The sequence below is a fragment of the Gossypium hirsutum genome, chromosome D01, assembly GCF_007990345.1.
Source record: "Gossypium hirsutum isolate 1008001.06 chromosome D01, Gossypium_hirsutum_v2.1, whole genome shotgun sequence".
NCBI classification, from domain to species: Eukaryota; Viridiplantae; Streptophyta; class Magnoliopsida; order Malvales; family Malvaceae; genus Gossypium; species Gossypium hirsutum.
Genome location: NC_053437.1, coordinates 60215875 through 60345786, shown reverse-complemented (window position 1 = coordinate 60345786; position 129912 = coordinate 60215875). Strand labels below are relative to the sequence as shown.

The following is a 129912-nucleotide window of genomic DNA, read 5'->3' as shown; positions in this document are numbered from 1 at the left end:
ATTTTCGAGTCAATAATTTAATAGTAAGGTTTAACCGTATGATTAAATTAGACTTATCAAAATACGAGAACCAACTTTTAACAAATTAAAACAGAAGAATTTAATTTCTCAATTTTCATAAAATAGAGAGATTAAATACAAAATTAGACTTAAGATAAGAAATAATAATAACACAAAAGCACAAGTGGTAGTATTTTGCATTCATCAAAAGACATTTTAGAAGTTGCATTGTCTTGTAACAAATATACAAAGAGAGGGTAAATTGGTGTTTAAAAAAAATTAAAATAAGGAGTTCAAGAAAATTGACATAAAATATTTAGAGTGGTTCGACTTCAATTACCTACTTCTACTATCTTAACTAATTATCATTAAGAATTTCTCAAATTAACTAATTTGAAACTTTTGAAGGATAAGGTTTAACCTTTACAACATTAGGCAAGATAGAGTTACTTTCCTTAAGATTTTCTACCAAAAACCTTAAGTAATCTCACACAACTTTGAGAAATACAATTGAGAATGAATAAGCACCTCTAAAAGATAGATATGCAATGATAAAACTCTTCCGATTACAAAACAACAAGGTTGTTTACATGTGAAAATGAGAACAAGGTGAAATGATTAATTTTTTTTTCTTGATCTTGATAAGATTGTTTCCTATCTTCTTTTGAGCATTCTTGGGTTATATTTATATCCTCCCATTAATTTTTTGATGTTTGGAATCGTTGAAGGGAATTTCTAACCGTTGAAAGCATTGAATTCGCGCATTTAATGCAATCTGCAAGTCTATGTCTCGAGACGTAAGAGAGTGCTCTCACGATCATATTTTTACCTCGAGACATCATAATATGTCTCAAGACTTGGAGAGTTTTGCCTCGAGACATTTCACCCTTGAAGCAAAACTTTAGCTTCAGTATTTTATGTCTCGAGACAAATCGAGACTTTTCTAAAATTATCTTGAGACTTTGCTCCCCTAAAGTATTTTATGTTTCAAGACATATTACACTATGTCTCGAGACTTTTTTGAAACTGTAGTATTTTGACTTAGAAATATTTTTTAAAGTATTTGCGAATACTAAAAAAAAATTTGTATAATACATAAGTAGTTTAGAAATTTTATTTTTGAGTTTGTAACACTTGAAAAAAGATAAATATGATGAAAGTAATATTTGCAAATTTAAATTTTTATATTTAAAAATAAAAATATTTAAAAATCAAAGCTAATAATATTGTAGTGCAATCTAATAGAAACGTAACATGTCTAACATTGAGAAAGCTAACGAGAATTGGGAGGATTACAAGAGAAATATGACCAATACAAGAATTTTGAGAAAACAAAGTCAAATAAGCAACCCTAGTACAAATATAATACATCACTCCTTTGAAAATAAAATATTCAAAAGCATTTGGTATGATATAAATATCAGTTACAAAAGTATTAATATTTGTTATGTCAAATTTTTTTTTTTTTGAAAATTAACTTTTTTTCTTGGAAATTACTTTCAGGTAATCTGATTCTCATAATAAAAGATGAGGAAGTTATTAATAAGACACAATTAACCATATTTTATATTGGTTTAAAGTATTAGCCTATTAATAAACCAAAAAAAAAAAATGAAACAAACAAACTATTGTCTCCTCCCTACTTGGTTTTATTTAGTTTTTTTCCTTAATTTTACTTTTTATATGCATATTATATTTATTTTCTTTTCTCTATTTTCTTTTCGGTATATTAATTAAAAATTCAATTTTATTATAATCTTTATGAATATTTACAAGCAATAGGGAAAAAAATTAAGGTTTTGGTTTAGCTCATTGATTTATTTCAAAACAAGTTTATATATACTTATTTTATATATATGCATTATTATATGGGTAAATATTTGGTGCGCTTATAGTAAATTTTTTTATTCCATAAGTAATCTTAAAAAAATTAATATGAGTCTTTTTTTTTTAAATATTTATTTTTTTTATATTCTACTATACCTCTATAGACACTTGTCAACCCCTTAACCTTACGTGTGGAGCCTAAAAACTTCATTTGAAAGTGTACCAAATATTTTTCCTTATTATCTTTAAAAAATATATGCAAGACAAATTTGAAACAATTTTATTTTCAATTAAAATTAAAAATTATAAAATAATTTAAAAACTATTAATTAAATTTTATTATTAAATACTGAATCTAAATATTGTTAAGAATAAAATTTATTATAAAAATTGTACAAAGCCCAAATTTGCCCCAGCCCAACAAACTAAATTAAACCCAAATACAGGCCTAGCAGACCTAAACCCACTACCTTAGAGCCCGATAAGCCCAAAAACCTTAAAAATTTTTGGGAAACCCTAGCCTCCAGGGTATCCTAGGCTGCCGCTCCCCTGCTGCTACCCATGTGCGCCATCGGCGCGCACACCGCCCAAAGCCTGGCAGGCTTGCACCAAAACGGCAAAAAGCCGTGAACTCCGCCCTCGTCAACGTCTCCAGCTGGCCAAACCTGCAAGAAAAAGGAAGAAATGACCACAAAGGCAAAGAAACAGACAACAGAGGAGCAGAAAAGATTTTTCTTTTGGTTATAAAGCCCAAGCAAAGGGATTTCAAAGGGGGGGATTTTTCTTTGATTTTTCTTTTTCCTTTTCGGCAAGAGCCAAGTTTACTGTAAAAGAAGAAGAGTTTTCTCTTCTTTCATTTTGGCTATGAACATTAAGGAAAATAAGAAAACAAAATAGATTTTTGAAGGTGACTTTTTCTTTTTTTTTCATATTTGCGTTTCTGCTTGTTTATTTTATTTTACTTATTTTATTTTATCTTTTACATAAAAAAATAAGAAAACGGAAAAAGGAACTCACTGGGAGTCGCTCCGTCTTCTCACCATCGGAGACTCCTTCTTCGGTGACGGAACCGGTTGAAGAGAGGCACAACGGCCTTTTCCCCTTTGTTTTCGGTTGTTTTGAGGCTAGATCCGGGCTCAGGGGGTCGAGATCTAGAAAATAAGCTTTTTTACCTTCGCCAACCACCGTGCGCGGCGGCGCCGACGCCGGCGACCGGAGTCCGGCACGGTGGCCATTGGCCGGAGCCAAGATCAGAGGGAGGGGGGGCTAGAGAGAGTTTAGAGAATTTTTTTAAATGAATGGATGAAGAATGAAAATTTTTTAAAAAAATTTGACTTAAATAGGGTCCATGAAACGGCGTCGTTTTGAGTTTCAGCATCAATAGCCAAAACGGCGTCGTTTAACCATTTAACCTGCGCGTCGACCCGACCCGCGACCCAGGGTCCGCGTGTTTTTGTGCGGGCGGGTTATTTGCTCGCGCAGTCCCTCCTATTTTGCGGCATGTTGCAATTTGGCCCTTTTTCACTTTTTTCTTTTATTTTTTGATTTGGCCACAAAATTTCATTTTTATCTCGATTTGGTCCACTACAACGCAGCGTTTTGGGGCTTTGGTTTATTTACCCTATTGTTCCCCCATCTTTCAGCGCGCGTTACAATTTGGTCCCTCTTGTCTTCTTTATTTCGATTTCGCCCCGTTTTTTCATTTTTATATCAATTTAGTCCGTGTTTTAGCAATCTTATTATTTTGTTAATTATTTTAATGTATTATCATTTATTATTACTATTATTATTATTATTATTACTATTATTATCATTATTAATTATTATTAGTTTTATTTTCCTTTTATTTATTTGTTACTATTATATTAATATATTAATTAGTTTTATATTATTTTCTAACTTTATTTTTATTCTAATAAATACATATATGCATTATGCATGTACATATTTTTATAATTCATTTAATATATACATACATACTCATATTTTTTATATTTTATAATTTATCTACATATCTATATATATATCCATATACATTTTTTTCTTTCACAAATACATATATATATCTTTTTTATTTTCTTGCTTTATTTATTTATTTACATGTCTATTTTGATGCTTTAGTTTTTATTTGTTTATTTATTAATTATTGTGTATACATGATTGACTTGTCTTTTATATTTATTTATTTCATTTTGATGATCGTTAGTATTATTCGTACTTACATTACTGAATTCATGATATTAACATCGTGTTTTTTTTTTACTATTTTGCGTTAAATTGTCTTCGTTCAATGCATAAATTATGACTTTTTGAATAAACAAAATTTCGTGTTTAGATTTGATAAAGTCGTACCCTAACTTACTGGGTTTCGATTTTTGAAATAAATCTAAATGCCGAATCTTTTCAAACTCAAGTTTTTAAACGATCCCGGGAATTAAGAAAAGATCGTGTCCTAACTCACTGGGCATGATCTCTTTTCTAAACCCGAGATAATTAAATGTCTTTTTAAATAATTAAATTTTTTGGCATGTATTCTCGTATCGGGAATTCGAGACATTGTGTCCTAACGCATTGGATATGACATGTCGTTTTCTCGAGACGAGGATTTTTTTTTCTAAAAATAATAAAGGCAATGTTTTGCGTTTGGAGATTCGAGAAAACGTGCCCTAATGTGCTGGGTTTCGTTTTTTTCATTCTATCAAATTGTCAAATATCCTTTTAAAATTTCGAAGTAAGGCAATGTTTTGCGTTTGGAAATTCAAGAAAATGTGCCCTAATGTGCTGGGTTTCGATTTCTCGTTTGACCAAATAGCCAAATATCCTCTTAAACCTTAATCCATGTTATTCAAGTGTTTTCTAGGATCGTATTTTCAATTTCTTTAAAGTTCTCAATTTTCGACACCAAGACATTAAGTAATCAACGAGGTACCAATTTTGGGCGTATCGAGGGTGCTAATCCTTCCTTGTGCGTAACCGACTCCCGAACTCATTTTTCTGAATTTCGTGGACCAAACTTGTTGTTTTAATAAAATCAAATCGTTTATTAAAAACAACTTTTCAAGGTGACCCGATCACACCTTATCAAAAAGGATTGGTGGCGACTCCCGTTTTCGTTTTAATTTTTCAAAACCCAAGTCGACCCCGTTTTGTTAAAAAAATGGTGTCAACAGCTTGGCGACTCCACTGGGGACAAATACGAGAGTCAAGCCATGTGTTGATTACTTTTTGTCTTTTATCAAAGATTGAAAACTTTTCACGATCCTTGTGTTGCATTTCATTCGTCTTTATTTCAGTCAATATCATTTTGTTTATAATTACTGTATTTAGATGTATATTTCTGCACATTGCATTGCATGACCGTTGGTCACACCCTTTTAAGTGGGAGTGAGAAACTACGCCTTCGTGAGGTTTTCACCTCCGCATGGGATAGTGAATCGCTTCCGGGATACATCCGTACCTATGTCTTCGTGAGATTTTCATCTCCGCATGGTCATAGGGAAATGTATTCCCCTGAACCGAACTCAATCCGTATGAGCCTATAATGGGTGAGGATCGAGGAATCTGTTGGTTCAGGTACCCTTACTTTAGAACCGAGCTGCATATAATGAACCTTAAGAGCCTACCCTAGGTAGAACCACACCGAATGCCTAGAGGTCACCCGAAAGCTTGGTTCAAATCTACGGTCATTTTGTTGTATGTTTGTCCGTTTTTGTTACGATTATCCTTACTTCAGTTTGTATTTGCTCTATTGGTTTGAATTTTGATATATTTCTGCATATTGCATTACATAATCGCTCGATTATTCCCTTTTAAGTGGGAGTGAGAAACTAGTCCTTCGTGAGGTTTTCACCTCCGTGCAGGATAGTGGATCACTTCTGGGATACATCCGTACCTATGTCTTCGTGAGATTTTCATCTCCGTGCATCCATAGGGAAATGTATTCCCCTGAACTGAACTTGGTCTGTATGAGCCTATAATGGGTGAAGATCGAGGAATCTGCTGGTTCGGGTACCTTGACTTTAGAACCAACCCTCATATAGTAGACTTAGGAATTTAACCTAGGTAGAGCCACTCCAAACCCCTAGTATCTACCTGATTAGGTACTTTTTGTTTTCTGTGCTTGCTTATGTTTTGCACTAACCCCTCTTGTTGTGTTTTGATTATGATTGCATTGCATTGCATTTGCATCTTAGGAAAGAGATATGGATTCAAGCTCGATTACTAAATTAGAAAGCTTGTCATGGAATACGAATTCCTTAATAAAGTAGAAAATAATACGACTTCTCGAATATATTTTGAGGAACGCAAAAAGGGTGATGGAAGAGTTCGTGATCCTGCTTCGTGGCCTGAGGATTCAAGGAGATTGTCTAAGAGCCTTCGACGTTCCAAGAAGCTGACGAGCCTTATGAAGAGGGGCAGATGATGGATCGTGACCAAGATCAAAAGAAGGAGCTAGCAATGGTATCTATTGGCGAGATTACTTCAAACATGCGGATGAAGAAAAAGACCAATGTTGTTTCTTAGAATATGAAGATGAGGTCGTACATGTATCCATTTTATGTAAGGGAATTTACTTTCTAGAAAAGTTTCCTAAATGTAATTGAATCAGAATCAACGTCTCTTTAGGCATTCATGCATTTGCATCACATTGCATTACATACATTAAAATCCATTGAAAGAGTCTGAACGAGTAAATTTATTTCAGCTAACCTAGAAAACCAACCAACTAAACACTCTTACGATATCCAAGCAAAGGCTAGAGAAATGGAACGAAGGTTGGAAAAATTAGAGCGAATGCAGATTCAGATGTAGGGGCAATTGACTGAATTTCAACAGGAGATGAAAGATCAGATGCTAGAATTACGGAGAACTATGATAAACCAGTTCAACCGATTGCTAGCTGGAAAGTCAAAAGAAGTGAAAGACCCGGTGGTTTATTTTGGGGTTGATAATGAGGATCTTGTCTATTCCTCGGATTGTACTCCAACAAGTGTCCAGGTCCAGCCAGATGGGCGCCCACAAAGAGCACTTTTTACTATCGGATCCCGATATTATCAGACTGGTACATTGACACCAGTGAATTGCTTGACAGGTTTAAGACCCAATTTGAGGAACGATTTAGCTAATCCTGTTGCTAATCTAGCCGAAATAAAGCAGATGAGGGTAGAGTACCCAGATACTACAAAGTCCCCAAGGAAGAAGGGGAATAAAAGGGATAATGTAGGCGGATATAACAAGGGCCACTCAAAACCAATCACTGTGGGTAGGCCAAAGACGGAGACCACCAGCCATCGGAGCCCTTTAAAGCAAGAACCTGGAATGAAACCAAGTACTGAGAAGCTCCAGTTCACACAAATTCCGATGTCATATAAGGAGCTGTATCAAAGCTTGTTCGATGCGCATGTTGTTGCTCCTCGTTACTTGACCCCTTTACAACCTCCTTATCCCAAATGGTACGATATGAATGCACAATGCAACTACCATGCGGGAATTACGGGGCATTCAATAGAGAACTGCACTGCCTTTAAAAAGTTGGTCGAAAGGTTTATCAATATGGGCATTGTCAAATTTGATGATTCAATCAGTACAAAAAACCCGCTGCTCAATTATACGGATAATGAAGGGAATGCGATGAATGAAGAAATGTTGGGAAATGTTCACATCAGTGTCGAATCTGAAGAAACAAATAGAGAAGAGATCTTATTAGATGTTCGCCCTTCTAAACTTGAGAGTGTTCTGAATAATTAGACTGCAGAAGAGACCCTTGTAGTATTTAGAGCTTACTCAGAGTAATATCCAGAACACACTTGTTGCTTTTAGCCTAGAGGCAATAAGAACTTTTTTGTGAAATAGGCTCATTCTAATAAAATACATATTTGCATTCCTTTTTGAGCAAATATTCTTTCATTCTTTTTGAATAATTATTTCTGATTATTTCATTCTTTTAGATTTTCTTCCACATCATTCATTCACAATCATATTGTATAAATAATTATTCATAAATTTATACTTTCTTTTGTATATTCTTTGGTACTTATTATGAGTCCCTGGATATCAATGACGTGAATGACTCTGCTACAGACCCAGATTTTTCTTTTGAGCGAGGCATGTGTTCAGAGGGATCTCAGGGCTTTGAAAATGACAAAGATTGTAGTTTATCTCCTGACTTGTTAAGGACGGTTGAATAAGAGGACAGACAGATCCTACCTCACAAAAAATCATTAGAAATTGTGAGCGTGGTAAAGTTTAGAATTGACCTGACCGCAGAGACGAAGCAACACCTTATTAAGTGACCTCAAGGTTCAAAGATGTCTTCGTATGATCATACCAGGATATGCCCCGGGTTAAACGCCAATAATGAAATCTGTGCAATAGCACAATGTTAGAAATTTACAGTATGAACGATGCAATTCTTTGCCGGGGCAATGCCTTTCTCGTGGAGTCAGCATAGCTTTGTCCATTTGAAGTCGAATTTTTACCTCTTCAAGTTGTTGTTGGGTCCATCCTGATTAAAGAGGAAGATCCAAAGTTTTCTGTCGTAGTTGCACCCCTAAAGGCTCAGATCAAAAAGTGAAGAAAAAGAAAAATCAAAATCAAAGTCAAAATAAAAATGAAAAGGAAAAAAATTAAAAATCAAAATAAAAAAAAAGAAGAAAGAAGAAAAAAATCAAAATCAAGATCAAAATGAAAATGAAACTGAAAAAAGAAAGAAGAATGAAAAAAGAGAAATCTAGATGAAAAAATCAGAATGAAAAAGAAAAAGAAAAATAAAAGGAGAGGCCAAAGCGAAAACTCGCAAAGGGCGCTTTGTGACCAAATGAGGTTTTGAGTTGACAACCCGAAAAGGGGCGACTCAAATTTCGAGCACAATGAGGCATGGACTTCACCATTATCGAAGACTTCTAATGGGCATTGCTTCATTTTGAGAGGCTACTTCATGAGCCAAAGTCATCGTATACCGATACAGATTTTTAGAGAAGAGGGTATTGGAGAATGCATTGAGCTTAAACAATGGCACGATCACTGAGGTCTCAAATTAACTCAGAAGTGGACACCACGATTCGTCACTAAATTGCCTAGAGTTGAACGTCGAAAATTGAAGGAAAATGACTGAGACTTACAATGATTGGCATGAGAAATTACTATTTACCTTCATTGCTTGTCGAACATTTGTACCGGGGCAATACCTTTCTCTTTGGTTTGCGGGGTTTAGGTAGTTTTACCTATTGAAATCTTTGCTCTCCGGGTATTAGTTGAGTTAGAATTGGATGAAGCAGAATGGATCCAATCGTGATGCGATCAGTTGAACCTAAAAAAAAGGTTAAAAGCTATTCTTCAGGGTCGGATGTACCAGAAACAAATGATACGAGCCCGTAATGAACAGTGTCATCTCAAAGAATTCCACGAGAGGGTTGGATGTCGAAAAAGATCATTCCTCTCCAAAAGGATTCTAGAGGGAAATGAATGCCAAATCGAGAATGTCCCTACGTTGTAAACAAGACATTTTTCAGAAGAGCACTGATCCTTAGTGAGATCGCTAGTCCTATAAACTCGGATCCAGTCAAGAAATACTTCATTTAAAGAAGAAGAAAGGACCAAGGTGAAAACCCGCAAAGGGCACTCTGAAAAAATGAAAAATAAGAATGAAAATTGAAAAAAGAAAATGAAAATTGAAAATTGGAGAGGCTAAGGGGAAAACCCGGAAAGGGCGTCTTAGGCCAAAGGGGATTTGAGTTGAAAACCCAAAAAGGGCGGGTCAAATATTGATCAGAATGGGGCATGAGGTGATCAGAGCAATTCAAATTTTGATCAAATTGGGGGCATGTGGTGATCTTGCTATACTTGAATCAACATGAAGGGATAAGCGACATCTTGGGGCGTCGACAAAGCACTGTAAATCTCCTAAACACATGTTAAACTTAAAATGGTCTTCAGAAAGTTTGTACAGAAAAGTTCAAGCTGCGATATCTAAGGCACCCAATTCTCATATTATTTGTTGTTCTCGGAATACCTTTTATTCTTTTCCAAGATATACATTCCCAACCAATTTCTTTGTCATCCTTCTTTACTATTTTTGGATAACTTGTTCTTTCGAGCTATGCTCAGAACCAACTTTATTCTTATCCATTGTTATGACCCTTCTTACGAGCATGTTGCATTGGAATAATGATTAATGGACTAATAAAACTTTTACAAAGGAAATTTTGCTTATTACTCTGAAAAGTTTCTAAATAATATAGGAGCCTAAAGTAGGACTATTGTTTAGAACACACCAATTTTAAAGGCTGGAAATTTGAGAAGGAATAGTCTAAATTTAGACTTTTTCTTTGGATTTTTGTTTTCAAATACGTTGATTGACAAGGCGCCATGTTGGTGGCAAAGCTTAAATAAACAAGCAAGCAATGATTATCAGGCAATAGTAAGAGGTTACCTCGGAGAAGAGATCCTTCATTTGCACATGAGTATGACACCTTGGGAATGGTGTGAGGAACTAGAACGATTCGCGTCCTGTATCCTTGAATTGTGATAGGAGAAGATTGAGGAAAAGTCACATATTTCTACCCTTGGATTGTAGTGGGAGAATGATGGTACAAATTTTGGCGTCCCAATGGATTGAACTTTGAGGTTTACAGTGGGGGCAACCTGGCCAAATGTTTCTTCAGAAAAACCAGTCAAGCGAGAAGGTGTTGTAGCACGTCAGTCACAAAGCCTTAATAAACTTCGAGTAATGACAACCTAAGCGAGATCATTCTCGGAAAAATAAAATTTTGCATTCATGCAAACACCATTCACACATGTCTAGTTAGGAGCATTTGATTCATTTTGATCATGCCATCCTAATCATTAGGCATAATTAGGTTTATTATACAGGTCATGTTCCCCAGTGAACGGATCAGCAAATATGATAGATCTTGTCTTCCTGCATCGATAGCGAAGCAGATCAAAGAGTCAGAGATTTTATCTCCCTGAGATTACAGCGGAGCAGATCGAAGACACTATCCTATCTCCCTGAAGTTATAGTGGAGCGGATTAAAATAAAGGATCCTATCTCTCTGAAGTTACAGAAGAGCAGATCGAAGCCACAAACCTTATCTCTCTGAAGTTACAGTGGGGCAGGTTGAATATGCAAGTCTTATCTCCCTGAGATTACAGTGGAGTAGACCGAAGAATTTCAGATCTTATCTCCCTGAGATTACAGAGGAGCAGATCGAAGCCACGAACCTTATTTCCCTGAAGTTACAGTGGGGCAGGTTGAATATGCAAGTCTTATCTCCCTGAGGTTACAGTGGAGTAGACCGAAGAATTTTAGGTCTTATCTCCTTGAGATTACAGTGGAGTAGACCGAAGAATTTCAATTCTTATCTCCTTGAGGTTACAGTGGAGCAGATTGAAGCTAGAGATCTTATCTTCCTGAGATTACAGAGGAGCAGATCGAAGCCACAAACCTTATCTCCCTGAAGTTACAGTGGGGCTGGTTGAATATGCAAGTCTTATCTCCCTGAGGTTACAGTGGAGTGGACCGAAGAATTTCAGATCTTATCTCCCTGAGGTTACAGTGGAGCAGATTGGAGCTAGTAATCCTATCTTCCTGAAGTTACAGTGGAGCGGATTAAAATAAAGGATCTCATCTCTCTGAAGTTACAGTAGAGTAGATCGCAACAAATCTTATCTCCCTAAGGTTACAGTGGAGTAAACCAAAGAATTTCAGGTCTTATCTCCCTGAGGTTACAGTGGAGCAGGTCGAAGATGGTAGATCTTATCTCCCTAAGCAGTAGTGGAGCAGATCGAAAATGGCAAATCTCATCTTCCTAAGCAGTAGTGAAGCAGATTTAAGCCACCAGTCCTATCTCCCTAAGCAGTAGTGGAGCAGGTCAAATATGGTAGATCCTATCTCCCTAAGCAGTAGTGGAGCAGATCGCACCAAGTCTTATCTCCCTAAGAAGTAGTGGAGCAGACAGAAGAAACCAATCCTATCTCCCTAAAGTTGCAGTGGAGCAGATTAAAATGGTAGATCTTATCTCCCTAAGCAGTAGTGGAGCAGATCAAAGACGGCAAATCTTATCTTCCTAAGCAGTAGTGAAGCAGATTTAAGCCACCAGTCCTATCTCCCTAAGCAGTAGTGGAGCAGGTCAAAGATGTTAGATCCTATCTCCCTAAGCAGTAGTGGAGCAGGTCAAAGATATTAGATCCTATCTCCCTAAGCAGTAGTGGAGCAGATCGAAGACGGCGAATCTCATCTTCCTAAGCAGCAGTGAAGCAGATTTAAGCCACCAGTCATATCTCCCTAAGCAGTAGTGGAGCAGGTCAAAGATATTAGATCCTATCTCCCTAAGCAGTAGTGGAGCAGATCAAAGACGGCGAATCTTATCTTCCTAAGTAGTAGTGAAGTAGATTTAAGCCACCAGTCCTATCTCCCTAAGCAGTAGTGGAGCAGGTCAAAGATGTTAGATCCTATCTCCCTAAGCAGTAGTGGAGCAGGTCAAAGATATTAGATCCTATCTCCCTAAGCAGTAGCGGAGCAGACAGAAAAAACACAAACATCGTCCCCCTGAAGTTGCTGCAAAGAAGATGAAAGCTACAAGTTAAAACTCTCTGAAGTGCAGTGGAGTGGATCGAAGCAACAAGACATAGTGGACTGGAACGAAGTTATTTGAAGAAGGGAAGTGTCAAAAAGAAGTCAAGACTTGGCAAGACCAGGCAAATTTGGTCTTTCTTGGTCTTTGCTCTGTTCTCGTTACACGACAACGAGCAAAGAGGGGCAGCTGTACAAAGCCCAAATTTGCCCCAGCCCAACAAACTAAATTAAACCCAAATACAAGCCCAGCAGACCTAAACCCACTACCTTAGAGCCCGATAAGCCCAAAAACCTTAAAAATTTTTGGGAAACCCTAGCCTCCAGGGTATCCTAGGCTGCCGCTCCCCTGCTGCTACCCATGTGCGCCATCGGCGCGCACACCGCCCAAAGCCTGGCAGGCTTGCACCAAAACGGCAAAAAGCCGTGAACTCCGCCCTCGTCAACGTCTCCAGCTGGCCAAACCTGCAAGAAAAAGGAAGAAATGACCACAAAGGCAAAGAAACAGACAACAGAGGAGCAGAAAAGATTTTTCTTTTGGTTATAAAGCCCAAGCAAAGGGATTTCAAATGGGGGGATTTTTTTTTATTTTTCTTTTTCCTTTTCGGCAAGAGCCAAGTTTACTGTAAAAGAAGAAGAGTTTTCTCTTCTTTCATTTTGGCTATGAACATTAAGGAAAATAAGAAAACAAAATAGATTTTTGAAGGTGACTTTTTCTTTTTTTTTTTCATATTTGCGTTTCTGCTTGTTTATTTTATTTTACTTATTTTATTTTATCTTTTACATAAAAAAATAAGAAAACGGAAAAAGGAACTCACCGGGAGTCGGCTCCGTCTTCTCGCCATCGGAGACTCCTTCTTCGGTGACGGAACCAGTTGAAGAGAGGCACAACGGCCTTTTCCCCTTTGTTTTCGGTTGTTTTGAGGCTAGATCCGGGCTCAGGGGGTCGAGATCTAGAAAATAAGCTTTTTTGCCTTCGCCAACCATCGTGCGCGGCGGCGCCGACGCCGGCGACCGGAGTCCGGCACGGTGGCCATTGGACGGAGCCAAGATCAGAGGGAGGGGGGGCTAGAGAGAGTTTAGAGAATTTTTTTAAATGAATGGATGAAGAATGAAAATTTTTTAAAAAAATTTGACTTAAATAGGGTCCATGAAACGGCGTCGTTTTGAGTTTCAGCACCAATAGCCAAAACGGCGTCGTTTAGCCCTTTAACCCGCGCGTCGACCCGACCCGCGACCCAGGGTCCGCGTGTTTTTGTGCGGGCGGGTTATTTGCTCGCGCAGTCCCTCCTATTTTGCAGCATGTTGCAATTTGGCCCTTTTTCACTATTTTCTTTTATTTTTTGATTTGGCCACAAAATTTCATTTTTATCTTGATTTGGTCCACTACAACGCAGCGTTTTGGGGCTTTGTTTTATTTACCCTATTGGTCCCCCATCTTTCAGCGCACGTTACAATTTGGTCCCTCTTGTCTTCTTTATTTCGATTTCGCCCCGTTTTTTCATTTTTATATCAATTTAGTCCGTGTTTTAGCAATCTTATTATTTTGTTAATTATTTTAATGTATTATCATTTATTATTACTATTATTATTATTACTATTATTATCATTATTAATTATTATTAGTTTTATTTTCCTTTTATTTATTTGTTACTATTATATTAATATATTAATTAGTTTTATATTATTTTCTAACTTTATTTTTATTCTATATAAATACATATATGCATTATGCATGTACATATTTTTATAATTCATTTAATATATACATACATACTCATATTTTTTTATATTTTATAATTTATCTACATATCTATATATATATCCATATACATTTTTTTCTTTCACGAATACATATATATATCTTTTTTATTTTCTTGCTTTATTTATTTACATGTCTATTTTGATGCTTTAGTTTTTATTTGTTTATTTATTAATTATTGTGTATACATGATTGACTTGTCTTTTATATTTATTTATTTCATTTTTGATGATCGTTAGTATTATTCGTACTTACATTACCGAATTCATGATATTAACATCGTGTTTTTTTTTACTATTTTGCGTTAAATTGTCTTCGTTCAATGCATAAATTATGACTTTTTGAATAAACAAAATTTCGTGTTTAGATTTGATAAAGTCGTGCCCTAACTTACTGGGTTTCGATTTTCGCAATAAATCTAAATGCCGAATCTTTTCAAACTCAAGTTTTTAAACGATCCCGGGAATTAAGAAAAGATCGTGTCCTAACTCACTGGGCATGATCTCTTTTCTAAACCCGAGATAATTAAATGTCTTTTTAAATAATTAAATTTTTTGGCATGTATTCTCGTATCGGGAATTCGAGACGTTGTGTCTTAACGCATTGGATATGACATGTCGTTTTCTCGAGACGAGGATTTTTTTTTCTAAAAAATAATAAAGGCAATGTTTTGCGTTTGGAGATTCGAGAAAACGTGCCCTAATGTGCTGGGTTTCGTTTTTTTTCGTTCTATCAAATTGTCAAATATCCTTTTAAAATTTCGAAGTAAGGCAATGTTTTGCGTTTGGAAATTCAAGAAAATGTGCCCTAATGTGCTGGGTTTTGATTTCTCGTTTGACCAAATAGCCAAATATCCTCTTAAACCTTAATCCATGTTATTCAAGTGTTTTCTAGGATCGTATTTTCAATTTCTTTAAAGTTCTCAATTTTCAACACCAAGACATTAAGTAATCAACGAGGTACCAATTTTGGGCGTATCAAGGGTGCTAATCCTTCCTCATGCGTAACCGACTCCCGAACTCATTTTTCTGAATTTCGTGACCAAACTTGTTGTTTTAATAAAATCAAATCATTTATTAAAAACAACCACTTTTCAAGGTGACCCGATCACACCTTATCAAAAAGGATTGGTGGCGACTCCCGTTTTCGTTTTCATTTTTCAAAACCCAAGTCGACCCCGTTTTGTCAAAAAAATGGTGTCAACAAAAATTAAATACATGAATATTTTATTTTATTTAATAAAGATAAATTCGTAAATTATTATTACATTTCTAAAAAAAATATTTAATGAATCAAACGTGATAATATAACTTTCTTATACCAAAAGTTGTAAAGTAACATTTTTAAAATCACATTCTATTAAAATCATAATATAAAAAAAAACACCAAGTGCTACTAAGATGTATGACTCCTACTGCTCATCACTACCTTAAAATGTAACTTGATACATAATTAATAATCAGAGTTGAGAAAAAAAATCAAAAACTTCCAGATAATTTAAATTATTAATAATTTTAAATTAAATATTTAATTACTAATAAAAATATTTATGTTATTTTTGGTTACTAGTATAATAATGAGAAAAAATTATTTAATATTTATACATAAAATAAAAAATAATTAATACTAACTCAAACTTGAAATTAGAACTTTTTAAAATAGAAAATAAAAATAAATTCTTTTTTTTTTAACCACAAACAAATCAAGTTAGTGGTTAAAAATTACGAATGAAATCTATCAAAGATAGCATTAGTAGTACGGTTGAATTCATCGAAGCAATTTATGTTGAATTTAGTGTTTGCAAGCAATTACAGATAACTGCTGGGTACCCAAAAATAACAGATAATGGCATGTTTGATTTAAGAAACAAAAAGAACCTTTGAAGCAAAACCTGTGCTATATTCATGCATATCTTACAATGGATCTTCCCTCCTGCAGTAATTGGAGTAACAGTTTTTAAAACAAGTAACAGACTTTACCGCCTAACAACCTTAACGGCCACAACACTCACGTTCCTAACTGACACATGTCATAGACCCTAAACCTCCCGAAGGTAGCCAATGGCACAATGATATTCAGTTACAGGCTCCCCCAAACTTATCAGGGAAAAGAACAAGACAAACTTTCATCCCAACCCCATGTATTATTTTTGTATAACACATTTCAATAAATATATGTAGATTAACCAAACTATGAATCTAAAAGAGAAGATTAAACAATTACTTTGTTGAACTTACTTTCTAGAAGTACAAAAAATGAAAAAATAAAACTGAAGCCTGACTGGTGTGATATCTTCTAAAACAATGAATCTACAAGTTTTAACCCTGGTGAAAATTTTATACGAAAGGGGAACCCTTATGATTAAGTATATGAGATGTATAGAAAAGGGGAAATTTTTTCTAACTGTAACAGTTCAATCCCCAATCATAGGGCTGATATATAATCCTCAATTGAGAATCAGCTATTATCCCCAGGAAAGCTTCTGCGTTAGTTGGCTCTAAGTAATTTGAGGCATGTTTCAATACCTCTATCTCATTCTGCCCAAAATCAACACTAAACCTGTTTATTAACAGCAAATAACACAAGTTGTTACCCGCAGAAGAAGTAAATTTATAAGGCAGTAAATTTTTCAAGCTTAATACCTATAGAAAATTTATTGCTAGCCAATAAAGTGGTTTGCATTTGAATCATCCAACTTTTACTAATTATTCAAAACAATATCACTTCATAACAACATGGCATCTTTCCTGTATTCTGTTTCTCTTGAGTGAAATTTATCAGTTCATGTATTTTATTATTCATATGAAGGGAGGTTCTAATTTTCATCCCTATAAAGAATCTATCTTATTGTTATTCCCCGATGGGCATGGGTGTACAGTGTACTAAAGGCAACTGCAAAATTAATATTTGTTAGTGCAGCAATTTTAAACCAATGACTGCTCTGCTTTATAGCTATTAGCTAGTTGTCTTGAGTTCTGAACCTTAGGCGACCAAGACTTGCATAACTCTACAACTAAGAACTCCTGTAGGCTTATACAAGTCAAAATGAAGGCATCAGTTTTTAGAAGCTCCCTTAGCCAATGAATTAGACTGCATGAACGTGTATGTTAATGTGGCTCTGTGCATATGGGTGTTACCATGAGTGTGCATCTCCGCATGTAGAAACTATTAAAATCTAAATTTACCTGCTGAACAGTAATGGCCTCTGGGAAGAAATACAAATTTGTGCAACAAAAACTCTTGAATTAACTTACCATTTGAGGAGCTTACTAGCATATGCAACCTTGCTACTCAAATCAACAGTAAGTCCACCAGATCTTATGAAAACCCGAGCTGCATCCATCAGCTCTTTATCAATATTTCTGGAAGAGTAGCATTGAAGAGCAGGCCCAGATCGGGTACCACAAACAAGGGCAAAGTGAATTAGAGGCTCAGGATATGGTAGAGCCACCTGATAAAAAGCATATAACACCGAATGACCTAAATTCAATTTCCACATGAGACATTCAAGGCTTTAGTTTAGTTATTTTACCAACATGGTCTCACCTGTAACCGTTTATCTCTGACACCAAATGGTTTCAAAAGATTGAATGGTGGCCTTTGATTGCACCTTAAAATGCCATTATGAATAGATGAAAGCGAGTATGTGAACCCACCAACAACATACTTGAAGTCTCCTAACAGCTTCCTCCATTCCAATGAACCATTAGGATGACCCCACACTAAAATTGCATGGATGGCCATCATATTGTACAAGTTTATGAAGAAGGCAAGCTTCTCCTCCCTTGGCATGTCCTGGACATCTACTCTTTGGAGCTCTTGAATTATTCTTAAATACCTAAAATTATTCAGCCATTAACAACAAAAACTTAATTAAGTAAAAAGAATCAAACAAAATTTTGAAGACAGTAGAGTGGGCAATATCATACAGTAAGAGGTGTCAAACCTTGCAAACTCTTCACTTCCATGAACACTTCTATAATCAACAAGTCTTCCATCTTCTGATGCATAGGCTTCTAAAATGGCACAGAACAGAAACCTCAATCTTGATGCAATTTCAGTGATGGGCTTTGGCTTCAGTTCAATCATACCCCTTGGAGTGTTGTGACACTGAGTTGATACGACAGGATCATGGTCCAAGAACCGATACAAGTGGTTACTATCCTCCAATAGATTCTCACTATTATTAAGTGTCATCAAGAAAAAAAATTTATGAGAAGGATTGTCAACTGCTGAATAGAAGTTCTAATAAACTGGGAGGGTTTAGACTCACTCAAGAACATGTCGAAAGAACAGTTCACTGGCAAGCTTTCTCCCAAATTCAACAGCCTGTTACACGATAAAAAGGAAAAGAGAGGGGGAAATAATGCTGATATAACCACTTCCAAGAATGTATAAATAGAGCAGGCATACAAAATCTGGAATTTTAAACTCAACTCAAAACTCTTAAGTAGTCTGATACGATCAGTCAAAAACTAAGAGAAACGAAATAAATAAATGGAAAATATTTGGTACACTATTAGTGGAGTTTTTGGACTCCACAAGTAGGATCAGAGGGTTAACAAGTGTCCTATAGGAATATAGTAAAATATTAAGAAAAAAGACGTGGCAATTTTTTAAGGCAGCTTATGGAATAAAAAGAGTACACTGCCAGAGTACCAAATATTAACCCCATAAATAAAATCTCCCAAAACCACTCATTTACAGCAAATAAACAAGAGAACGAGGAAAACAAGAAGAGCCATTATTGCAATATGTACAACTATTTTTCTGAGACTGTTTATCTTAAGACATGAAAGTAAAGATAAAATTGCCATCTATAATGCACACACTTATTCATTATCTAGTTATTCATCTGACCACTTGAAAGTTGAAAGGAAGGACGGAAAGAAAAGACATCAAGGGAACTTTCAGAAAATAAAATTTTCATACCATCCTTCATGAAAATTTTAATATGCAGCAAAAAAATGTTTCTTTGGCTTTACTCTGCATTCACCATAGGAAACCACTAAAATAGTGCTCTAATTCAGGAAATATTGGGTCCTAACACTCTCTGGAGAAAAATAATAATAGAAATAGAGGACAAATCCGTGAAGCAAACAGTTATCACCTGAAATTCACTATAATGGTCTGAGAGAACATAATAATCCAAACTAACCTCTTCCCTTTCCAGGTACTGATCTTCTGATAGGAAATCCACCGCTTCAGAACCTAGAAAACAATTAGTGAACCTGCGCATCTTGTAGAACCTATCCTTAACAACAATATATCTTTTCATTTTTTGGACAATTAGAGCTAGCTCATCAACAGGCCCTTTACAAGAAACATCATCTTCACCAGAAAGAGGTGATAAAGGAGCTTCAGTGGACGGTGCTTCAGTAATCAAAAAATCAATCTTCTCTGCAAGCTTGCCAGACATATCTAAGTGTTTGAGTTCGCTCAAGCCTCCAATCAGTACTTCATTAAAGAAGACCTTAGGAACAGCACAAGATCCAGATAACTTCTCTAGCTCCAATTTTCTACTGGGATATAAATCAATGTTGATCTCAACATATCTAAGTCTTTTGTTGCGCAGAAACCACCTAACTTCTCTACAATCTTGGCATCCTAACCTTGTATATAACAAAACTTTTCCTTTTGTGACAACAGGAATAAGTGATCCTTCAGTGTCATCCTCCCCCTGTTCAGCTTTCCATCCTGCATCAGCTGTACATGACATCTTAATATAGTTTAGGGGATTCCAGGCAGATCTTTCTGCAGTTTGTTCCCCGATTTTAGAAGAACCTGGGGCACCCTGATAAACACGAACAGTGCCCATTTCAACATCATCTCTTTTAATAGAAAGGTGATGCAAGACATTGGTCACTGCCACTGCACCCTTCTCCTTCACAAAATTTTTAAGCACCACTGCTTTCTCAGGCCACATATATCCCTCTTCCAGATTAAAACCCGAGGAACAAGTTGATGAATTTAGTTTGGTCTCCATCCCAGGATCCTCTGTGCCATCAAAGACAGGTTCTGGCTCATCAAAATGAACTGCTTTTGCAGTCTCATACATTTCTTCTAGTGCTTTAGAATATGATTCCCTATCCTTATCCATCTTGTCACATTTTTTAACATGTTTTTCCTTATCACCTAAATTGTCCTGAACAGCTCTAGATGCCAAGGCTTGATTCTGATCCCTGTCATCACCTGATCTGTCTTGTCCATTAACCTCGTCTAACTTAATAACATTGTAATTACTGACATTCAGACTTCGTGTCTCCTCAGGTTTCCCCTGAACTTTCTGAATTCCATCAGTAATTTCCCCTAGTCTTTCATCAATCAGAGAAACTGTTGCATTCTTGCCACCAGAGTTGTCCTTTTCCATAATGTGAGCAGCACATAAATTTTGTCATCCAACTTGCTGAAGCAAGGCCCTTAAACTTTTAACTGCTTCTAGTACTTGTTAGACACAAGAATCAAGGATTTCATTGCAGGTTCCTGCAGGGATTTTGCACATGACTTAGCCAAATTCAACAGAAGACCAACTCCATCAGTCCATTGGGGATAAAAGTTCAATAATAAGATCCCATACACAGTCAGATTTGAAATTAGATAACTATACCAAAACTGCTTGACAGACAATAAGTTCTCCCGATTTCACATTTTAGCAATTCAAAAAGTTGGAAAAAACAGAAAATGGTAAAACTGGTATAGTCTATCAAGAACATGCTACAAAAACCAACATCTGAAATTCGCGTCCATAGTTCCTATTGATTGAATTTCCTAGACACACTAAATTTTTGTATCATTCAATATAAGCAGACATATTTAATCAAATCTTAATTACAAAATACTCATGATAGAGAAATGATCTCTTGAGCATTAGTCGCAATCTAGCAAGAAAGTCAAGCCACGAAGCTTTAATTATCGACCATAGTCGAACGAGTAGCTCATCTTTAACACGATATGGTGCAAGTAAAGCGAGAATATGCCTATATAATACTACAATACTAAAAAACATAAAGGCTAAAGGGAAAAGGGAAAAGAACAAAAAAAAAAAAAACTAGCAGAGAAATGCATGCCATGTGAAAAATGAATTAAATGAAAGGCCAAACTATTTCATTTCAGTTGAGATAATTGAAAATCATATAACAAGAAGAATAAACCTTAAGCGCTTAACGCTTGATACGTTTTCATTTCGTTATCAGACTACTTAGCTGTCCAGAAAATGAAAAAGCAAAATCAAAATAAAAAAACCCTAGAAAATTACGAATTGATGAAAAGAAACTAGGTTTCGCAAGTTAATCGTATTGGAAACAATGAAAAATGAAAGTGAGAGAGAGAGCTTACAGATCCGGAGAGAGTGACGGGAAAGAGTTGAGAATGGAACAAGAAAAGGTCTGAAAAGAGTTGCACAATTCAAATGGAAATTGATTATGAGTTACGAATTTCCGTTGGGGGATTGCATTGAAATGAAATGAAAGGGTAGGAAAATGTTGGAAAGGAGGTGAGGGACAGTTTTTTTTTTTTTAGTCAAGCGGGTAGCGGAAGAAGCGGGAAATCCATTTTTTTCACTTTTCCTTTTATATTTTTATTATAAGATTATCACACACGCACGTAATAAATCGAAGAATATATATAAAAAGATTTAGGTAAAATTGCCATGGAGACCCGTATACTAAGAGTTAGATTGCATTTTGCCACTCTACTTAAAAAATGAACAAATTAGTCTCGTACAGTAGATCAAAGAGCAAATTGGTCCCTTTTTTTAAATGTTATCCATTTGTATTAATAAAAACTAGCGTAGTTGATAAAATAACCAGAAAGTGACACATGATGTGCCACATTTATCTTATGCTGACATATAGAGATCAATTTTTAACCCTAGAAATAGATGTAATTTTTAATAGAAGAATCAATTTATTCTTTAATCTAACATACATAGACTATTGTACCCATTTTTTCTAGTTAAAGGTATAAAATACAATACAGTTCCTAGTACAAGTGTTTTCATGATATTCTTGCATAAAAAAAGATAAATGAAGTTCTAGTTGAATCTATATGTCTTAAGTTCAAATTTCATAATTTGTGGATTTATGATTTTTCTTAAATATTTTCTATTTAAAATTTAAAAAAATTTAAAATACTTTAATAATGATATTTATTAGTTTTTAAATATAATGATGTTTTACTCTATTTTTAATTGAGTTAGTATGGTTTGACTCATGACACTGATTCAATTAATCATTTTAAGTCTATAATTTTATCATTTATTATTTTATTATTTTATTATTTTATTATTTTTAAGGAATTAAAAAAAACTTTTTAGTATAATTTTACTATATATTAACGTATAATTTTATTATTTATAAAATTAAAACTTTTGTAAGGTTGATAAATTGACTTGGGTGACGGTTCAATTACTTTTTTTTTTAATTTCTTATCTAAGTGAAATTAAAGTAAGTCTAAGATTAGTTCACTATCTCAAAAAATAATAAAATACTGTAATTGTTTTTACTACATTGTTTATATTTTATGATTAAATTTGAAAAATAATGTTATTATTGAAATAGTAATTTAAATTAAATAATTGAAAATGAATTATTTAATAATTTCTTACATTTGGTAGGAATATTTTAACTATAAATTAATTTTAATTGATAATTTTTAGTCATTCTCATGATTTGTTTTGAAAAAAAAAGAAGATTTTTTTTGTTTATTTTAAAAATGTATTATTTTTATTCATTTATCTAATTTTAAAATTAAATTTCTCTCCTTTTTACTTTTTTTAATACAATAACTAGAAGAAACTATTCATAGACCCTCCCCAACCCTTAAATAAATAAGAGGATAATATATTTTAGCGCCACACTCAAAACCACGTCCTCTTGTACTAACAACAATGTCGATGTTAATCGAACTAAGACTCAATCAACTACTAATTACTCTTTATTTTATATTTAAATATTGTAATACATATGTTTAATAAAAAGAGTAAATTATACTAATAGTCACTCAACTTTGACCTCAATGACAAAATAGTCACTTAACTTTAAAAAATTAACAAATTAGTTATTAACGTTATCGAAAAGTGACAAATCAGTCATCCATTAAAATTTTCCATTACAAGCCTAATGGGACAGGTGACATGGCCAATTAACTTGTCACGTTGGACGAGGCAAAGTTGAGTGACTATTTTTTTTCTCTTGCCTTTTTTGTGTTTTTAAAAATGGCCCAATATTTTTACTTTTTGCATAAATGGTCCAATATGTTTATACTTCTTCATACCAACAATCTCGCCATCACCACCTCTTCCATAACCATATTTGGCGTCACCATCGTTGACCTACAAACCACCACCCTATCTATTCTTTTTCTTTTTCAATCCCCCCAATAGATGAGCCACCACAGTTGGGATTTGATTGTCTTTTTCTGTTGCCCAAAGCCATTAACTCTGAAAAAATCATATTGAAATGGGATTGGAGACAATTTGGGGTCAAATTATCAGTACCAACAACCAAACCAATGAGGAGAAAATCCTCCAAAACAACATTCAAATGATTCAAGGACCAAAATGACTCGAATTTGTCAAGATCTTCATGGGATATGATGGTATAAACAAAAGGATCGTCAATTAAGCTAAACAACACTAACTCAATTACTAAGTTGCATAAAACAAAATTAAAAGCAAAACAAGGAGAACATCCAGACAAAGTATACAATCGATTGAACCCATGATTTTCGGGAACAAAGGAAGCAATTCCTTCAAAGGGACAACCAAATGCCAACAAATGAAATTATGGGTTGGGTCAGTGTTTAGCAGGATCCCAAATCCGAAATCAGATTTGGCTGAATACGACAAAGAAAAGCTCTTGATCGTTCTCATTACTGAAATTGTTCTTTGTGAAGCTTGCCCCACCACCATCGTTGTGATCTTAATCTATATATTTTATTTTTTGTCATAATTTAGTCCTCTATTTTTATAATATCATTAGTAAATAGTTAATATTGTTAACAATATCAAAGCTAACGTGAATTTTAAGAACACTATTCTAACCACAAAAAAAACTCATGACAAGTTTGAATATGTGTTTTAAGAAAAAAAATTCCACATTAATAATTTTAACATTATTTTTATTGTTACATGACTAACAAGTGAATATTTTCTTTTATTTAAAAAATGTGCACTAGTAAGTTTAATAGAATAATTTTAATAATCATAACAACTAGATTTAAAATTTTTAAAGCAAAAAATAAAGGAACTAAATCCTTAAAAGTAAAAATAGGGACTAAATTTTTAATATACGACTTAAATCATATTTTAGCCTTCAAAAGTTTACTCTATAATTTGACATAAATAAATAATTAACCCAAAACTTAGATTATGAACCATACTAATCTCAATTATAAAAACGATAATCGTCGTCTTATTTGGCTGTTACCTAAAGTTAATCACTCTTCCTATATAAAAGACAAACACAAAGTTAGTGTTTACATTAAAATAATTCTCATAGTTAAATCGTTTACTCTATCTTCATCCTCGTGGTATAGATAATCTCTTAAGCTATAATGATATTATTAGTCATATTCCTCCCAACAACAAAACTGACTTGATTTAAGCTAATGATAGTAGGCATAGTAATCGGTTAGTTGTTGTCGTAGTGATACTACATTAAATGCACAGTTGCATGAATGTCTCCTTTGTGGCAAATCAGCACTTCCAATCACAGGCAAAGGGGGGTATTAGAACAAAAGGCCTAGTCCATTTCTTTATCTTCGGGCCTTAAAGCTTGAATGTTTCTTCTTAACACCTCTATCTCATCGTGACATGTATGTTGTTGTGGTCAAAGATTTTGAGTGGGAATTATGAGCTTAACCTTGGGCATTTAGAGAAAAAGCAGCTTCATCATGTTGGGTTTGGAGGGAAGGGGGTTTGACTTGCCCTCTACTCTTTTATAATTTCGGTATTTTGGCAGTGTTACTCCTAGTATTGTTGGCACTGTTGTTCATTTGCTCTTGAAACTTCAGAACTTGTTGAGAAGAAGAGTTAAGGTTTTAATACAAACATGATATGTAATAGGGGAATAACTTACATTAGAATGATCTTAAAAACTAAGGTTTTTAGGCACCAAAATTTGTTTACCACATCATCAAATTTTAAAGTTATGAAATTATTATTATACACTCATTAATAGATAAATTATTTTATGGACCATTTCCACCGTATTATTCATGGCTCCTTTTCAATTATTTAATAATATTTCAACAATTTTTTTCATGTCATTGACAAATAATTTTGAGAATTTCTTTTACCCTGAAACTTGAATATAGAATCTTAATTCCTAACTCAAAGATTTAGAACCCCAAACTATAATCTTGAATCCTTGTACCCTAAACTCAAACCCTGAATCTTGAACTCATAATTTGTAACCCTAAATATAAATTTAAACTTTAAACCTTGAATCCCAAACCTAACGCCCAAACCTTGAACCTTAAGGGCCAGTTCTTCATTGCTTAAAAAAAATATTTCTGACTCCAAAAGCACTTTTGGAAGAAAAGCTGTGAAGAACAAGCTGCTTTTGGCTGAAATTTTTAGTTTTTCAGACGTGCTTTTCAAAAGCACTTCTGAGAAGGAGAAGCTAAAAATTTCAGCTTTTCCTCTCCCAAAAGTACTTTTGGTGTTTAATTACTTTTTCACCCCTCCAATAACATAGTATTTTCTTTTTTTTTTCTTGGTGCTTAAGTACAAATGTGTTAAAATCATTAATTAAAAATAAAAAAATATTTTTTAAAATACTAATTACAAATATTTAATGGTTATATTTAAATATTTAAAATATAGTTTATATATTCTAATTAAATTTTATAAATAATTAATATTTATTGCTTAAAAATATTTAAAATTTATATTTCATATATTAAAATATTAACAACAAGTTATAATAATTTTTTTATATTCTTACTAAAATATAATAATATTAACTAATTTAAATATTATTTAAATGCATATTTGTTACTTGATAATAACATGTTTAAAATGAAAATTTTATTTCTCAAAAGCACTTTTTGACAGCAATGCTAAACACTCAAATTTTAAATCAAACTTTTCAAAAGCACTTTTCCACAGCACTTTTCCACAGCAACGAAGAACTGACCCTAAATCTCAAATAAAAACTATGAATCTTAAATCTCAAATTGAAACCCTGAACCTCAAGGTTCGGGGTTCAAGATAAAATAATTACCAAAATCATGTGTCAATGGCATGAAAAAAATTGTACAAAAATTACTATCTTTTTAAAAAATTTGGTTGCATAAAAATAAAAAATATTAACTTATGAAAAAAAAACAGAATAATTAAAACTTGTAAAAGAATAAAAGATGTTTGTTTATAATTTAAAAAATTAATTATTTTAAGTAATTTAATTCAAGTTAAATTAAGTTGGAGAAGATATTAGATATAGATGAGTGTATAATAATACTTTACTATCTTTAAAATTTAATGACGTGGCACTATTTTATTAGTGCCTAAAAACTATGTTTTTTAGGATGATCCTAATATAATTTTATTCCCATTTAATATATTAATAGGTAATAAAAGTGTTTTTTTTTTATTTCACAAGCTATCTTAAAAAATTGTCATATGTTTCTCTTTTTTAAAATATTTTATTATTATTTTACTATACTCATATAAGACATTTGTCAATCTCCCTAACTCTACTTGTGGAGTCTGAAAACTCTATTAACAATATACCAAATATTATTTTATAAAATAAATAATAAATGAAAATATTCAATAAAATGGGATTCCATTTAAATGTCGCTGGTAACGTCTTTTCGGGGTGTTTTATCTAATTTTGCTTGCAGGCCTGTTTGTTTTGGGCCTTATACTGCTTTTGTTTTTAATCTATTTGTTTTATTCTCATAAAGTCCAGCCCGTTTGTTGATTAAAAATTAAAAATATATATATTGAAACCCATGTAATGACTTGACGGCTAAGGGTGCTCACCGCTCCAAGTGTGGCTTGAGTTCGATTCGCAAGCCTTCATTTACCGTAGATTTTCCCATTTATTGTGTGTATATATATATTTATCTAATGGAAATAGTTAGATATTCATTATATTTCTAAATTATTATTATAAATATTTTTTTATTTTAAATAAAATATATCTAATTTATAAATAATCTTTTTGAAGGAAATTTATAATAAAATTTACTTTTCATAGTGATTTTTGTTATACCTCATATAACAGATCTAACAACTTATCAATAGTTAGTTCGCGAATATCAACTTGGCGAACTATGCACCTCCTCACCTATAGTTAGCACGCAAACCTCAGCCTGACGAACTATGTATCTCTAAGACTATATGAGCATCACGTGGAAATCCTGAATAGTTAATTGTTAGTCATTGTAACATATCTCATCCTAAGACATTACATCATTGTCACTATTAAATATATCAAATCAGGCTTTCACGCCAAGTATCTTAAGACGTTACCAAAATTATCCTCTACTATAAAAGAGCTATGCAAATAGCTCACAAACTCACCTAGACAACCCACCAAATCTCCATCTCCCCCAAGAGAATTAATACTTCCTCCCAACCTGTGCTCTTTCCTTCTTCATCAAACCATCATCTCCTTCCCTTCGTTTACCTCAGTAATTAACCATTTTAATGAAATTTTTTATTGATTAATAATATGACTTCGTATTAATTAATGGTCACATAATATAATATCAATTAAAAATGTCTATATCATTATATATGTCGGATATTTTATTTATTTTTTAATGATTTTAATTTGTAAATATTTATATTATATATCATACGTATTCAATAATAGTAATAAAATCATATTTAAAAATAAATATTATTAAAAAATATTTTAAAAATAAAAATTTAACTTAAAACTCAAAATTTCCATATACTTTTCTATTTTTTTATAACATATATGACTAGCTTTTTCTTTTCTTTTCTTTTTCTTTTGTAACATATATATGATTAGATATGATTGCTTTAATCAATGAAGCACTACGATTAAAGGAATTAAAGAGCGAATGACAAGCTCCTTGAACTCCAAGAGAATTTCCTTTGTGAAGACGTTTCACGAATTGCATTAGTGAAAAGTAAATCCTCTATAAATACAATTGGTAATCAGAAAAAGAATAGTACGAAACATAGACTCCATGTTATTTGTATCTATTTTAAAATAATTTAATGTTATATCAATATTTTTATTTTAAAAAAAATTAAAATTTAATATAAAATTATTGATGTGACACTGAATTATTAAAATATTCCCATTTCATACCCAAAGATCTCATTTCCATAACGCAATTCTAGGCATAAATATTATTGTATGAAAAATAAGGATTGGATTGAATTATTGAGGTGATGAGATTGCTTTTGTTTTTCTAAAGGTTCTAAAATTTGGTTAAAAAGGAAAAGGGCAACAAAAAGAAGACGTTTCAGTGGCAGTGGTAAGCATTATCCTATCTTTTGATCTAATCATTTATATTAATGAACAAAAGTTACATCAATTTGTTTTTGTCTTTTGCCCATCCTATGCATCCACAAAAGAAATACTTTTTAAATTGAATATAAGTAAATGATTCGAGTTAATGTGTTCAGTTCGGTTTAAATTTTATATTATTTAATTTAATTTTAGATTAATGTTATTATTCAAATCGCATAATTCCATTCAAGTTCAGTTTTTTTTTCTTTTTACATGGAACTCGTTTTATTTAAATAAGACTAAATGAAGGAACAGTTCTTATAAAATAATAGATTGATCATTTCAATGTATATAGATGTTATAATAAACATCGATAATGGCGGTAAAACAATTACAAAGCAATAAGAAAAGAAAAAGAATACTCATATTTTACGTGGAAACCCTTTCGGGAAAAAAATCACAGGCAAAGGAGGAGAAAATTCACTAATCTTGAAAAACGAATGATGTAATAGGAGTTTCAACTACATCTATTTAAGGGTTAAAAAATCATGCTCTAATCAAAGTCAAATAGAAAAAGAATAGTTCTATATGGATTCAACTTGTGTTGTATGGCCTACGGCCTTCGGCCTTTCGCCCCCACAGATTCCTTTATTGTGCCACTATATTTATTTCCTCAACAAGTGACGAGATTCAGGTCACACAATCTCTAACAATAGATCAATTCATTTAATCCAACTGTTATTAGTAAAATTAGATATATTCATACAAACAAATATTTCATAAAAAAAAGTTATAAAAGTGTAATTTTATATTAGAGTAAGTAAATTAAGTCTTAAATATCATAATTATAATTATAAGCTAATTCTAATTTTAGAAAAATTGTGTATGAAAATTTATAATATTTTATTTATAAAATAAATCATTATTCGCAAGTTGTTAATTATATACATGTGATATTTATGAATTTAATTGATTATATGGCATATTGCAATGACTCGGTTATAACTAATTAAAAGAAATGATAGAACAAAATATTAGGTATAAGAATGATTTATGTATTAACTTTTCTTTTAACAACTAATTTGAATGATTATGACATTAATTTAATTATTCAATGCACTTTATAAATATATAAATGAATCCAGAGCATGTATCATGATTGTTGTTTGAAAAAAAAAAATCAAGAATTACAATATTAGTTTTTTCCGAAACAATATTATATATGTATATATTCAAACCAAATCACAATTATTGGTTTCAAATATTTTGATTTTTATTCTATAAGATTTTGATTTCAATTTCAAAAGTTAAAAATAAAGTTTATTTTTTTGTCTGAGGTGAAACTAAAGTAAAACATTTGGAGGGCCCACATATTAATTGAAATCACTATTTTTTTTGTTATCCGATTGATTCTCAACACCAAATATTCGCCTATAATTAGTTTTGAATTTAGAAAGATTTTTTAAAAAAGGGAATCTATTGGAAGGGTTTGAATCTTAAGTTTTTTTATTGATGTAATTATAGATATATTTATTCGTTTTACGGTTTGAAATTAATCTTATTCAGGTTGAGAGCGGAATTTGAGTAAAATCTTTTCAATAATGATGACTCTAAGATTTGAACTATTCGAATGCTTGGAGAAGAAATCTATATTTTTTTTTATAAAAACTAAAAAATTTATAATTAGGTTTGGCTCTAAATTAGGATAAACTATGTTCAAATTTATACTATCCACCGTACATGTAGTTCAATCCTTACCAAAGTGCCTCAGACAAAATAAAAATAAAATAAGTATATTTATATGTATATATTTTTCGTAGTTTTTGTTTTGCCCGCTCTATTTTCTTTAAAAGTAGAGATAATTTTATTTTTACTTTTAATTTTTAGTTATGTTTTGACTTATATGTGAAATTTTCCAAAATAAAGGCGCGCACCAAATCTATTAAGAATTGTTCTCAAAGAGCTTTATCACGATATATCATAATGATGATGATAAATTTAAGATGATGAGGAGAATGATAAGCTATCTAAGACTTAACTTTTTTTGCATCATTGATACAGTGGGGTCTCTTGAGGCTTTTGGCAATCTTTTGTTGGTTGATTGATGTTCATCATCAGGTTAATTTGATGATGCTAGGATATAAATTTCAGCGATTCGATCAAGTTAATGCATCTCTGAGTTGTTTATGAATTATTCCAATGTTACAGTTACTGTCAATTTGTCATTTTCTTTAGATTACTTTATAGACATAACAATTGTGCATTAATTTATAGTGAATTATTTATTGTTTATACTATACACCGAATCGTATATTATTGTTATTCATTATGCCTATTAATAATAATATTTTCTTAAATAAAAATAAAAAAACCCCATTATTTGTCCATTTGCATGGCTTAAAAAAGCTATCTTTTTTTTCAGGTCGTTAACTAAGGATTCAGTCATCAAATTGCTTTACAGGAGCCCAAAACTTTAAAATCATCTTTTATATATGTTTGGCAAGCCAGAATTTGTATAAAAGAATGCCACTTGGATTCCATCCCATGAGTAATGGGATTATGGGAGGTAGGGAAGGGAGCTAAATTCAAAGAATAAAATTTAAAAGTTAAAAGCAAAGCAAAGAAAGAAATTAAAATTTCCCACCTGAAAGCATTAAAGAAAAAGTGACCTAATTTCTATGGTGGATGTCTTTTCCTCTTTAGACTTTACACACTGATTCTCTCCCTCTCCCTTATCTTAATTAATTAGCTTAACCCAAACTAGATATGATATGAGCAACTCATTTTGGACTCAAAAGGGGCTTTCATTTGTTGCTACCTATAATATCTAATTAACTATAATAATGTTGAGATTCCTATAAAGAAAATTTAGTGCTCCTCTTATATATAGTGGCAATCATGTAGGGAAAAAAAGCAGGCATTAACATATATAGGCCATTTCCCCATTGTTTTCCTTTTTTTTTCTAGAAAAATCATTTATCCACCAATAAATAATAAAGATAAAATCAATTGAGTCTTACTTCGATTGCCGTGGGTATTGTTACTAATCTAGTAGGACATGAATTCGAGCGCGCTGAAACGTATTATCCTCCCATTTATGAGTTGAGGAAGGGTTATGAATAATTCTAGGCATTGTGTCAAAAAGAACACATGCTTTTGAAAATTTAATATTCAAGATATTGTGAAGCTGTGTTTTCAAAAAAAAAAAAATTTTTGAACAATCTCATTATAGGTTCTGATCATATCTATTTTTTTTTGACATAGTGCTTAAAGCTATTCATAGTCTCTCCCCAACCCATAAATAGGAAGATAATGCGCTTCAATGCACTCGAACCCACGTCCTCTTGCATTGATAATAATATTCATATCAATCAAATTAAAACTCGTTCAAGAAAAAAAATAAGTAACCATCATAATAATACATTTTCGGCAGGGAAAATGGTTTGCTACGTAAATGCAACGTAATAATGTGGGTATATGTGTGTTGAAAGTGAGAGCGAAAAGGAGTGATAGAGATAGGCAGATTATACATGCAAATTGGTGGTATTATTTAAGGGTTAATGTGGTTCATGGGGTAGCCCCTACCCCCCCCCTCCCAAGGAAAAGAAATGACCTGTTCCTTTTATTTATTTATTTATTACAAAAACATAATTAAAATAAATTTGAAAATCTAAATATTTATTTAAAATAAAATTCGAATATAAAATCTAAATATTTTCAAAACGTCGGCGTTTTAATAAGAGTGTTAATTGTTACTAATTCTTCATTTTTCCTCCCTAATTGTACAAACTCTTCACAAATGTGTGAAGCACAAATTTATATATAGAGTGATTTTTAAATACTAAAAATCTAGATTACTTAGTGTTATGGTTTTGGAGAGAGAGAATTCGTCAAGTTTAGCCTACTAAAGTATTAACCACAAGTATAACATCACTTAATAATTTATTCTCCACTAAGGGTCAATTATTATACCCATTCTCATACATTCTCCTCAAGTTGCCCCCATCACATACTAATCAACCATCCATACCTTTATAACCAACTTGTATTTTTCTGGTGTGACCTACATTAAAATTAGAGGTGATTATAGGTTAAGCCTGTACTCAGTAGAATTTTAAGTTCGTTTTTTAAGTTTTTGACTTAATTCGATCTAATAATTTGGCTTAAAATTTTATTTAAATCCGGTTAGATAAAAATGCTAAAATCTCAGCCTGACCTGGTTCACCCGTATTAATTTTTTTTATATAAGAACAAATTTAAAAAATATAATACATCAGATACACTAAAAATATTAAAATAAATATTTCCCAACAAATTGAAAATAAATTTAAAAAATTATTTATACTTAAATAACATCAAGATAGGTGTACCTTAACAAACAAATACAACTAAAATAGTAGTAAAATTAACAATAAAACAAGAGTTACATAATATCCAAATAATAACAACAAAATAGTAACAATATAATAGCAAAACGGCATCAAAATAGCACTAAAATGCAACCGTTTTTTTTTGGTCGAGCTCGGGGCTAAAAAGAGCTTACTCAAGGCGGGCCTACTTTTTTTTCCTAAATTTATTTTTTAAATTTATATTTTTACCCAAATCCACTCACTTTTTAGATGGATCATCTCTATAAAAGCCCTCTTTATGATTAAGAGAGGCTTATAAATATGACAAAACCCAATCAAATCTCTTCAAAAAAAAAAAACTCTTCAAGCTCATGAGATTCTTTAAAATCATTAACTTTATTTCTCTTAAAAATTTTGTTATATATAAATATTTTGAAGCATATAGTAAAATTTGTGTCGTGTTACTTGTTTGTAATACTAAGAGAAAATATTGTTAAAAAGAAATACCTTTGGTTTCTAGAAATGTATTATTATTAGAAATAAAAAGAATAGGGAAAAGATGAGTGGCTGTCTGCTAGCTTTACAAACTTCCCAACCAATCATATTCCACCACGTGGGTCCCCAACGGACGACCACCAGCAAATCCTTTAAAGGGCCAAATGTTCGTTATAATTTGGACCGGGAAATGACGTCAGTTATGATGACACTAATTGAGGCCTGGGGGAATAAGTGGCGTAGGTTAAGGGAGAGTAGGGTGCGTAGGATAAAAAAAAAAAAGTTATGCGCATATCGTCTTTTTCCTTATTTATATTTTTTGCTGCTGTACAAACACTCAGACGTTAACGTTTGACTAGAGATTTTTAGAAATAAATATATTTACAAATTCTTTCTGTTTATGAACTATTTTTAATTTTTGGGTTGTTTTCTTTTATTTGCTTTCATGGAGTGGTTGAAAATGCTGTTTTTACAGCAACAACAGAGTGTTTGAGTGTTCAATTTCTTTCTTTCCTTTTTTAATTGAAGGACTTTGATTATCTGAAGTTTTGTTGATCCATAAGGTTAGTAAAGTTTCTCAGCTCTCAAGTTTTTATGTAAATTTTGAAAGGCTCAATTTTCTATTTATTAAGATTAGTTAAGTTTCTAAATTTCAACTTTTGTTGTTTTCTATTCTGGGTTGACGAGAAATTTGAAACTTTTGAGAGATTCAATTTTCATTTTTCCTTCTTTGATCACATCAGTATAGTAAATTTGTGCTTTACTGGGTTGGTGTAATCTATGATGGCCATGCAGGAAGTTTGGTATACTTTGTGGATGCTTGTAATTTGTAACATGTAACTTTGGCGCCAATTAAGAGCATTAGCCGAGTCTAGTTACTTACTAAGAGCAAGAACTGAATGTAAAAGTAGAGCTGGTTGTCTTGTATTTTGGTACATCATTTTGGAGTGAACTGTGAACTAATGTTTATCATGAGGGTAAAAGTACCACCTATACTAGGAGATAGATTGCATCTTGTCCCCTCTACTCAAAAAATTGAGTAAATTAGTCCCTGTAAGTTAGATAAAAGAGCAAATTGGTCCTTATGTTAAAAATTTCATCTATTTCTATTACATGTGGCACGCTATGTGTCACTGTTTAGTTATTCTGTCAATCACACTAGCTTTTAACAGTACAAATGGATGATTTTTTTACAGAATGATCAGTTTGCTCTTTGATCTATAGGGAGTAATTTGCTCATTTTTTTAGTAAAGGGGGCAAAATGCAATCTAACTCTTAGTACAGGGGCCTCCCTGGTACTTTTACCCAATTTTTCTCATCTAGATTTTCATGTGAAGGGAAATTGAATTTCATTAGGCTTGAAAATGTTGAATAGTATTTTCTTTGTTTTGAGTTTAAGAAAGATAAGAGGGGACATCTTGTTTATAACTTTGCTATGTTTCCCCATGCCTGTTTGCTAGTTATAGATATTCATTTAGAAGTGTTAGTAATTTCTTTTTCTAGTCATTTTTATTGCCTTTGGAGAAAACTAGAAACCTTCATCCAACATCCTTAATAGTAATGCACGCTAGAAAGAGAGGGAAACTCTTAACATAACTCAATTGGTCCAAACAAGAAAAATTATTAGATCCCTCCTACATATAGCTTAGATGTTCTGTAGTTCTTGGGACTTTTGCTAGTATTGAGATGATCTTTGTTGTGTTCTCGTTTCAGCATTTGTATCACTACATTGTTTTCCACCCATGGAGATTGATCCATGGATAGAGGTAAGGAAACAATGTAAGCATTGTTGAAATCTAAGATTCTGTCCTCGGCATAAGATTTGTAAGCTATTTGTTGGTTTTTGGTTCTGTTCCAGTTGCTTGATAGAGTATGAGCTCTCCATCAACTGAACTTACCAGAAGGATGGCGATATATGAGCAATTCCACCATATAAGCAGGTGGGCAGACACCTTCAATGGTGACAATAGTCCAAATATTGGATCATCCACAATTGTTCCAGCAGATGTCAGGCTAAAGAACAAGGTGAAATTGCATCGTAGTTTTATTTCTTGGTTGGTTAAGCATTTTATTCAGTTTCAGGCTATAACTAATTTATGCTGATTTAAATCCTAGGCTGAATGTATACCTTGTGAGCAAGTGGAACCATCCATTAGTGATCAAGAAACCAACAAACCCTCCGATAAGGTAATGAATTTGCCGCATTTGCTCTTTCTCTGCAAGACACATATCTTCCCTCGATAACATTTAAGAAATAATAGCTTTTTTTTTTCTGTCATATGTGCTAATGCCTACTTGTGAGCATTTGTGCTTAAGGCATGCTTCAAAGTCCAGACATAACCCTGAACCCTTTTTAAAGGAAAGTATTATAAAATCCAATCTGTGCGGTTCCTGTTCTGCGGCTGTGTAGCTGTTTTACATTTTAAATATATTAGAACTCCCGCATCTCCTACCTGTTTCAACTCTATTTATCTTTTATTTAAAGAAGCATAATATGTGCAGATACAGAGACGTTTGGCTCAAAATCGTGAAGCTGCTCGTAAAAGCCGAATGCGGAAAAAGGTAGATGAACAGTTATTTCATTGATTGAACATCTACAAGTACTTGTAAACTGATTTTCTCTTATAGGCCTATGTTCAACAACTAGAATCAAGTCGTTTGAAACTAGCTCAATTGGAGCAAGAGCTTGAAAGAGCTAGGCAGCAGGTGAAGTGAACTCTCTCTCTCTCTCCCCCCCCCCCCAAAATATGTTTTCTCTGTTTATCAACAAGGCATTTCTTTTTCCTTTTCTTTTTATTTTCAAGAAAAATATCTCTTTTAATCATGTTTATAAATGTGGCATATGTAACAGATTAGCTAATGCCTTAACGCAGGGTATACAGATAGCCGGTGCATCAGAGGCTGGTTATTTTGGACTGTCTGGAACTGTAAACTCAGGTTTGTGATCTAATCTACTTCAATTATCATTGTTTTTGCTTTATAGATTGACTCGCAGAATATTAACCTTCCCGACATCTTAGTTCACTGTCATATATTTGTTTTATATGAGCAAGTTTTATCATCTTATTAGCACTTTTTTGAGATATTTCCTTAATTAAAGTGGTTATTATAGTTCAATGGCTTTCTTCACTTAAGTCATGAATGAAAGTTATTATGCTCGCATGTTTACTAGCATAAATTTTGTATAATTTTCATTCTTTTGTAATTTTGACATTCACAATAATGATATTGCATAATTGGAATCGGTAAGCTAGTTGTTATTTCAAACAATAGAAAATTATGTCCGAAGGTCTCACAAATCACAATGCGAAGCACATAAGTGATGGAAGATTTAATTTATATAGCTTTCAAAGAAAGTAGACTTGTTTTACCTTATGCTTCATTAACTAGCAACCAATGAGCAAAGGTTTCCCTCCCTTTGAATTTCACATTTTTCTCGTGTAAATGTAAAGTGCATATGTCTTGCTTTCTTGTTTAGAATCTTTTCATTTGAATTTGGCAGGGATTACTTCATTTGAGATGGAATACAGACACTGGGTTGAAGAGCAAAATAGACTGATTTGTGAACTTAGAACTGCAGTCCAGGCACACATTACTGATATAGAGCTCCATATACTCGTAGAAAGTGGCTTGAACCACTATTACAATCTGTTCCGCATGAAAGCTGATGCTGCTAAGGCAGATGTCTTCTATTTGATCTCGGGTATATGGAGAACTTCAGCCGAGCGTTTTTTCCACTGGATCGGAGGATTCCGCCCGTCGGCGCTTTTAAATGTAATGCTCAATCTCGTATAACTCTTATTTTTCTGGAAGGCTGCCAATTCGTTATCGATTAATATGAATAAATTCATCCCAAATTCTCTCATAAGATATCTACCCTACATAGAATCATGGAGATCTTCCATGTAGGAAACATTTTCTTCGGAGAAGCATGTACAGATCCTAATGAGCTTGCAAAAACCAACTACGGAAACTAGTGAATATTATTTCACCACTTGATATCAACTGTTGCATTAGTAAAGAGTAAAAGAGTAAAGTGAAGACAAGTACATTTATCCTCAACGATCTGAAGCTTTATTTGGATATTTTCAAATCTTTAGTTTCTTTTGTCTTTTCCTGGAGATGCCATATGAGCTACCGACTGAGGTCAATAACTTCTCATGATAATCAAATAGTGTAGGGCTGATGCACCAATAGTAGCTACTTTTCTACTCATGAATTATGGATTTTGGAATTCTGTTTGTTCAGGTTGTGGTGCCACAAATTGAGCCGTTGACTGATCAACAGCATTTGGAAGTATGTAATCTTCGACAATCTTCTCAGGAAGCTGAAGATGCTCTTTCCCAAGGAGTAGAAAAACTGCAGCAGAGTTTGGCCGAGAGTGTAGCATCTGATTTGTGTTCAGGAAACTACAGAGCTCAGATGGTTGCTGCAATAGATAAATTGGAAGCCTTAGAAAACTTTGTAAGCCAGGTATGACATTCTTTGCTTTTCATCAGTTGTATCTGATCACTTGAACTTAAATATTGAGTTCAGTCTTTTAAATGAAAAATCAAAGCTTGAGAATGTGAGGGTGTTGTTGATGTGCCACTGATGTTTTTGTTAAGCATTTAACCTAAAACCAACTGATGCCGAACTTGAATATGATGATCACAAGCAATCAAAGACTCACGATATGAAATGACACCACTTTAACGGCTTTCACAGCTCGGAGAGGAGGGAGAATGGAGTTTCTTTATTTCATGACAATTTATGTAGAAATATATAACATATCTAAGATTGTCTAGAATTGTTTGAATAATTCTCAAGTGTATGTTAGTATATTATCCTAAGATGTGCACTTTGTTTACTGGATTTTGCATGTGTTGTTCCCAAAACAGGCTGATCACCTTCGCCAGCAGACGCTGCAGCAGATGGCTCGAATCCTGACAACCCGTCAAGCAGCTCGAGTTTTACTTGCCATGGGGGAGTACTTTCATCGTCTACGTGCTCTCAGCTCACTTTCGGCTGCTCGTCCATGAGAACCATCAATATGTCTAGGCTGTATTCACCAGAAGTTTGTTCCTCAACTGGTAAGCATTTGGATTTTTGGAGGTCTTGTTTTATGAACCACAATATATATGTATGTATATATAGTTTTCAGAGAAACTTCTTGGGCATAAAACTTGTAAATATGAACCCTTATACTGTATCTCAAGAAGAATTTTAGGTCATTAAAGTTAGATTTACTGATGCTGTATAGTACTTTCTATATTCATTGGAAGCTGGAGAATTATATTAGCAAGCTAGTGATTACCTTACTTTCGGCAATTTTTGGTTATTTCAGTTAGTGGGACAAGAAATTTAGCAATATTAGAATTTCACATTATAAAACTCAATGGTTTGCAAATTTATTGCATACACAAGGATTTAGGCTTGTTGAATTAACACAATGAATTTTCTGAAAAAAATTAATCATAACTTTAGACAATTAACTAGTAGAAGCCACCCCAGGTAAGAGTAACATTCTCTATTTTTTCCTTTTAAAAATGCTAAAGAAAAAGGTTGAAAATAACAATTAATTAGCACAATTATGTTGTAACTAGTCATATTTCCTCCGTAAACGAAAAGTTTGAATTCTACTATAAAAAGGGTCTTTGCTACTTACTTTTGAGTGATATTCCATATAAAGCCTTTTTTTCTTTTAAATTCCAAAAATAAGTTGATTTTTTGAAAAATTACGGGAATGGACCAATTTTGATGAAACGCTTCTAGCTCAAAAATATTATCAGTAAAATGTTTCTAGCTGATACATCAACACTAAAATTGGCAATACCAAATTTTACTATATGAGCACGAAAATTTTACAGATGAGATATGTGTATAACAAATGTTTACTGATAATGTAATTACGCATGATAATATAACAAATATTACATAATTATGTATTATTCGTGCTCATTTGTACTATAAACATTTTGTAACAGGTCAATTTTGACCTGGGCCTAAAAACCCAAATAAAAATAAGCCCAAACTAAACCAACCCCAGTCCCAAAGCCCAAAATCAAATTCAAACCCTAAGCCCAACACCTAACTATTTTCGGAGGAAAGCAAGCCCTAGCCACATCCCTCTGCGCCGCTGCCTCCACGTGCGGTGTCAGCGCGTCCACTGCCCGAGGCCTAGCCCCCTTTGCACCAAAACGGAAAATTTCATCTCCGTTGACTTCGTCCAGGCCTGCAAACGAAACAAGAAAAGACGAAAAGACAGAGAAAGGACAAAAAAAAAAATAGTAACGAGAGGAAAATAAAACAGTGGTATCGTTTATTCTCAGCTATAAAAGACCGAACCATATGTAAACTTTTTTTGACAGAAATATACAGAGAAGAATACAAAAAAAAAAGAAATCAAAAATTAAAAAAAGGTGATATTTTGGTTTCTTTTTATTTCCGATTCGTTTTTTTTAGATAGGAATAATACTAAATAGAAAGAGAAGAGGGATTACCTCCGTTAGTCCACCGTCGCCCTCACCTGCTCTGTTGAAATCGGAGTTGAAAGGGAGGCGCTGCTCGGCTAAGGACGGTGGGATACGGCCTGAGCCTCAATCGGTTTCAAGGACCGAAAATGGGATATGGTGGCCTACGGTTTTTCTCCTCCATAAAATAGTATATACATGGAACGGGGTACGACGTAGTTAGAGCCAAATCTCAATGGCTCCAAAAACGGCGCCGTCTCATCCCGGATATTCATGACCCGACCCGATTGCCACCAAACCTGCGTGTTTTGGGATGGATGGGGTATTTATGAAATGGGTCCTTCAACATTTCTCCCATTCTATAATTTAAGCCCTTTCTGTCAGATTTCTTTTATTTTTTATTTTGCCCTGTAATTTTATTCTAATTTCATTTGGGTCCTATGTAAAACGCTGCGTTTTAAAGAGCGGGGATATTTTCCCCTTTAGCCCCTCTTTGTTATCCGCGTACTCAATTCGATCCCTTTCTTTTATTTATTTGTGAATTTGCCCCCCAGATTTCTGTTTTAAGTTCAAATTAGTCTTTTATTATTTTATTTTATTTTATTTGCTATTAAGGCAATTAATTTTCATAGTATCACCATTATTTTACTATTGTTATTGTTATTTTTTTAACATTGCTACCATTGTTATATTATTATTATTACTTCTATTATCACTAATATCATTATTTACATTCTTACTACTATTTTTATTATTATACATTGTTGTTTTTGGACTATTTTTACCTAATATTTACTCATTTATTATTTATGGATTCACTATTGAAGTTTTAATTATTTTTAGTTTTAGTATTTATCTTATTTTTGTTTTCCATTCTTGTTATTTCTTTATTTTTGGTTTATTTTGCTTCAACTCTTACGTTTATTATCGTCATTTCATCGTCTACATGTTTACATTTTGTTGTACATACATTCAATTTTCGATTATTCATTACCATCATCAGCTTTATTATTATTATTATTGTCATTATCATTATTCTATGGTATATATTAGCATTGTAATCCATTTTACATTTTGCTATAAAATCACCTTACATTAACCTTCTTCGATATATTTTACATTAAGTAATTTTGTAACTCAAAATTCGAGAAATCGTACCCTAACTTACTGGGTTTCGATTTTTTTCTCAACGAGCCTAAAGAACCAATCATTTTTAAGAAAATCAAAGTATAAGTTAAATAAAAACTTATACTCGGGAATTCAAAAATGTTGTGTCCTAACTCACTGGATGTGACACTTTGTTATCTCAAAGTAAAGATTTCTAAAAATACGAAGGCAATATTCTGCATTTGGGATTTTGAAAAATCGAGCCTTAACTTACTGGGTTACGATTTTCTTCATCTGACTCAAATGACCGATAATCCTTTTAAAATTGAAATAAAGTTTTTAAAAAATAAAAAATGACAAACTTATTCTCAAAAATACAAGATGTTATGTCCTAACTTACGGGATATGACATTTAGTCTCTTCGAGATAATGAGGCATTTTATGCATTACAATCAATTCGATTAATTTTAATTAGATCACATTAAATAAAAGAATCGTATTTTAAGTTCTTGCTAAGTTTTCAATCTTCGACATTAAGACACTAATTAATCAACTAGGTATCAATTTTTGGGCGCTATGAGGGTGCTAATACTTCTTCGTACGTAACCGACTTTCGAACTCATCTTTCTAAATTTTGTGGACCAAAATCGTTATTTTAATAAAAATCAAATGGTTTATAAAAACAACCACTTTTCGAAGTGACCCGATCACACATCACTAAAAAAGATTGGAGGCGACTCCCGTTTTCATTTTTCAAAACCCAAGTTGACCCCATTTTTATAAAAAAAAAATGTTGTCAACACATTTGCTACATTATCAATAAAAATTTTAAACTCTATAAGTAAAAAAATATATAAAATATAGTGTAACATTTAATCTTACATTGTTAATTGTTAGTTAAAAAAGAAAGCAATCCCACATTGTCTATATATACACATCTCATATTTCACATTGGTTAAAAAGCTAAGAGAAATGAGATTTTTGGTTTATATAAAGGTTTGCTTTATAGGTTCTATTTCCACATCAATATGTGGCACAAAAAAAGAACTGGTGTTGTTATTTTTAGTGCTGATGTGGGAAAAAACGTTTTGAACCGGAAACATTTTACTAGTCACACAAAAGCGCTTCTAGTTAGGTGTGTTTTTTTTGAGTTTTTCTTGAAAATGTTTTGTCAAAATTGACCCATTCCCATAATTTTTCAAAAAATCAGTTTATTTTAGTAATTAAAAAGATAATCTTATTTGGTAATTTAGTCCTTACTTTTATGGAATTTAATTTGTGGGAGAATGATTCGTATGTTTTGGAAATTATTTTTCCTTCGAATGTAATTTCTTAAAATTTTCATATATAATTAGAAAGTTAAAATTAACTTTTGAGATAAGATTATTCTTTTCATATTATCTTTTTATTTTAATAAAATATTGTTTCACCACAAAATCATAAAAGTTATTTAATTTTAAACTTATTTTAAATACTATCGAATTAAATTTAAAATTATATTCCAATTTAAATATATATCAGATATTTTAAACCTATTTTAAATTTAATTATATATTAATTTTGAGATAATGTGTTAATTTATGATAAAAATAAATCAATATTATAGAATATTTATTAAATGGCATGTTTGATTATAATAACCTCACTTTTGTTAATAATAAAATAGGGATAAACATCAAATCTATACATGAACTTTGATTTTGATTTAACAGTACACATTTAGAGAAATGAATACGTGTATTCATTTTTATATTAGATTAATATAATTGTTTATACATGCAACATATCAACAGTGATAATTCGATTGTGTTGTTAATGATTTACGAAAAATAAATCAAATCAAAATTTCATATATAAAATTACACAAAATCGAAATTTACGAATAATATTATATATGGAATTCAAGTTGGGCCAGCCTGATGGAAAAGAAATCCTTAATTAACTAAAATTTTGAGAAGGAAATTAGAAACCCAGCGGAAGACGATTAACTGCCATAGACCGAAGCTGTACACAAGCTTTCAGGTAAAAGGAATTAAAACAGGTTAAAATATGCTGTTAGTTCCTATACTTTGACAAAATTTAATATTTAGTCCTTATTTATAAAGTTAAAAGTCATGTCCTCCCACTTTTTTGATTGAAAAATATTAGTCCAGACATTGAAATTACAAGTATCTTCTGTCGAAATTTATCAATTTAGAATTTTTATTAGAATGTTTTCATATAATTTGGCATATGATTGATAGAAAATAAATAGGTTAAATTACAAATTTTGATAAAAACTACTAAGATTGGATTATGATTTTTAAATTAAAAAAAGTAAGAGGGTTAAATTTTTAACTTTTAAAGTGTATGGACTAAATCTCAAATATTATACAAGTACAGGGACTACCAAAAAAATTTAACCATTAAAATATTTATTTTTATGTGAACAAATGATAATAATTTTAGGGAAAATTTTTTAATGAAAAAGAAAAGACAGTGAAGATTCAAATATTGGTTATCAGAACCTTCACGTCATCTTTCTTTTTTCCTTTTCAATTTACCGGCTCTGCCATGCAAAATCCCCAATTCTTATCCAGAAAACCCTAATTTTTTTAATTTTCTAATAAATCTTATTTTCATTTCCTTTAATTTTGATTTTAATAATTCAAGCTCATAACCCATTTGAAAAAGAAGAAAAAGGAAATGAGCAATTTGAGGGCTGTTTGTAGACCACACATGGTCTTCACTTCATTGATGTGTAGTAGCAGGCACCACTACCTCCATCAAGCTCGATCCAGAACTAGAGTTTCCTTTCGAAACCCTGATTTTAGGTCATCTTCCTTCTCTCCGTGGCTCCATTTGTCCAGAGATTTGAGGAGGAAGGAGCCTTGGTTTCGGGTCAATCAAAGAAGAACTTCCGTTAGGGCATCGAATTGGTCCGATCAAAAGTCTCCCTATGAAACTCTTGGTAATTGTTTTAGCCCTTATCCGCTATTAGCTCGATGAGAAAAGCGCCGTTCTTTTTATCGTTTGGTTATATTCCAGAAAACAAAATACTTCTAACAATTTCTTTTTCTGGGTCTGCTAATTGTAATTATATTGGAACTTTGATTTCTAAACAACAGAGTTAGAAAGGGATGCTGATGAAGAACAGATAAAGACTTCATATAGACGTTTGGCCAAATTCTATCATCCTGATGGTATGCGTCCCTTTAAAGTTTCATAAGTGACATATGTGTTCTTACTGACTTGATTTTGTTTTCTTCCATCTTTTGGGCATTGGTGTTGTGATTGAGAATGAAAATTTTGCGTTGGATTATTTGGAGGTTGGGCAAATTAAATGTAGGTCTTTAAATAAAGTGATTAGAAGTTTAAAAAATAGAAATGGTTTATACTGAACTCTGTTTTATTGATTACTGTTGAGGGTTATAAAATGAGCTGAACAACAAGGAACATCAGGGGTTTAACTTTTAAGTAGTGGGATTAAGGTAATATCGTAAGAGTTTAATTGCCCTTGAAGGTGGCTTTTGCTCAGAAACAAAAATAAAGAGTTCTGATGTTCTAAAAAGTTAGAGAGTTCGGTCTTCAGATAATTTTGTATGGCTTGCAGCTTCAGCTAATGGGCTTTCAGGTGGAATTGAACTATTTGAGATATTAGGAGTTTTTGGTTGGTAACAAAGGTGACTTGTGATTTTACATGTTTGCTGGGAGAACTGTTTTGCAGACTTTTTGGCAGAGATGAAATCATTGATCTCAATTGTTTCGTGCTTGTTTGTGATGATTTCTGTCTTATCTTCCAACAATTCCCGAAAAGGCTTTTGTATTTAGCTTTGGTGTCATTCTTCTTGATTTTATTATGCCTTTTGAAGTCACTTTGATGAAAGCTTTAGTTTCATGCATTGTTCAAGGAGTTCTTACTGAGTTGTCTCATGGTCTCTTCTAACTGGTTTTTGTGGTTAAATTTTTTTGTTCAAGTTTGGGTAATTCTTTGTTGTTATCATGGATTTCCATGTTATTCGGGCATTGGTATAAGCTAAGGGAGCTGGGGATTTGAGCTGCTAGAATGATGTTTGGAGGTAATGTTGCTTTGGATGCTCAATTGTTGATTGTTACGCAGAATTTTTGTAAGGTTTGAGGTGTTTTTTCTTTTTTCTTTTTACCATTGTAACCTCCTTTGAGTTTTTTTTTTTTAAACAAAATTTTACTTTGGCCGAGCAAAAATATATGTGTATGGTTTCAATATTACAGTAAATTCTTTTCATGTATTTTCTCATCATTATGGTTTCACCATTAGCCCTTTGTCCAGTAACAGAAAATTAGATTGCAAGGTTATTATGTGGTAATGGGAGAGTTTATCCTTAGCAATTATTTGGAGTATCCCTCTTGGTAGGACGTTTCCCGTGTGAAATTCTTTTAACTGTATTATATAAGAAATCAGCATCTGAAACGGTTGAGAGGAGAGTGTAATGATGTTATGTTGGGGTTAAATTTGGATGCTATGTTCTTATCGAGTACTGAAAATTTGTTGGCATTTCAGCAATTTCTTAAAAATGTGGAATCTATTCTTACTAACTGATCATTTTGCAATTTGAAGTCTATGATGGTAAAGGGACTCTTGAAGAAGGTGAGACTGCTGAAGCAAGATTCATTAAGATTCAAGCGGCTTATGAACTGCTCATAGATGGGGAGAGGCGGAGGCAGTATGATATGGATAATCGAGTCAATCCAATGAAGGTAAGATATGCAATTTTATGGAATCGAACTTTGCTTGGGAACTGGGTTTACTTAGATTTGCATTTTCCGAGTGATTTGTCATCACCCTTTTTCCCCCCTCTCTGAAATTGAAGATTGAAGCTGTGCAATGAGAGACCTAATATCCTCGATCCAAATTTGCTTGGGAACAAATTGGATTGTTCCCCCTCATTTTACTCTGTCAGCTACACACTTAAGAGTCGCATTTCCTTTTCTTTTTAATCCTTTCTTCCAGGCATCTCAAGCATGGATGGAGTGGCTTATAAAAAAGCGGAAAGCTTGGGATCAGCGTGGAGATATGGCTGTTTCTGCTTGGGCTGAGCAGCAGCAGCGTGAGCTGAATCTCCGTGTCCGCCGTCTTTCCCGTTCTAAGGTAACTAACTACTTCCAAAACTTCTCTAACAATATAAATGTACCAGGGTGGACTTCCTAAACAAACATTTCCTGGTTTGCCGCCCTATGTGTGGTAAATTTTAGTTGTATAACCAGTGTACAGCAGTAGAATCTAAATTGAAGTACACACATGCTTTAGCATTGAAGAAATTGAATGAACTTGAAACTAATTCCAAGTTGACTCAAGATCCGAAAGACTGTTAGTATTACTATTTTTCATTACCCTATACACAATCTACTTCATATCATTAATTTTTATGTTTCAGTCAAACAGATGGTGATTCATTCCAGCGTAGTTGCTAAATATCTGAAAATATGTATTTGGGTGAAATTGCAGATAGATCCTGATGAAGAGAGAAGAATCTTGGCAAAAGAGAAAAAGGCATCAATGGAACACTTTAACAGTACTCTTAAGAGGCATACGCTTGTGCTAAAGAAAAGGGATTTAATGCGCAAGAAAGCAGAAGAGGAAAAGAAAAAGGTTATAAATCAGCTTTTAGCTGCAGAAGGCCTTGAACTCGATACAGATGATGAATCTCAGTAGAAATATATTATGTTGTACATATTAATTTCTTTATGTACCTCCTTATTAGATCCCTCCCGCATATACATAGATGCATACTTTTGCGCTTAATCCAAAGGAAATACAGAAACTGTATATAAATTTATTTCAAGTTTAAGAAAGAAATTGTTATTCCAATGCGGGTGTATGTGTTATGGTGAATGCCTGCAACTGCATGTGCTGGTGCAAAATCTAGCCCTTTTTTGCCCTAGAATGCTAATTAAAAGTTGGAAAGAGAAGGGACATTTAAACTTTGATACCGCAAATAGGAAAATTCTAAATGGCATTTATTACTCATTGTTTTTCTTAAGATGGAAATGAAACAGAAGCTTTGGCTAACAGAGATTAGCCATAATCGGTTATAGACTTAGTAACAGTGTTGGAAATGAAAACAATTTGTTACAGACTTTGTAACAGTAAACAAAAACTGTGTTTATGTTAGATTACCTTCAAAGGATAAACGTAACGTGTTTTTATGAAAGATACGTTGAATATATCAAGGGATCTCCAGCTTGCCTAGAGACAAGATCAAGTGCTAGGATCTTTTATGTAAGTTGAGTGTCGGTTCACAAGGAGTTCAATCAGTGGATCCTCCACATCAGACCCAGCCCAAGTCTTATCCCGGTGAACTGAAATATTTCCATTATCTGTGACAACTGTGACCACCTCTTTCCGGGTCAAAAGCTCATTGGCTACAACTGCATGCATTTTGTACTTTTTCAGAGCCATAATGGCCTTCTCTAGGAGAATTTTTGAATCTGTCTCAAGCTGTTGACCGAAACCAGATAAAATGGAGCCAATCAATTCATGATACATGACACGAAGAGCATTCATTTGAATAACAACTTTCAATAAGTTCTAGCTTCCAAAGCAAACAACAAAGCAAGTGCACCACTGTGTCTGACCTTGAAGGATATGCAGAAAGCCTTGGGAGTCCATTCCGTCCTTAACACTGAGAGCATCTTTGGCACTTGCATAAGTCGCATGTCCAAAGGGCCAGATGCTGACTGAATCTTGTGCTCTACCTGTGCAATTAATCAGTGTTTTTGCCAAAGAAGAGAGAAATTATAAATGAGTATTCAAATGAAAATAATATTTCAGTCTAGAAAAGGAAGATGATTTCATTATATTGAACCAATACCATGCTCTTCCAAGGAACATAAAAATCAGAGACAGCAGCAGCAAGATAAAACATTGCATGAGGTCCAAGGGTTCTCATTGATGAGGCAATGATCTTTAACATCTTCACTTGCAAGAAAAACCATTCAGGTCATAAGAGATGGTTGCTGTATATGATGAATTTCAGATGTTTTCAGTGTAATAACAAAGGGCATACTTAAAAGCTATTTATCTAATGACAGTGAGAACTAAATATGGTTACCAAATCTGAAGAAAAACTAAAAACATAGAGTGACTAACATTTTCTCCTAAATTTTACTTCAGAATATCTCTCCCAGTGCATTCATCAACATAGAGAGGTCATGGCCTCAGCCAAAGCTATCATTATGCTTTGCCAAAAGCAAAGATAAGAGACCATTAAGTTAAAGAAATTTTAACCAAAATGGTAGCTCACCCATGAAAAAGCATATAATAATGGCTAAAGCTATCACTATGTTTTGCCAAAAGCAAAGAGGAGAGACCATTGAGTATAAGTTTTTTTAACCAAAATGATAGCTACCCCAGGAAAAAGCATATAATAAAGGCCAAACTTTTAAATATATTTAACTGTACACTCGAAGCTTCACCCACAAAATACGCATTATGAGTTCCCAAAGGTACAAATATATCAACATTGGCAATGGGTCATTAATATGAACCTCAAGGAGTCATATGAAAGTTTATTGAAGCCAACCTGAAGATACTCAAATATGGTTGCAAAGGGTAGCTTCAAAAGGAGACCATCTGCTACTGCCTGCAAGAAAATGCGATGAGGCCAACTGTTAAAACAATGTTGATAAGGCTTGCAACCATTAACTAAAAGAGCCACAAGCTATATCAAAGATAAAACTAGAAGAACGATTAGTTAGTAATGTTGACAGCCCATACAGCATGATGATCTCTAATGGCCCCCTTCACTGCTTCAGAATGTGATTGCCGCACTGAAATATTAGACATAACCCAGTAAACTCAGTAGGAAATTCCAGCACATTATTAGCACATATTGCAGGTAAAAATTGGCAGATCAGTGTCTTAACATATATGGAAACCAACATGAAACAAAGAAGCACATTTCTATTAAATTATGATTACCCCTCCCCTTCTAGAATTCTTTAATGAAGTAATTCAATAACTCATGTGATACAAAATAACCTATCAAAAGCCAATTTAATGCATTCGAGTCATGACCGATATCAAATTATAAAATAAAGAGAAAGATTCCACTAAAACTGTATAATTTGGGGTAAAGATAATCCACAAACCTTGAAAATTGAAATCATCAGCGAGCTCAAAGCATTCCAGCAAAGGATCCTCAGGAAGAGACCTGCAATACGGCTGGCAGGTTCCCCTACACACACAAGTTGAAGAATCAATACAAATATCCATTGAACACAAACAAAAAATAACCGACCGTGGAAATAAACAATCAACAAAAATGAAATTCACCTCCGATACAAAAAGATAACCTTATATCCAGCCTTAATAAAATACCTGCAAAAAATAGTTTCACTCAGTTAAAAAGGAGCCCACCATTCAATAAAAAATCTCAAACTGTTCAAAATTCCTTCACATTACTTACTCTGTAGAAGCCGCTCCTCTATTCCCTGAACTAAAATTATCAATATACCGAACACACCGCTGCTCCAGAGGAACCGTAGTTCCGCCTGATGTCACGCACACAACCCTCCTCCCTCTGACTTCTCCTGAAAAATACGAAATGGAATACATATACATACAAATATACGGTACGGAAAGACATATGCAGAATTGATTCGCTACAGGTACCGTACCAGAAGGAGAATCAAATTGGATGAACTGATTCAATTTGTCAGTGATTTTAGCGGAATCTTTGAGAGGAGGAGCTGACTCGAAGAACGAATCGATCTCCTCGTGAAAAGCTGCAGAATCCATTTCAATTCCCCTAGCACAAATCAAAAAAAAATTCATGCAAAATGAACCCTAGTTGAATTGAACTTATAACAACATCCAGAATATTAATCAATATAAAAAAATTTCAATCATTTGGGATTGAAACTTACCTTAAAAAGAAAGGAGAAAACTGGAGAAATGAGAAGTAAAAGGCGAGTATACAATGAGTAAACACTGGCGATAGATAGATGTGTATAAATAGGAGAATCACCCAACTCCTGTAAATCTCTTTTATTTGGAAGTTTTTATAATTTCATCCTCTAACCAAGATTGTTTTTGTGAATTATTTAATTTTTAAATTCAACTGTTTAGTCAAAGAAAAAGACACTTACCCCTGTAAAATAAAAATACATTTACCCTGCAATGACCGTTTTACCCATTAAGTTTGAATAAAATTTCATCGCCCTAAGCCTAATATCTAATATCTATTTAGCAAGCACATTTTAAATCAAAACTTATTTCTACATTTATTATTTATATATGCATCTTTTTTATTCTTCAATTTTGTATAATTTTATTTTATTTTTTTCACTTAAAATTATAAAAATTTCAATATTCATACAACCCGAGATATTTTATTAAAAATAAGAGTCGTTATCAATTTGTTTTTAGCTAATTGTGATCCAACATTTACAAAATCAAAAAATATATATAAAATTTAAAAAAAAAATCAAGTTCAAAAGTTAATTACATGCACCTCGTTTTATTACTTAATAAATTATTTATAAGTTTAATATTCAAACAAAAATTGTTTAATTAAATTTTAAATTTTGAAAATTCACCAAATGGGACAAGTTTATAATATTCAAGAACATAAAATTTCAAACAATAAAATATATCATTTATCTTCTTCTTCTTTTTCTTTGTGTGCCGCCGCCGGTGCCAAGTCCTTAATATTTGGCGGCCTCTTTTTTCATCGCGTGGTTGGTGGTGGGAAATGGTGGGGTCCACAACCCAAATGAATTTTTTTAGAAAAATTTTGAATAATCTTATTATAAATTTAGATTTTTTTTATTTTTTTTATATAATATCTAGGACTACCCATAGTCCCTTCTTAAGCCATAAATAGAAAGATAATATGCTTCAACGCACTCGAATTCAAGTTCTCTTGCATTGACAATAATGTCATGCTAATCAATCTAAAACTCAGTCGATAATGTTTTAAAATTTTTAATTAAATGCAATAAATATAAAATTATATGGGCTTTGAAACTCAATCACTATAATATGATAGAATTGAATTAACATTCCAACGAAATTCGATGTTTATTTTAATTATTTGTGTCGTTGTGACTTATAATTTTGGTTATAGTTATTTGAATTTTTTTAAAGGAAACTATTTTGTATATTGCCAACGGAGACTTTGAATTTATAAGCAATATTAGAGGATTAACAAGTGTCTTATAAAAATTTTATAAAATATTTAAAAAAAGATATATGTCAATTTTGTAAATATGTATGTATTTGTAACTTAAAATAAACTTACATATATAAATTGATTATATTAAAATATAGGCTTAAAGCACAAATTGGTTCACACTACTCAATGACCTCGCATCTAGTGGTTCAAGGAGGCGATGATTGTTGGCAGAAGTCTATGGGAGGTACAAATGCAATGTCGACAACGATGCCTCATTTGTTGATATCGAGTCTATCGGATGGGCTATTGTTGTGCACAATGACACGGGTGATTTTGTGAGGTGCATTTCGAGGTTCACGAAGAGCAAGCTCGATCTTTTTAAGACTGAAATTTTGGCTACTCGTGAGGTTCTTTCTTAGCTTCGGTTTTTGCACGTGGATGGCGTCATAATGGAAATTGATAGTCAACAGCTTTGACAAGGTTTCAATTATGGTCATATGTATGCTTCTTACTTGGGTTTATTACTAAAGAATTGTGTCTATATTGCCTTAGGTTTTCAATCATTCTCCTTCCGTTGTATTCGTAGGGATGCTAATAAGGTTGCACATACTTTGACAAGAGTAGCTTTATTGAGAGCGAACTACATAAACTATACTATCTGTCCTTTCTTTATTGTTGGTATTGTTAATGCCGAGAGATTGGCTAATATGGATGATAATGAGGGGAGCTAGATTTCGGTGTATTGGGCAAGCATGATGGCTTTGATATAGTTGCTCTCCTTGATTAATGGTCTAGTGTTCCATTTTAATGATTTTGTTTTTCCTCAAAAAACACACACATTAGTACTTAAATTATATCATTTTCTCATCTTGGTACCTAAACTTTTTTTTTTATCACAAGTAGTACATAAATTACTTTTTTTTTCCAAGTTGGTACTTCCGTTAATCAAATCGTTAAGTCTATTTTTAAAGAGGTTTAACCCACAAATTTATACCTAAATTATGTTTTTTTTTTTCATTTTAGTTACTAAACATTTTTTATCATAAGTGGTATCTAAACAGTTTTTTTCCAAATTGATACCTCTGCTAGTTCAATGTTTAGTTAAATTGTTAAGTCTATTTAAAAAAAAAAACCTAACGTATGACAAAAAAGACAAAAGTATTTTTTTCTCATATATAATTTCTATTTCTAGGACTAGACCGGTGGTCGAACCAGTCAAACCACCAATTTCCAAATTGATCAATTTGTTCAGTTTAATCAAATAAGTTATTAAAAAAATCATAAAAATAAAATATTTGAAAATAAAAAAACTCTGTTCAATTGATTTTTTTAGCTTGGTTCAATTGGTTTATATCGATTCATTGATTTATGGCTAGATTTTTTAAACAAATATAGCATTTTGGTGTAAATTGAGTAACATAAAAAAAGTTTAGGTACCAACTTAGGAAAAATGGTATAGTTTAAGTACTAATTTGTGGGTTAATTCCTTTTTAAAATAAATTTAACAATTCGAGTAACGAATGTACCAATTTGAGAAAAATTGGTAGTTTAGGTAACCACTTGTTATCCAAAAAAAGTTTCGGTACCAAGTTGTGAAAAAGGGTATAGCTTAGGTACCAATTTATGATTAAGCCTAAAATATAATTTAATTCATAATTATGGAACATTAAAAAAAAGACTAAATTATGCATGCAATTATGTTTACAATTAATTACGCTATTTTTTGGTATTAAATTTCTAGCATTATATGGTTGATTGGTTCACCTAAAATGATAAATACATAAACTATATTCTAAAATAAAATTCTAAAGTCATCCTAAATAATTAATGTTGTCAAATCATAATTTATTTATCAATCTAAAAGTATTTTTCCTAGTTTGTATATTTTAAATAAATAGAAGAATAAAAATAATGTAGATATTATAAGTGTCTTTTTAAAAATTATATTTTAAACATAATAATTTAATATTGTAATATTAAGAATTAATTCAATAACCAAAATCTGATAATGTATTTATCAGAAATCCATTAGTTAGTTGTCAACTAGAAGGTAGGGGTTTTTATTAAGTTATAGATTAAAGATATTTAATTAAAGTACCACCAATTAATGTTGACAGCTACGATTTTTTTAAATGAAAATATATCAGTACTAGCGGCTTTAAATTCTTAGGGTAAGTTGCCCAATTATTAGTATATTTCTATTTTTGGACATTTAACTATGAAAATTTTTAATTTAGTTAATAATATTTTAGATTATTTCTATTTTGGTTAGTTGATGGAGTAATGACGTAGCTTTTTCTAATTGCTATTATAACACATTTAACCCTCAATACTTATACATTCTATCGATTTAATCCTAATTCTAGATAATTTGGTAGATTTAGCCCCCATATTTATAAATTCTACCAATTTAATCCTCAAACATATAATTAAATATATTTATATTTGTATTTAAACAAATAATGAAATTTTGATAAACTTGCTTGTAAATTTCTGGTTTTTATCATGATCATGCTCATAGCATTCTCAACAAAGGAATCCAATTTTTCCTATCAAACCTAACAAATAATTAACAAATAAAGAGAATAATGAAAAAACTTCCATAAACCTTTTGCATTCTTGTCAACTTGAACAATCGCGTAATAATTTATGATAAAATTTATCTTCATTTAATTTGTTTAAAATTTATTTAGAAAAATGTGTAAATTTTAGAGGCTTTCTATTTTTCTAACTTGAATTTTAGATTTTTTTATAATATTTTTAATTTTTAGATACATACATTTTTTTATAATTTATAGTTTCTTTTATATTTTAAAAAGTTTATATAATTTCTTTTAATTTTTAAAACATTTATATAAAAAATTATGACATCATCAATGCCAATTAGAATGTGTAAATTTATTGAATTACTTAGAATTAGGATTAAATTGATAGAATGTGTAAAAGTTAAGTACTAAATATGATATTATACCAATTAGAAAAAGCCCACATCTATCACTTCGCTGAAGCATTTAAGGGAAAGTAACCAAAATAGAAACGATGTAAAACATATGAACAAAATAAAAATGATTTAAATCCTTAGCTAAATTGAAAATTTTCATAATTAGATAGCCAAAACAAAAATACACTAATAATTGGATAACTAATTGTATAATTTATCCTTTTGTAAAAATCAAGAATGGTGGACTCATTAAAAGCTTCTGACTCAAAAAAGGGAATGGAATCATTTTCCTAAATAGTCACGACTTTGAATATCTATAATTGAGGGCAAAATACCAAAAAAAAGTCACTATTTTTTTTAAATTTATCGAAATGGACCCGGTATTTTATTATTCACAGCGAAGTCAGGGGACGTGTCAGCAAATCGCGTCCGCATCAGCTCGCTTTGCTGATGTGGCAACAAACCGCGCCCACGTAAGCGCGATTTCGATAAATTTTAAAAAAAAGTGACTTTTTTAGGTATTTTGCCCAAAAAGTATTCCAATTTATTTATATATTAAATTTTTATTTTTCACTTCTTACGCCTTAAATTGGGATAAGTTTTCAAAATAAATCGAGTTTTATTTTTTAAAATATAATGAGAGCAAATAATTGAGTAAAAGTAAAAAGAGCGTTTAATGCAATGAAAATAGCATGCGTAAGGCATGCAGTGAAATGTGGCATATTTCAAGTTTCCGTAATCATTTATTGTAGCACTATTAATGTTTTCATAAATTAAAAACAATTAATCAGAAAATAAATAAATAAAGTCAAAAAGAGAAAATTTGTTCTAACTTGGAAGCATATTAATATTATAATAAATACCATAAAATAAGTAGTACGGAATTTATTAAACACATCGTCAGTGACCGAATCATTAACTAATTACAGTGACAATAGCCCCCGCAGTTCACAAATTCCTAATTTTCTACACTCCTTCACACCTAAAGTCAACATTTTTGCGTTGACCGTCATAAAAATGGATAATTTAGATTTAAAATTAAGCTCCATAATTTGTTCGCAAAAATTTCATAGTTAAGAAAATTTATTTATTTCCGTTATTAAAATTAATTATTTTTATAATTTTATTAAAATGTAAATTTACCATTATATTATAAATATATTAAAATTTATTATTATACTTTATTTACTTTAATATTTATTATTATAAATGAAAAACCTGGGCAATTTACCATTAAAAGCCACTTTTTTTTAATTTTTAAATTTATCGAAATCATGTCCACGTCAGCGCGAAGTTAAGGGACGTGTCAGCAAATCGCATCCACGTCAACGTGCTTTGCTGACGTGACAACAAATCGCGCTTACGTAAACGCAATTTGCTGACACGTCCCCTAACTTCGCGCTGATGTGGACACGATTTAGGAGAAAAGAGTCCATTCCAGTAAATAATAAAATACCGGGCCCATTTCGGTAAATTTAAAAAAAAAGTGGCTTTTAATGGTAAATTGCCCTATAATTGAATAAAAATTAAATTTTTATATATAATATGAACTAAAAAAAATCTCATTCTACAATTATACAAAATAAAAAATCATGCATCAAATTGCACTTTAAATCAAAATTTATATGTAAATCTGATATTTATCTTCTTCTTTTTTAAGATTTTCTTTTTAAACTAACCGTGAAATCCATACAATTTTCACAAATCATTAATAAAATTATCAACATAGCATAATTAAAATTTCTCAACATCAAGGAAGATTGATCAAGCAAAATAAACGCACAAAAAATATATAAAAAAATAAAATAGCAAACTGAATTCAACTTGCTCATATAAAGCAAACGGAAAAGATGTCTTAAGGATAAGCAGCTGAAAAATCCAGACACTCAAATTACAGAGAGCATGTAGGGCCGTGCTCACTGTACTTTATTTAAAAAACAAGATCAAGAGAGAAACATATTTGTACCTAGAAGTAGCCATGCAACCATACCAAGAGCTAGAGAATCACTCCTCCTCGGTCTCAGACTCAGCATTCTGGAGCCACTCGATGAAGGGCTTGACGTTCTTCCATATCTGAGAGCTCTTATTACTACCACCTATACCTTTCTGGTACCACTCCATGATGAACTCTTCTTCCAATATGTCATCATCATACAATACTTTAATAACTAAAGCCACCTCCTTTGCTGCCTCAGGGCTGGCCTTGCCGCAAAATAACTCCATAGAATGTAGAAGCATCATCTGGCATCCCTCTTCATTGGCTGCAGCTGCTGCCGTCGCCCCTGCTGCAAGGTAGTTCTTCTTTTTAGTTACTTCCTTAGCAAACCCTTTCCCAACATCCTCAAAGAGTGCTGTGAAAAGAGCATCCATGATTTCTTGGGAAGTTCCAGAGAGTGAACCTAGGAAGGATTTAAGCTGAGTTGGAGAAGACCCTTTCTTGAGATGTTCCTTTATCTCGTTAACAAGTTTCTCGTGGGTATTGAAACATTTCTCATGTACCTTGACATCAGGCTCCGGAGTCTTCTTCACTGACTTTTTCTTCTCTTCATTGGTAGATAGCATCACCATATCTGCAGTAACAGCACTTAACTGCTCTTGAATCCTTTGTTGAGCAGCCGCCAGTGAAGTATCTGTTTGCCACTGGACATCATCATCGTCATCGCTGGCTACCTGTTCATTCTCATCAACCTGGCTTTGTGAAGGGGAATGATCCTCATCAGAATGCTTGCTTTTCTTCTTGGTTACTGCACCCTTGGAAGCAACAACCTTTGAAGTAGTAGAGGAACCTTTCTTTTTTGACTCCTTTTTAATCTTCTTCAGCTCTTCATCAGCAGCCTCACCCTCCTTGAGTCTCTCCTTTTCAGCTCTCCTCATCGCTTTCTTGTCTTTCGTTGACTTCTTTGCCTCAGGTGGGTTTTTAAGAATGAATGTCGTAAGTTTATCTCGCATGTCAACATCGGAAACAAATCCACATGCAGCACATTTCAGGGTAATCATCTGCATCTTGGTAATAATTATCTCCGTTTCAGGGTTCCCACAACCATAGCATTGAACATACTTCTTAATGAAGTTCTCAAGAAGCCCTGCAAGCTTGGCAGTGTCATGGGCCCCATTTACGTGTGAAGTTCCAGTCTTCTCATCAAACTTGGATTGAGCTCCCAGTTCACAACCAAAATACTTTGTAGTGTAAGAAGCAGGTCTAGCCAAAGCCTTTGCAATCTCAACCATATTAACTACATTAGTCTTGATGCCATTTCCTCTCCCTTCAATCTTAGTTATCATTTTGGGCATCTTATACCTATAAAAGGCATCATCACTGTTTGAAGCACCAATATTTTGCAAAGCCATCTTGATCAAAACCGTAGGTGAGCGTTAATCAGAAAGGACAGATCAAATACTTGTGTTTTCAATCGCAATGCAAAAGTTTTTACCAGACAGCCTCCTTGCACAATGGCAACCGAGACAGTGTGTGTTATTAGCCTCAATATGCATGCAGATTATTTCAGAAGAGGAAATTATATTCTTTTTTCTAGACTTGGGACAGTACTCTCCGAGCAATCCAAATGACGACAAAAAGAGAGAGGCCCGTTCAGACATAAAAGAAGATTCAATCGTATCTATCTCCACTTTGACAAGCAGAAGACACAGCAGATTAAGCTGCCAACTTCCTGAAATAATACCAGTCAATCCAAGCAAAGGTTGAAGAGTAGTATATCGATAACCGGCATAAAACTCATCCACATCAGGAAAATAACACTTGGCAACGAACAGCAACCATCGACACAAATAAAAAGTTAACAGTAAAGGAACAATGACACATAAGAATACAATTTAGAATGTTACATATACATGAAGATATATACAAAAATTTCAAATGCCAACAAAACATCACACTTAATAAATATTCATTTCTTAAAGCCTACAGATCCCAGTACTAATCTAGATACGCAATAGCAATCAAAAAGCTTTAAAAAAACTATTAAATTTCAGGGTGAATCTAAAGAAATAAAATTAGACAGATCAACTTGAAAAAAGTAAAGTCCCAATTCTAAAACCTTTAGTAACGTTATGGGATAGATTAAATAAAGAACTATTAAGTACTGCAAATTCAGCATTAGATAATCTAAACAATCCTTTCAGCGTTAAATAATGAAAAAACTAAACAGAACATATATATATAATATCTGCTGGAATCATCTAAATACGGAAAAATCTTCAAAAGGATAATGAATAATCAAAATATAATCCATCAGGCCAGAACCAAACTACATCAATCAGATCATCAATCCAAATCCGAACCTATATAAGCTCATAAAATATAAAAATATAAACAGATCTATAACGATTCAACAACAGAAAACATAAACCTAGATATTGGAGAAAGACATCAGAGAATAAAATAAAGGATACAAAAATAACAAATTAAATCAAACAAATTCAGAAAAGAAATAAAATTGGATACGGAAGAATCATACCTTTTATTAGATGGGAAAAGGAGGGTTATTAGAAAGATTGGGAATTTGAGAAGAGAATGTATGGATTTGATGGGAGAGAATGAAGAAAAGCACGCAGCTTTATACGGCGAATTGCAGAGAAAATGTGAAAACTCTAGGGCAAACTCAATAACTTTGAATTTTGGAAAGGTTAAGTTGTGATAAGTCCTTGTACTCTCCATAAATTGTGAACTTAGTCTTGTTATTTCATTTTTAAGAATTTAGTCATTTTATTTTTTAGATTTTAAAATTTAAGTTTAAAATAATTTTAACTGTATTAACACTAAAATCTGAATTTTAAAGTCTAAAAAATAAATTGACAAAATTCTTAAAAATAAAAGTATAATGATTAAATTTTAAATTTACGAAAAATATAGAGATCTGTGACATATTATAATCTTTTTTGAAAATAATTACTTTTGAACCGACTTACTTTATTTACATTCTTACCGTTAATTCCATTTATTACTTACCATAAATTTTATTTCTCTCGACTTATTTAGTTGATAAAGTGCAACTACATCATAATTTTTTATATTGTATTTGATGATATAAATTGTAATTACATAACTAAATGATTTTAAATTCTTAACAAAATAATTATTATAAAAAATTATCAATAATAATAAAGAAAAAAGTATCTAAAGTAACAAACTTAAAATCAAATCATTTTATATAATAGGCTAGAGAAAGTATTCGACAATATGATTAATAATAAAATTAACAAGAAAAATAAGCCTCGTATGTAATTTTATCTAATTACTCTAACATTTCATATTTAGTGGTTTATTTTCTCTCTACCATAAAACATGTGCTCTTTGTTATCATTGATTGATCATTGACCAAGTGTAATAAATACTAAGTAATTTAGTATAAATATTTTATAACAAATATGATGTAATTTAGATTTAAAAGCCACTTAGTAATTTGAGTTAGGTGTAATTGCGTATAACTACACGTCTGCAGTATATTCGGGTAATCACTGTAATTAGTGAGTCTCGTTGCATTAAGTGTAATTGGAGCACCCCGATTACATTCTCCAATTCTTAAAGAGAGAGTGAGAATTGAAGTAATTATGAGAATATTTACAAATATTTACACTCAAATCCAACTACTCTATGACTTTTAAAATATGATGGTAGTTATTGCATATACAGCAAACTATAGGGTGCGATGTTAGTGACAAAGATAAGATTTGTCCCTCCTATAGAATAAGAGCAATATATTGGGCCCCTAAATGAATTGAATTAGAAATGCATTGGCATGCTTAAATGAGTCGATATAAAATGTAAGACTCATTTATATATATCAGGCTATTCGAGATTCAAGAAATAAAATATTAGACTATACAAACGTTACTATTCTGTGACTTGTTCAATTTAGATATCACAAATAAAAGGATGGACTACATAGTAGCATTATCATGAAAAATTTATTTCGGATTATGATTTACTACAACTTAAGTAATAGTGATGTATTTGTAAATGTGACTTATTGATTGCAATATTAGAGATGTTTTAATAGGAGTGCAAACCTTCCAAAATCCTACTAAATCGCACCTTATGGTTGAAATGATTAGAATTCAAAGAAAATTCATATAATTTAAATTGATTGATTATATAAGAATGTTCACATAATTAATTTAATTTGAAAACATTAAATTATATGTAGTGAATGCAAATACATTTGAAAGGTAAAGAAACTAACCCCACCTAGGCTAGTCTTATACACTGGGTCCTTAAAGTCTTTATCTTTAAAAACAGAAAGCATAGAAAAATCTGCATCTCAAACAAATACCGACCAAATAAAAATTCCTACGATAAAATAATTTTAAATAGTAGTAAAAAGAAGTAGGGTCGAGTCCATAGGGATTGGTTATTGCGATCAGCTTTCGTCCTTTTCTTATGAACAAAATTTTTGTCGTGACAGTAATCATGCCCACGACTCGAAACGAACTTGCTAAAAAGTAAATACAATAAATTAGGAGAGTTGAAAATGTCTGGAAATTAAATAAGTGAGATAGCAGAAATAAAAAAATATATAAACCGAAAATAAAATAAAATTAGAAAATGGATTTGAATTTTGTAAATAGAATTATAAAGCCTTAGTCCTAGGCTCGGTAAATTCTAGTTTCTGAATTAATCCTTGAAAATGAGTTTTTTCCTCCAAACAATAAGCTAATTATAACAGGTAAGAACGTCCTAACCACCAATTCTTCCTTTCGTAGTTGATTTCGGTACGTCCTGCAAACCAACCCTTATTGATTGTCTAATCGCGATACGCGCTTTTACAATTCAAGACCCTGGTAGTCTTGTGACTGAAGAATCCAACTCAGATCAACGGTCTCAACTGCGCGGGACATTTAAATTCGATCATCATCTCCTTGATGAAAATCCCACTAGTATGACCCTGCCAAGATATGTCAATTTGTTCACGCGAATCTGAATATAGCACGACTGACTTGTCTTCCCAACTATACGCCAAAACGACTAACCCAATGCGCGCTTTTAAGTTGAAATAGAGTTAACTTTAAGGGATGAATTTGTCAATCCTAATATTCTAGAGATACAGTAAACATCGTTATGAAAGATTTTTAATACGGTCTCACGATTCTTGACCAGAAAGAATATTGGCCTAAAGCTAAAGAGAGATTTAGCGAAGCATGAAATTAATCATGTTTTTATTGGTTAATGTGAATAACTTAAATGGAAATGGTGGGAGATGAAATTAGAGAAGGACTTGAGAAATAATTAACCCTAAATACTGGAAAGTAAATGAAAGTTGATAGAATGCCACGCAAAGAAAGAATGAATGAATTGAATTTTTTTTCAATTTCCAGGTATTCAATGTGTGTTTTTTAAGTCTGACCATACACCCACTAATTACATGAAACAAAATATTTGATTTTTTTTTTAATTTAGCTTTTACAAAATCAAAACCTTAAATGTTTCTAAATTTTTTACTTTGTCTCTCTTCTATCGTTCATGCTCCATTGAATCCTTTTCTACTTTCGCATCTAAATTTCATTCTTGACAAGATTTAAACATAAAATTCACAAATTAACAAGAATTAATTCAAGAAAAAGTTGATTTGAGCACGTAAATCAAAGTAAAAATGCTATCATTAAGCATCCTTATTATCATGAAATTGATCACTCAGCAATTGTCGTTGCCAACTTCCCAAATTCTGAAACATCCGTCGTCTGACGAGAAAGAGCCTTCACCAGCATTTGGCAATCCAACTCGACAATTTCGTTGTCCATCTGGAGAGATTTTAACCACAAAAGGGCCTCCCTAATTGCAAAAGCCTCAGCCAAACAGGGACCATAAGAAGCTCTCTCAAACCCGAATAGCATCTCACCTTATGACCCCCACTGTCCCTTATAATCGCCGCAAAACCAACAGCCATACCGTGATCCAAACTCGAGGCGTTGCACTTCAACAACCCCGGGGGAGGTGGCAGCTAGCGAGGGACCGCACAACCCGACTGACGCGAACCATTCCCAGTCGCTACTTGTTGTTCGCCTACACCCTGAATCATCAGCAACAGGTTGTCGCTGCATCGAAGCTAACTGGGCAGCAGCAAAAACACGATTTGTTGCCTCCCACGATTGCACCTGAGCATAAGCAAACGCCAACAACTGTTGCAAATTCAAATCCTTCTTCTGCCACACATGTAAATTCTGACCAAACCAGAGACAACACAGAAGCACAAGACAATGAACTTTCAAATGCATCGACGAAGCATCCAACAACTCAACAAGAAATTGGTACGCAGAATCTTGACCATGAACAATCTCCACAGCGCCCCAAACTACGGAGCAACCGCACCCAAATAAAATATAATCAAGATCCACAATGCCCTCACAATGAGAACACTCCGGCGACAGCACAACACCCTTGCTCAACAAATGGAACTCTGTAGGAACAAAGGAGCGCAAACAACGCCACACAAAATCTATCACCTTAGGCGGAAGTGATAGATTCCAAAGAATTAACCACGGGCCTTCCACTAGAGTATTGGATTAATTTCGATATCAAGCATCACTATGGGTCAAAACAAAAATAATATGTTGAGATTGATTTGCAGTTAATTGATGACAAAATATCATCAAGAGTTTAGATGGCGAGTCAGCATTCCCGGAATATTATGCAATAATCAACAACTCTCATAGTGATATCCTTCTACTTAAAGGTCACCGTTGTATATAGTAGAATATAAGTGACCAAGATGGGGAGTGGTAACGTAAACTCCTTGATAGAATTAAACTAAAAAAAGCATAGCAAATGAATGAATCGATATCAGACGATCAATGGTATTGGCATCTCTTTCAATAATTCTTTCGCTATATACTTAAATAAATTAAAAATTAATGGGGAAGAGTTAATTTGATCTGAAATTGGTGGTCGTCATCTCGTACAATCCATGGGAAGATAAACTTCTATAATATCTGAGCAGACAGTACGAAACGAGTGTCGAGATGATGCCTTTGTACGCATCAAAATCACTGGTTGAGCAACATTTCTTTGGCAGGTTAACGTTTAGAAAAAAAAATATGTACAACAGCTACACTATACATCAGACTCAGAGCACGCACAGTAGGACCCTTTCTTTTTTTTTCTTTTTCTTTTTAATAAGCAAATCTCCATTCCTATGTCCCACAATCCCTAACGACCCTTCAAGACTGAATTTTTCTAGCCTCTAGGCAAACCTTGATGGAATGAAATTCTCACCCACTGTACAGTTACTCTTGTGAGATATACAACAAATGATATGCCAAAACTTCCCCATCCCGAGTCACATCACGCGGCTCATATGGCATTGAGGCCACACAAGCCCTAATCAACATCTCACCACTGCTTCTGCCATTCAACTGCCTTCATCAACATACACCTCCAGTTCCGCACAGAAAACAGTTGCATTAGGCACAGATGGGCCGTCACCCTTCCATAAGGCAATTCACAACTGGTGTACTGACAAAGCCTAACCATTGTGCTCCAACTGTCCATCAGAAGTGGTATCTCGTGTGAGGTGCTTCTCCTTGGGAAGACAATCGACAGGAACATAACAATATCCTTTTGGTAACCGTGAATTCTTCATCGATGCTTCATCCGATGTCATTACCAGCTCCTTTTCAAATGTTTCAATTGGCTGAGATTCATCACAAGGCAAGCATCAGCCATATTCCTTTATCTATGCGCATGCATCAGAGAGAACATGTAACAAATTTTACCTTCCTGGATTTTGAGTTCCATTCTGCATTATCCAAAGCATTACGAGATGCAAGAGAATATCTGTGTGGGATTTGCTGCCCAGAAAATGGCACCCTCTCAGTTGGCTTCCGAACAAAGAGGCTTTGGGAAGTGGAGCTGTCATCAGTTCTTTGATAATTGTCCACAGGCACAGGAACCTTTGCTTGGTGCTTCACTGAAAGTGTACTGTCCACAGTTACATCATCAGATCGCATTGCTTCACTGCATGATTTGTTATCATCTGTATGGCCCTTGAGAGAAGTTGTTGCAGATTCGGAGCTAACATCCGGATGGAAAAAGGGACTATGAACAAGCACAGCACGAGTAACATGATCTCTTTTACAGGCAAGTATTTCATGTGAGCAAAGAACCAACTCTCGCTGCAAACATTCACAAATTACATTCCAAGATTTATTCATAAAATAGAAAAACTATCCAACAGCAGCAATTGCACTGGAAAACAAGAGAATAAAAGTAACCGTTAAAAAAAATCACCTTCAATTTTTCACGTTTGATTATTCTTTCACAAAGAAGGCGTAATCTTTCCAGTTCAACCTGTAGAGGAGAATCCAAGGACAACTCAACAACCGCACAGTTCATACACTAGTATACATTATAACACCAAAATTATTACATAGCACATATCCAAGCAAACCCAAAAGATGGCAAGAAAGCCCTTACCCGAATTTGCTTCATGTTTTTCAACTCCTCAATTCCATGTTTTTGAGTTTCAGCCTACATATGTTATTGAACAGATAAACAATACAGGAAAAATAACATGCAACAAAAAATTCCGGTATTTTTAGAAGAAATCAAAATTTTCAAACCTTTGCTCTCTGCTCCACACTGTGCTGTTCACAATAAGCTTTGTGATGCAATTTGCCACCACCAAGCTTCACATTCATACAGAAGCCAGCACTTCTAGCACAAGAGGGATGGAAAGTGATCTGACAGTGACCATAACCACACTGCAAAGAATAAAAGTGCAGCTGCTTAGATACAAAGTACATTAATTGCAACAATTTCTAGTTAACAATTTGAGTAAAAAAGTACTTTTACGATATATCTCACCTTAATGCATGCACCACGCTTGCAACAACATATACAACAAACGTCAACCCCGCTTGAAGCCAAATGCTGATATTCCATTCAATATAAATTCAAATAAGATCCATAGAACTTTCTCCAAGTAGTGATTATCTAATGCCTTAACATGCATACATACCATTCCCTCAACAGGATTAACTTGTCCCCTTCTGAATGTTGATTCAAGAACCCACTACAAAATACAAAAAACCACGTCATTTCATTTCATTGGCAAGAGATGAAACGTTAAAAACCCCACAAGAAAGAAAAAATCACCTCAGCACAGAAAGCATGTACCCACTGGCCATCTACAGATTTCCTAAAAGCACCAGTAGTACCACCACATAAGCCACATTCTGCAGCAGGATAAGGTTTCTCCCAAAAATTTAGAGATGGAGCTCCAGAGGATCTAGATGAGAACAATTCTTCACATAATTCACAGCGCCAAGGACCTGTAGATTCTTTAACGTTGCGATAGCAATCCAAGTGAACTGCAACCTGCGAACAGGACTAAATCAAAATTCCAAACAGATAAAAGTAAAATTTCCCATTAAAGTAAAACTAATGGTTTTAGGCTAGAAAACCTTGCAGCCAGAACAGACTAAAATAGGATTCAGTACGGTCTCAGATCTCCTGCAGATATCGCACGACCTAGGATGTCCTTTAGAAAAATCTGTAACTGATTGAACAATATCTGAGTACTTTTCAGATGGAGTCCTTGAGACAGCATTCCTAGAAAGTGCATCTTTTGCTCTTGTCTGAGAGTTAATGCCGGCCCTTCCAACAGAAGCATTCAGCTTCAATACATTCTGAAAGAGAATAGACTGAAATTTTATCCTTATTTAGAAGCAGGAAAAAGTAAATAAAAAAGAGGATCCATAAGAATAACCTCTTGATGACTAGAATCTTCCAAGCCATCTTTTCTTGATGAAATCCTGGAGGAAGCAGCTACAGCAGCAGTTGCAGCAGCCAACACTGCCTGTGCCTCCTTATGTCTTCTCTCTTTACGGCCCTGCTTCTTTGCTTCTCTTAGCTCATAAAGATATCGATTAACAAGCATAGTATCCCATATCTTTGTCCTTGATGCTTCAACCTCCTGTGGTAGACTTTTAGCAACCCTAGAAACTAAATTATCTGTAAGCAGAATCACACAAAATGCAGGATATAGGTTATGACAAAGACACATCAACAGAAAGAACCCTAGAGCAGAAAAGACGAATACCGGTAACATGGTTTCTTGAAACTGCGTTGCCCAGTAACCTATGCTGATAAAATATAATTTCCCCTTCCACTTCATCCTCTGGAGAAAAACTGAGAGCTCCCAATTTTCTAGCCTTAACTGACAGCTCTAAATCATCAACAGGACAACTCTTTTCATTGCACATTGAATGTTCACTTTGGTGACTGCAGCAAACACTAGCATTTGAAGATGCCACCAGACGAGAGAGATCTCCCTCCTTTGCACCTGTAAAGTGGAACTTATTAGACCTGCCCAAAAAGACAAGCAGAAAGAAAGAAGAAACTGCAGACTAAATAATGAGATGAAACTTGCCATAGAACTCATTTAATGTGTCCTTTCTGCCTTCACACTCACCCACTCTATTCTTGCAAAGCAACCCATTGGGCATCTGCAGCAATTGCTTCTGTGTATACGGGTGAATGTAGAAGTTAGAAAATTCTTCAGTTCTTCTGCAATACAAAATTGTCAAGAATCAGAGATTATCTCATCAAAATAGATGGAAAATCTCCTACAATATAACAAACACTTATAAGGGGAAAAGGAGCTATAGGGTGCTGGTTTAACAAATAGAGAGAAGTCTTTTCACAAATTTACATGAGATCAGCGATAATTGGATTAACAATCGACCAAATAGAATTTCCTTGATCTGTTTTCTTCTCAGGAGTCATTGCCCTCTCTGATTGACTCTTTCCATGAAGGCTGTCATTTAAGAGATCAGTTGAATTTCCTGTCCAATTGTACAATTATGGATACAATTCACATCAGAATCATAAAGAATAATTAAATTGATTGAGCTAAATCAAAGAAAACATGGAAAAGAAAGACAACAAATCACAGATACGACATTGTTGATGATAAAGAGATGCCAGCATCTTGATAATTCATACAGTAGAAAAAAGACAGCTTGGCTATATGACCTGATTTGAACTGCCCCAAGTTCCTAGAAATCATCGGACTATTTTGGTCACCCTAGGCCAAATCTAACTTCCAGAAAAATTTTAATGCAATGTAAAATATTTTCATGAATACTGTACAATGCAATCTTATCACGTAACTTCCAACCAACAGTTAACACTGCAAAAGAAATCCACAGATTCTACCCATGTTAACTGAACTCTTCATTTTATCAAAAGTACCTGTTGTCTTGTACCTATATCTAACATATATCCATATATGGATATGAGAGAATGATCTCCGAAATATATGCAAAAATTGAAAAAGTTATAATACCCATCTAGATGCATAGCCATGTCCAACACTTGGCCCCATCATAGGATACTACCACTAACACTTGTTATTAAATTAGCTAAAGGATTTGCTCTCAATTTTTTTTAAAAAAAATAGCTCATGGATTGACCAGCCTTGGCATGTCACTTGATTCTACAAGACACATGAACTGCATGCAATACTAACAATTGCTATTAACATTATTCTTGGATTGAGAAGCCAACCATGTCGCAATCTGCTTAAACATATCATGGAAAAAGGGATATGGGTGGGAACCAATACCTCTTGAACAAGGCAGCATGGCATCCATAATAAAATCCAAGAACCAAAAATTAACATATTTAATCCAGCGAAAAAGAACAGTCAGGACTCGAGACAACTCTCAAAAATGTACAATGAAGAACTAGCTTTTATGAACAAATAAGCATAAATCTAGAAAATAGAACTCATCTGACTAGCATTGGACAAGATAAAACATAAAAAAGGCATAGATGTTTCATAAAGTAAACTAAAAGCTAGTTGCTTCAAGAAAAATTCTGAAAGAAAAAAGGAAAAACTTTAGTGCCATAATTTCAACGAAAATATCTCCATTGAAACTCATGCATTTCAGCCAAAAGAAAAGAAGGGGGGTGGGGGCAATGATCTTAAACCTTTTCCCGGCAAATATTTCCAGTATAACAAATTTATATGACACTGATAAATATTTCTGTCTCTTCTGATACTTCACTCTCTGAGGGAAATTCTTTTACAACAGAACTTTCACAAACAACAAGGCAAGATTAACAGAAAAAGTGTTCACTAAGCTAAATTAATAAATTAATAAAAAGTGTTCAGCCTTGGTTTCCTGTTTTAACTGGAAATACAGAAATATAAAAATTGAACCTTCTTCTAGAAATAGAGTTTATTTAAGAATGATGACATTCAGACATGGTTACTTTCATATATATGCAAATTAGAACCTTCTATACACAACCAACCAGAATACAGTTTGTAATAAAGTACCATTTAGTTTTTATAAGGTCTAGGAATGTAGTGAAATGAAAACAGAGAGAATAAGAAAGCACAAAGTCAAGCATATATATTATTAGAAAAAAAGTTAACCAAAATAACAGTGTCCAGAAACAACCAAGGAAAATTTACTTAACCAAAAAAGCAAGACCCAGATCAAGAATAAACCAAGGATGCATTACTTAACCAAAAAAGCATGACCTAGATCAAGAATATAGCTAGACCAACAAACAAGGCATTACATAAAGCAAAAAAATCAACAAAGAGTACCTTCATATGTGTGAAAATGCCTCTCTGCAGAGTCCTGGGAAACATCAGGGTTGGCAGAATTCTACACAGATGAGGAAACATCACTTAAGAAATGGAAGAAGAGTTAACGGATAGTGTATAGGCATAAAATTAACCGAACCTATAACACAATACATAAAGTACTCTTTCCAAAGCAGTTTCTTCTTTAAATATATAAGAGTCGACGCATTGAAAGTTATCCACAGATCACTCACAAATTAAATCAGAGTGAAAACAGAAAAAAAAAAAATGTATTAATTACTAAAATATGTATTAACTAAAAAATTATATAAAGATTAATGTTTGAAAAGTATATTTTTGTTTTTAATAGTAAAATAAGAGGAAGAAAAAACTAGAACGCTATATTATACATTACAAGTTCATGTTTTGCACTTCTTAGTTCATTAAAAGACATTTCCTTCATTGCACATGGTATAGTTACATGACCACACCTTAAAATAAGGCAAAAATGCTGTCACTACTCTAACAATATGACTACGAAAATCTAAACATTAACTTTGATGAAGATGAAGATGAAGATGAAAACATCTACCAAAATATATCCTTTTTAGATCATTAATCAGTGCTAATATTAGTAAGATTAAAATAACGGTTTTACATACATCACAAAAGAAAAACTTTCAAATTGTTACAACTTAAAGGGCGCATGGTAGATCAACATACTGCACAACTTATACTCACATGAGAATTGGTGAACAAAAACATTTATACACTTGACTCAAATGAGTATTGGCGAAAGCGGCTTAAAAACAACTTTATAGAGACATTATATGAACTACAAGTACAATGTTCAATCACATACTAAGGAACACAACTGGAACATATTTGGTAATTGATTCAGGAAAGCAATATCTAAAAACTAAACAAATTCAAAATCGAAGCATTAGAAAAAAGAAGGCTTTTATGACACGAAATCCCAAGACAAGAAACCAGACAGCTGAAACTTAGAACAGAGAATCCCTAATGCATCTAAACCTACTCCAGAACCTCCGGTCGCATCAAAAGAAAGGAGATGCACAGTTATAATATACAAATGATATTGGCAGCTGATGGCAGTATAAAATATAAAGCAACATGCACAAAAAGAATTTTTGGTTCAAAAAAAATCAATGTTGATGATTAAAAATTCTAATTAACATGAAAAGCTCCAGCAACATAGAACATTTATATCAGATTAGCAAAGGCTACTAATAAGCAAGTAACGGTATATCAGATTAGGGAAATGGTGAAAATACTAACCACAGTGAAATACGAGGAGTTTATATATCCAACCATTATTAGCAAAGAAGTAAACAGAACATGTATATACAAGCTCGAAGACAAAATTCAATAGAATAATCAATTAACCAAAAGTTAGCTTGCCAAAGGACCTCCGAAATGAACACTATGATTTGGTATATTACCCTTCCAGTGGCATCAAGAATGGATATTTTACTTAAATCATTTGTTTCTTCCTTAGCAAGCAGATCAACCCTAACTTCATCCATCACTACCCCAATATCATCAGTGGCTTCATCAGAGCATAATATTTTGTTATCCCTCAAAATCCTCACATTATTCTTGGTTCTTCTCCAAGGAGGCATAGGCTTGACAGCTACAACATCTGCTATGTCAGACTTGGAGGCCATTATATCGTCAGAAATACCCATTCCAGTCTCATCAGTCTCATCCTTCCATGAAATCAAAGACTTAATATTAACTTTTAAATTTTTCAGGGAAGTGCCCATATATGCATGATTACTAAGCCATTTCACTATTTTGCATTGCAGGTCAGGTGCCAAGCTATCATTCTGAAGAAAGGAAGACCAAAAAATAACATCAAAGAAAATTAAATGAGGGTGAAAGCTGCAAACTTAAACTGCTTTCAGAAAACAATGGCAAATAAAGTAACCACAATTGCAGGTATTACATTTAATGAAGCACTCAAAGAATCAGCTGAGAGTCCAATCTCCGATGCTATATCTTTTACATTGACTTTCCCTCGGTCAATTAGCTGCATCATGTGTAGATTGTAAGACAGAACAATCTGGAAACTTAAAACATTGATAGAACTATCAACCCAAGGATGACTGGATCAAATACCTTCTTCAAAATCATTGCAAAATTAAGAGAGTTAAATGGGCTATGTTCATCATCATTTGTCCTCTCCAACAACCCCACATCAACCAGATGCTGTGCCTCACCACATTCTGATGCAACTTGGGCATTTGATCTGGTACCAGACACGTCTATCTCCTGCAACTCACCATCACCAGATTTATCATCTAGACCTTCTATGCCCACTGCAATTTTATCTCCATTACTCTGGCTAATTTTTGAATTTTGAGAATTGTCCATAGATTGCAGCGAAAGTTGGTTGGTGATAGAAGAGTCTGTGCCAGAAGCACAAAGTTCTCCATGTTGTGGGGAACTGCTGTTATCATGGATTTCTGAATGCTTAGAGCAAAATGCCCGTAACTCAATCTGTAGAAAGAATAATGAGTATTGATGATAAGAAAACCTCAAAATAAGAACAAAATAGTTACAAATAAATAATAACAAAAAAAATCCATATTCAGGGAAAAAATGACACTTGCATTATCACACCCAAATCTTCCCCAAACTTCCATTCTATGCCTGGCTTCTCTTGCACATATAGGATGGAATGAGGTTCTGCAAGTTCCTGCAAAAACGACCAACATCCATCACAACCAAAAGCATTATAAACTCCTGTCAAGTTAAAAACTTGCTCAAATTTAGCAGCAAGGAAACCGAAGTGTGCAAGGTCAAACTCTTGTGATCATTTATGTTGAGATAGTTTGTCTTTAATAAAAGTTACGCTCTTTGATAAACTATTGAATATGCTATGGACTACAGACAGTATTAACATAAAAAATTAAAGAAAATTATATTTGGACAGAAGAGGCAAATAGACCATGTAATTAACTACCAACCCATTACACAAAACATGATAGGTAAAAAACTATTGCAACTTGGAAAGCATTGGTAAAGTTTGACTTCAGAACATTATCCAGCAACAAATAGCAGCGCTGTGACAAGGCAAATAAATCCATGGACTCATTGGAGTCCCTTCAAAACTTTAAATAAAATAATCATTTTCAGGTTCCAATAGCAAAAATTATCATGATTGGACTCCAACCAAAATGAGGGTACTAATCAATACTACTGACCTACTCAAGTCCTTTTCCTCAAATTCCTGACAACAGCTTAGCTAACGAAAAAAGGTAACCAATTATTGGATCTTCAAGGCACCCAAGCAGACATTTTTCTTCCTTAATATCAGCATTGGGGATGGATATGATGATATCATTCTCATCCTATGTAAAGAGACCAAAAGATTTTCAACAGAAGATAAGAACAAGTAATTTTATCCATATTGCCCATCTCTAATCCAAAATGTTGGGAAGATAGATTATACTAAGAAAACCAGTGCCATAAACTGTGTTGAAACAAGTATGAAAAACACACACACACACACACGTCGATAGTATTTTCATGAGAACTTCCTTTCACTGATCAGCTGCAACCACCCTTAACTTCATCCAATGTCTACACAAGATCCAAGAAAGTCATTATCCCAAGGGAAGGAGAATCACCTAGGTTCTCTTAATTGCTTCAGCATAACAGTCTTCCTAAGTGATATCTCACACTTGCATCAAAAGAAAAACCCAAGAAGTTTTCAGCATAGAAAGCATTTAAACTGTCCTCTCCAGTTTCTTCATTAAATATTTTGAAGGCACAAATTCAAGTTTCAGAACACCTTTTCCGAACAAATCAGTAGCCTCTGATAGAAAAATATGATTTTGATTCTTGAACAAACCTGTTTATCCCCATAGTAATATTATCAGAAGAGAACTTTCTATAAAGGTTTGTTGACCAAGGAGAAATCTCAACTCTCAAACTACCTTGCTCCTCCTTCATATACTCAGAGAATTCCCAGACCAAATAACTTTTATAAGAGAGCAGAATTAACACAAAAATGATAATGGAGGTTGATACTCAAATTGGTGAATGCTGAATAGTTTCTATCAAGCATTCTACTTTTACAAGTTCCCTTACAAATTAATTTATGGCCACAGTACAGATCAATTCACATTTTATGGGAATAAACCCTACATCGGCACACCAAATAAGTTGCACATATGTTACCTCCCTAGCAAAAAGAGAAGAGAATGGAAAAACTTTCTACAGATAAGAAGGATTCTAGAAACAACTATTCCTAATCGAACTTTGCCAACTTCTGCACCATATGGACCTAAACCAATCATAAACCTAAAGGTGCCAATAAACATAAGCTGAAAGCTGAAAGATTAATACCACAATTTTGAACAAATAACACCTACCACAAGAGCCATTTTTCTTGTTTGTAGACAGAATATTACGTTCTGATATTTAAACATCTGGCCTCACTCCCACTATTTTCTCAAACACCTTACTTCATTTCCCCCCTACTATCCATAATGATACCTTAAAAAATTGCAAGTTGTTGTTGTAGTAAGTATATCTTCTCTCTACTAGATATTCCTCATGCAGATATTAAGATAAAATTAAAAAAGAATACTATTCTAAGACAGTTTGAATAGATTGCTGCACCAAAATATGGAATGGACTGAAAGCCACCAGTACATAGAGAAGAGGTATCCTTCTTATAGCACAAGAGGCAGCAAATAATCATTCAAACTTGCCAAAAAAGGGTAAAACGTTTTAGATAGGCTCCTTAATATGAGCAATCCAACTTACCATGTTACTAATACTACCATTTCAGCTAAAAAATACAAAAGAAATGTGGGAACTTTTGAAAAAGGTAGGCCCAGTCCTGTTATATGTGAACAGAAAACAGAAGGAAAAATAATTTTCTCTACTAACAGGATGCATAAGCTGAGTGACGCCATGGACAAAATATTCCCTTATTTTATTTGAATTTTTGAAGTTACTACTTATAAACAACAAAATAATAGCCATTACTCTTGATAAGAAACACTTCAAAGAACACATTTTCCAGTTGCAAATCTCTAGACTAATGGAAATAAAAAGCAGCCAAAGATTTGCATAAAAGAATGCACACCTTGCACGAAAAAAATAGAAGCAGAATGCTACGGAAAAAGGGCAGAGCAACGAACATACCATGACTGCACCGAACACACGCACCATCCTTCACCTTGCATACATTACAGACTAATTTCTTTCTGGTGTCATTTATTCCTCCCGCATTAATAATTGGTTCCATCTTTGTCAAGTCTTCTATATAAACCTCAGGCATCCAGTATGAACAAAACAAGTGAGCAAACTCCACAGATGAACCATTTTCATCATTCTTTTGGACAGGCTTTAATGCACCACCCTGCTTCGGACAAAGTATACAAGATTTCACTGTACCATCGCCATCATTTGTCAGCTCACACCAAGAACAGAGCCAAGAACTATCTACATCTTTTTGCACACCATAGCACTTCTGATGAACAGCTACCTTGCAAGAACTACAAACAATTAACCTGTTTGATCCTTTTCCAGTATCACCAGTGCAACAAAAGTGACATAAAGATGAATCCCCGTCACATGGACGTGCAACTAATATTTTCTCCAGCCCAGCATCTTCTCCAACAAGCTTCCGCTTCTTTGAAGGCCGCTCTGAAGATAATAATACCCTACTCCTAGAACCTAAAAGCCACTCTAAACTACTAGTTGAATCTGGAAAAAAGTGTCCTGCTGTTTCCTTTGGTGAAAACTGAGCTTGCGTTGCAACGTTATCAATTTCCATTAAGTGCCAATCCTCAACCCTGACGACCTCCTTCCCTTCTTTATCAACATTACCATTTTCATTCACACCATTAAAATTCTCTCCACTACTCACACTCGCCTTCTCATCCACTTCAGCATACAAATTTGAATTCCCTGTTAGCACATTTCCAACATAAGGAATCATAAAACACTTCTTCCTAGCAGCTAAAAATCTGGATGGTATAATCTCAAACAAAGCATCAATATCCGGCAATGCTAGGTCCCGAAAAAACACTTCCGTTTCAGCCCAAATGCTGGCTTCTCGAGCCTTTTCACCCTGCCTGGAAGACTTCTTATCTGCTCCCGAATGCGACTTCTTATGCTTCTTCCTACTATCAGTCTGCTTCAACAAACTAGCCAGTCCACTGGGCAGCGTTGGCACACTCAACCCCGACACAGAACCACCTTCAGGGACATCAAAAGGGGAACGTTGGCAAAGGGCTTTCCGTGCCTGAGAAAAGAAATCGACACCAACATCATATTGCTTCTCGGAAGTCTCAGATTGGATCACCGGCCTCCGACTGGAGACCCCAGAAATCGGGCGGCAAAGCCTCTCCTCGGTGCCGCAACCTCCGTCCGCACCCCTACCCATCATCTTCTTCTGCCGGTGGCATAGAGCTCCGGTCATCACCAACGACAACCACAAGCATCAGTACCACCAACCCCTTGGTATTCCATAAAAAAAATCGAACCCTAGGTCCAACCCTAACCCTAATCCTATCTCCACCCCTTGGAAAACACAAAACCCTAACCCTAAAAATCAAGTTCCACTATCAGTCATTCCGAAGGAGAAATAAAAGAAGAGGGAATAGCCATAGAAAAGGGAAACAAAGAGGACAAACTCGCGTCTAGGGTTAGGGTCTTGTTTCGGATCCGATTTTAAGTGTTGCGTTGTTTTTGTTTTGTTTCGAACTTTTTTTTCTTTTTGGGAATTTCGAAGAGAGAGAAAGATAACGAGGGAGAAAGGGGGGGTGGGAGGGAGAAAAATAAGAGAGAAAGATTCGCGTTTTTTGCAGGCAGAAAGGACGGTTCGTTTTAGGAGGTTATTTACTTTTTATTTTGTTTTTAAATGGGGTTTTGATAACATGTAGTGACACCTAACGTGTATACTCTTGCAGCTGCCGAGTTTCACAACGTGGCATTTTTATATTTGTGTAACTGGATAAGATGTAACTTCTTTAGGGTGTAGGTTATTTGGGCTCTTAGTATATCTTTATCAATAGTATGATAAATAACTCTTAACCTATTTATGAAATAAATAAAATCGTACTATCTATAAATAAATAAATAACTATAAAACCAGCTCATTAGGAGTCATTAATAGACCTGATTATAAGTCGAGTTACTCGTCTGCTTTGCTTAAAAAGTAAAAAATTTTGATAAAAATATTATCTCAAAATAGGTTTGGATAAAAAATAAGACCCGCTCTTTAGACGGATCAAGCCTCGGGCAATTTTTTTGGCCCAGGCCTGGCCCGACTTGAATCACATGCCTATACTTTGTTTTGTATTTTCAATTTATTAGTAAGCTTTTATTTTAATATTTTTAGTGTATTTGATGCATTATATTTTTTAATTTTGCTTTTATATACAAAAATTTATTACGATCGAGCTCAGGTTTAGCATTTTTATTATGAGAGTAAAATTTTATGTCCATTTTTTTGGGTCGGGCATAGCCAAGCCTAAAAGGCGGACCTAAAATTCAACACCGACTTGGCTCGACCCATAATCGAGTCTAACCATTAGGAGTAAATAGGGATGTTGTAGTATTTGCAATCATTAGAAATTAATGGGGGCAAAATGGGTAAATTATCAACACTCTTTTGTTACGAATATAGGTATTGTGGAAATTTAAATATAATAATAATTTAATGAATTACAAGAGGGTTAAGCCTAAACAACAAATACAATTAGCGTGACTTGAACTCAGATCACACATGCGACAATGAAACATAATAATATTTTAAATTATTATTAAATGGTTAATCAAAATGCAATTATTTTTATATAATATCAAACTACACCTTTAATTTTTCTTTAAAAATTAATAATTTTCATATGTTATATTTTGATATTATGTAAACTTAAACGGAAGGGTCAAAATGGATCTTTCACTTTTATATAATAGTTTTTTATTAGAATTATAATTGTTTTTATATAATATCAAAATGCGGTTATTTTTATATAATATCATAGACCTTTCATTTTTTTTAAAAATATTTTTCATATTATATAAAACCACTTCCTAAGAAATTTTATGGAATAAATAGAGGTGAAATAGATGTGTAAACTTAAATTTGAGTATCAAAATGAATCTTTCACTTTTATATAATAATTTTTTTAATAAAAATATAATTGTTTTATAAAATATTATTAAATAACTAATCAAAATGAAATTATTTTTATTTAATATCAGTATATAACTTTTAGAATAATATCATTATATATTAATTACCTCATAACAAACATGTAATTTTCTATTTTAATATTTTGTAAGTACTAACATGAACTCTTTTTACATTCCAAAAAAAATTAATTAATTTCTTAAAAGTATTTTTTAACATTTATTGTTATAATTTTTTTTATCATTGATTCAGTTTTTTTTAATTTTTCACTATTCTACTCTTACATTTTTAATTAATTAATAAATCTTTCAATATCCTCTTTATTACTTTTCAATAGTTACATTTTTTAAATGCTTGATAAATACTTTAATTTATCTTTTAATTTTTTTCTGTTGTTGCATCTTTTAAAATTTTACGTTGTTAATTTTGATAGATGTTGCAATATTTCTTTGTACATATATAAGCATACTTACTTACCTTGAAATGGTGTTGCCGTTGAAATCAATATTTGATGCTAGAAGAAGGGTGGGTGAGTGAGTGAGGGGGGAATCAACATGGTTGAAGGGCAATGGCTCAGTATGCCCAAAGTTTTTAGTTTATAAAATTGTTTGGTATTTGTTAACTTCTTTATTTTAATTTTACTTTTTAGTTTTTGTAATTTTTACAAATAATGTTAACCATGATTTTCATTATCTTTTACTGCAAATGAACGTTCATGGATGAAAGATTGTACATTGATATTCTTTGGATTGGTGACAAATTTTAACAAGAAACTGAGCTAGGATATAGAAGCTCATGTTATCAAAATTGTGTTTCATGGTGCTGGATTTTAATCTATTTATGTAAGATGTTGCATACATATATTATCAATAGGATAATGAAAAAAATAATATTTTTACAGCTTATATCTATAGGGTGGTGTTTGTTAATTATATTTTAATTTTTAATGGTTATATTTTACAATTTTAATGAATCAATTTAACTTTAAATATTTTTTCCATAACCATTTAGATTATTTTTAATTTATAACTAATTACTTATGCTTAATTTTATTTATCGATTACTTTTTTGTCTTTAAATTTGTTTATATATATATATATATATATTAATGTTTCCATTGCTGAAGATTTAGTTGTTTCTAAACTTTTAGAGGACAATTCTCAACAAATATTATAATTGGCTGCTCAAGAAAATAGAAGATGATTTATTTGACCTTGAAAATATATATAGAAGATAAAGCGAGACAAATTTGATAGTTCAAGTATCATTTCTAATGAAAAAAAAAACTTCAAATACTAATTTGAAAATCAGGATATAATTTAAGGGCTAATTTGCATATAAACCAAAATTGTATTACTAAAATCCATCTTAAACAATGTAAAGAATTATAATTTTTCATACAAATAGACTAAACAAAATTGGTATATACAAAGAAATATAAATATTTTTGTATAATATTATTGATTCATCATTTAAACTTTGATTGTATCGACAAAAATTGGCATTGAAATCTTGAGTGTTAATTTTGAATCATATATCAATTATCCTCTAAATTTATTTTAATTAATTAATTTAAGTTAAATTATTAAAATTTACTCTAATAAAATGTTTCATTATATAATCAAACTATATTCAAAGGAAGTTATATTATGATTTTTTTTTACATTTATATTGTAATTTTAATACTATTTATGATTGGTTAAAGTATTTGGAAGGTCCTTGTATTATAGGGATTAAATCAAATTAATTTCTTTATTATTAAATAGATCAATTCCATCCCTATATTATTAAAGTGAATCAAATAAGTCCAAATTATTATAGAGTTAACATTTATTGTATAAAAAACGTATTGCAATTGTTTTTTTCAATTGCAGTTCAATTCCAAACAAATTATTTCATTTACAGAATCATGAAAAACTTTAAAATAGTAAATGTTAACTCTATTCGAACATGGCTTTGTTTTATTCTTTTTAATAGTATATGGACTAAATTGATCTTGTAGCAACCCGATACAACGATGTCGAAAATTACAGTTTCGGGGCCTCATTTTAGTGAACCGAGTTTGTAAATAATAAATATATATTTATGGAGTTATGTTAGAAATGAATAGAATTAATGATAAGTAATTTAGTTAATTGGAATATTTAATCTAATCCAATGACTAAATTGTAAAGTTCAATTGCTTTAGATTTTAATTAGAGAATATTTAAAGGGATTTGAGTTGTAATTAGCTTAAAATAGTAATTAGATTATGTTGAAATAAAGCTTAGCGGACGGTAAGTGGGCTATGAATTATTATTGGTTAATTTATGCATATATGTTGGAAAAAAAAACTTAATTGAGAACTATGTTGAAATCCTAAAAATTTATCAATCTACGTTGTTTTTGGAGAGAGAAAAGAAAACGCACCCTACATGACGCATTTTCACTGTGTAGTCTCTCATCTGAATAAAAATCACTTTGACTATAAGTCGACGAGCACTAGGCACTTTTTTTCGTGCGTTCCCAACTGTGGCTTTTCATAAGTATTACTTCGACTGAGTCAATGAGCGTTGGACACATTAACCATCAGACGTTCTGACGAGTGCTAGGCATAATTATTGCTTCGAATAAATCGATGAGCATCGGGCACAATTTGTTTGGTTTGAGATGTACCGATGAGGCATTGGGTGTATAGTTACGGTGTTAGTAAGATCTATGAATTAGTTTGGGTTTGAGTTATGTATTAACGAATATAAATGTTGAATATGAATGATGGTTTAATTTAAATTGGTAATGCAATGCGATATGACAAAATGAGATAAAATTAAACAATGTTGCATACAATGTTAGCAAAAAGTGATAACAAGTTCATTTAAATAGTTTGGTTAGTTGAAATATCACATTTGGTTTATTTGGGATACATGTGTTTATTAATGTATTAGGAGGAAACAAATCATCTAAGTCCAATCATCTAAAGTTCATGTTATATCGAGTGAGTTATAGTAATACAATTGGAATTATCACTTACCAAATGATCTTGGTTTCATATGCAGGTTAGGTGTATTTTGAGATATTGTACTCAGAGTCGTCAACATCCAACTGACAAATCCTAGGCTCCACAAAGTTCGTATATTTTGTTTTGTTTCAAATTGGCATGTAGTTAGCTTTTTTTTTTAATATAGCCATTTGGCCATAGTTATGTATATGTGACATGAAAGATTTAACTTTTGATTGCAATAATTATAATGTTATTAGTCAATTAAATGGTTTTAGTGTGATATGCTTAGTTTGTGGTATGTTTCAGAATATTAAAGTGTTGAGAATTGATTTGAGATATGAATATATTGTGAAATCTAAATTTTTTTTGTAAGATTTTTTTTTGTAAAATAAGTAGAGATGTTATCGAAATTTTTAATAAAATAATTTTATCACTACGCTTCCACTTTGATAAAGTGAGATAAAAAAGTAGGTTGCTTCAGCAATGAGGTGTGGCATTTTATATCCAGTTCCACCAATTGAGTCGGGTATAAGGTGTCACAGATCCATTTAATAAAAGAGTGATTAATTTGGTCAGATCTTTTATAATAGAGAGAATGAGTCAGGATGATGTCAAATCACCATATTAATCCATACTATGCGTGTCAATAGATAGTATTATAAAGTATATACATAATACCTCAACATCCACATGAAAATTGAGTTCAAGATTAAGAGGTTAAATTATGTATTTATTTAATCGTTGATCCAACCAACATAATTAACACTACACCAAAACAGGTTTTTAGCGGCATTTTTTTAGGCCTTTAGCGGCGCTTTCACTAGCGCGCAAAAAATGCCGCTATTGACAACGTCGCTAACTTTTGCGGCGTTTATTTGAAAAAACGCCGCTAAAGAACATGATCTTTAACGGCACTTTACCCACAAATGCCGCTAAAGAACATGACCTTTAGCGGCGCTTTTTCCACAAACGCCGCTAAAAAACATAATCTTTAGCAGCGCTTTACCCACAAACGCCGCTAAAGGTCAGGTTCTTTAGCAGCGCTTTTCTCACAAACATCGCTAAAGAACCTGACCTTTAGCGGCGCTTTTCCCAAAAACGCCGCTAAAGAACCTGACCTTTAGCGGCGCTTTTCCCAAAAACGCCGCTAAAGATCATAAAAAATAAAAAAAAAATTATAGAAACGTCACAATCCAATTTAAAAATGTATAATTTAATTTGAAAACTTATTAAAATGAAAATTCATGAATAAGACATAAGGAATCATAATCGGGGTACATTGATACCAATAGCATGATCAAAAAACTTAATCACGTATGGAAAAACACATGGTTAGACAGAACTTTTTACATTTTAATACATCATAACCATAACTGGTACAATTTTCTACCCTAATTGCCGCACCAACTACAGTTTCCAATTGAAGAACCTTGATTCCATTGACCACCTGCAGCCAATTTTATAATTTAGAAATCAGAAATCCACCAGAGACGACATGGTAAGAAAGTGATACAGACCTTCGGGTTTGGAATGATCTCCATCTTGAGTGCATCAGCTTCCACAAGCCTCTTGATAGCATTCAGGTTGACCCACTTGTAACATTGACTGTTAGTACTAAGCCAAATAGACAATTCTAACATGTTAATGCAATATGACTTACAAATTGTTTGTATTGAAAATTTTAAACTTTTCTATAGAATTGAACTCATTGACCTGTTACAAAGAGAAAATCATGTCAGCCTCAACCATAAAGTTTAATTATGCCCCCAATCCAAACATTCATCTAAACATTGATCTCATTGGAGTTTAATTCACAATATAACTTTTTTTTTAAAAAAATCTAAACATCCATCTCATTGGAGTTTTTAATTCTTTGATTTGCCTCAAAATCAAACAAACCAATCAAAATGAACGTGCAGTACCTAAAAGCATAAGTTCATAAAGCCATAAACCCTACCATATGCTGTGGTGACACTTCAGTGGAAAACCAAAAAGACACATTTTAAATGAAAAGCTTAATTCCTACCATGTATAACTATAACAAACTATTACAGGTTATGGAAAATGTCTTACTTGATAACCATCATTTTATTTAATTTGTTGCATTGGTTTGAAATAGTCAGAAATTTTCGAAATTGGAACAGGAAGTTGTATAATATAAGAAAAGAAGAAAATAAATAGATTCTAGACATACTGGGTTGATATGCGCAGCAATTCATAAACCATATCTGTAACAAGTCAAAAAAGAAATGTAAATACATAAAATAAAATAAAAAACATTATAAACATATTTAACCAACAAGGAAATATGAAGAAAATATTAAAATTTCAGTAGAAGAAACAGAATGCTAAACCTATAAGACATTAGGCAAGTTCAAATCACAAATGGTCAACACAGGCAGCATACTTCTTGATGGCATTTCTATCTACCTAATCCTCACTAATATATTTTATATATTTCTTATGCATCATGTTATTTCTTTGTTTTTTTCCATTACTTTATATTGTGTTGGAACAACCTGCAATGTATTCAAAGTAATGTTTAAAAGGAAAACCAACTCCATAACTCACATTTTGCATATAAGCAGCCTATCATTCCCTTCTCCAGATCCATAACTCACATTTTGCATATAAGCCTGAATCGAGGAATCTTCCTGCAGAGAATTAATACTACTGCACTTCTTCAAGTGTGCATGCATAATCAACCTGCAGGATAAAATTCAACCCAAGGATTTCAAAGAGAAATGTGAGTCAGACAACAGTACCAAAGAAAAGCTACACCGTTAATGCTTGGTTATCATGATACTTTCACCTTTGACCTTGTGCAGCTTCGAAAAATGAGGACACAATATATTCCTCTTAAGGGAGGGGGAGAGGGAGCTTAGAGATGTAAGGGTCTTTTTTACTGTTGACAAAACTCTAATTAAACAAAATGTTTACATGTGTACTTAGGGGTCTAGGCAATGTCACATTTAATTTGGCTTAAAAAAGTATATCAATCTTCTGGCACTCATAATTTTCTATAAGCAATGCCACCATTCAACTCTTACTACTCAAACTCCTTGAAATGCTAAGTGAAATATGATTCAATGCTTTTACTAAATTCTATTTCGTGATGTCTAATGGACACCACAATGCAAAGGCCGACTTTGGCACCTTTCAAACTGCAGTAAAACAATTTTTACAGTGAAATATTTGGAGAGAGACAGTAACTCGAACATTTCCCATCTTGTTATCAATGTTGGTTATAAATTTTATGCATAATATGCAGTACCTACTACATATTCTAATAATTTTAAAGACTGTACATATAACACAAAAATAACTATAGCTAATCAGAGTAAAAATTATACCAGTATTTTTTGCAAAAAACATACAACCATAAACTTTCATTTGCAGAAAAATTAAGTTACACCCTATGCTGAAGCTTTGTAAAATGTAAATGTAAAATGTAAAAATTTTATAAACAAAATTAAAAATCTAAATGTAACCTTTGTAAAATGTAAAATCCTTTTATCTATGAACCAATTAAAAATGTATCAAAAAAAAATCCTTTATCGAAATAAGTAAATTTTGATTAACCTCACGGGGTCGTATGTAGTTGATGAGAATAAACGTGAGAAAACTGTAAAAATTATTAATTTAAAATAATGCGTATGCAACACAAGGCCAGAAAGAGACGAGATATTTGTAATATATACTTTATATACACAGAAATTACAGATGTATACAAAATGTTATGCACAAATATACCATTTCTTTTTTGTTCTTGAGATCACCAAAAAGGACACCACCTGCGGCAAATGAGCATGGAAATGTCAAGAATAGTTAGTGAGTGAGTGAGTTCATTAACTTTATCAATGGGCACTACCCATCCACAGCAAGCATAAAATTTATATATCATATGTGAATAAGTCTAATGGACACCAACTGGACTTGCCCGATACTTGACAAAGATTGAACAGAATATCAAACCTAAAAAAGAAAAGAGAAGAATAGGAACACACTCAAAATATGTTGAGGTGCCTTCCTGTTTGTCATTTTAATATCCTACTACGTAAATAAAAATCCAATATATACCCTTCAACAAAATTCTAGAACACATATAAAGACAGACATGCACCACAAATATAAACAAGGAAAGCAGTGAAATAGCAGAGCATCATACCCAACATAGTTCTGGCACAAATTTTCATGTGATGTAGCTTGGAGAATTAACTTTTGAACTTGCAATTTTACAGACAAACCATGTTCCACTTCTCGGTTATCTCCAAAAGTTTCCAAACTCTGCTTGCCACGATCAACATAGTCGCCTAGAAATAGGTAATTAGCATGAGGAGGAAAACCCTCATACTCGAACAGCCTTAGTAAGTCACTATATTGCACATGTATGTCACCTAAAAACACAAACAAAAATTTTACAATTAAGATACAGGACTTGTACAGAGAGAAGATACAAACCCGTTCCCCCACCCCTCAACCCAAAATAATGACAATATTAACTTGGTAATCGTTTCACTAGACATGCAGTTTCTAACCGAATCAGCGAATTAAGTCAATAATTGCAGTTTCCAACACTAAACTTCGACTGAACCTTGCAATATTCAACTTGAGCTAATTTTAAATCTATTCTGGAAACCCAGAAATAATCAGCAATTAAAGGAAGAAAAACAAAAACAAAATCCTCCTTTCCACAAAGTTGCTAATCGTATGCAGCTAACTTTGGAGAACTTTGGAGACGGAAAGGATCGAAGAACTTTGGAGAGAGGGAGAAAGAAGATCCGAGAAAAAAAAAGAAGAGGAGAAAGAAAAGAGTTTGAAAAGGGTGAAGAAGCGAAATGCTCATAGACCGCGAAGAAGAGGGGAAAAAATTAGGGGTTTCAGCGGGGGAAAATTAGGATAAAAGGCGCGTTTTTTAAAAATAAAATAATTTTTTGTGGCGTTAAAAACGCCACTAAAAATTAAAGTTCTAATCATAAACTATGCCATTTTATTAAGCTTTAATGCATAGTTCTGGTATTTTCTGTAAAAAAACGCCACAAAAAATTAATTTACTTAAGCCAAACGGTGACGTTTAAAATAAATAATTCTAAACTTTGTAAGTAATATTTATAAGAATTATATAAAATTATAAATTTTAGGTTTTTTTTGTCTTTTTTCTGTATTTTTATTTCATTTCTTATAATTTGGTCCTATATATCCAAAATAATTAATTATACGTACCTAAATATATATCCATCCATATATATATACTGATACTTTTTTTAACTTATTTATTAATTCTATTTAAACTAATATTTAAATATATCAAATGGTTTAGATTAAATTTTTAAAATATATTTTTAAAAAATTAATTAATCTAAACCCAAAACCCTGATCCGACCCTAGAATCCCTAACTCTTAACCTCTAACCCATCTTTTACAATTATATAAGAACTTAATTAATATATAAATTAAAAAATACTAATTAGTCTAAACCTTAAACCCTAACCCGACCCTGAATCTCTAAACTCTAAATCACTAACTCTTAACCTCTAATCCCTAATCTTAAACCTCTGACCCCTAACTACTAGCCCCTAGACATTATTTAACCTCTAAACCTTAAACCTCAGTCTTTAAACCATAAACCATAACCCCTAAACCCATAATCTATAAACCTTAAAATGGTAACACCTAAACCTTAAATTCTAAATCATATACCCTAAACCAAAAACCCTAAACTATAGTGATAATTAATTCTATATTTTAAAATTAATACTATCTATTTTACGATTATATAAGAAATTATTTAATATATAAATAAAAAAATCAATAACGTATCCAAAAAACTTTAAAATTATTTTAAGTAATAGTATTTTAATTTTTTCCATTTTTAACAAATATTTTAAATTATTTTAAATCTCTGAGCATTAGCGGCGCTTTCCTAAAAGCGCTGCTAAATCCCCGAAAGCGCTTAGGTTTTTTGCGACGCTTTCTAAAAACGCCGCAAAATCCTCTAAAGCTCACAAAACGGCGCCGTTTTGGCTTAAGTTTTTTGCTGCGCTTTCCCAAAAACGCCACTAAAGCCCTGAGCATTAACGGCGCTTCCTTAAAAACGCCGCTAAATCCCCGAAAGCTCACAAAACGGCATCGTTTTGGCTCAGGTTATTTGCGGCGCTTTATAAAAAACGCCGCTAAATCCCCGAAAGCTCACAAAATGGCGTCTTTTCGGCTTAAGTTTTTTGCGGCGCTTTATCAAAAACGCCGCTAAAGCCCTGAGCATTAGCGGCGCTTCCTTAAAAACGCCGCTAAATCCCCGAAAGCTTACAAAACGGCATTGTTTTGGCTTAGGTTTTTTGCGGCGCTTTCCCAAAACGCCGCTAAAGCCTTGAGCATTAGCGGCGATTCCTTAAAAACGCCGCTAAATCCCCGAAAGCTCACAAAACGGTGTCATTTTGGCTTAGGTTTTTTGCAGCGCTTTCTTAAAAACGCCGCTAAATCCCCAAAAGCTCAGAAAATGGCGTTGTTGGGCTTAGGTTTTTTGCGGTGCTTTTTAAAAAATACCGCTAATGCTTATTGTTAGCGGCGTTTTTCAGAAAGCGCCGCTAATGCTCGATCATTAGTGACGTTTTTTTATCCAAACGCCGCTAAAAGCCTGTTTTGGTGTAATGTAAATACAATAAAATTCACATTTTATGGTTGGGATTTCATCCCATAAAAACTCATTATTTTTAAACTCCTCAATTTTTTCAAACTCTCCTACTCTTAAAAAATTGTAAATTTTTTACTTATTTTTCAAGGAAAAAAATGGGTAAACACGGGGCAAAATACAAAAAAAAGCCATGTTTTTTAAATTTACAGAAATTGGCCCGGTATTTTATTATTTACCGGAATGGACCCTTTTCTCCTAAATCGCGTATACGTCAGCGTGATGTCAAGGGACGTGCCAGAAAACCGCAGCCACGTCAACACGTTTTATTGACGTAGCAACAAATCGCGTCCACGAAAGCGCGATTTGTTGCCACGTAGCGCGCCCCTGGGGACGCAATTTGCCCTTTTTTCCCACGTTAGGTTTTTGGATTTTAGGGTTTAAGGTTTAGAATTTTTAAGATTTTTATGGTTTTGGTGAAAAAAGTAAACAAATAAGGGATTAGGGTTTAGGGTTTCCTAATTAAATTAATTATAATTTATTCAAAATTGGATTACGTTTCGTGTTTATCGGTTTTTAAGATAAAATTAAAGCAATATGCTTTATTAGAAGGATTTCTGAAGTCGCGCCCACGTGTACGCGCTTTTGCTATAGTAGGTCCTGGAAAAATAATTTCGAGTTGACGTTTCTGAGCAAATAGTATAAAAAACGCTTCAAGCAAAATGCTTTATGAGTAGAATTTGTGAAATCGCGCCCTCGTGAACGCGCTTTTGCTACAGTAGGTCCTGGAAGAAATAATTTCGAGTTGATGTTTCTGAGCAAATAGTTTAAAAACGCTTCAAGCAGGATGCTATTTGAGAAGAATTTGTGAAATCACGCCCTCGTGGACGCGCTTTTGCTACAGTAGGTCCTGGAAAAATAATTTCGAGTTGACGTTTTTGAGCAAATAGTATAAAAACACTTCTAGCAGTATGCTATTTGAGAAGAATTTGTGAAATCGCGCCTCCGTGAACGTGCTTTTGCTACAGTAGCATGTTTGGGCTGAGGCTATAAATGAGGCAAAAAATGTTCTCAGAATGCATAAGTCACAGCAGAAACAATTTAGAAAGGCTAAGAAGGTTAGAGTTTCAAATATGAGTGAACGTATTAGTGCTGTTATTTATTATGATGGTGAGGTTTGCCACACCGAGAATGATGTTATTTTTTTGTCCGAGAATACGGTGCAACTGGTTTTTAACCAAAACATAGATTTGACAGAATTTCGTAAAAGAATTAGGCATAAAATTTTTGAAACGACGCCAATGAAAGTTCTGTCTATTATGTATCGATTTTGTTCTCCTGTTGATCCGGTGACATATGACTCGTTCGACATAAAAGGTGCTCGTAGTTTGGAGGCAATGGTGCAGACTCATCTTGCTAGTGGAGCACCTTATATTGAGTTATATGTACAATTTACATCACCAAATAATGTACTTGCGACCGGTGTTCGAGATGTATACACGACCCCTAGCCGACACTCGGTTAGCGGGTTACAGAACACGGAACAACCAATGTTTGGTAGCGGTGTTGAATGCACATCCCCTGCAAGACACTCTGTCAGTGGATGAGACATGTACGTCGGTGGCTCAATGTTTGATGCTAGAAATACGTACTGGGGAACGACATAAAGTTCTAGTGGTTGGCAATCTACATTCAATTGGGGACGTTATAAAATGTCTAGAAGAAGGGATGATATACTCCCTACGACGTCAACCGGTGAGGGGACCTCGTACGCTGCAGATGATTGTGGGTTAGAAGATGACTCCGATGTAGATCCACCTCGAGAGCCCGAGCCTGATGGTGCAGAAGTTGGCTTATTTTCTAAACCGGAGCCTATTCCAACAGAACCTGAAGATGCTGAAAAAAGTTCAGATGAAGAAAAAAATCCACGATTCAGAGCATACTCACCTCCAGCCCACATGCATAATGTCAATCTGTCTGCAGATGATGCGTTAGAATTTCCAGATCTACCACACCGGTTGCGTGATCATACAAGTTCAGGGCTAGATTCGGGTGAATTTGAAGTTGGTAATCAGTTTACCAACAAGGATAGTTTTATTGGTGCTTTGAAATAACATAGCATAAAAAACGGCATTAACTACCACGTCGTTAAATCCTAATCTGATAAGTTTGAGGCGAAGTGCGCGGTGCAAGACGGCACATGTTCATGGAAAATCTACGTCTCGTTAAGGAAAAAGACAGGGTTGTGGGAGATTAAAAAGTACAAAGGTCCATATACATAAGCTGCAGGTACAATATTGACGGTTTCTGAATAATACTTTTATTATGTAATGTTGCATTATTTAATGTATTTCATTTATAAGTGTTTCACAAGATCTTCCCAAGATGGATTCAGCTATGTTCGCTAGCTTGATACTGCCCATGGTAAAAGCAGATCCCAAGACTTCAGTATCGGTGTTAATTGTCAATATTAGTAGCCAAATGGGGTACACGCCCTCTTACCGCAAGGCTTGGATAGCTAAGCAAAAGGCGTTGGAGAAGATGCATAGTGGGTGGGATGCCTCATATAATGAAATATGGCAGTGATGTCAAGTGCTAGAGAAATACGTCCCAAGTGCCATCACAGACCTTGAAACGGAACATGCGTACTACAACGGCCGATTGCTACGTGGATGCCAAGTGTTCAAATGCCTATTTTGGACCTTTAAGCAATACTGAGACGCATTTCCATACTGCAAGCCATTGGTACAAATTGGCGATACCTTTATGTTTGGTAGGTATACTCATTGGCTATTGCTTGTAGTGGCACAGAATGGTGGTGGGAGAATTTTGCCAATTGTATTTGCAATAACACCGGGGGAGTCGTCTGATGACTGTGATTTCTTTCTCTCTAGGTTAAGGAGGCGTGTGTGCCCCCAACCTGATATTTGTGTTATTTCAGATCGAGACGTCAGTATACTAGCTGCATTTGATTGACAGGAAAGTTTAGGGCAGCGCACACACCATCGATATTGCTTAAGACACGTTGCTTCCAACTACTACAAGCAATATCCATCTAAGAGCGAATGACGACAAGTGACCAATATGGGTATTTAGTCTATATCTGTGTTATTTCATTTGTCAATTTGAATTAGTTTTATTGGTAGAAGTGGTATGTAATATTCGCTATGAACTTATATTGGCAGGGTATGAAATAAATAAAGATCGTTTTCACGAGATGTTGGATGTTGGCCATTTTATGTTCAATTAACGAAGAAGGGGCGGATTACCTTTGTAACATACGTTTCGAACAGTGGGCACAAGTATATGACGACAGCCTACGATATGACCATATGACGTCAAACCTGGCTGAATGCATAAATTCTGTTATTAAAGGAACGCGTCATCTACCGATAACATCGATTGTGCGAGAGACATATTTTCGTTTGGCGACGCTCTTTCCAAAGCGAGCCAGCAAGTTATGCAGGCCAGATGCAGGGAGGCCATGTATGGTGCAGTAAGGTAGTTCAAGAAATTAGTAAGGCCAAGGCGCGGGCAAACACCATGGACACAGTGTGTCATGATCGAGACAACTTATGGTTTCGTGTCACAGAGTTTGACAGACCGCACCAAGGTGTTGTTGGCGGGCAATATTGTGTACACTTGCGAAATAGGACTTGCGATTGTGGGATGTTTGATGCACTTCGTTATCCATGCGCTTATGTTATTGCAGCTTGTTAGAATATCCGTTTGGATTCGATGAGCTATATGGATGGAGTGTACAAATTAGAAAACATGTACAACGTCTGGAGACACGTTTTCCCACCGGTCTCAAATGAATGTAAGTGGCCGCCCATATCTCTTGCTCTTTTTAAGCTGTTACCGGATAGAGAATTACGTCGCAAACCAAAGGGTCGACCTTGCTTGACTAGAATACGTAACAATATAGATATCCAAGAAACAGCCAGTCAATAGAAGTTGTGCGGATGGTGTAAGAATCCAGGCCATACAAGTCGATCATGCCTTAACCGCAATAGTTGAATGTAATTGTAAAAAAAATTATATTTTTTTCAATTATTAATTGATAATTGTATTAATTGTTAGTAAAATTATTAAATTATATCAAATTATTAATTGTTAGTAGTAGTAAAAACATTTTTTCAAATCTAACATTATGTGAATGTAAAATTATTAACTGATAATTGTATTAATGGTTAGTAAAATTATAAAATTATATTTAAGTTAAGGGTTAAGGTTTTTAACTTAAGTGTTAGGGTTTGTTATTTAAGGGTTACAGTTTTAAAGTTAAGGGCTTAGAGTTTTTAATTTAAGGGTTACGATTTTTAAGTTAAGGGTTAGAGTTAGAGTTTTTAGGTTAAGGGTTTAAGGTTTGTCAATTAAATTATGCATTTAGTTATAAATTATAAATTTATAAATTTTTAATAAATTAGTTTAGGGTTTTTAAGTAATAACTCAAAAAAATTTCTATTTTATTACATCACATAATATCAAAATATTCAAAATATTTGTACAAATAAATTTAAATACAAAAATCAATCTCCGTGCCCGCTGGATTCAGTGCCACATGGCGGCCGTCGACGGTTACGCGCTGGATTCCTCATTTGTTCAGCTTTCGGCGGGGATTCTAGTTCTTCCGGTAGGACATCTGGTTGTCGGAGTTGGGATGATGAGCCACCTTGATAGAATAGTGAATGTGGAGGTGTTTACATCACCAACAACGACGGTGTTTGAAACCCGTACGGTGGTGGGGATTGGTAAAAAGAAGAGCTCCCCGACGGCCCTTCTTGCTATCCCTCGTGTGCCGTTGGCCTATACATCGGCGGTCTACTCGGCGTAACAGAAAATGGAGCTGAACCGGGTAATTGGCTCTAACCTGCCATAGAACTCGGAAAAGGAAACATATAAGGGTTAGGATACATAAAAGGGCTAGGAAACGTACTTGGCATCATCTGAAAAGACGGTTGTGTGGGTATCATCGATTGAACTGCTGGGTTGGGTGACTGTGTCGGTGCTCTCGTTGGGCTTGGTGATTGAATGACCGCTAATGATGGGCCGGGTGAATGTCTGGGCCTCATTGAAGGGCTAGCGTAGTCTTCTTGTCGTCTTGGATTTAAAGGCCTGCGTCTTTCCCTTTGGACACGTAATTGTCGCTGCCTCTCCTCTGGCGACAGTAAATACGGCTTGCCATGGATCCTAAACCATGGCATGTATTCCGGCACGCACGCTAACTCCGGAACGATGATCGGTTCCCGAGTAGGTATATAATCATACCAATCTTCCCACATTTAGATGTACTTGAACCAGTATCTTGGCCAATCCGTATTCAATTGTCGAAGGTCGATTTTGTGGTGATCGTCAAACACCTCAGGTTCCACGGGAATCGGTTGTCTACATCCAAATTACCGTAACACGTTTCTGACTGGTGCATCTCCACGGTCGCGTAGTTGATCAACGCGACTTTCGCTTGCCAAGCGTTCGGATTTTGTCAGAACTCATCCGGAATTACTGCCTAAATTGCCGGGTCCTTGTATGGCGTCCATTTAAACTATATGAACATGATAGAAATATTAGTTATATACATAATACTAAATACTAAATACTAAATACCAATCAACTAGCGAATGATGGAAATATTAATTTTATTTAATACTTACATGTGCTTCCGACTGTTGGTCTACTAGAAGCCGTATATCTTCAAGAGAGATAGGTAATCGAGCATGACTTGCCGGATGGTTCCACCTAATTAAATAAATTTTTAGCATACTTTTATTTTTAAAAATCTACATAATAATTGTAAAATCTAATATAAAATTTACCTCGTTATGAGTGGGAATGTATATAGGTGGTCCACTCGAGGACGTAGAAATAGAAAGCGAAACCGTGCCCATGACTGCAGTAGTGACAGGCAACCTCCGATTTTTACTTTCCTCGGTCGCGTCGCCCTGCACATCTCCCAATATAATGTTGCCAAGACGGCAGACCCCCAACTCAATTCACCAGCTGCTCTAAAATCAACGAGTTTCAGCAGCCATCTTAGATGTACGCGGTTCCGTGACGAGTCCGACATTAGATAACCTCCAATTAACTGAAGAATGTATGCCTAAGCATATCAGATTCTTTCTATTTCGGTTGAAACTTCATCCGGATCCAGGAATGTGTCTTGTAACCAGCCCATCTCGATCTTACCTCCGTCTATTTTCTCCAGAATAGCGCCCAAAAGCTCGTAACACACTGCTCTTCAATCGCTAGATTGGGCAGACCCGGTGACTGGGTACCTGTCCACCGGCAATCCCAATTGCAGACTGGCATCTTCCAAAGTGATAGTGCACTCTCCATATGAAAGATGGAATGTGTGCGTCTCGGGTCTCCACCTCTCGATCAACGCACTAATTAGTTTCGGGTACACCTTGCATCCTAGGCCTACCGTCGCCACGTGCCAAAAACCCGCTTCCCGTAGGTAGTTCTCTACCAACGGTGATGGACAAGCATGCATATTTCGGATATTGCATTCCAATATCCGATCTACAGACTTTTATAACAAATAATAAATTAATAATTATCTAAAAATGCATACATAAAAAATTCTTAAATAATATTTAAAAATTAAATTTAACGCTTACCATTTTCATTTGTTCCACCGATATGTGCTGCTTATCAAGCCGAGTCAATTCTCCGGCCATTGCTGAAATCGTATATATTTTTACGATTTAAAAAAAATTAAAAAAATAAATTTTTTGAAATTATTTAAAAATAGGGATTTAAGAGAAATTTAAGAGGAACTTGAGAGCAAATTGAGATTAAATATGAATTTGAGAGAAATTTGGAAGGAATTTGAGAGCAAATTGAGAGGAAATTTGAGAGAGGATTAGTTTGTGAAAAAAAGGGGTGGGGGCATTTATACTTTTTTTTTGGACCGTTTGGGGGGGTAACGGTCAGAAAAATGACCATTGCACTGTTCACGCACGGGGCAAATCGCGTCCCCAAGAACGCTTTACACGTCAGCAAATCGTGTCCACGTCAGCGCACTTTGATGACGTGGACACAAACCACGCTTACATGGACGCGATTTGCTGACACGTTCCCTGACTTCACGCTGACGTGGACGCGATTTAGGGGAAAATGGCCCATTCCGGTAAATAATAGAATCCGGGCCCATTTCGGTAAATTTAAAAAAAATTAAGCTTTTAATGGTAAATTGCCCGTAAACACATTGCAAATTACGTAAAAATTCCAACTTAATTATTTTCAAAATTTAATATTATTGTTCTATGATATTAATAAAACAATCGATATATTGAGTTCTTCAAATTCAACATAATTTATATTTCTCAGAATCCGATGATTGTATAAAAAATATTTGAAAGATGTTAGCTTATATGTTACACCTACGTTGAAAATCATTCAACATTTAATTGCTGCCTCGGTGAAAAGATAAAAGTAAAAGTCAGAAATGTTTACGTCCCATTTTCCATAAAGGAAGCAACCATTACACTTAAAAATGTCACTTTAATAATCAAACTTCCAATCCAGAAGGAGGTGGTAATTGCAGCTAGTGGCATCAATCTAAACAACAAGTGCGATCAGTTTTTGCATGTTATGCCCTCAAATTTGATAGGTGCCAGATGAAGTAAAAAAAAAAAAAAACTAACTTATCAAATTTTATTTATTTTCTAAATAATGAGTTGATATTAATTATTTTTAAATTACCTTCTTTGTTTTACGTTTGGTCTAATGCTATCACTTATTAATTTTAATTTTTTATTTATAAATAATATGATCAAAATTATTGGCAAAATTAAGAATATATTTCTGAAAAAATTTAGGAATATAGGTCGAAATTTTGAATACTTAAGGAAAGAGACTGATTTTTCGTAGATGTGGTAAAAACGTGTTTTAGGAAAAGCATTAAAAAAACCTTTTAAAAAAATATTTTTTTGTTATAAAATAAAGAACAAAGAAAACAAGAGAGCAAAAGAGAGCGTATTTTATTGATTAATCGAAATATTTATAAAACTTCTCTAAAGTCTCTATTTATATGTTTAAGAAATATACATGCAGCAAAATCTACTTCTAATGACTATTAGAATTTAAAGTACATCAAAACTTATCTTGATTTTAATGGACATCTACTTAATAAAATGTCAATTCTTTTAGTTAGATGGTCGAGTGTTACTATTTTATTCCTTAAGTCTCAAGTTCAATTCATATCTCGAACACATTTATTTTTGTTTCATGTTATTTCAATTTTTTTTTGTTAATTTTTAATATTTTGTTAATATTTTTAATTAAAAATATGTTACTTTCAAGTTATTTTATTTTTAATTTATATATTTAATTAATAATTCTTTTATTTATATAAATAAAACAATAAATATGGAATTGTACAATAAAAATATATCTATCTTTCATTATGTTAATATGTTAAAAATATTTTTAATTAATAATTATTTTATTGATATAAACAAAATAATAAATATGGAGTTATATAATGAGAATATATACTATATATATTATGCTAAAAATATTTTATTTTTTTGAAAAATATTAACTAATTTTTTGATATATTTTTTATTATTTATATGTGAATATTTATTTTCTCTACCAACATGATAGATATGATGATTTCTATTATTATAAAATTAAATAATTATATCAAATATTATTATTATTTTTAAATATAAAATATTTTAAAATTCATCATTTTTATATGTAAAATTTAGTTGATGTACCCAAAATTATTTTGTATGTAACAAATGTGCCATGTCTACAGAAACAATCTATTTCTTTAAATAATTAAAATTTCGACTTGTATCCCTAATTTTTTTTTTGGAATCAGCATATTCTTCTAATTTTCTCAAAATTATTTATTGTATTATTTATAAAATTTATAAAAAATAAAATAATTTAATATATTTTAATTTAATCGTTATCGGTTTATTGACGGGGAGATCTAGCTTATAGAAACAGAGCAGATGGATAAATAATTGAAAAGAAAAAGGTGCAATATTGTTGTGAAAATCTCTAATGTACACTAATGTACGCATTCGGAGGAAGGAGCGAAGGAAGAGGCAGAGAGAGAGAGAGAGAGAGAGAGAGAGAGCGGGAAAAATAACAGTTGAGGATAGGCTGCACTTGAAAAGGGAGGGGAAAGGGAAGAAAAATGGAATTGTTATTTTATTCTCAATAATTGGTTTAATTTCGAAAAAAAAAACAATTAAATGGATTTAGGCGAGCTGTTGGCGATCTTCAGTCCCGGTGTCGCGGGCGCCGTATTCGGTGCCGGCTGGTGGTTTTGGGTCGACGCCGTCGTTTGTAGCTCCGTTCATATCTCTTTCGTCCACTATTTACCTGGTACACCTAATGGCTTTCCTTCTTCTTTTAATATATTTTTTATTTCTTGTTAATTATTTGCTTTTTTGATGTTTACATGGCCGAATTTTATTTTAAGAAATATTTGCGTCTATCGCGGCTTTGATGTTTAATTGTGTTCGAAAAGACGATATTGATTACTCTCCGTATGATGAAGGCGAGTGGAGGTTTGCTGATTCTTATCTTCTTCAATTTCTCACTGTTTTTTCAGTTCATTTTTTTTATGGAATTTGCGTTTCATCCACTATTGGATTTTGATTTTGCTTACTTTAACTGTTTTTTTGCTAAAATCGTTATCATTTTTCCCATGATTGGAGAGATACCTAATTACTTAGGGTTTACCTGTTCCTCGGTGATGCTGTTGTGAGTTGTGATATTTTCGAGGTGAAGTTGAGATGGTTCTGTACATTTTAGCTGATTGAAAAATATTTCTTGTCTTGAAGTTCTTACCTTGTCTACAGAATCAAGGCTTATGATGTAGCGGTCACTTTGAAATCCAAACTTGATAAGCACTAGAATTTCGTCAACAGTCTTGCATCTCAATTAATTTATTCCTTTTGGTATCAACAAATTTAACATTAATGCAAATGATATTTAATTGTGTATGATGGTGACTATTTGCACAGACATAGGTCCAGAAGTTCCGTTCAAAATTAGTGTTATTGCATGTAAAGTGCCTACGTTTTAGGTTCAAGTTTAGACAGCATGGATGCATAATTTTCAAGTGATCCTTCTAACTTAAGGATCTTAATCTTCTTGTAGAATTAATGAATATGGAACTATTCATTACGATCATTTTATATAGTGTACTCATGGTGAACTCCCTCTTGCTCACTCATTCAACGGTGGCTGAAGCAGTGCATGATAGTGCTGCGAACTTGGAAATTCTTTTAGCTGCCTATATGGCATTGAGGAACTGAGTTCTTGAAACCTAAGAAAAATTAGAGGACGTATATAACGTATTTATTACCCACCTTTTCTGCATGTGTGTTATCACTAAAGTCAATCTTGAGGCATAGTTGACAATTGACATGGATAAGTGTTCGTGATAATGATTCATTTGCAAATCACGTGTCTTGTAAACTAACATGCAGTTTACAAACAGAAATTCTTCTGCAACTCAAAAATTATCATATGGCAGTGCTGAATTACAAGTTTTTTTCCTTGTAATTAGAAGTGTTGGATTCTTTTTTATTATTATACTGTTAGCAGGATTGAAATAGAAGAAAACATGTTATTTTATTCTATATCCACAATTTAGTATCTTTAAGCCTAAATATAGAGCTAGAATAAAACTTTGTTTGCGAGAAAGTCTAGTATACATAAGCTGTAAAATATTTACAGTCATAACTTCCTGATTATTACCTCTGAAATTAATAAAGGAACCTAGAGGTTTTCCATAACCCTGAGTTTTCTAGAGTTCCAACTTCATTCTACACATTTTTCAGTCAAAATTCTACCTATTTGCTGCTGTTTTTCACCCAAAACCACATCAATTTTCTTACAGAGATGATATAGGGTTTGAATAGTGTTGTTGTTTTCCTGAAACATGCCTTGATATTGGTCAGAGTTAAGACAAATTGTTGAACATACTGGTCTTTCATTTTAGTTTTTCTTCCACAGGAGCTTAACTGGTCCTAACACATAAGTTGTCATGTCCATTTATGGTTGCTTGAGTAAAAACTTTGGGCTATGGTGGAAAAGGAATGACTAAGACTTATCCCTGATTGTATAACCTTGGCACTTGGTGGAGCCCAAAAAGTAAATGTGCTAGTGTTGTATGACTTACGGCTTAAACTATTAATTTGTGCTGTGTTCCATTGCAGTTTTAGGACCGAGCTTTTTGAATTTTTTTTTTCTTTTAATCTATTTTTCCAACTTATCCTTCAACCACTCAAGCTATTCCTTTACCTGAGCTAGTTTACGGTGTACGAGTCACTGCTGAATTTGATTATGAGACACAAGAAATGCTCTTAAGCCATTTGAAGCTTCCTCTTATTTCATGTAGGTTACATGAAAGCTTAACAACCATCTTGCTTAATCACTTCAAAAATTTCGTTGTAATGTAAAGAAATTTGCAAATATTGATAATATCATCTGAGCATGGTATGGTATGCGCTTATCAACATGCAGTAAGCATGGTGTGTGTAGCTCAAGCTCACCCTTGTGTAACTAAGCTGATCCGTGCATGTGCTCCAGCTGCATGACAATTTCAGAATCAGGCATTGGAGTTTGGAATTTGGGAAAAGGTTTTGACTTTGTATGTATTAAAGCTGTAGGGAATTAGTAATGGTGTCTACTTTTGATTTCCTTTTGTCTTGTTGTCTTGCTTGTGCGTTGTATCTGATATAACTTGGAGATAATTTCGACAATTGGTGATATTTAAGATTGTTTAAGTGGGAAACTTTAAGTGTTTGGAATTTGAATCAGCTGACCATCCTTGTATCTGTTTGTTGTGTGGTTTATCTCTACCTTTTTTTAGAAGAGTTACAATACTCTTTTGGTTGCTTGTTCTGGCTAATGGATGCTAATCCTTCATCGAAACAGGTTGAAGCTCTGGCTTTTCCTTGCTTATGTTGTCTCCTTTGTTTCACTGGCTGCTTCAGTGGGCCTATTGATGCAGGATTCACTAGTGACATCTGGTCCTTCATTGTGGACTGGTACTGCAGGTGTCTTACAGTGTGTGTTCGTCTTAATTAGGTAAATGCTATTCCAGATTTAGAATTATGACCATCATCAATGTTCTGTTAGGTTCGTTTGTATAATTGTTTCAAATTAAAGATGAATATCTATCTTGTGGTTATGTGCCTGTGTGAGAATCATACACCAAATGGCGTATTTAAGATGTTCTTCAATTTCATTATTTATGTATTAAACATTTTATCACCAACTCTAATAATTTTGTTAATCTGAATCTTCAACTGCAATGGACTTATATATTGGACTTCTCACTCGGAATAACAGACAGTGTAGCTTGGAACCACAAGCGAGTCTTCAATAGTATGTGCAGGTATCATCTGTCATTTTAATTAATCAATGGTGCAGTTAGAAAGGATTTTTCACCTTCTTAAATCTTGTACCCTATAGTAAGTGTCTTGAGTGTGAAAACTAAGATTCATCCTGCTCTTTTGAAATTTATGATTTTTCAACCATGAAACGGGCACTTGAAGCCCATTTGTTGTTTTCTTTATTTCCAGTTCTATATAGGGTCGAATCATCCATGCCCCCTTTTAACAAAACCTTTTTCTTTTGTTTTGGATTGGCCATACCAACCTTTTTCCCGATTTGATTTGCCACCTTTAGGCTGTATTTGTTTTGGTAGGTGGAAAGATAAAATTTTATTGGTATGCTTGGTATAAAATATGGAAAAGTTGAATAAAAATGTAATTTTGTTTTCACTCGTTGTTAAGACAGAACTATGGAAAAGAAGTAAAAATTATATTATTTTACTATTATACTCTTAGCATAACAAAGTAAAATGCTGAATTCGGGTCTACTTCATTTGATGTATTCACACCTTAATTTCTAGGACTTAGGAGACTCAATTTGCAGCCTAATGTTAAATTTGATCCGAGAACTCGTGTCTTAATATTGGATTCGTATAATTTTAGGTATGGTCATCATGTTTAAAACATTACATATTTGTATATATTTGTTAATAAATTATGTTATATTTGTATATCGGTTCCACTTTATATTATCTGTAGTTAATGAATAATGAATTGATTAGTAGATGTTTATATGTAAATGATGATAATAGATGGGTTAAAAGATAATGAACCAGTGAAAGCAGCATCTGAGTTAGATAGGTATTGCAAGGAATTGTAAGATCATTAGTGTATTTTAATGTTGGACAAGATTCTCGGATCAAACCTGTTAAAGAGCAACATTTTGGATTTTCACTATCCTGATATACATCTAATTGCATCTTTTTAAAGAGAAAACAATAAAGATCTCAATCCTAAGATTTTACAATTTGGAAAAAAATATAGATTTTAAATGTTGTAATGAACTTAAATTTGACAAAAAGTTTTAATTGCATTAATAATTGGAATTATATTTTAAATCCGAAGAGTAGAGAGATTAAATTTTTTGAAAAAAAATTAAATATACAAAGAGTATGAATATATTTTAGGTTAAATTCTGCTCTTAGTCTCTGTATTGACAAAAGTTGTGTTTGACTTTGATCTTTGTATTATAATTTGATTAATTTTAGTCTTCGTATTTTTTAAATTGGTCAATCTTAATTTATATATTTTTTGAATTTTAAAACTTTAACCCCAATTCAAATAATAAATTCACTTGTCTCATGCCATGAGCAAAGTTGTAGATTTAACTCATATTTTATGATTGGTTTTTTAAGTTTTTATACTTTTCAAAACTTGAAATTTTGGCATAAAAGATTGTTACTAATCCTTTAACTGAATTTTTAAAAACATATATGGTAAACTAATTTAACAATTATGACCAAGTTAAAATAAAGAGATCAAAGCCATAACTTTGGACTAATCACAGAATTTAACCAATATTTTGACCTTTGACTTAATGTTCCCAAAGCTCTTACATGATAGTCATATCTTTGCGCGTAAAATCAGCCGTAGACCCTACTTTTAAAAGAGCTCCCCACTAATATTTCCTTCATTTATTCACGTGAAACTACTTGCCTATAAAAAAATTTTGCTAAAAGGAATATGAAAGGATGGATAACCATGAAAAATAAACAAACATGTAACATGAACTAAACTTTTTCTTATTTCCTATTCTTTTTCCTCTGTAAAATTGACCAAAGACATCAACAATAATCTATTTCTTGTAAAATTGAATCCTAGGGAAAGGAAAGGAAGCAAAAAGGACAAAATAATATATATATCCCAAAAGATGCAACTTTCCAGCATCTATTCTTCCCCACTGCAGATCCTTTAGAAACCCAAAGAATTCTCTGTGTGTTATAGGTGGGCAGGAGTTATTGCACTATTTGGAAACTCCCTTCCATGCCCAACTCCTCAGCTTTCTTTCAAACAGAAGACATCAAAAGGATTTACTATGTGATAGGAGGGAAAATGAACCTAAAGATCTGCCATCAAAATTGGAACTTCTTTGGATTTACTATGTAGGGACAGAGAAAGGCAGGCTTCAGATACGGAGTCAGATGAGCTTGGTTCAGAAGCTCCATCCAAATTAGTTGCGAAAGTGTGAGCCAGCTTTGGCAGCATGCTGCTGCACAGTTTCAGAGACGGCCTCAACTTCATGTACTGCAAAACCAAATGAATAGATGAATTTTACAAATACCATACAAAAATTCTCATAAAGAGCTCTTAATTTGCATCTGTTGTACAAAATGCATCGCTTTTAAACAAGACAAAGATGATGATTAGCCATGGAATCAGACTGCAGATAAAGGCATTATCAACATATCAAATCTTCACGATTATCTAATGGTTATTAAAAAAAATCCCATTATGCTTTCCATCCAAGCAAGATAAATTGATCAACTCCACATTATTTTCAGTAAACTTAAAGGTTCATTAGAGAGACACTAAAACTAGGGAACAAGTTGACTTCAAACAAAATTCATTGAATAAATAAAGGGAAAGTACAGCAAAAAGGAAAAAAAGATGTATTTACCTCCTGATAAAATGCATTGATTATCTCTTTTGTAAGGCCTTCATCCTCACCAGAGTTTTCTTCCCAGCCAAGAGAACGAAGAAATGCAGCCTCTTCTTCATCTGGATAAACCATAGAAGTGGAGGTCATATAATTTTCACCATCATCAGAAAATCTTTTAGCATCATGACGGGTGCCACCATTGCTAGTTGCTGCAATATGATTCTCATTAGCACAAGCAGGTGCAGAAGCAGTCACTACTTCCTTTGAAACTTCAGATTTCTCTGTGGTGGAAGATGAATTATGAGGATCTGAATTCGCGAGACCAGCAGCACTGTTCATAGAGGTCTTCTTTTTCAGGAGATTAAAAAAATCATTCCAGTTCTGGGTTTGAGCCAAGGAAGGTTTCTTTTCCACAGTAAACCCAGCTACTGGATTCAAGGTAGATGCCTTGCGTTCCCCAGCAGATAGCTTTTGGTTCTTCGAGTTTATAGAGGAAGCAGATGTAACAGGAGCAACAGCATGTTGGCTAGTTGTACCTCTGCTGCTCATATTTGTTGTTGGACTAGCAACATCTTTATGAGTAGGAGATGAGACCCCATTCTCCCATCCTGGTTTGAGAACCAAAAGCTTCCCAGATGTCTTTGGCATGTCAGACTTGATATGATCACTGTGGGGAGACTGATTACCATGATGAGTCAAAGAATATTGTTGCTGTCCACTCTTTATAGTTATGTTCATGTCACTCGTTCTGACAGCAGGTTTGGCTTTTGATTTATCCACTGAATTGTGAACCTGGGACCAAAAAATTAGGAAATTATATCTGAAATTTCTAAGTACTAATTAAATGGTTCTTCTATCATGCAGTAGACAGGTCAAAAGAAAAAGCGCAACTTCCAGAACACTTCATGAGCATACAGCAAACTAGCTAACTTGAGTTAATCTTGGCATTTCAAAATCCCTTAAAGATGTACAAGAACAGTTATAATTCAACCACAAGTCTATATCATTAAGTCATATCATAAACATGAAATTCAAAATCTAGTGTAAACAACACCAGGGAAGAAAAAGAAAAAGAAAGAATGCTAGCTTTGTTGGTGGAATAATAGATGGTCTTGCATAACTGCCTTTTTTTTTTACTAATCCATCAAGATAAAAGTGAGAAGGCTTCTTGAAAAGTTCCACTGTTCATCAATTGACTGTATTATATTTGATGACACTAAGATCTAATGAGTTTCCTTTCCAAAATCTCATTCTTGTCTTTCGATTATGATTGGAAAATATGACCAATGATTCTGACCTTCACATTATAGTCAATCATAAATGCCAGAGAAGATTACAACCAACTGTGGCATTCAGAAAGTTCAGAGCATTCTGGAACTTGCCAAATCAACTAACGATCTGAATAAGATAAAAGAAGAAATGTCTGGATATGTTATGGAATAATATTCAAGCTGGTTTTCTTTTTGTTTTAACGTCAGTTTTTACGTAAACCTTATGTTATTTTTCTTATGTTTCAACTAACCTTATGTTATGGTGCGTTAGCTTTAAATGATACAGGGCGTTTTGTGCCTCCTCCTTCCGTACTGTTAGCTGACAGCTGTTGTAACAGACTAGGGTTCCTACTTTTATACACTGTAATGACAGAGGGAAGGCATGCAGAATTTTGGCTGTTTCTTCAATCGTCTCTCTATACTCTCCCTTTCTCTCTCTCTTTTTCTGTGTTATCTGTCACGTCCATAACAGGATACAAGACAGTATGATTAACTATTATTATAAGATTACACGAGTATCAATATTCGGAATAATTTTATCGATAATTTTTTCAATTGTACTGATATTTTTTTATGTTTTGATTTTAGACGATAAGTAGAATGCAAGTTTGGTATCAATTTTTCACGTGGTACCGATACCACTTTAAGAAAATATCGATACCATGTTCTAGTATTGATACTTACGTAATTATCTTGGAAATTTTGTTAAGTGAGCCTAATACATGCTCAATTATTACTATAAATTTATTTGAAGTATGTTTGGCATGTTCTAATGATGATTGATATATGTTTTACTAAAAAATTTATAAGATCACTGATAAAGAAGATGATTTCTTAATAATGTGACAAATTACTATGAGTATGACATGAGATGGTGGTGTGGCATCTTAATATTTAGATTTGGCGACCAAACTAAGTATAGGGTGTTACATTCGGTGGTATCAGAGCTCTAGGTTCATTAACTATCGAGTCTAGGTGATTGTTGTGTGTTTGGAGTTTCAAAACTCGTGAGCCTAGGTCATTGTTTTCTTGAAATTGTTGATATAACTTTGATTAAATTGTTAGGAATTGTTTGAAATAATGTGATTGAATTGCATGTGGGGTAGGAATGGAAACACATTGACTTAATCCTAAAGTTTTCTTGCAGGAACGAGACTTGGATCATCTCTTCGCCACTCACACCTTCGATTTTTTTGTGTATTAGATTTGATCGTCGAGATCACGGGTGTTTTTGTTTTGTGATCAATTCTTTTATTCTCGTTGGTAGATTTAGGTTCTATGCCTTCGTAAATATGGAGCGACTTAGCTATTAAGTAGAGAATCCTGATAGAGATTATGAATTAGGAAAAATGGTTATGAGTTCTTTAGACGAAAGTGTCGTAGTGAGTAGAAGAAACTGTTAGCAAAATTACTGTAGAATAAGTTAGCGGTAGTGAATAGGATCATTAAGAAAAGTAGTAGAAAGTTAAAGAGAATAGGAATCAGAGTGCGCAGTGAAAGTGTGATATTAGTTTAAAAGTAGAAATAACATATTTTGTGATTAAACAATTGACATGTTAACAGAAAATTTCAAGGACGAAATTCTTTTTAGAGGGAGAGATTTGTAACACCCCAAAATAGGACCTAAGAGTTTTAGGGGTATTTTAGGGATTTTAGCCTTAGAGTGTTTGAAATTTTACGACGTGGTTTATCAGTCATATTTTTTACTATGGTTTTTAGAAAATTAAATCAATTTCTGAAAATGAATTTTAAATACCTTTAATTTTGAAAATAGGATAGATTTGTAAAAGAGGCAATTAGACCAGATTTTTAAAGTTCAACCTAAAAATATCCATTTATAGTTTCATAGTTTTCTCTTCAAAGCTTATGCATGCCGTCCCTTGTTTCCTATTACTCTTCCAATTGATTTTTTTATTTCTAAACTATAATCTCTTGATTTTCATCAACATTCAAGCCTTAAACCTCCATTAAATACCAAGAAAAATACCCAAAATCACCATTGATTTCTCTATTGTCACATCCATAACATGATACTACACATTAGGGGGAAAATTGAAACCTAAATATTGCAAACATGCAAAAGCTAGGGAAGAAGGTAAGAAAGCAATGGAGAAGGCAACATGAAAACAAAGTGCCAAAAATCCCACCAACATTGACATCAATCAAATTTTGGTTTGTTTTAACCAATGGAAGGAACATGATATATATGGTGAATCCACTAACAAAGTTTTCTAACTTATGATAAAGGGCCAAAGATCTTTATAGCAACGAAAAAACATAGACCAACACAAGCCACCTTATCAACAAAAAAACATAGACCAACACAAGCCACCTTACACATCATGGGAATCGTTGAAAAAATGTTAAGAAAAATGCCAAGATAGTAACCTAGCTTGTAAGTTCAAAATCCAAAAATAACATTTAACATGTAGGGTAAAAGAGTTAAAGGATGTTATAAATCAGTGCAAACAATTTTGATGCAGGAGAAGAGTGATCAAGACTAACTTTGGAGGCTATAATTTAGAGGTTGAGAGTTTTTGAGAAGATTTGCTATAATAAGCAGATGGATAAGAGAACCATAGATCTAAGAAGGTGTTTAGCTGTAGTTAACAGTAGTCAACAACATAAATAATATCATTATTTAAGTGCAAATACGAAGGGATTATTGATAAGAGATTCAAGAAGTTTAAGTAGAATTAAAAGATTAAATACTAGTTATATTCATGTTTATAAGTAGTTGCTGGAAATCTAAAGAACAAGAAGAAGATTTGGCTTTTAAATAGATTCCTAGGGGCATCAACATCAAATAAAGAACATCAATTCAGGTTTTCTTAAAACTTAATCTTGATTTCTATTGCTGCACCTGACTCGTTTGAGAAGACAGGCACTCAAACTCCCTAAAGAATAACAACATTGCAACAATAGCAGAATAAGTAGAAAAAAACCAAAAAAAATAATTAAATGTCCACAGTCTAAATACATGGGCCCAACGTGGCCCAAACCGTTTTAACATAACCACTAAACCCAATTAACCTAGCCCAGGCACTAAACCTAAAAACAACTCGGCCCAAATGACCCAACACCAGAAAACCCAAATCAGAAACGGAAAACTCTTAGGGTTTCTAGAAATTTTCAACGCCGCAGCCAGCACGCTCCCCTCACGTGCGCCACCGTACCCTCCACATCTGCCACGCACACCACAACACCAGCACTGTACCTGCAACAAACAGAGGTAGACAGAACGCAACAAAAAAGAGTAGAAATCGACAGCAAATACCAGCAAAAATGAGGAAAAGGAGAAAAATAGAAAATAGCAGAGAGAAATGTTTTTTTCTTTTTCTTCTTTTCGATTCGGCTATATAAAAGCCATTTTTCAATTTGTAAAAGAGGGATACGCATTCAGAATAAAAATCAAAATACAAAAAGGTGATTTCCGGGGTTTCTGATTGATTTTTTTCATTTTGCTATTCTTTTTACTTTTCTTTTTTTCGCGTTCATCAATCGTTTGCTAAGAGGAGAAATATAGAAAAAGAAAAGAGAAAGGAGGGAAGTATACCTTGCGACCGGACCTTTGCTCTTTCTCCACCGTCATCGGAGCTTGGGGCGAGGATCGGAGAGTCTTCGAAGGAGACGATTCGCGAAACGGCGCTATGAACATTTAGTTTAGGTTTTTTTTAAGTGAAAGAATGTTGTCGTTTGGAGTCAATGCAATGACTTCAAAACGACACCGTTTAGCGACCAGGCCTGATGACCCGATCCAACAGCGGCTAGATCCGCGCGTTTCGGTAGGGGGAGGGATAATTGCGCTCTCAGTCCTCTCGCTTTTGTTCTGGGTTCAAATCGGTCCTTTTCTTTTTTAAAATTGCGCCCTTTAATTTGCTTTTCATTTCATTTTAGTCCATGCCGCAACGCAGCGTTTTGGAAGGCTGGGAATATTTCTGAATTAACCCTCCATGTTATTCGCGCATTGTACATTGGCCCTTATTTTATTTATTTATGTTTTTCCTGATTAATTTTGTTTTAGTTGTAATTTAATCCCTCTTGTGTAATTTGTTTCTTTTAAATTAGTTTAATAGCTCCATTATTTTTTATTATCATCATTATTATTATTATTACTATTATTATTATTATTATTATTATTTTTAATGTTACTGTCATTATGATTGATGATGATATTATTTATACTAATTTACATACACTTATTTGCCTATTTAGATAGAGTGTGATATATTGTGATATATATATGATCTACGTAGAAATCTCTTGAGCAAGGAATACCTATTTGATTTGAATGATTCATAATACATATGATTACTCATATGGAAATTTACAAAGTCTTCCTTTTGAAGATCCAAGAAATTCCTGTTCGAGACTTTTAATTTATATGTATACATCATTTTTTATGTATTAATACTTTAAGTTTTTATATTATCATATATTAGTATCCCATTTCATTATATTCTATCGGTACTAAATAACCATTTTAGAGTTATTATACATTTGGTTTTTAATCAATTATGTATTATGGCTTTAAAATCGTGGGGCATTATTATTTCAAAGTTACTATGTATTATTATTTAAGGTTATCTTATATTCATTTTATTGTTTTAATTATAATTTGTATATACTTTAATGCTTTCATTTTAATTATAAGATTTTTCTTGCACTTTACTATGTTTTTTTAAATCATGTCCTTTATAAAAAATAAAATCTCATATATGTGTTATTTGCTTTAAATTTATTTTCGCATACGGTTTATTAATGATCATCCCATTCTCTCATGCTATTTATTTCTTAAACTATTTTCAAATTTGCATGTTTTATTTATGTTTTTGTGAATCTGCTTGATTTTTAATTAGTTTCCTCTTATTAGCTAATGTTGATATTCACATAATGTATGAAATTATTATTGTTATGCTTGTTTGTATTTGTTTATTAATTGCTTATTATCCATTGGCGTACATTTTAATTTACGAATCACCATTTCGCGTTGTACATTATCATTCTATCGCATTATTTATTCAAAAGATTACGTTTCATATCATTTAAATGTCAAAAGCATTTTTATTCAAAAACTTTCAAAATAAAGCAAATACTCGACATTTGGAATCTTCGAAAATTGAGCCCTAACGTATTGGGTTCCAATTCTCTTCGTCGAATCTTAATAATCAAGAATATTCTTTAATCAAAACACATAAATAAAAGGCTCATTCTCAGGAATTTGACGCGTTGTGTCCTAACGCATTGGATATGACATGTTTTTTTCTCGAGACGAGGATTTTTCTAACAAATGAAAATAAAGGCAATATTCGATATTTAGGAATTTTGTGAAATCGAACCCTAACTTACTGGGTTTTGATTTTCTCATTTGACCCAAATAATCAGATGTCCTTCTCAAAACGCTTAGGTTTTAAAAGTTAGGTGATGAACTTGATTTTGAGGATTTGACGTGTTGCATTCTAACTTACTGAGTGTGACAATTTATTTCTTTGAAATTGATGAGCCTCATCATCCAATTCATTTTATTCAAGATAAAATTATCGTATTTTAAAATCTTTTCAAAATTTCGACATTAAGACATTAAACAATCAATTCGGTACCAATTTTGGGCGTCATGGGGGTGCTAACCCTTCCTCGTGCGTAACCGACTCCTGAACCCGTTTTCTCAAAATTCGCAGACCTAAAATTGTTTTCAAGGTGATCCGATCACACTTCTTTAAAAGATCGGTTGCAACTCCCATCTAATTTTCATTTTTTAAAGTCGACTACTAATAAATTTTTGATTTTAAAAAAGGGTGGTTTCGACAACCTAAACATAGATAGACAAATATTACACACAAACAAATATTCAACATACAACCTCTGATTGATATAGATGAAGTACAAAGGGAGGAAAACCAAACTTGTTTATCATTACTACAACTTAATGTACTAAGATGCAATATTGCTAAAAGCTAAGGCAATAGGCTTACCAAACCCTTAGGCATTGAAGGTGTCACCGGTATTAGTTGCCTTGATTGCTTAATAGCCAGTTCCTCACATCTTTGAGTCTTGACAGATAACTGTATGGAATATAAAAGTCTAGATAGATAGCTGTTAGAAATAGGATTTTTCTATTATATTTTCTCACAAGGAATTATACTAATATTTATATACATAGTGAGCCTAACTTAGGAAACTCTATACTAGGAAGCATACTAATTCTAGGGATGCTGTCCCTTAAAAACAACCTTAAAGTTAGGGATAGCAATTAATAAAATATTTACAGAATCCTACCTAATACACTCAAGATTCCTTATTAGGAAACTGTAATCTGACATTCCCCCTCAAGCTGGGAAGTGGATATCATCTATTCTCGGCTTGCTTACTAGTTTCTGAAAGATCTTCCCAGATAATCTCCTTTGGTAAGTATGTTTGCCAGTTGACAATCAGTGGACACAGATGGAGTGCAAATTAAGCCACTGTTAAGTTTTTCCTTTATAAAATGTCTGTCAACCTCAACATGCTTCGTACGATCATGTTGAACTAGATTATGTGCAATATTGATAGCAGAATTATAATCACAATACAACTTCATTGGACATTCCCACTTGATCTTTAAATATTCTAAAATAATTTTCAGCCATAATAATTTACAAATTTCAAGAGCCATCGCCCTAAATTCAGCTTCTGCACTAGATCTATCCACAACATTTTGTTTTTTACTCCTCAAAGTCATAAGGTTGCCTTCTAAAAAAGTGCAATAGCCCGAGGTTGATCTTTTATCAACCATAGACCCTGCATAATCTACATCAGTATAAGCTTCAAGGGTTAAATTCTCCCATTTCTTAAATAGGATTCCTTTGCCTGGAGTGCCTTTTAAGTACTGTAGAATCTGATACACAGCTCGAAGATGTGATTCTTTAGGGTTGTGCATGAGCTGACTTACAGCACCAACTGCATAGGCAATATCCGGTGTAGTATGTGACAAGTAAATGAGCTTCCCCACAAGTCTTTGATTTGAACCTTTATCAACTGCTACATCTTCTAGTGCATCTCCAAGTCTGTGGTTCACCTCTATGGGTGTCTCTGCTGGTCTGTAGACAAATCAATTATGTATTTTTGCTGAGATATAAAGATTCCTTCCCGAGAGTGTGCTACTTCAATACCAAGGAAATATTTTAACTTACCAAGTTCTTTGACTTCAAATTCTTTTACTAGGCATTTCTTTAAAATTTCCATTCCTTTCAGATCATCACCAGTCACTATAATGTCATCTACATAGACTAATAAAGCGGTCATTCCCCTTGAAGATGAGTGCATTACAAACAGAGTGTGATCTATTTGACTCTATTTATACCTGAACTTGAGCATTACTTTGGTATAGACCTATCCATGGGCCGGGCGGCCCGGCCCGGCCCGACGGCCTGCCCGAAATATTGGAGGGTTTGGGTAAAAATATAGGCCCGAAATATGGGCTTGGGCAAAAAAACGAGGCCCGTTTAAAAATAGGCCGGGCCTCGGGCACCACTTTTTTAGCCTGGGCCCAGCCCGGCCCGAATATAATAAATATATAATTTTATTTTTATTTTTTAATTTTAAAATACTTTTAAAATATTTTTATTTTTTTATTTTTAAAATAATTTTTTAATGTTTATTAAAAAATGGGCCGGGCCGGGCCGGGCTCGGGCTTATGATATTTGTCCGGGGCCAGGCTTGGAAAAAATTTTAGGCCCATATTTCGGGTCGGGCCGGGCCCGGGCCTATGAGGCGGGTCAAAAAATTTTTTCGAGCCCGGCCCGGCCCGGCCCATGGACAGGTCTACTTTGGTAAATCTTCCAAACCAAGCTCTCGGGGACTGTTTTAGGCCGTACAAAGCCTTTTTTAGTTTGCAAAATACCTGTCCTGTATTTGGACCGAATCCTGGTAGAACATCCATATAGACTTCCTCCTCAAGATCACCATGTAAAAAGGTATTTTTGATGTCAAATTGCTGTAATTTCCAGCCTCGGTTGGCAGCGAGTGACAACAACACTCTCACAGTGTTCATCTTTGCATCAGGGGCAAATGTCTCAAGGTAGTTTATTCCATACATTTGAGTGTACCCTTTAGCAACCAATCTTGCTTTATACCTCTCCAAAGAACCATCTGACTTATATTTCACTGTGTACACCCAACGAAATCCAACTGGATTCTTTCCTCTCGGTAATTTTACCAAATCCCATGTCTTATTTTTTTCAAGGGCTTCCATTTCAATCTTCATGGCATTTTTCCAATTCTCATCATCTAATGCCTCATATACAGTTTTGGGAATAGAGATAGAATTTAGGCTAGTAAGAAAGACTTTGTGGTTATGGGATAAATTTTTGTAAGACATGAATAAGTACAAGGGATATTTTGTACAGGCTTTAGTTCCTTTTCTAACAGCAATGGGAAAATCATAGTCTCTCTGATCTGAATTTTTAGTAGTATTCAAAGTAGGTTCAGAAATTACCTCAGGTTGTAGAGTAGTAGGTTGTATATCCGAAGAAGATGATTGGACTTACACCAGTACCTTCTTCCTTGAGTAAACCAGTAAAGGATGAGTAGTGTCCTGAATCCCTTTTTGTGATTTGGGTATATTAGGTTCTATTTCAGGTTGCATAGGTTCAAGTTGGGCAGGCTGGTTGGTAAGCAATGACTGAGTGTTTGGCTGCTGGACATGAGCTAGAAAATCAAGAAGAAAGAATTCTCTGTCCTTATCTTCTGTGAATAAGATCCCCCTCTGAAGATAAGGATGAGCAAAGAAATTTTCTTGTTCTGCAAAAGTAACATCCGTTGAAACATAAAATTTTTTGGTGGCTGGATGATAGCATTTGTACCCTTTTGTGTGGAAGAATAACCGAGAAAGACACATTTGACAGCTCGTGGATCGAGTTTTCCCCTAATTTGAGAATGTACATGTATAAATGCAACACATCCAAATATTTTGGGAGTAAGGTTTGAGGTATTGAAATCAAGAAAGAATTTTGCTAGAACTTGCATAGGACTTTGAGATTCAAGGACTTTTGTAGGCAATCTATTTATCATATGAGTAGCAGTTAAAACAGCCTTCCCCCAATATTGTTTAGGGATATTTTTTTGAAACAAGAGAGCTCTGGTAATAGCTAAAATGTGACCATTCTTTCTTTCGGCAGCACCATTTTGTTGGGGTATGCTAACACAAGATGACTCATGTATAATGCATTTTTCTTGAAAATATGGGGAGAGAAATTGATTGAAATAGTCCTTGGCATTGTTTGACCTAAACTTTTTTTATTTCAGCTCCAAATTGTATTTTGATCATGTTGTAAAAGGTTGAAAAGACAGACCTTACATCAGATTTCTGTTTTAGAAGAAATACCTAAGACACACAGGTACAATCATCAATAAATGATACAAACCACCGAGCTCCAGAGATGTTTGAAATAGTGGATGGTCCCCAAATATCACTATGAATAAGAGTAAAGGGAGCGAATGTTCTTTTATTGCTTACCGAAAAAGAGGTACGTTTATGTTTGGCAAGTTCACAGACATCACAATGGAATTTTTCAACAGTTATCCCTTTGAACAATGAAGGAAACATAATTTTAAGGACTCTAAATGATGGATGACCAAGGCGGAGGTGATGGAGCCAAATTTGGTCTTTATTGGTTTTAACAGATTCAGATAAGAAAGATAATGGTGAGGAATTCAGAGCACTAACTTCTCCACTGGATTCTTCAAGATAGTATAGGCCATTTACTTCTTTAGCATGTCCAATCATCCTTGTATTCTGTTCCTGAAAAAAATATCGATTGGGATAAAAAAACCATACTACAGTTAGTCTTTAGTAATTTTTTGGATGGAGAGAAGATTGGTAAACAGTTTTGGAACGTGAAGGACACTTTTAAGAGTAAGAGTCTTGTTTATAACAATATCACCCTGACTAGCCACTGTGATCACAGAACCATCGGCTACTGTTATCTTTCTATTACTAGGACAAGGTGTATATGAAACAAATTTTTGTGAGGAGTGGGTCATGTGGTCTATAGCTCCTGAGTTAATGACCCAAGACCTGTTGGTGACTGTATCCGAGACTTTAGAATCTTGAGAAGATGATGTACTTGAAAAAGCCAAACGAAAGTACCTGTTGAAGAAAATTTTTCCAATGATCCCAACAAATTCTTCAGCTTTTTAATTTCATCTTTATTAAATACAACAGGTGATTCTTGAGAATTTTTTTCTCCATTCAGCTGTCTTGCTATATGTTCTCGCCTTTGTTCCTTTGGTTGTCCACCGGTTTCTAAAATTTTTTTAATTGTCTGTGGCTTCCCATGGAGCTTTCAGCATTTTTCTTTAGTGTGACGAGATTTTTTTACAATAGGTGCACCATACAGACTCCCTTTTAATAGGCCTTATAAGTTCTGTTTGCCTACTATCTTTGCTAGTTGGCCGCTCCAGGCCAAATCTCCTCTCATGTGCAGTTTTTGTAGCTAAGGCAGAACTATCCACTTGACTATTTTCAATCATAACTCCTCTTCTTCCTTCTTCAGCACGAACAATCGCGATTGCCTCATTTAGTGACGGGTGCTCCTCTTGTCCAAGTATTTGGAATTTTACTGCATCAAACTCAACATTTAGTCCAACAAGAAAATTTTAAATTCGATTATTTTCAACGAACCTTTTCAGGAGTGCTGCATCTGCACTGCACTTCATCTGAATGCACTGGTAATTATCCATCTCTTACCATAAGCTTTGTAACAGATTGGAATACTCCATGATTGACCGACTTTTTTACTTGGTAGATGAAATCTTAGTCTTGATTTCATAGATTTGAGTAGCATCTCGAAGTTTAGAATAATTTTGCTTCACAGTCTTCCATATATCTTTGGATGTGTTAAGAAACATGCATGTATCAGTAATTTTTGGTATCATAGAATTTTATAACCAAGACATTACCATAGAGTCTTGTTCATCCCAAGCATCAAACTTAGGATCTCCTTCTTTAGGTTTCGTTCTAAGTGACTCAGCCTTCCTCTTCTCTTCAAGAACGTACGAACCAGCTGAGACCACTTCAGGTAATTCTTCCCATTTAACCTGTAGGCTACTTGGATGTTTTGCAACTCACTTGTTGGGTTGGAGTTGTTCATAGAGACTTCTGAAATATCCCCATTGGTATTGGTTTTGACAATTTCAACCATATTTCTTTTGAACAAAATATACATGCTTGAGGGTTGAGCGGGAGTAAAAAAAAATGTCAGACAAAAGAAAAAATTCCCAAAAATTGGGCTAATCTGATACCTTTTTAGAAATAGGATTTTCTATTATATTTTCTCACAAGGAATTATACTAATATTTATATACATAGTGAGCCTAACTTAGGAAACTCTATACTAGGAAACAAACTAATTCTAGGGATGCTGTCCCTTAAAAATATCCTTAAAGTTAAGGATAAAAATTAATAAAATATTTACAGAATCCTATCTGATACACTCAAGATTCCTTATTAGGAAACTGTAATCTGATAATAGCAAATACAAGTTATATGTGTAATAAGAACTTTAAAACTGAGCTTGTCACCCGAGGGATAGTATGGGTTCGTGAAGGAGCTTGTGTTAGTGCTTCAGTCATATTAAGACCAGCTGTGACACTTGGAGACCCAGAACCTGAGGTGGAAACAATTAGGGAAGCAGGCAAGGAGCCTGTACCACTACTTCCATCAACACTGGGCACTTCTGCCAGAGCTGAGGTCCATCATTCCTCATCAATCAAAGTTGAATTATGAATGGGCAAACTCTAAGAAACTGAGCTAAAACTAGGAGAGGAAACTCTAGCTATCTCAGACACCCCTTGCTTCTCTTTAGTTCCAAGTGACAGAAAATCTTTCTCAAACACAAACTTGTTGATGGTACTCGCAAAAGTACCCCCACAAAGAAGACCATTGCCATCGTAATGGTTATTGATACCACTATCTTTTGAGTCCACAACGGTCCTTTGATGCAAAGGCTCACCCTGTTTCCCATAGATCATAGAATTAGAACACCACAATCTATATATCTCATCCCTACTGGTCAATATACCTCCTAATTTTTCAACCTTACTGGTTAAGATACTTCCTAAAGGGTTAGAAGAATCACGAGCCCAATGGTTGCCAAAGCTCGATCTCTCTTTATTCTTTTCTCAATTTTTATCATGGTGACTCATACTAAAGGTACTATAAGCATGCTTTGCAGAGCCATTGCTACAACTCCTCCATGAATTCATTGAAGATGATCGATCCAAAATTGCTAAACAAGAGAAATCAAAATCACTTATATTCCTAGAGTTTCTATGTCTCCCATGATGCACCAAGGAAGAAGCATCTAAGATAGCAACAAGGATACAATTATATTCCTAAAAATGATATGCAAACATTCCTAAAATTAAAACTAAAGAACATTATAAATGTAACAAGAAACATATTGGGCATAGAAAATGGGCATGCTGAAAGTGAGTCTAACAAACAGATACATGACCGATAGTAATATAATCAGGAATAAATGGAACGAGAAATGCAATGGGTACTTAAAAATTAGTGTATCAATTGGTACCTGTGTTGGAAGAAGAGGAAGCAAAGTGGGGGACAGAATTGATGCCCCCGGTAGTAGTGCCACTAGTTCTTAGCCATTCTGGAACTAATGCTGGTTCACTTATTTTCATAAGGGATACTGAACAGGTTCATCAGACAGAAAAAAAGGAAAAAAAAAGAAAAAGAAAACTACTTTTTCAAAGCCTAAGTCATGCAAATTGTGAAAAAAATATAATTTGATCACTCAAATACTTGAAATTGATCATTTGAGTCACCCACTCCTTTAGCTTGCTAACTAACATCAACTTGGATAGTTAAATCACTATTTATAAAATATATTTGGGTAAGCTACATTATTAATCACCCAATTATTAACAATTATTTTTTATTAGACAACTATGAAAAAGTACAAAATGATCACTATCACACTGATTAAACCTCAGCCTGAGTACTCCCTTCAGTAGGAATAATCGACATCTCTTTACAAAAACCACAATCAAGTTCACTGCACCCAAAATGTAGAATGACATCATCTTTCCATTTATTGTAATTGTCGCCAATCAAATATGAAATTTTATTCTCTATTGCTAACATAGTTGGTTCAACTGTATGAGAACGAAGAAACATGTTTACTAAACAACTTTGAAGCATAAACCGTCAAACAAAATTATGAGTTTCTTAATATAAATCATATAACAAATAAATAACAAATGAATCGATATATAATAACATCTCCAAGTGAGCAAATATATCACATAGTATGATCCATTTTCTCTTTATTGATAAAATTAGAAATTACCTATATTTTCATTATGCTTGTAGGCTAATTAGGAAATAAAGTAACCTTTATTTCATTATAGTTAATAAAAAACTATAATTATTTTTTTGGGGCAAAATAACTATATAAATATGATTAATTACAAATTGGTACCGTTTGCCTCAATGTGATTATGACTTATTTAAAAATATTACCATTTCATGTATGTGCTTTTAACAATCTAGATGTTGTGGCTTTACCAAATTACTTAAGCATACACGATCACATAACATCATAACTTAAAAATTATACAACATTGTAAAATACAATCGATTTTTTTCTCTTTATATGATCACAATATATTTAAGATACCACAACTTAATGTATATGTATTTCATAATTTAAATGTTGTGACTACTCTAAGTTATAACTCAATGTTATATAATATTGTATTTAATATGGCATAAAAGATTTCTCCTAACCCTAAATCCTAAAAGAAATTTTTACGATTTCATGTTCCAAGCCAAGAGCCAAACTGAACACACAACATAATGAGGTTTTTGTCCTAATCCTACCTTTGCTCGCTACAATCTATCATTATTGCTTTCTTATCTAACTATCAGACACTCCAACTAGTCGCCACAACCTTGAGAATTCAAGTTGTGACTTTAGCAATAAATTAGCCCTACTACCTTAGAATGTTGTGACCTTGTGATGTGACATGACCTCAGTGTTGAAAAAACAGACTAAAAAAATGTAGCGGAAAATAAATTTAGGAAAAACAAAGTTTTAAAAAAAGTTTCAAAACAAGATCTTGGTTGTGATATTTATACTAATAAATATTTAATTATAATTATATCTTTTTTATTTGTCTAGGATGAACATTTCGACCGAGTAGTCTTCTCCGCTATACTCAAGCTCACGTCATCGAGTGTGGGGTCACTTCGAATTAAATTTTTTTTTACAAAAATTACTAGTTGAGCAATTTCATAATTTCTCTAAACTTTTGGATCAAGTTGTAAATTAGAAAAATATCTCTAGAAATTTTAACTTATCATCTACTAACATGTTTTAAAATAGGTCTATTTTTTATTTTAGTCATTTGGTTAATTTCTATTTAAGTTCGTAAGTCTTTGGCCAATTAAAAATCTATAGCGATAAGACTTTTATAATTTAGTCCTTGTACCTTAATTAAGAAATTAATAAAAAAAATGATGGGTAAAACTTTAATAAACCTTTATATCAACCCCATAATTATTCGTATTTAATAATTACAAGCTCGATTTATGGAGATGGGGTTCCAAAATTGTCTTTTTTGGCACCGCTAAAAATTGGGCTGTTATAGATTTTGTGTAAGGCTCATGATAGTTCCTTTGCTATGCATCTTGGTAGTGCAAAAATGTATCGTGACCTACAAGAATTGTATTGGTGGCCCAGAATAAAAAAAGAGATCATTGAATATGTTGCAAAATGTTTGACTTGTCAATGGGTAAAGGTTGAGCACCAAGTTCCTACTTAGTTGTTACAACCTATCTCCATTCCAAAGTAGAAATGGAAATATATTGTAATGGAGTTCGTGGTTGGTCTACCGATATCACCAAGTAAAAGAAATGTCATTTGGGTGATAGTTGATTGATTGACGAAGTCAACTCATTTTCTGGCAGTAAGAACTGATTGGTCAATTCCGAAGAAGGTTAAGATGTATATCCACGAGATAGTTAGATTATATGGTGTGCCTGTATCTATTCTCTGACTGAGACCTATGATTTACCTCGATATTCTGGAAGCAATTGCATGAATCTTTAGGCACGAGGTTGAATTTAAACATAGCTTTCCATCTTCATTTTGATGTTTAATCCGAACGAGTTATTTAAGTGTTGGATGATATGCTACGAGCCTATCAGATTGATCTCGAATCTGGCTGGGAACATTATTTACCACTAGCTGAATTTGTGTATAATATCAGTTTCCAGTCAAGTATCCAAATGGCTCCATATGAAGCATTATATGGCTGGCGGTGTAGAACACCCTTATGTTGGTTGGGATTGAGTGAAAAGAAAGTGATCGGACAAGAATTGATTCAGAAAGTAAAAGGCATAGTGAGATTAAAACAGAACTATTTGAAAGCGACTTCTAATAGACAAAAATCGTGCACGGATTTGAAACGAAGGGATACCGAATATGAAGTGGGTGATAAAGTATTCTTGAAAGTTTCCCCAAGGAAAAAAGGTCTTGCACTTTGGTCGCAAAGGGAAATTGAGTCCCAGGTATATCTGGCCATATGAGATCATCGAAAGAGTTGAATCAGTTGCAGCTCTCTCACTGAAATTGCAAAGGATCCGTGGAGTATTCCATGTATTTATGCTCGGGTGATATCGATCTGATCCGTCTCATATCTTATCGGTTAAGACAATTGAAGTTCAATTTGATTTGTCGTATGAAGAAAAACCGGTAAAGATTCTAGCTCGAGAAGTGAAAGAGCTGAGAAATAAACGCGTGCCACTAGTAAAAGTTATGTGGCGCAGTCATAGTGTAAAAGAAATGACCTGGGAACTGAAAGAGACAATGAGACCCTAGTACCCCACCTCTTTCTAGGTAAATTTCAAGGAAGAAATTTCTTAAGGGGGGAGAATTGTAATGACCTGATTTCGTAAACCAAGTTCGTAAATATTAAATAAATATATTTAAAGAGTTATTAAATAAGTGAATTGAAATGTGGATAGCCAATTTAGCCGAAATTATGATTAATTAGGGCCTAGAGACTAAATTGTAAAGTTCAATCACTATAGATGTTTAATTAAAATATGGCTTGAGGGTTTAAATTGCAATTAACTAAAGGTCCAAAATAGAAATTTGGCCATACCTAATTGAGACTTAGTGGACAGTATGATGTTAGTAAGCTTAATAAGTGAGATTAAAATTAATTGTAAGTAAAACATAACTAGCTAAAATAATCAAACATTAAGTTACATATAAAATGTGATTTTGGTGGAAAGAAAGAGAAAATAAATCACCTTCTTCTCTACCTAAATCGGTCACCATTGTTCACCTTAAGAAACCCTTCGATTTTGAAGCATTCGGCCATAGATTGGTAAGTTAATTTAGGTCTTTCTTTAGTAATTTTTCTAGATTTGAGGTCATATATGCTTGATTTAACTAGCCTATGTGTCAATTTGTAAAACTATTAGAGTTTTAAAAAATGCCATTTTTGAGAATTGAACGATTTAGGTGTAAAATTGATGAAAATTAAGCTTAGTTTAAGAAAAGGATTAAATTGTAAGGCCTTGTCTGCAATCCAGTTGTGCCTCGCGAATACAGTATTGCAGGAGGTATTGATGGAGAAGACCTCATTCGCCTTGTGGAAAAGGTTAGAAACTCTTTATGCGACTAAGTCTCTAGCTAACCGTTTAGTGTTGAAACAACATCTATTTACGTTTCGCATGAACGAATGTGAGCTTCTTAAAGATCACATCAGTCAATTCATCACTCTTTTAAATGATTTAAAGAACGTTGAGGTTCATATTGACGATGAAGATCAAGCTATGCTGTTATTATGCTCTTTACCCTCTTCATACAAGTCTTTCAGGGAAACCCTGATTTATGGCAGAGACAAACTCTTGTTCGAAGATGTGAAGGGTCATTTGTTGAGTAGAGACAAACTCGACAATGAGTTTGGTTTGAATAGCAAAGCAGATAGGCAAGCTTCCGTTTTGGTAGCATCAAAGAAACGAGACAAAAGGTGTCGCTATTGTAAAAAGTTAGGTCACGTCAAAGCAGATTGTTATAAACTGCGAAATAAAAAAGCTGCTGAGAGTAACGAGGAAGATGTACCTGGTGCTAATTTGGTCGATGAAGGCGATGATGATTTCTTGTTAGTGTCAACGAGCGATAATTCCAAGCTTACGTCTGAGTGGATCCTAGATTCAGGATGTTCTTTCCACATGTGTCCTAATAGAGAATGGTTCTTTACATACAGTTCAGTTGAAGGTGGAGTTGTGCACATGGGAAACGATTCATATAGTAAAATAATCAGTATTGGTACTGTTAAAATTAGGATACACGATGGGACGATTAGGACACTCTCAGATGTCAGGTATGTACCTGATTTACGAAAGAATCTCATCTCCTTGAGTATTTTAGACTTGAAAGGATGCAGAATCAACATCGAGTCGAGCGACATTAAAGTATCTCGTGGAGCTCTCGTTTTGTTAAAAGGTAAAAGAACCGGCAGTCTTTATATTCTGGAAGGTTCTACAGTGACCGGTGAAATCGGACGTCCCTCGTCCGTTACGGAGTCAAAGTCAACTCATTTGAAGCGGAGGCAACTTGGTCATAGGAGGGAAAAAGGTATGACTGTTTCGTTGAAGAGAGGTTCTCTTTTGGATGCAGGTTTTGAAAAGTTAGGGCACTGTATTCGTGAAAATCAGACTCGGGTTAGTTTTGATTTGGCAGTGCACAAGTCGAAGGCTAGAAATCTTCCAGCTTCTAAGCATAGATTTGACTCAGTTAATTCCCTGCATAGTTCAAGATAGGCCCGTGGCGGGTTTTGGCAAAGATGGCATTGAAAGAATTCGTGTCAAGGTGGAGATTGTTAGAATTATGTGACCCAAATTCTAAGAGATTGCTTGCAAGTCAAGTTAAACAAAAATATATTTTCTTTCTAGAAGATTTAGTATTTATTAGTATAATATATTTAGCATTTATTAGTATAGTTTATTTGATTTACTAATTTAGCCTATAAATAGGCTCCTTTACAATCTTAGAATTAAGAGACACCCATTAGATTAGAACTCATAACACATTCAGAGAATTTTGTGTTTACGTTTGAGGGTTCTTTGTTTTTCGGGTTTTCGGGGTTTAATTTTTATCTCCATCTTTTGTACTCTTCATTCTTTTGCCATTATAGTAAAATTATCTTTGCCCGTGGTTTTTTATCCTCTTTTGAGGGGTTTTTCCACGTTAAATTTGTGTGTTCATCTTCTCAATTTCTTCTACTATTTTTACTTGTTCGTTGCTTATTCGGGACGATCCTAACAAAGTTCAAATACTTTGGTCCCATATTGTAGCAAAAGATAAAGCATTGTTTTTGAAATGATAATAAAAAGTCATCTAAAAAATATTCACCCACTTCATATATATAATAATTAGACAGTAGACTTTCCAAGTTGTATGATGCCTTGGACCCTGGAAAATCTTTGAATCAAGGAATCTTTAATTGCTTCATCAAGTTTCCTGTCTATTTCCATCTGCCTTATGATTTTGATCCTGAAAAAAGAGAGAGGAGAAAAGTGAGAATCATGTTATGAATCTCGAAACATACATCACAAAAGTGTGCTAAGCTCATGCTTGTACTTTTGTTGTTGGTACGTAACCTTATATATATGTACATAAGGCAAATTTCTTCATTACAACAAAAAATGCACAATTTTGACACTTGAGAATATATATTGAAAAAGAAGTGGACATGAGGGCATGGATGGTGAATATGAGGACCAAAAATTATATACCATAACAACAATAGCAATAAGCCAAATGAAAGTGCAACTAGGTTATCCTTTTTTATTTCTCCTTTCCCACATTATCTTTGAGATTCTTATGAATTTAGTTGTTAATTTAATGACCCTTTTTTCCAGGACAATCAACATCATACACATCGTGAGGAGCAGAGTTGTTTTCCAAAAAAACAGAACAGCTAGCAGAGGTTGTGAAAGTTGCCCCTCAATCTAAGGACCTTATTCAAGTTTGACAAAACTAATTTGTCTGGTGGCGGCAGTATGTAGTAGCAGAAAACAAAGATGGCTCAATGCTTCAACAAAGGGCCAACATCTCTCTTTAAACTTTAACCCCATCGATTCCCAATTAGCCGCGCCCAGTTGGTATTTATTTTGGTGACCCTTTCTATTTTTGTTACATTTTGTTTTTAATAACATTTAACCTCTTTCTTCTCTGCTCTGCTGCATGCATCATGTCATGGTTATGTGTGTTTCGTTCATTAATAATTGGCCGTTGCCCTCTCCCATGCGCCGCTTCTCCTTTGCACCACACCCTTAACTCATTCCTTACTCCCTTTCTTTAACCTTTACCCTCTTCATTATAGGGGTATGAAATTTGACGGTTAAACGAATTCTATTGATTTTCATTATTTTTAATTTATTTATTTAATAAAATTAGATGGATTGAGAATCGATTATTTGACCAATTCGATCATTAATTTATAGGGGTGAAGATAGAAACTTTTTTAGAGAGGGTCGGAACTAAATTATAAAATATTTGAGAGATCAAAATATAATTTTATTATATATGATTTATAATTTTATTACTTTTGAAGAGATTAAATAATTTTTTTCACATAAAGTGCAATTTTATCATGATTAATTTGTAATTTTTTTGTAAGGATCGAATTAAAAAATTCCATTTTTAAAGGAGCCTTCTAACTCTCAACACCATGTTTGCTGATTTGATCTTGAAAACCTTAAGGTCAGTTTGTTTACATGTAAAATGTTTTACGGAAAATATTTTTTGTATTTTCTTGTGTTTGTTTCACAAAAAACAACTTAATCAACGGAAAATGACTTACCCTTTTGAAAAGCGTAAGTCATTTTCCAGAAAAGAACTTCATGTTATATAAAAATTAACTTAAATCAAGCTTAATGTTAATGTTAATATTAATATTAATATTTATTTTTATTTTTAAAAAAAATTAAAAAAATTAATATAAAATATTATATTTTTCAATATTATTAAACTTACGTATTTAATTATTTATATTTATTCATACAATAAATTATTAATATAGTTAATATAATTTATTATTTTAATAAATTATTTGATATTTCAATTTTATTTTAATAATAATTTTTAAAATTAATAATTTTAAATAATATTCTTCACATATTATTGCAAATATTCAATATTAATATTTTAATAATAAATTTTATGTAGTATAAATATTAAAATATGTCATAAGCCTATGTACTATTCACAAATTTGCAATTTAGTCTCTGTAGTTTTATTTTAAAAAATTTAGTCCATCTTCTTTTTAGATTTGAAAATTAAGTTCAATTGTTGACATTGTTAAAATTTTTTAATCAATTTTGTTGATGTCACATTTTTAAATAAAAAATACTCACTTCATAGTCATGTAACTAAAAAATGACGTTGTAATGAATCTGGATTTAACAAATTTTTTTTAATATATGCAAAAACAATGTAAAATATAAATTTATAAATATAAAATTAACTTGATTAAATAATGAAAAGATAAGAAAATCTCAAACGTATGTTTGTTTCATTAAAAACAACTTTTATGAAATATTTTAAGAAATCTGTCAAACAACAGAAAATATTTTACACAGATTCATCAAAACATCAGAAAATATTAACTTTTCCAAGAAAATAAATTATTTTTCAGTAATAATTTTCCGGAAGCCATTTTCAGTGAAACAAACTACTCTTAATTCAATTATTTTGAAATCAAAATTTCAAAATCTTATGTAAATAGCTGGCAACATAAAATTTCACCACGTGTCATGAATGAATTATGTAAAAACTAGATCAATTATAACATTAAATAATTAGTAAAATGTGAATTAAGTATAAATGATTTTCATATAAATAATAAATAAACTCCAAAAAGAGCTTATATTGATTTGAATATTAATAAAAATTTGGCCAAGATTTTGACACTTTTATGGCTTTAATATCATATACGAAATATATATTTTTTTAAATTTCTCAAAAAATATATATTTAAAATTTATACAATAAAAAATATTACGAAAATTAATTCAACATAAATTTTTTTAAATTGTTATCAATTCTATCTTTAAAAATTTAAGTGCAAACTTTTTCAATAATTTTTAGAAATTATATATTTAAAAAAGGTTACAGACAAATTATTTTACATATATATAATATATTAAATATAAAATTTTAAATTTATATCGTTTTTCCCCTAGCTATGTTTCGGATAATGAGATTAAAAAAATTAATCTAAAATAAAATTATTATTATAAAAAAGTAAGATGAATTATTGAAAATAATTTGAGAAACAATTTCACATTATAAGAAAAATTGCGCCAATACAACATGAGGAATTATTTTTATTTAAATCCAACCATTATAATAAATTATTGCAAAATATGAAATAAATTGCATGACATAAATATGCACATTATTTTTTTTTTGTGTTGAATAAGAATTATGATAAACTTTGCAAAAGACGATACGACACAAATATATATATATATATATATATATATATATATAAACAGAATACACATGCACAAACTCGTTATAAAATCTACGTAAAATGAATTATTAATTTTTACCACTTTAATAAATTTAAATATCCTAAAAAATAAAAAATACCAAAATTAAATATATACAAAAAGTGACAAAACCTGACCTAAAATAAATTACCAATGTGTAAAACTTATATAATTAAAATTTTATATAAATTTAGAATACTTAAAATAAAAATAACAACTCAACATTACATTATATTTTAATCTCAACAAAACAAAAGAGAAAAATAAATTCTAATTTAAATTGCTATAATTACCCTTACGCACCATTTCCATTTTAACGTATCTATGTGTTTTAAAATAAGAAGGAACCTGTAACCTGAGCTCGGAATTAAGTTATGTATTGATATGAGAGTTAAAATATAATTTCATTATTGTATTAGTTTATGGTTTTTTTAATAATTTTTAAAAAATTAAATTAAAATATTATAATTTTTGAGAGAATTATAGCGTAATTTTACTCTTTACAAACTTATAAGGGTCAAACAGGGAAATGGAAAAGATCTTATGTAGATGGTCTAAAATTTTGACACGTGTATGACTTTAAATTTCATGCATAATATCATTATTTAATATTTTATGTTTTTTTTAAATCGATTATATAAAATATATGAAAATTATTTTGTATATTCAAATATTCATTTACAGTAGTTTTGGTAATTATGTTTATGTAAATTTAGCCAAATTTAAAAATTCTTTTAATATTTTATTATAATTGTCATTTATAATATTTTATTGATACAAACATTTTGTTACTTATCAATTAAAGGTTTCACTTGCCTATTCAAACAAAATTTCTAACCTTCTCAATCTGACTTAAACATTAAGCCTGAATTTGAAAGATTATATTGATCATCGAAATGACTCAGTAAAACGATTGGAGGTTATAAAATAGATCCTTTAAAACATGTACTTACTTTAGTAGAAAAATTTAGTGTGCTTTCAAAATGTATAATATCTTACAAAAGACAATTGATTTTAATGTTTAATTTTTTTCGAAAAGTGATTTTCAGTTTATATGTTTTTCAAATCTCAGTTCCATAATAATGCAGAGAAAAAGTGATATTCAACATAATTTTAATTAAGTAAAATTAGAATTTTATGCATATTTAATTAAAAATATATGTTCCAATATCCTAAATTCAAATTAAGTATCATGCATGCTAAATAAACCCTAAACTTAAGGCTAATGCCACAGTTTAAAAATAAAACAACGCATTACAGTTCCAAAAAAAATAAAAATTATAAAATCTAAATACTTAGATTTAGGGCCAAGACCTTCCGGATGCCGAGTCCACGTCCTAACTTGGTGGATTATCTGTAAAGATGGAAACAATGAGGAAGTGAGCTTAAGATGCTCAGTGTTAGTTCAATCACAAAAAAAATGAGTGCAAACAGTAGATAAGACATACTAAATAACAACACATAGAATAATCACAATCGAATAGCAATTTGGAGTATCATTTTTTAGATCAACTTATCAATATACAATCTCAAAATTCACAGTTATGCATGCACGTGCTTATGAATGGCAATGCAAATTCAATTTATCAAAAAAGATCCTACCCAACTCTGTTGCACACTATAGTAAGAGTTCTCCAAAACTCATCCATCCCTACACACTGCATTTGTGGATAAACCATCAGTAATTTGTAGATAAACTGCTAGTAAAAATTGTGGATAAACCATTGGTATTTTCAGATAAAAAGTTTGCAGACAAGCTGCCGGTAAGTTGTGGATGAACCACTAGTATTTACAAATTATTAAATTGCCAGTACTTCCTCCGTTCATATTGTCCCACCCTATGCAATACAATATGTCATGCTTGTAACAGAACAATACAGAAACAATAGACATGCTTTAACATGTATTCGGTTCAATAGTAACAGTAGACATGCTGAACATGCAATTAGTAATATAGTAGCAGAAGTAACAGTAACAGTAGACATGTATCATTCACATATCATGCATATAACACTAATAATTCAATCAATGAAATCATGGATTCCAAAATATTCATATTACTAGGGACTCAATTGAGTGCAATAAAACTTTAAAAATAATTCGGGGACTATATAGGGACTAATATGCACAATTCACAAAATTTTGAGTAAAACTATAAAATAAGGGTCACACGGCCGTATGAGAAGGCTAAAATCGTGTGGGAAAGGTACACGACTGCATGGTCAAGTTGTGTAACAAGTTGTGGCTGTGTGGTAAACGCTAAAATTACCCTACTAGAGTAACACAGCCGTGTGGCAGGTTCTGTAGAAGGGTTATGGCCATGTGGCTCATGAACTAGCCTTGGATTTATAGGGCACATGGTCGTATGGTCCAACCGTGTGGTCCACATGTTTGTTCAGCCTTGAACTTCACACGACTTTCCACCGATTCACTTGGAAAAAAACATACACCTTTTATCGCGGGTTTGATCAACGTTCCTCACGCTCGATTTTGGTCCGATTCACCTAATTCTAATCCTTCAAATGAAAAAGTCACACGAATTAATGGTTGATATCAAGATTCGGGCAAGCTTTGTAAAGATTTGGCAATATTATCAAAGATTGTTTAATTGAACTGAGAACATAACATCGAATGTTGGTATAACGAAAATATGAAATTCAACCCATAAGACGAGGAGTACTTACCGATTCTTGGCTAAGATATTGAATGCTTTTGATGGTAATTCTAAACTCCGATAGAAATTAAACGTACAAGGAAGCGATTTGATTCGGGGAAAGCAAAATAAGTGACAACACAAAGAAGAAAAATATGGTGCAAGAATGAGGGAAAAATGTGGTGGAAGGCAAAATTCTATTAAGATTTTGAAAAGGGGAAAAAAATGAAGACCAAATAGGAAATAAATTGATTAAATACCTAGGGTTTGCAAACCCTAGGGGCGACATGGGTAATTTACCCAAAATTGACGGAATTAAAAGAAAATGGAAAGGGATGGACCACTCAAACTCAAGTCACTAGGGGGAAATATTAGCACCTAATACCATTGTGCCTTACACCCATTTCTTGCTTAATCTTTATTCTTGACCATATATATTTTAGGTGTGGCTTTTACTCTAAGTTACTGAAAATAAAAGGAAAAGAAATAAGAGGAAATAAACTCGAACCTAGGACTTCTAAGACAAGGGAGTAAATCCATTAAGCATACGCCATATGCAGCCATACTTTGTAATTTTAACTCAATATTAATAACTTTTGGGAGAAATTATTTTATGGATCATTCCCATCACATCATCTATGGTCCCTTTTCAATTATTTAATAATATTTCAATAATTTTTTCCCATGTTATTGACACATAATTTTGGTAATTTTTTTAACCCTGACACTAAATCTCGATCCTAGAACCTTGAATCCTGAACGAGTTCGAGTTTGGGGTTCAAAGTTTGTATTTGAGGTTTGGGGTTTGGGGTTTATGGTTTGAGATTTGAGATTTTAAGTTCTAGATTTGGGGTTCTGGATAAAAAAATTTATCAAAATTATGTCTCAATAATATAAAAATACTAAAATATTATTAAATAATTAAAAAAATACCATAAATAATATTGTGAGAAGGGTCCATAAAATAAATTTCTCTTCCAACATTTACCATATAATTTTGATTTATATTTTTATAATTTTTTCATAGATTCACTTTTCTTTTTGCATTGAATAATACTGTCGTTCACTTTTTTGGCATTGAATGATAATATCCCAATAGGTGTTCAATTCCTAGATTTTCCACCGACCAGCATCTCACTGATGCGTGAGGGAAGAGAGTTAGCAGAATTTAGTCCTTTAATGCTTTATTCTTGTAAAAAAAGAAATTATCTTATTTATACTTTGTGTTTTTTCCAAGTAAAAAATATTAGTCCATGCCTATCAATTTTATTATTTAATTTCTTTTGCATTACATGTATTTTATTTTATTATTTGAATTTAAATTTATCTTAATTATAAATATTATATGTTATCAAATTTATAAATAATTAGTTAGTATATACTAATTTGAGCAACACATTATTGATTCAAAAAATATTAAAAGTTTACCTCAATTTTCAACATTTAAACTTAATTAAACTTGTACCTCTCCCAAGTTTAAGTGTTCCAAATTATTTTTTTGGTTGCAAAATTTATTTAACTTTACTTTTATAGAGATAAGAGTAATTTCTTTTTTTTTCTTTGAAAAGTTAATTCCTTTTATCTAATTATTTCTTCCACTCAAATAATATTATTAAAGGTGTATATATGCACATCAACTCGTATTCATGAGATTTTATTTACTAAAATACTTATGTGGATAAAAATATGAAATTCTTCTTTTTACCATATATGTATATATAGGTGTAAATTTAGACTACCTAAAATCACATTGGATTTAATATAACTTCATATTGAGTATGAGGATGAAGTAAATTTTTTTTTGAGGGTCATAATTAAATTGTATATTTTTACGATAGTACAAATGTAATTTCATCATTTTAATAGCTTATATCCAGGGGTGAAGCTAGAAATTTTTTTAGGGGGGGCCGAAATGAAATTTTAATTTTTAATAGTCTATATATTTATAATTTTTAAAGGATTAAATTAAATTTTTATAATTTTAGGAGGTCAAAGTGCAATTTTACCTTCACTAATTTAAAATTTTAAAATTTTCTAAAAGGCCAAAACAACAATTTTCCATTTTAAGGGGGGTCGGGCCCCAGCCACCCCCCCGAATTTACCTATGCTTATATCTTTATAGTTTTTAAAAGATTAAATCAAATTTTTATCCTTTTTAAGTGATCAAAACGTAATTTTATCATTATTAATTTAAAATTTTATAAATTAAAAAAAGATCTAAATGAAAAGAAATTTCATTTTAGGGGCTAGGTTCTGCCAACTCTCCTAATTTCGCCATTGACTGGGTAGTGAAATCCTGTGAACAAAATTGAATTTATGTAGTCATTTTTACGAAAATTATAATCTGTTCATTGATTTTTATCATAGGTTTACCTTTCCCCTTAAACTAGGACTTATTTAATTGCGAAAATTTCAGACCTTTTTATTAGTTTAATAAATACTAATCTACTTACACCATTTACGAAAGGTTTAATTAAGCTTATATAATTTGTCGCCACATGCATTACTTGTATAATAATATTTCATCAAAAACCCTAACTTACAAAATATCTGCTACTTTGTATTATAAAAATTGTGGTTATATCTTTCAACTTGATATTTTATTTTTTAATCTTAGTTTGATATTTAATTCAACTTGTTAATTAAATACGCTAAAGTGTTGATCCGAAAGCAACTTATTGGTAATTAATTCTTTGGTCTTAGTATTATAAATTCGCCTAACCAACTAAGACCATAAGCTTCTTTTTTTTTTTTCACTTGAATAATGTTATGGAAAATGTTTGTGGTAATATAAACAAATTTGATGTAAAATTAAGTTGATTAAGGATGTGGGTTCGAGTGTGCTGAATCGCATTGGGGAGGGGCTATGAGTAGTTTTAGGCATTGTACCAAAAAGAACAAATATGATCAAAACTTATAATGAAATTATTTAAAAATAATAATTAAAAACAATTTACTACAAAATAAATTGCTCTAAAATATTACATAATTTTAATTTTTTTTAATTACA

The 129912-nt window shown here is 33.0% G+C and overlaps 9 protein-coding genes and 1 long non-coding RNA gene across 26 annotated transcripts; 3 read left to right on the top strand and 7 right to left on the bottom strand.

Moving 5' to 3' along the window:
* Window positions 1-15902: 15902 nt before the first annotated feature.
* Window positions 15903-21699, bottom strand: LOC107921305 (uncharacterized). Its single transcript, XM_016851185.2, has 7 exons — window positions 21498-21699; window positions 19321-20645; window positions 18436-18491; window positions 18109-18342; window positions 17709-18000; window positions 17417-17613; window positions 15903-16721 (listed from the first exon to the last, which is right to left on the bottom strand). Exons 2-7 carry the CDS (start codon window positions 20530-20532, stop codon window positions 16562-16564), a joined length of 2151 nt encoding a protein of 716 aa, XP_016706674.2. The 5' UTR covers window positions 20533-20645; window positions 21498-21699; the 3' UTR covers window positions 15903-16561.
* A 12065-nt stretch (window positions 21700-33764) lies between these two features.
* Window positions 33765-38727, top strand: LOC107922496 (transcription factor TGA7). Of its 2 annotated transcripts, XM_016852563.2 has the most exons (10): window positions 33765-34010; window positions 35161-35213; window positions 35306-35472; window positions 35563-35634; window positions 35950-36009; window positions 36076-36153; window positions 36321-36384; window positions 36950-37221; window positions 37696-37920; window positions 38328-38727. In XM_016852563.2, the coding sequence occupies exons 3-10, from the start codon at window positions 35320-35322 to the stop codon at window positions 38466-38468; spliced, it is 1065 nt and encodes a 354-aa protein (XP_016708052.2). In that variant the 5' UTR covers window positions 33765-34010; window positions 35161-35213; window positions 35306-35319; the 3' UTR covers window positions 38469-38727. The 2 variants fall into 2 exon arrangements, with proteins under 2 accessions (XP_016708052.2, XP_040943475.1); XM_041087541.1 differs by lacking the exon at window positions 35161-35213 and having other exon boundaries at window positions 33777-34010.
* A 506-nt stretch (window positions 38728-39233) lies between these two features.
* Window positions 39234-40240, bottom strand: LOC107922497 (uncharacterized). Its single transcript, XR_001691281.2, has 2 exons — window positions 39930-40240; window positions 39234-39661 (listed from the first exon to the last, which is right to left on the bottom strand). It is a non-coding gene; the product is annotated as an uncharacterized lncRNA (long non-coding RNA).
* Window positions 40241-43452: 3212 nt separating this feature from the next.
* Window positions 43453-46833, top strand: LOC107922383 (uncharacterized J domain-containing protein C4H3.01). Its single transcript, XM_016852399.2, has 5 exons — window positions 43453-43956; window positions 44114-44188; window positions 45583-45722; window positions 45976-46113; window positions 46471-46833. Exons 1-5 carry the CDS (start codon window positions 43692-43694, stop codon window positions 46675-46677), a joined length of 825 nt encoding a protein of 274 aa, XP_016707888.1. The 5' UTR covers window positions 43453-43691; the 3' UTR covers window positions 46678-46833.
* A 128-nt stretch (window positions 46834-46961) lies between these two features.
* LOC107922382 (phosphopantothenate--cysteine ligase 2) lies at window positions 46962-50091 on the bottom strand. Its single transcript, XM_016852398.1, has 10 exons — window positions 49893-50091; window positions 49644-49774; window positions 49433-49556; window positions 49300-49344; window positions 49116-49201; window positions 48742-48794; window positions 48548-48607; window positions 47837-47938; window positions 47601-47720; window positions 46962-47463 (listed from the first exon to the last, which is right to left on the bottom strand). The coding sequence occupies exons 2-10, from the start codon at window positions 49762-49764 to the stop codon at window positions 47224-47226; spliced, it is 951 nt and encodes a 316-aa protein (XP_016707887.1). The 5' UTR covers window positions 49765-49774; window positions 49893-50091; the 3' UTR covers window positions 46962-47223.
* Window positions 50092-55889: 5798 nt separating this feature from the next.
* On the bottom strand, window positions 55890-58762 carry LOC107922129 (probable eukaryotic translation initiation factor 5-1). Its single transcript, XM_016851981.2, has 2 exons — window positions 58559-58762; window positions 55890-57751 (listed from the first exon to the last, which is right to left on the bottom strand). Exon 2 carries the CDS (start codon window positions 57429-57431, stop codon window positions 56088-56090), a length of 1344 nt encoding a protein of 447 aa, XP_016707470.2. The 5' UTR covers window positions 57432-57751; window positions 58559-58762; the 3' UTR covers window positions 55890-56087.
* Window positions 58763-62990: 4228 nt separating this feature from the next.
* Window positions 62991-75513, bottom strand: LOC107921987 (uncharacterized). Of its 2 annotated transcripts, none has more exons than XM_016851790.2 (19): window positions 73823-75513; window positions 71275-71360; window positions 70781-71161; window positions 70608-70691; window positions 70102-70488; window positions 68660-68720; window positions 66749-66881; window positions 66467-66603; window positions 66137-66379; window positions 65804-66048; window positions 65499-65723; window positions 65191-65412; window positions 65054-65107; window positions 64900-64965; window positions 64656-64796; window positions 64510-64563; window positions 64324-64383; window positions 63810-64208; window positions 62991-63727 (listed from the first exon to the last, which is right to left on the bottom strand). In XM_016851790.2, exons 1-19 carry the CDS (start codon window positions 75102-75104, stop codon window positions 63560-63562), a joined length of 4428 nt encoding a protein of 1475 aa, XP_016707279.1. In that variant the 5' UTR covers window positions 75105-75513; the 3' UTR covers window positions 62991-63559. The 2 variants fall into 2 exon arrangements, with proteins under 2 accessions (XP_016707279.1, XP_016707280.1); XM_016851791.2 differs by having other exon boundaries at window positions 66509-66603.
* Window positions 75514-81061: 5548 nt separating this feature from the next.
* On the bottom strand, window positions 81062-84722 carry LOC107920993 (uncharacterized). 14 transcript variants are annotated; one of them, XR_005909576.1, is made up of 7 exons: window positions 84304-84691; window positions 83969-84197; window positions 83554-83594; window positions 82372-82506; window positions 81995-82028; window positions 81318-81513; window positions 81062-81247 (listed from the first exon to the last, which is right to left on the bottom strand). XR_005909576.1 is itself a non-coding variant. In XM_041087539.1 (7 exons), exons 4-7 carry the CDS (start codon window positions 82412-82414, stop codon window positions 81107-81109), a joined length of 315 nt encoding a protein of 104 aa, XP_040943473.1. In that variant the 5' UTR covers window positions 82415-82506; window positions 83554-83594; window positions 83969-84197; window positions 84304-84698; the 3' UTR covers window positions 81062-81106. The 14 variants fall into 14 exon arrangements, 4 of the variants coding, with proteins under 4 accessions (XP_040943473.1, XP_040943472.1, XP_040943474.1 ...); XR_005909577.1 differs by having other exon boundaries at window positions 84339-84690; XM_041087539.1 differs by having other exon boundaries at window positions 81318-81414; window positions 84304-84698.
* A 10323-nt stretch (window positions 84723-95045) lies between these two features.
* Window positions 95046-99252, top strand: LOC107922594 (transmembrane protein 50 homolog). 2 transcript variants are annotated; one of them, XM_016852698.2, is made up of 4 exons: window positions 95330-95779; window positions 95877-95964; window positions 98345-98497; window positions 98762-99252. In XM_016852698.2, the coding sequence occupies exons 1-4, from the start codon at window positions 95647-95649 to the stop codon at window positions 98796-98798; spliced, it is 411 nt and encodes a 136-aa protein (XP_016708187.1). In that variant the 5' UTR covers window positions 95330-95646; the 3' UTR covers window positions 98799-99252. The 2 variants fall into 2 exon arrangements, 1 of the variants encoding a protein (XP_016708187.1); XR_005909574.1 differs by lacking the exon at window positions 95877-95964 and having other exon boundaries at window positions 95046-95779; window positions 98345-98949.
* A 1235-nt stretch (window positions 99253-100487) lies between these two features.
* Window positions 100488-102914, bottom strand: LOC107921514 (uncharacterized). Its single transcript, XM_041087536.1, has 3 exons — window positions 102702-102914; window positions 101423-102196; window positions 100488-101049 (listed from the first exon to the last, which is right to left on the bottom strand). Exons 1-3 carry the CDS (start codon window positions 102720-102722, stop codon window positions 100864-100866), a joined length of 981 nt encoding a protein of 326 aa, XP_040943470.1. The 5' UTR covers window positions 102723-102914; the 3' UTR covers window positions 100488-100863.
* Window positions 102915-129912: the final 26998 nt, after the last annotated feature.

Coding starts and splice junctions, on each gene's coding strand:
- LOC107921514 (XM_041087536.1), bottom strand. CDS start 102,722: ATGATTGACTATAATGTGAAG. Junction 102,197..102,701: donor TGATTGACTATAATGTGAAG/GTCAGAATCATT, acceptor TTTTGGTCCCAG/GTTCACAATTCAGTGGATAA. Junction 101,050..101,422: donor TCAATGCATTTTATCAGGAG/GTAAATACATCT, acceptor TTGGTTTTGCAG/TACATGAAGTTGAGGCCGTC.
- LOC107921987 (XM_016851790.2), bottom strand. CDS start 75,104: ATGACCGGAGCTCTATGCCACCGGCAGAAGAAGATGATGGGTAGGGGT. Junction 65,413..65,498: donor TAGTCTGTTCTGGCTGCAAG/GTTTTCTAGCCT, acceptor TCCTGTTCGCAG/GTTGCAGTTCACTTGGATTG. Junction 64,209..64,323: donor TCAAACGTGAAAAATTGAAG/GTGATTTTTTTT, acceptor GAATGTTTGCAG/CGAGAGTTGGTTCTTTGCTC.
- LOC107922129 (XM_016851981.2), bottom strand. CDS start 57,431: ATGGCTTTGCAAAATATTGGTGCTTCAAACAGTGATGATGCCTTTTAT.
- LOC107921305 (XM_016851185.2), bottom strand. CDS start 20,532: ATGGAAAAGGACAACTCTGGTGGCAAGAATGCAACAGTTTCTCTGATT. Junction 18,343..18,435: donor TTCTTTCGACATGTTCTTGA/GTGAGTCTAAAC, acceptor ACTTAATAATAG/TGAGAATCTATTGGAGGATA. Junction 17,614..17,708: donor TCAGAGATAAACGGTTACAG/GTGAGACCATGT, acceptor GCTTTTTATCAG/GTGGCTCTACCATATCCTGA.
- LOC107922594 (XM_016852698.2), top strand. CDS start 95,647: ATGGATTTAGGCGAGCTGTTGGCGATCTTCAGTCCCGGTGTCGCGGGC. Junction 95,965..98,344: donor TATGATGAAGGCGAGTGGAG/GTTTGCTGATTC, acceptor TCATCGAAACAG/GTTGAAGCTCTGGCTTTTCC. Junction 98,498..98,761: donor TGTGTGTTCGTCTTAATTAG/GTAAATGCTATT, acceptor TCGGAATAACAG/ACAGTGTAGCTTGGAACCAC.
- LOC107920993 (XM_041087537.1), bottom strand. CDS start 82,499: ATGCATGCACACTTGAAGAAGTGCAGTAGTATTAATTCTCTGCAGGAA. Junction 81,415..82,371: donor AGGCTGCTTATATGCAAAAT/GTGAGTTATGGA, acceptor TATTTGGCTTAG/TACTAACAGTCAATGTTACA. Junction 81,248..81,317: donor AGATCATTCCAAACCCGAAG/GTCTGTATCACT, acceptor AATTGGCTGCAG/GTGGTCAATGGAATCAAGGT.
- LOC107922383 (XM_016852399.2), top strand. CDS start 43,692: ATGAGCAATTTGAGGGCTGTTTGTAGACCACACATGGTCTTCACTTCA. Junction 44,189..45,582: donor CAAATTCTATCATCCTGATG/GTATGCGTCCCT, acceptor TGCAATTTGAAG/TCTATGATGGTAAAGGGACT. Junction 45,723..45,975: donor ATCGAGTCAATCCAATGAAG/GTAAGATATGCA, acceptor CCTTTCTTCCAG/GCATCTCAAGCATGGATGGA.
- LOC107922496 (XM_016852563.2), top strand. CDS start 35,320: ATGAGCTCTCCATCAACTGAACTTACCAGAAGGATGGCGATATATGAG. Junction 36,154..36,320: donor TTGAAAGAGCTAGGCAGCAG/GTGAAGTGAACT, acceptor GCCTTAACGCAG/GGTATACAGATAGCCGGTGC. Junction 37,222..37,695: donor GCCCGTCGGCGCTTTTAAAT/GTAATGCTCAAT, acceptor CTGTTTGTTCAG/GTTGTGGTGCCACAAATTGA.
- LOC107922382 (XM_016852398.1), bottom strand. CDS start 49,764: ATGGATTCTGCAGCTTTTCACGAGGAGATCGATTCGTTCTTCGAGTCA. Junction 48,608..48,741: donor CCATTAGAGATCATCATGCT/GTATGGGCTGTC, acceptor ATTTTCTTGCAG/GCAGTAGCAGATGGTCTCCT. Junction 47,721..47,836: donor ATGTTCCTTGGAAGAGCATG/GTATTGGTTCAA, acceptor TTAATTGCACAG/GTAGAGCACAAGATTCAGTC.